This window comes from Papio anubis, chromosome 11, assembly GCF_008728515.1.
Source record: "Papio anubis isolate 15944 chromosome 11, Panubis1.0, whole genome shotgun sequence".
Classification (NCBI taxonomy): Eukaryota; Metazoa; Chordata; class Mammalia; order Primates; family Cercopithecidae; genus Papio; species Papio anubis.
In genome coordinates, this window is record NC_044986.1 from 52,913,470 (window position 1) to 53,029,258 (window position 115,789).

The following is a 115,789-nucleotide window of genomic DNA, read 5'->3' on the forward strand; positions in this document are numbered from 1 at the left end:
TTACACACTTCTAAACAACAAGATCTCATGATAATTTACTCACTATCATGAGAACAACAAAGAATAAATCTGCCCCCACGATTCAATCACCTCCTCCAGATTCCTCCCCAAACACTGGGGATTGCAATTCGACATGAGATCTGGGTGGGGACACAGAGCCAAGTCATATCATTCTGCCTTTGGCCCCTTCCAAACCTCATGGCTTCTCACCGTTCAAAATCATGCCTTCCCAATAATCCCCCAAAGTCTTAACTTATTCTGGCATTAACTCAAAAGTTCAATTCCTAAGTCTCATTTGAGACAAGATAAGTACCTTCCACATACAAGCCTGTAAAATCAAAGGCAAGTTAATTACTTTCAAGATACAATGGGGAAAAGACATTAGGTAAATGCTCCCATTCCAAAAGGGATGAATTTGTCAAAACAAAGGGGCTACAGTCCCCACGTAACTCTGAAAGCCAGCAAGGCAGTCATGAAATCTTAAAGCTTGAAAATAATCTGCCTTGACTCCTTGTCTCACGTCCAGGTCAGGCTGATGCAAGAGGTGGGCTCCTAAGGTCTTGGGCATCCCCACCCCTCTGGCTCTGTGGGATACAGCCTGCACAGCTGCTCTTGCAGGCTGGTTTTGAGTGCCTGCAGCTTTTCCAGGCACACAGTGCAGTCAGTCAGTGGATCTACCATTCTGGGGTCTGGAGAATGGTGGCCCTCTTCTCATAGCTCCACTAGGCAGTGACCTGGTGGGGACTCTGTGTGGGGTCTTCACTGCCACATTTACCCTTTGCACAGCCCTAGTAGAAGTTCTACATGAGGGCTCTACCCCTGCAACAAACTCCTGCCTAGACATCCAGGCATTTTTACATCCTTTGAAATCTAGCCAGAGGCACCCAAGCCTCAACTCTTGCCTTCTGCATACCCACAGGCCCCAAACTATGTGGCAGCTGTCAAGGCTTGGGGTTTGTTCCCTCTGAAGAAATAGCTCAAACTGTACTTTGGCCTCTTTTAGCTACCACTGGAGCTGGAGTGGCTGGGATGCAGGGCACCATGTCCTGAGGCTGCACAGAGCAGCAAGGCCCTGGGCTTGGCCTACCAAGCAAATTTTCCCTTCTAGGTCTCCAGGCCTGTCATGGGAAGGGCTAAAACAAAGGTATCTGAAATGCCTGGAGGTATTTTCCCTGTTGTCTGGGCTACTAATATTTGGCTCCTCTTTACATATGCAAATTTCTGCAGCCTCGAATTCCTCCCGAGAAAATGAGTTTTTATTTTCCACCACATGATCAGGCCGTACATTTTCCAAGCTTTTATGCTCTGTTTCACTTTTATATGTAAGTTTCAATTTTAGACCATCTCTTTGCAATTGCATATGAGTATAAACTGTTAGAAGTAGCAAGGCTAATTGTTGAATGCTTTGCTGCTCAGAAATTTCTTCTGCCAGATACCCTATATCATCTCTCTCAAGTTCAAAGTTCTACAGATCCCTAGAAGAGGATCACAGTGCCACCAGTCTCTTTGCAAAAGCACAGCAAGAGTGAATTTTACTCCAGTTCCCAGTAGGTTCCTCATATCCAACTGAAGCCTCATCAGTCTAGACTTCACTGTCCATATCACTATCAGCATTTTGGCCATAAACATGTAAGTTTTTTAGGAAGTTCTAAATTTTCCTTCATCTTTGTGTCTACTGAGCCCTCTAAAATGTTCCAGCTCTGCCTATTACCTGGTTCCAAAGTTGCTTCCATATTTTCAGGTGTCTTTATAGTAATGCCACACTTTTCTGGTACCAATTTTCTGTATTAGTCCTTTCTCACCCTGCTATAAAGAACTACTGGAGACTGGGTAATTTATAAATAAAAAAGATTTAATTGACTCATGGTTCCACAGGCTATACAGGAGGCATGGGTAGGGAGGCCTCAGGAAATTTGCAATCATGATATAAGGTGAAGGGGAAGCAAGCGCATCTTCACATGGCCGGAAAGTGAGAGAGAAAAGGAGAAAGTGCTACACAGTTTAAAAAAATCAGATCCTGTGAGAACTCTCTCACTATTATGAGAACAGCAAGGGAGAAATCCATCCCCATGTTCCAATCACCTACCACCAGGTCTCTCCCCCAATAATGGGGATTAAAGTCAACATGATATTTGGGTGAGGACACAGAAACAAACCATATAAATCACAAAACAATTAGATATATATTTTTTTCATACAGTTACTGTATTTTCAGATTTATCTACCTGGTTTACAGTTTAATTTGCTAGATTGCGCTATATTTTCTATCATCCTTTATAGGATACACCTAATTAGGATTGTTTCTCTTCTCTTCCTTACAGTGTTACTGTTTAGGAGTTTGTGTTAACCTAATCCCTAATCAAATGATAACTTTTCCTCTGGCTTCTTTTAAAAATGTTCTCTTTGTCTTAAGTGATACGAAATTTACTGTGAAATATCTAGATATGGTTCCCACAATTTAAAAATAAATTTTTACATCCCTCTTTCTATCTAACAATGTTAAAACAATGAGACTATTGTGTTATATATACTCTAAAATTATCTTGGCATATATAAGATGATACATATTTTTATAAATAATATTTACATATAATAATATATAGTATATAGAAATGATGTCTATAAATGAGATTTTCAAATATATATATTTGAGGTTTTAAAAAAAAATAAAAGGCATATATTTGTTACGAGGGAAGACACTTTTTTTAAAGTTCATAATAAAATAAATGGAAGTTTTGTTTCAAAAACTTCTCAAATGTACAAAATAGATTGCAAATATAGCACTATTCTATTTATGAACCATTTGAAAGTATGTTGTATACCTAATACCCTATCAGTAAAAATCCTTTTCTAAATATTACATACAAAATGCTATATTCTACTAGTCAACCTTAATACAACCATCAAGTTAGGCAATATACATTGACATGTTACTATCTAAGATTCAAAATTCATTCTAAACTTTTCAATGTCTTTTAAAGCCAGATAATTCAATTCAGAATCATGTGTTCCATTTAGTTTTCAAGTTTCTTTAGTCACCTCCAACTTCAAACAATTCTTCAGTTATTCCTTAACTTTTATGATCCAATGAATCTGAACTTCACAGGCTAATTCTTTTATTAAATGTTCCTCAACTTAGATCTGTCCAATATTTCTTCATATGATTCAGGTTTTGCCTCTTTAGCAAGAATATCACAGAATTTATGCTATATTCTCTTTGAGTCCTATTTGGTGGTGCACTATTTACATTTGTCCCAGTAGTAGTGATCACTTCAATCACTAAGTTAAGGTGTTATTTGCCAAACTACCAATCAAAAGTCACAAGTTTTTCCTTTGTAATTAATAAATATTTTATGAGGAGTTTATGTGAAACTATGTAAATTTCTTGTCTTTATAAAATTTCCAATTTATTCAAGTATTAATTTATATCACTCTAGATTTATTTTCCTGTTTTATTTGATGTGTTATAATCCCTTACCAGCATGATGCCTTTGATGATTAAATTTTCTCAGATTTGGTTCACAGAAATATCTTCAGCATCTGTGTGTTTTGACATGTTTGCATCTTTTTTTGAGCAGTCTCTTGTATCAGTCACAAGAAGTTGTACCAAGATCATTGTACAGTTTTGTATAACAATCTGTATCAGCATCACAGTCTAGAGAGATTCTCAGAATCTGACACACAGTGTACAAACACTTTTTGTGACCAACTTTTTGGGATTCTCTGTGTTTTCCAGAGCTGTAAAGTAATGGCCAGATTTGAGATTTGAACCCAAAAATTAATCTCATAAACATGCTACTTTTATCATGCACATTTAACAAGGGAAGAAAATGATTCTTAACATTTAAGTAATACTTTCTAGAGTCACACACAAGTAACCAATAGAGCCAGCACACAAATCAAGTTATACATTTAATGTTTTAATAACACAGAAATAAGAGCCACAAGATCACCTGCTCTGAAAATTGCAGAATAATTGATGCTCTTTGACCATCTAGCCAATAGCAGAAAGAGGACGAGCCTGTTGGCTTTCAGATTCCTCTACTTGGAGATACCAAGCTCTTCTGGGAACACCATGCCTTCTCGGTTTAGGTATTAAATACTTTAAGTGGAGGTCACTGATAAAGAAACAAATACCTTGATTTATTATATTTCACAGACCATTGTTTTGATGCAAAATCTTGGACCATTTAGAAATATTCTAAGGTTTATGACTCAGACTTTAAAAGGCTTTACATCTACTCACGGCCATGGAATTCACATATAAATGGCCAGAAACTACAGCCAATACAGATCCTAGTATGACAGCTCCTACATGTATAGAAATAGCCTAAATTATACTTCCAATAATGTATATAGAGTTGCATTAAAGTAAATCTTTTTTTTAGTTTTTCTTGTTATGAACAAGATAAACTAATGTTCATTCTAATAAGCTAATACACTTAAAATGTTAATTTTTTTATTTTTAAAATAAGTGTGTGTGGTGTTTAGATATCAAAAGCTAACATTCTAGGATTATAAAAATCAGATTCTTCTTTTATGAAAAAACAGAGACCTCAGAACTACTATATTCCCCCTAATGTCATTTTTCAGTTTTCCTCTGGATGACATAAATGAGCTGAATATGCTGAGCCAGTATTTTTTTAACTTCATATCAGTGAGTTCATTCCATGAGATTAATCTTTGGATTTAGTAAAATGTAAAGGAATTATTTAAATTAGCTTCTAAAGCTGGAGTTATACTTTGAAAATACATGTCCGAGAGTGCAAAACTAATACATTTGTTAACAGAGGTGAAAATCAGATCTGGATCTTTATTAATAATTTGATGTTAATAATTAAATTATAATCTGAAATCAAATTACAATCAAAATTATAATCTGAAATCCAAAACTAACTTTTTAAAGGACTGTTTATAAAATATAACCTTTGCTCTTCAAGAATTATGAAAATATAAGTCCATTACAAAGTAGAATTCCTTTTATAAACCATGTCTTTCTTACTCTTAATTGCTATTCTGGAGCAAGATATCAGGAAAGAGTGAACATTCAATGTGCTTCTGTGTTCACTCCATGTAATTATTTGTTCAACAATATTTTATGGCTTTTCAAAGCAAAATGAAGAGAGTCTACTCCAAAGGGACTCTTCATAGCTTTAGATTAAATTTTCTTCAAGGAGAACAGCTTTAGATATAATTCCTTATGTTATAAAAATCTAGTCATAATTACCTTCAGTTAGAGAAGGTGGTATGAAAAATAAATGCTGATATTTAGACTCAAACTTGTGATGAATAAACTCTGGCCCTCCAGTATCCATTTCACATATTTTGGCTTCAATTCTGTGGAAACAAAATGTATCATTAGAGTGGAAGGCAACATATCTCTTAAGTTTCTGAATAATACTGAATAATGATGAAAGTAAACTGAAGCAAACTTGCTAAAACTTTGAGAATAGTGGCTCAATTGTATTAGTTTCCTAAATTACAGCCATATAATCTTATATAGTAATAAATCTTTATTTGTTACTGCCAAATTTGACTGCCAAATTCTCCCATCTCAATACACTCAACTCAAAAATTATTTATTGAATAACTGCTCTATGTACCAGGCATTATGCTAGGATTATAAGAGAATCCACAACAGTGTGGGCCATAATTACTTCTCTCAAGACTCTGACTCACAATTTGAAAAATAAGACAAATTTTTAAAAAGGCAACTAACAAAGGACAAAATATAATTGTCAAATCAGTGGCAGAGAGAAATGCTCTAAAAATCTAGAAAACAAAAATACCAGTGGGATAAAATCTTATACCAAGTATTAATTTTATTCAACCATTCCCAAGCTTATGGTTATTTGTGAATAACCTAGTAATGAACCAGAAAACATAAACCACAATTCCTTGATAATTAAGTCCATAGTCTTCTGGTATAAATGTAAGACAGAAGGATTTGGATGCCTATGTTAAAAGAGGACACGTGGTGAGAAATGAGAAGAAGAAATATCACGCAGGTAGGACATCATGAGGACCAGAAACATGCATTTTCAAGTGAAGAAGCACTATCCCTGGACCATCTTTTCAGAGTCCTCTGAAGAGACGGGATGTCCTGGAGATAAGGCAAGTCAACCCTAACCAAGATGAGACTAAAAGGACTCAAGGCTGGGGTCACCCAGGGGCCTGAACAATAGTGACATACTTGCAGTACTTGGGTCTTAATATATAATGTAGAAAAAAAGTAGTTTGGGAAGACTTCATTAAAATCATAAAACTTGAACAGAGTCCTGAAGGAGTCCAACATAGTTCTAGAAGTACTAACATTCAAAGTAAAAGTGGGATTGTTAGTGGAGAAGAGTTAGGATTACAATTTATTTAAGTATGAAAAGCTTTATTCATGTCACAAGTTCAAAGAAGCAAATTTAGATTTTAGAATAAATCTGAAAGACTCATTGCTAAAACATAGGTCAATTCTAAGAAAACACTCAGGGTTAAGAATCTGTATCATCCATAGAAAGACAACAGGAACAGAATGAATGACAACATTTAGAAAGTATATTAATATTCTTTGGCTTCTATACCACACCACCATAGCCTGAGTTGTTTAAGTAGAAGAAAATTTTATTTATTATAGTTTTAGAGGTTGAGAAATCCAAGATCAAGGTGCCAGCCTGTGGAGTTCCTGGTGAGGGCTCTCTTCCTGCACTGCAGATGGCTACCTCTTCACTGTGTCCTCACATGGGAAGAGAGATAGCAAGCTCTCTGATATGTCTTATTGTAATGGCAGTAATCCCATCATAAAGGCCTCATTCTCATGATCTCATCTAACCCTAATTATCTTCCAAAGACTCATCTCAAAATACCATCACATTAATGGTTAAGGTTTTAACATTTGAATGGGATGGGGGTATAAATATTGATTGCATAATAGTGAGTTTTAATGAAGGGGTCTGGGCATGGGTTAGGACTTAGAATTTGTTCCTGGTATGTACTTCCTGCTTAGAGTACCTAACCTGTAGGAGTTAACAGCACTTTGGTGTGGATAAAAAAGCCTCACGATAAATTTTGCCTTGATTAAATAGGGGAATAAGATGTGGATACTAACTCGTATAATTTCCTTAAGAAAGGTGGGCAGAGATAGTGACATGGTTATATAGTTGTCTGGGTAGCTCAATCATTCTCTAGGCCCTTGAGCACTGAATTTATGCCTTAGTCTTCTCAGTTCTGTGAATCTATAGTAACTTTTTAGGAGACTTTCAAGAAACAAAAATACTTGTTTAAAATAGTAGTAGGAAAGCCAATTCTTAATAACCAGGATAAGTGGGATTTTCTAAGCAAAATAATATTTGAATGGATGGTTGTGGTGGATACTTTTTAAACATTAAATATGTGTGTTTGCATGTAGGCCTGTGTGGTGGGTGTGTGTATATATGTGTATACATACATAAAATATTAGAGTGAGAGATAAATAAAATATACATTCTATATCTTAATTTGTTTCAATTAACACTAGTTGCATATATGCATTCACACGTGTGTACGTGTGTGTGTGTGTGTGTGTAGCAGAACGAGCGGCAGACAAAACTCCTCAGACACTGAGTTACAGAAGGAAGGGGTTTATTCAGCTGGGTGCATCGGCAAGACTTCAGTCTCAAGAGCCGAGCTCCCCAAGTAACCAATTCCTGTCCCTTTTAAGGGCTCACAACTCTAAGGGGGTGCATGTGAGAAGGTCGTGATTGATTGAGCAAGCAGGGGGTATGTGACTGGGGACTGTGTGCGCTGGTAATTAGATCGGAACAAAACAAGATAGGGATTTTCACAGTGCATTTCTATACAATGTCTGTAATCTATAGATAACAGAACCAATTAGGTCAGGGGTGGATCTTTAACTACCAGGCCCAGGGTGCGGCACTGGGCTGTCTGCCTGTGGATTTCATTTCTGCCTTTTAGTTTTTACTTCTTCTTTCTTTGGAGGCAGAAACTGGGCATAAGACAATATGAGGGGTGGGCTCCTCCCTTATGTGTATACATTTATATAATTTTTTCTACTGTTACACTGATATGTGATGGCTCATTATCCTGACAAAAAGCCCTGGCTAGTAAATAAGTACTTTTTGTGCATATTGCCACAGAATGTTTCTGCATCTGTCTTACTCAACAAACTACTTAACTTAGTACCTCTGTCAAGAGTCACTGCCCCTTTTGCAATAGTATAGTTACGAAGAGGTAAAGTTAAACCATTAAGAGTAACTCCTGTGGTGTTCAGGTTTTCAAGTCACTCAGCTTAATTATGTTTTCCCAAGGGATGGAGAAAAATGAATTCTTGATGCAGTGTTCAGCTCTAGAGTTGATCCTGAATATTTCCGCTTATCACAATGGTATGAGAGACTCAAGAGACTACTGCGTTTTTCCATTACTTTACAGTAATATCTGTGAGACCAAGTAGGGCAAATTAAGGGGAGTAAGGTGGGTAATTTTATCCTAAATAGCTAAAGTAATAAAAGACAGAGTTGTTTGGAACAGAGGTAGGGAAAATCAAAAATACTTACAGGAGGGAAAAGTAATGACCATTCAAAACGTGAGTTAGCAAAGTCCACGGAGAGTTATCATGAAGTAGTAGCAGAGATATCAAAACAATTTGAAAACAAATGTTATGATTTTTCCAAATTTCTTTTGGCTGTAATATCCCAGATAAGTGCAACCCAATTCCAAAATGACAGTCCTTATAACAACCCTCAAAAAAGAAGAAATTTCACACTTCTGGGCCTGTGGAAAAATTCACCTGGAAAATAGGATGCTATTGTAGACTCCATCTCCAGCTCTCTGCCTCCAGTTATTTCTGTAGATCTAATTCATTCTTCTCTCAGCTAACAGTTTATCAGTTCTAATTATGCTTACCTACCTTCAATCTCTGTAAGTTCATATCACATATGGTTTTAGTTGTCATGATACCACTTCTTGCCCTGGCTTTACATGATCTTTCCTCTGATTCTTTAATGCCTCAATTCTCAGTTGATTGGGAAAAAATATGAATTTGCTCTAGCTGGGATAGCTATTCATGCCAGTTCAATCAATTATATGTGGAAGTGGGATCATGTGGTACCAACTTGACTACTTTGCTGCTGCTATGAATGTTTTGTTTCAGGCCAAAGTATAGTTATTTCACAACGTGTTTTCAATTTCATGAATCGTATTTAAGACAACACTAATCGTTGTAACAAGGACATTTCTGCCACCTTTACCATCATCTATAAACTAATTATCTACCTTGGATTGCTTTTCTTCATCACCACATAGCAGGCACTACAGTGACTATTTTTCAGAAAAGAGCAACGAGCCAATTAAGATAACATGAGCTCTATTTCCAAGCCAACTATATATATATCATGTGACCTTGATTATGTTATGTAAACTTACTGGTCTGTAGCTTTTTGTTTGTCTGTTGGTATTTTAATGACAATGTGGTTGGAAGCCCACAAGCTGCCCATCTGTATGTTCCCCTAGAGGTTTGAGCAGCGGAGCACTGAAGAGGTGAGCCACTTCCCCTTCACACACCTGGCAAGGGAGACAAGGGAACTTTTCACATTTTATTACTATTTGATCCAGTAATCCCACTGCCAGGTACATACTCAGACAAAAACAGATCATTCTACCAGAAAGACATGTATACTCTTATGTTCATCACTGTGCTATTTACAACAGCAAAGACATAGAATCAACTTGGTGCCTCTTAATGGTGGACTGGATAAAGAAAATGTGGTACATATACACCATGGGATGCTACACAGTCATTAAAAACCAAAATCATGTCTTTTTCAGCAATATGAAGCCTGAGGTCATTATGCTAAGCAAATTAACACAAGAAGAGTAAAACAAATACTACATGTTTTACTTATGGTTTTAAGTGTGTAAGCTAAACATCAGGATTTTATGGACTTAAAGACGGCCATATTAGACACTGGAGACTACTAGAAAGGAGAGAGAGGTAGAGGGACAAGAATTCAAAAAAGAAAACCTAACTGTTGTGTACTATGCTCAGTACATGGGTTAGGGATCATTTGTACCCCAAACCTCAGCATCACACAATATACCCAGGTAAAAATCCTGTACATGTACCCCTGAATCTAAAATAAAAATTGAAAAAATAAAGAAAATCAGTAACTTATAATCATGTTGAGAACATCACTCTCTCCAGCTACTAAAGGAGTATAATGAATTTAAGACTCCTTCAAAAACTTATTACCAGCAAATTGTAATTATTTTATCTTTCAAGTGGTTCTTTGGACAGCCTCACTCACATGACTTTTGTTTGATTTCACTTTAAGTTCACCTAATATGAACAGCATTTTTCCTAGGGGCTCTTTGTCAAAAAAAAAAAAAAAAAAAAAATCTGGCAGAATTGTTTAATATCATGGCTGCCTGAGGCAGCAGATAACAATTGGTCCAAGTGAATAACTAACAAAAAAGTTGAAAAATAAGATGTCCATATGATAGCAGCAGAAGGCAGAAAAATACCTAGGGAGATAGGGGTGGGTCCCCAGTGAAGCTCCACCTCCAAGCTGAAGACAGTTCAAAGCCTGAAAGCCAGGTTATAAGTGAAATCTGCTGACATGATTGAGAATCTGTCTTCCCATTTGGCATGGTTTCCTCTGATTGATCTCCACCCTTCACTTATTTTTCATATACCTACCTTTTCCCTTCCTAATTGGTTTTCTATACTGCTGTCCCCACCTTTGAGTGCTGTCTTTGCTTTAGTCTTTCTTTGCATACTCAAACCAATCAGCACAGACTCCCCTATTTTGAGCCCATAAAAGCCTCAAACTCAGCCACACTGAGAGAAACTATCCAACTGTGGGGGCAGGAGATCACTTCTCTCCATTGAGAGCTGTTCTGTCGCTCAGTAAAACTCTTCTCTACCCTCTTCATTCTAGAATCGTCAGCATATCCTCATTCTTCTTGGACATGGGACAAGAGGTCGAGATCCACCAACACAGGTACAAAAAATAACACAAGTAGGGTGAGGCACTCCTGGCACAGCTGTGGGCTAAGCTGGTGCATAAGCCAGACTCGGCCAGACTCAGGAGGGCAGGGCACCTCCTGTGGCAGGTTGTGTGCCCAAGTGAGACCAAGGTAGGGGCACTGTTGTTGACTAGAGGTCCCCAGCTGGCAAAGAGGCCAAGAAAAATGCTGCATCACACGAGGATTTCAAAAATTTGTGACATATTCTTGAGAATATGCTGTGACACACAAATGAGTAGGGCTGTGTGCATGGCAAGAGCTGTGCTCATGTACAGGAAAGACCTGAGAAGGCCTTAAGGTCTCACCTCTGGCTGACATTATGCTCTGTGGAAGCATGAAGTAAAGGCTAAGGCTGAATTGCAAATTGATCTCCTGTGTTAAAGGTGTGCCCACTCTGCATGTATAGTCTCCATCAAAGACTTGGAGATGTATTGGTTCCAAGCATCTAAAGAAATTACTGTCTAATCATTAGCTATTAACTAATGTAAATGAGCAAAGACTTCAGTAGCAACATATAACAAAGAATACAGACTTTACAGAATTATTTCAAAAAAGTCACTAATCAATAAATGCTGAAAACAACAAATAACCAAAACAACAAAACTCATATAGAGTTGCTGCATTATATTGTTTGAATGCTCATTTTTCAACTATGTTATTAGATATGCAAAGAAAAAGAAAAAATGACCAATATACATAAATAAGACAAATTAATAAGTAGAAATATTCCCTGAGGAAGTCCAAATGTTGAAGTTCTAGAATAAATACTTCATTTTAGCAATTTTAAGTATGTTCAAAAAACAAGAGAAACATATCTAAAAATACAAAGGAATATATGAGAATAATGTCTCCAGTAATAAAGAATATCAACAAATATATATGAGTTATTTAAAAAAAGAAACAAATAGAAATTTAATCCTGATCAAAATAATTAATTTACACACACAAGGGGTTCAACAAAATCCAATATGGTTAACTCAAATAGATCCACAATAGACACATAATAACCATAATTTCAAAAGCCATTGGCAACAAAGGGAGTCAAACTCTAAAATATTTGAAGAGATTTATTCTGAGTCAAATATGAGTGACCATGACCTGTGACACAGCTCTTAGAAGACCCTGTGAGTAGGTGCCTAAAGTGGTCAGGGCAAAGCTTGGTTTTATACATTTTAGCAAGACATGATCAATACATTGAAGCTATGTATTGGTTTTGTCCAGAAAGGCAGTACAACTCAAAGTGGGGGCTTCCAGGTTCTAAGTAGATTTAAAATTGTTCTGATTAGCAATTTGTTGAAAGCGTTATTATCAATAGAAAAGAATTATAAGAGGCTGTGGAAACAGAAGTTATATCACGCAGATGAAGCCTCCAGGTAGCAGGCTTCAGAGAGATTAGACTGTAAATTATTTTTATCAGACTTAAGGTTTGTGTTAATATTAAATGTTGGTTGGCTTTTTCTGAATTCTAACAGATAGAAGGGCACAACTGTTACCAATGCACCAGGGATTTGATCTAGGTCCTGCTGCTTGCCACACAGAAAGTCAATCACTGAGATGATGATCACTGCCAAGGAGGAAGGCTTTAATTGGATGCCGCAGCCAGGGAGATGAGAGCTCCATCTCAAGTCCATCTCTCTGACTAATTAAAATCAGTGGTTTATACAGCAGGAAAATAAATGTAACACTGTGTAAGAAAACAGGAACTAGGGAGGGACAAGGGAGCAATCATCATGGATGAGGGGTCCAGCATTTCACTGTCCAGATGCAATGATCTGGTGTCAGTTCTCTGATACTTCTTCTTGAGAGGCCTGAAGGTCATTTCCTGAGGAAGGAACTCAGATAAAACAAATGTAAGTTTCAAGCTTTAAGACCAGAAGGATGAATTTCTATGTTTATCAAAACAACACAACTCTCTGCAGGACTATTGGGTCAGTTTTTGGCCCCCCTTTATATTTATCAATTCCTCAATCATGGGGAATCTGGTCACTGATTTTTCTGGCTGCTTCATGCTGAAGAAAGTCATTGTGGGCCACTCCATACCATGGATGACTTTGTGGCCACCTAGGAATCAAAGGCTAATCAACATTACAGTTTTCTACTAAAACACAATCTTTTTCTCTCCAGTTCACTGGCTTCCAGCAAAGACAAATCACAGCAGGATTAATCTACCTACAAAATAAGATTGGCCTGATTACCCAAACAAAATGTGACAAGAAACATTGTCCAGAGAGGCTCCCATAAATTGACTTTTCTTGAACTTATCACAAGGCAATTTAATCAAAGCACAGGAAAAATAACCAGTTCTTCTAGTTCTGTTACATTATAAAATAAAACAGGTTCTTATTAAACATACACAAACAATGCACATTGCCATGATTTAAGAATATTCACAAATAGTTTACAAATTTTAGAGAAATTAGGCAGAGGGAAAAATATGCCTCAAATTCTTTTTACAAAAGTATACTCTACTCAGTATATTTAAAGCATATTTAAAGGCTATAAATTGCTGAAAAGGCAAAAATTCTCCAAAATCTATACAACAAAACAAAAAGAATTTCAAAGGAAAAAAAGACATAAAAGATTATTTCAGTCCTCCATTACTTCAGGCCATGCAATCAACTCCTACTCTGATTCATATTGGTTTAGCAATGTTTATGAACACAAGAGCCTTTCAATTAATTAGTGCACTGGAATTTCTCCTTTAATCCAATGTCACAATCTCCAAAGTTATCAGCAATCTACATTCAAGTGACTTTTTAATGAACTCCTCCAAAGAAGCAAGCTTTGGACTATGGCTGATTATGTCACATTTTTGAGAAGGATCAACCTGAAACATCAATTGAGAATGACAAAAGTCTTAAGATAGACATAGTTAAAGACACAGTCAACAAGGAAATTTGGTTATTTCTGGGATATACAGCAATTTAAAATAATAATCATTTTTACTGAAAACATATATTAAGATATATTAGAATTTTAGGAATCTCATACAATCCTGGAACACATATTATCAGCACATCTATATAAATATATCCCAACGGAAGCTAAACACCACCTCAGATTTGACAATGCTTCCTACATAATTCTAACAAAACAAAAACTGTAATATAAGACTAATATGTGTCTCTTGGTCTTCAAGAAACCTAATGTCCAAAAAAACAGTTTGAGGTCAAAAAGCCCAAATTTAGAACTTGAAATTTTGCTATTGGAAAGTTGGCCAAATATCAAAGTTTTCAGACCCTTGATATCAGAAAATTGAATCATGGGTCGTTATAAAGTAGTCATTCATTTAGCAAAAGTGATAAAAATATTTACCTTTTGATAGACAGGAGACTCAGTTTCCCAGAAAACAAGACCTAATGAAGACAGTTGAGGCCAACTTAATCTGTCTCTCCCTGCTCTATTCTGTACCTCCAGTTTTCTCAGAAGATAAAATCTTTTATCTCTTAATATTACACATTTTTTCAAAAGAGAAAAAGAAATATTTTTATAGTGTATTTTTAATGATAAAGCTAATTTAATAAAATCTTATAAACAAACCTATGTAATTTTAATTAGTTTGACCATAAGGTAAGATTTCCATAAACATTCTATAACAATTGTCCATTTCTATTAGAGTAGATGATTGCTTCAAAAAAACCTTTTTATTTCAACACATGGGCCCAGACATTGGACTTGCATCAGGGTGCTTTTAATATTAAGGTTTAACTTATAGAAACACTGAACTAATCTTATCCCTCAAAATTAGCCCTTGTGATTTCATGTACACACCTCTTCTGTGATAGTCCCTGGGCCTAATGGGATTAGATAGTTTTAATTTCTGGCCTTGTGTCTCACGAAAACAGTTTATTTTGATTGTCACCTTCTCCCAAGTCTGAAGATGAGGCTTCAAAGGGTATCAATACTCAAGATTTAGTAGGAATTGGCGCCTTTTTCAGACTCAAGAGTCAAAGTCCTGTAACTTAATAGCACTAAAATCAGTTAATAGAATATTTATACTACAGAAAGTCCTATCATTCTCTCTACCCTGTTACAAATTATAAAATTGTGATTTGTTTATTAATTACTGCCTGTATCATATAAAGTAGTGAGGTTACTCATTGCATATGTCTAATCTCTAGCATTCTAGTGACAGAACTGTGAGCAAAACCATAAAAAACATGATAGCTCCTATGCCAAACTTACCAAAGTAAGAAAACTAACTTTTCTCCCCATCATTAAAAAGTGGTAAGTGGGCCGGGCGCGGTGGCTCAAGCCTGTAATCCCAGCACTTTGGGAGGCCGAGACGGGCGGATCACGAGCTCAGGAGATCGAGACCATCCTGTCTAACACGGTGAAACCCCATCTCTACTTAAAAAATACGAAAAACTAGCCGGGCGAGGTGGCGGGTGCCTGTAGTCCCAGCTACTCGGGAGGCTGAGGCAGGAGAATGGCGTAAACCCAGGAGGCTGGAGCTTGCAGTGAGCTGAGATCTCGGCTCACTGCAAGCTCCAGCCTGGGCGACAGAGCCAGACTCCATCTCAAAAAAAAAAAAAAAAAAAAAAGGTAGTAAGTGCAACTTCTGGAAAATTAGTATCAGGATAATAATCTCCTTTCACTTAAATACTATACAACAAAACAAGGACAAAGTAAGAAAAAACACAGTAATTCCTTTTCAGCTATTTAAAAGAGCATTATCACATATTACCAATACTGGTTTTTAGATTCAGTACTGTCAACTGATTAGGTAACTTTCACCAAAATAATCTTAAAACCGGTGTAACATTTGTACATATTTTGTTTTCAAGTACAAACACAAAGACCCATCAGAGATAAACAGCTTAGGATCAAAAATCAATAGAAAGTATCACATTTTTAGAAGATTATTACTACTTAGTCCAAGCAAGTGGCACTTCATTTTAATAATAGTCAATATAACTAAATTAGTTTCAGATAGTTTCCAATCAATACAATTTCCTTAAGGAGAAGACCAATATTTGCTGAACATTACAACTTTGTACCCATACCCATATCACAGTTTCTCCCCATTAAAGGAAAAGTACTGAAATCAACTCATATTATTAACAGAATTGAATTATCTTGGAAAAAAACACATTTAAGCTCTTCGAATCTCATCTACTTTTCTAAATAACAAACTATATAATATACTATTTCTGCTCAGAACTTGTAAAAATCAGTCTTTTTTACCCCAGGAAACTTAAAGCTCTTCTAGCTCTCTAGATCATCAGAGGGAAAAAAAAAAAAAAAAGGAAATTTTAAATGACTGGTGTCCTCTATAAATTTTTGCAGGTTTGGCAATGGTAGCTTAGGGATTCTAGATAAATAGAACAAATGAGGAGTTTATTATAGAAATGCATAGGAAACAAAATGACTATTCATAAACTAAAATAAAATTATATTATTTCAAACCAAAAAACATCAATGGTTTTATATATATGTATACATAAGTAAAACACAAAAAAGAAAAAAAAAAGCAAAGAAATAAAACTTAGAAGCAAAAGCAAATAAATAGGAGACCAACCCCAAATTTTTCTCCTACTCAGTTTACTTTGAAGGCTAAAATGTTACAGAGAGCCTTAAAAAAAGAAAACATGATACATATTTTGTTCCTGGTACACAAATTAATGTCTAAATCCAATACCACTTTACATTTTATGCAATTAAGAAATTCATTTAGATACGAAACCATTAAGTACTTTAGTGCTAAGACTATCTATGCAGGAGAGCAAAGAGAGTATAAAACAAAGGAATGCAAACATTTATGTGAAATTTGACTGTATGTTAAATCTTGCTTCATAAGAATTGCCAAACTGCCAATGTATTTCATTATAATATATTTTTTTAATTTACCTTCATCAAGACTTAAACTTTAAATATGACCAAGGTTAATTAGTCAAGTTTCTCAAATTTTCTATCAGGTTTTACAGAATATTTTATTATCTAAAAGTTTTTCAATTTTCTATTTATGTTTTATGTGCATGAAGATAGACACACAGAACAATGGAAAAAAACACTATACATGACTTACATAGATCAACTATGACATGCCTCACTGTGACATACCCGGGCTTTATTTTCAGACCCAGATTTTCTTCTTCTTCTTTTTTTCCTGTAAATAACCAGTCATTTTACTCCAAGACATAAAAAAATTATCATACAAAATCCTTTCTCATACAAAATTATTCTCCTTTCTTTATATATATATATTTTTTTTTTACTAAAAAAGTACATCTTGATAATTATAACTTTCTTCACATTTCTCTCCTCAATTTTCTGGTTCCCTTTTACCTTGTTTAATAAATAACTTCTTCAAGCTCATAAATTGAATTAACTTTTAGATAACTTCTCAATTAGACAACTTTTTTTTCTTACTAATAACATATCTTTTTAACACATAATATATACAAAATTAATTATCTATTAACTATAATTCTTATCCTTAGTAACATTAAATTTTAGTGAAAATCTAAGAAGCAAGAAATTCTGAACTGCCTATCAGATATCAGCACTTTATAAATAATAAAAATTCCATACTTTTAATTATAACCCTTTCTTAATTGGAAATGACCCAGATTTCCAATAAGTATCAAAATAATTTTAAGATTTTAAGTTACACAAAAAGCTCATGTATTGTACTTACCTATTTACATTTTACTTATTTTTAGCAGTTTATTTAGATTATCTATGCATAATTTATTTTCTCATTACCTTTTTTCCTTTTTTTCTTTTTTGAGACAAAGTCTTGCTTTGTCACCTAGGCTGGAGTACAATGGCATGATCTTGACTCACTGCAACCTCTGCCTCCCAAGTTCAAGTGATTCTCCTGCCTTAGCCTCTCGAGTAGCTGGGATTACAGGCATGCACCATGACGTCCAATTAATTTTTGTATTTTTAGTAGAGATGGGATATCATCCTTTTGCCCAGGCTAGTCTCGAACTCCTGACCTCAAGTGATCCACATGCCTCGACCTCCCAAAGTTCTGGGATTACAGGCATAAGCCACTGCACTGGGCCATCTTTTATAATCTGTGAATATCAGGTGTTCAGCTAAATAAGAGCCTTAATGTTAACAGCATGGATATTTCAACAAATAGCTCAGAAGATTTTGCTGTTTTTATTAAACAATAACATTAAATTAGACTTACCCAAAAATTCACACAAATATAATTTTGTTCTGTCTGGGTTTATAGTTTTATAATCTTCTGTGACAGACCCTCATATCTCAAAATATGTAGCAAAAACAAATATAAAACCTTGACAAAAATGTATATTAACAATTCTGAAGACTCTTCTATTTTTTTATTTTACCAATAATTTTAAAGACATTTTAATTTTTATTTTACTAATAATTTTAAAGCCAGCTTGTTTTGTTAAATTTACTTATTCATGTGAACTTCAAAATTGCTTGCACTTATTTACTTATGAGCCCTCTTTTATTTATAAGCCAATTTTATAGACACAACATATAGCAATAACTATGCATACAAATAAGTACATCTAAATGTGTTTATTTTCAGTCCCAGATTTTTCTTCTCTTTTTTTTTTTTTTTTTTTTTTTTAAGATGGAGTCTCGCTGTGTCACCCAGGCTGGAGTGCAGTGGCACGATCTCGGCTCACTGCAAGCTCCACCTCCCGGGTTCATGCCATTCTCCCACCTCAGCCTCCGAGTAGCTGGGACTACAGGCGCCCGCCACCACGCCCGGCTAGTTTTTTGTATTTTTTTTTAGTAGAGACGGGGTTTCACCATGTTAGCCAGGATGATCTCGATCTCCTGACCTCGTGATCCACCCGCCTCGGCCTCCCAAAGTGCTGGGATTACAGGCTTGAGCCACCGCGCCCGGCCGGATTTTTCTTCTTCTCCTTCTTCTACACACACACACACACACCCCCAATAGGTTTAACTTGGAACTCTAGCCATGATATAGCAATACAAACTCACTAGTCTGCAAACATATTCACATATGAATTTTGGTAGTCCTGTTAGGTAATCACGTGAAGGCTGTGAACTAAAAGTTTGGGTAAAGAAATTTCCATGGCAGTTTTATTTTTAAAGGCTAAACTTCCCTAGACTCCAAGGAGCACGAGGGCCAAACAGCAACACAGAAGACCACCACCTGGAACTTACCAACCAGGCCCAACACTGCTTAGAACAGCAACATAAAAACCTGGATACAGAGAACTCCATCCCACTTTCTCATTCAACACCAAACTCCAGGTTCCAAAGTACATTGGGGTCAAACAGTATTACAAAATATCAAATTTACTGATTTCTATTTTCACATGAATATATCAAACACACACAATTACCAAAACACAATCCATCTGCTGCAGCAAACAAACAAGTCCCAGTAGTGTCCAAACTGAAACAGTCATAATGTTTCCTCTCTCCATCAGTTGGTCCCCATCAAACTCAAATTCCTGATTTAGAGCAGTTTATCCTGCTGCCTGGTATTCAAAAAAGTCACTCACTTGCCCAGACATACACACAATTACAAACAAGCTCCAAAGAGTGTCCATACTGAAACAGTGAGGGTACTTCCCTCGCAATCGCTGGGCTTCTTCAACCTTCAAATGAAGATTCCTTTAAATTCCCAGATTGAAAGGAGTATATTCTACTATCTGGGTGCATAAAGATCACTCACCTAATCCGGATTCAGATGTCAAATTTCAACAGCAGTTCTAAGGCAATCAGGAATGCATTTGGGGCCAGTTGTGGTAGTGTCAGAGATAGACTGAAACTCACCTCCACCCAAAATTGGGTGCCCAACTGCTTTGAAGGGCTTCTGAGAATCCCAGCTCAAAGCAGCCAAGCCACAGGCAATGTCTTCCTGGTCAGGAAACCACAATCTGTCACTGAAACTTCAGGGGTTTGGTCTAGGTCCTGCTGTTGGCTACATAGATAGTCAATTACTGAGACAATGATTATTGTCAAGGAAGAAGGCTTTATTAGGGTGCTTCAGCCAAGGACATAGGAACTCAGGCTCAAATCCAGTTCTGTGACCCACTAAAACCAGGGGTTTATATGGCAGAAGAAATGCAACCATGTACAAGAGATAGGAAGTAGGAAGCGGCAGGAAAGCAATCATGATGAATCAAGAGTCTGGCATCTCATTGTCTGGATGTGATGATGGGTTGAGTTTCAGTTCTTTGATACTTTTTTTGAGAGGCCTGAAGGTCATTTCCTAAGGAAAGAAGTCAGATAAAACAAAGATAACTTTTAAGCTTTAAAACCAGAAGAGTCAATTTGTAAATTATTAAAAAAAAAAAAAATTAAAAGAAATTGTGGGACAATTGGATTGGTTTCAAAATGAGGCCTGTCTGACCCCACCCTCCCATCATGGCCTGAACCAGTATTTCAGGTTAAATTTACAGTGCCCTTGCTGAGAAGAATGTCCATTCAGATGGTTGCAGGGGGTCTACTGAATTTTATTTTTGGTTTACACCAGAGACAAAGAAAGAATCTTGAAAATAGCAAGAGAGAAGTGACTCAAAACGTACAAAGAACTCTCAATGTGATTGACAAATAATTTTTCATTAGAAGCCAAAAAGTCAGAAGGCCATAGATGACATATTCAAAGGGATGAAAGAAAAATTAACAAAAAAATGTTATTTCCAGCAAAAAAAAAAAAAATAAGTTATTTTAAAATGAAGAAGAAATAAAGACATTTCCAAATGAACACATCCTGAGAAATCATGACCAGCAGGTCTGTATTACAAAAAGCACTAAGGAGAGCCCATGAGGTGGAAAGCAAAGGATAAGACACAATAGATCAAATTCATATGAAGAAATATTGCGTACCAGAATGGTAATTACATAGATAAATATAATATAGAATATAAATGTAGGTTTGGAGCAGTACTTTTTTTTCTATTGGATTTAAAAGACAACTGCATAAAGGAATTAATATATGTTGATTTTGATACAAAAAGATGTGCCTTGTGTGACAATAATAGTAGAAAGGACAGTGGGGAATACTATAGAGGAGCAAAGTTTTGGTATTCTATGGAAATTAAGCTAATATTAATTTGAACGATGTTATCAGTTAAGATGCTATTAATAATAACCTCTAAGGCAACCACTGAGAATTAACACAAAACATATAGTAAAATAAACAGCAAATTAAAATGATTTACAAGAAAATATCTAACAGAAAATAAGGTGTTAATGTTGGAAGAACAAAACAAAAATGATGTAAAATATAGAAAATGAATATCTACATGTCAGATGTAATTTCTACCTTAATGGTAATTACATTGAATATAAATAGATTAACGCTGTAATCAAATGGCAGAAATTGGCAGAATGTATATAAAAAAGAAAAACGAATTATATTCTGTCTTTAAGATACACATTTTAAAATCAAAGACACAAATAGATTGAGAGTAGAAAAATTTTAAAAGATATACCATGCACAATATAGTCAAAACTGAACTGCAGTGGTTAAACTACTATTAGGCAAAATAGAATTTAAGACATAAATTCATACTAGGGACAAAAAAAGACATTTCATTTTTATTAAACTTTTATATTTTTTGATTTCAATAGCTTTAGGGGTACCTTTGACTATAGCACACTTCCCACTTGCCCCTAAGTTCTAGTCAAGGACGTTTGGCCCCACTCAAGATAATATCACAAATCTTAGTCGGGAGTTTCTCTCAGCCTGTGACCACTGCCGGAGTTACCTGGCACACATCCATGAGGTTCCTCTATGAGGTAGGATTGAGAATGGCTTCCCTCCATCCCTGCTGGGGTCTGGGAGTGTATCCAAAGTATGTCCTTTTGTTGCTCCTTATCATATACTTCCCACACCTCACTAAATCAGCTCCACCACTGGGTAGGGTTAAGGCCTTCCCCCATGGCCTACATTGCCTGGCTCCTCAGTAGGAATGTGAATCATAGAGAAAGTTTCTCTGGAGACAGTTTTCCACATGGTTCATTATATAGGCTGCTGCCCATTGCTTCTTTCAAAGTGTTTGTGGTTTCTTTCCATTTTTCTCCTGAGTCCCTGTGTTGCTCCTTGGATAAAAAGTTTACACTATGAATCTGTACACACTATTTTGTCTTTCCTAATAGGAGAGTTATCCTAAAAACACCTCCGATCCACCATCTTGGAAAAACAAGAGAATGACATTTTGTAATGAAAATGGGTTAATTCTTCAGGAAGATAAAACAATTATAAACAAATATGCACATAATAACGAAGTCAAAAATTACATTCAGCAAAAGCTGATGGGATAGAAGGGAGAAATAAACAGTTCAACAATAATAGTTGGAGACTCTAATATCACTTGATAAATAAAACAACTATACAGAAGATAAATAAGGAAGCAGAAAACTGTACAACATCATTAACCAACTAATAGACACATAGATTATTCTTCCCAACAAGAGGATAATACACATTCTTTTCAAGTGCATATGCACAAGCTGTGAACATACTGAGTATGAAATTAAGACAACAACTTACTATAGCATAAAAATAAAAAAATACTTAGGAATAAATTTAACAATGTTTTCAAGACATACAGAGGATACTTCTACTTTCACTGAAAACAACTGAAGAAAACATATATAAATGGAATGACATCCTATGTTCATGTATGGGAAGAATTAGTAATTTTAAGGTGACAATACTCTCAAAATTGATTTGGTAATTCAATACAAACTCTATTAAAATATCAATTGCCTTTTGTTGCACAAATACTTAAGTTGATCTTAATATTTATGTAGAAGACAAGGGGATCTAGAATAGTCAGAACAATCTTGAAAATAAGAACAAAGTTGGAGGACTCACAATATCCAGCTTAATAGCCTGCTATTATAGTATTCAAGACTATATTTAAAAGTATTAATACTATATTATAGTATTCCATACTATATTTTTATGTACTGGCATAATGGTAAACATTTAGAATAATCTTCAAGCATTCTCTGAAAATTAAATGATGAAATAATAGTCTTTTCAACAAATGGTGCTGGAACAACTGAATATCCACATGCAAAATAATTATGTTAAATATCTACCTTCTATTAAATGTAAAAATTAACTCAAGTGAATCAAAGACCTAAGTGTAAGGTATAAAACTACAGCTCTTGCATGGGGTAAAAGCTTATAATATTTAATTAGTAAATAACATCTTAGATATGATACTCAAAACACAAAAACCAAAATAAAAATTAAATAAATTAAACTTCATCAAAATTAAAAACTTTTGTGCTTCAAGCGATTCATTCAAGCAAGTGAAAAGGACAACCCTAGCATTTGAGAAAATTTTTGGAAATCATATATATGAAAAACGACTTGTATTTGGAACACTTAAATAATTCCTATAACTCAATTAAAAGGCCAAATAATTTAATTAAGTTTGGGCAAAAGATTAGAATGGACATATCTCTGAAAAAGATACACTAATGGCCACTAAGCATATGAAAAGCTGCTCAATGTTGTTAGTCATTAGGCAAATGCAAATTACAATCACGGTGAGATACGACTTCACACTCACCTGAATGGCTATAATCATCAAATTATAGTCATAAAATTTTCACCATAATAAATATATAAAATTGTATTATATGAGTTATCAAATTCACCCAAGGTATTGCCTATTTGCTCTGTATTTACTAAATTATATTTAAAAGTAAAAGAGTATTGCTATTCTGAAAACTTTATTTCTTTCCACTTTATTTCAAGATGGCCAGCTATTAGTAATAATTTATACTATCTACTACAATGATTAATTATAGCCTAAAATGAATTAACTTTGGTCACAGTTTTATATATGTTGCTTTTATTTTATATGTATCATAATCCATAGGATAATTTAAGATTACTAGTTTGCAAATAAATAGGTGAAGTGACAGACCTTTTTGCTGTGTGTAAGCTGCATTCAAAACATTGATGGACAGTATACTGCACACAATACATATCAATATTTAAACTCAGATAGTTCTAAAACCCAGATTTCTCTTTATGGAGTTCTGAAAATTTGAAAAAGTGACATCTCATGTGCTGGACATCAAGTTTTTATAGCACCATGGGATTTTGTGAATTGAAAAATCACTGGACCTGCAAACAGCGTTTTGTATTTATCAACTGTCTGCCTTCAGGAAAATAAACTTGCACCTCTGTCACACGCTGTCTACTTTTAGAGGTGTTTATTAGGCTTTAATTGTTGAAGTACAAATGACATTTATGTTTTCACTTCCAGTTCATTCTTATTTGAGTAAATTTCAAATGTTCTCATCACAAAAATATTAGGTACTTGAGTGATGGATATGTTAACTAGCTTCATTTAATTATGCCACATTGTATTTATAAATATATAACATAATTTTTTACCCCATAACTTTATACAAATTATCAATTTACATTTTTATAAAGTCTTACTTATTGGTGAAAGTTATACACAAAGTTTTCATAACTGAATTGTGTGAGTGCATCAGCTGCTTTAGGAAGGTGACATTCTTCTTACATGCTGGAAATGAGAACACATATCTGTGAATAACCATTATGGAATTTCAGCTGATATTATTGGAAATTCGGGTGAAAAAAAAATTGAAATAGACTGCCATATCTGATACAGAAGCTGGGCAGCCAAAGTCCTGTTGTTCTAATTGGGGTAGGGGTCAAAATGAAAATAAAGGCAAATGTACAAACATTATGTGTAATCATTTAAACATTCAGTAAAATAATAGCGATCTTAATAGCCACAATTTGTTGAAAGTATGTTCTGCAATAAACCCTTTATTATTTGGTTTAATATGTATAACACCCATGTGAGATGAGTGTTACTGGTAACATACCAAAATTTCAGATGAGAAAATAAGAGTCAGAAAAGTTAAGAATTTTTCTTTAATAACACAGATTTAAGAAGTATGGGCAATGGACCCAAGATTTAAAATCACACGCATTTGATTTTAAACCCATAATTGTATCTGCTGTGATGTACACCGAATGATTGTTGTGATACACTTCTTTGCAACTACAAGCAGTTCTCACTCGAATAATGTAATTTCGATCCTCACTAATATATTGTGAGAGGTCTAGGGAGTGGTAATGTCATTCCCTCCATTCATCTATCTCCTAACTGGTAGGAATTCTCTATTAGCTATTCTCATTATATTGGTGAAAAAATGGATGAATGTGAGAGATAGTTTAAGGGAATAGTCAATAGTATTGGAAAATGATTGAATTTTGTTGAACAGTGGTTAAGATTGGAAATTAGTTTTGAAAAAGTAAAAAAAAAAAAAATAAGGAAGGCTGTGTTTTAGTAATGTGTTTTTTGTGTAAAGTGCTATCAGATGTGTATAAGGAAAATTCCACTTTGTATTTGGAAACATTTGTAGTCTTTAGGATAAGGACCAAAACTAAAGATACGAATAATGTATAGAAAATATTAAAGCTTTGGAAATGGGTGATATTAAGGTGAAAAAATGTTCAGGAATTGTAGGAAATTACTATATAAGAAATGAAAGGAGAAATATGAGACAGATAAGGAAAAATAAAGTGTAAGTTGAGCCCTAGCATACATAATTTTCTTGATGTAGGTTACTAATTATGATGACAAATGGGCCACTTACTTTGGTTTGTGGTTGGTCCCATATATATACACACACACACACACACACACACACACACACACACACACACACACATATACATACACACACATACATAAAGTGAAATGGTGCAAGGGGCCAGATTTCAGAGGAGTAAGGAATAGGAATGCTGAGGATGATGGCGATGATGAGAACAGCACCTAGCACATTTGAGTATCTACCATATGCTTTGCTCACTGCTTAACATACAATATATTCTTTAATACAACAACCCTATTAAATGACAATAAGCATACTTTATATGCAATCAATCAGTCTCAGAGAGAAAAAATACAATGACCCTAGTATGCCTATGGTCTACTTGATCACAGGTCTGACTGTGTAATTGATTGTAAATCACATGAGGGTACAGGATTAGTGACTTGATTTATCTAGACATCTTTGACAGGTATAGAATCTAGAAGACAGGGGATAAAGGATGGCTATAAAAAAATAATAGCTCACATTTTTGAGTGGTTACTTTGTATGAGTTACTCTGCTGAGTTCTACAAGAAGATTAATTTATGTAATCTTTATACCAGCCTAATGAGGTAAGTATCATTATAAATCGTTCCCTAATCTTACATGGGTGGAATCTAAGGTGGAATGGCTAAGTATCTTGCCTATCTCACATAATTTATACCTGGTAGAAGCAGGATTTGATTGTTTGAAGTTACTCTGTGATTGTCTGGACACAAAAACAAAAGAGAAAGAGGAATTAACAGCAGTATTACTACTACTACTGATGATAATAATCTGAACATAAGACAAAGGGAATAAATCTCAGTGGTAAAGAAATAGAATAGATAAAATGGGTGAGCCCTATCTTGAATTTCAGATGCGTTCCAAAGTATATATGGGAAATTTTCAACTGATCACAGGTTTGATGATGAGAGTAAGGAAGTTGTGGAATAAAAGATAAAGGGAGACTATGGATCTGGTAAAGATATCTTTGATTGGGGCTCACCTGTGTGTGGCAAAATTCCTGGAAAGAAGCTAATAGACAAATATCAACTGACACTACCAAAGAGGGCGAGAGAACACTGAAGGAGCTCTGGAGGAGGCACAGGTGGAGAGGCCAGCCCTGAAAAGGAAGGACAGGGCTTGCCTGTAGAATAGGAAGAAAGTAGAAGTAGATAGGTCAAGATAAAGGACTATTTAGGGGCAACTAAATGATAAAAAGGCAGATGTTAAGAAAGTTGAAATACAAAGGAGTTTTTACCAGGTAGCCTCAATCTACTCAGTAAAATAAGAGGCAAGTCATGTTCTATGAAAAGATGAAAAGATTTGAGTTTGACTAAATAAAATAGGTTTGCGGCAGACAGGTAATACAATGAAGAGTAGACATGAAATAAAATAATTTCTAAGTAGCACAGAAAGCAGTAACATAATATTTATTTGCCTAACGGTACAGTTTTATATTCAGAATGAAAAAAAAAAGAGAGATTTGAGGGACTCAGGAATGGAAATCATTAAGATAGTCTCAGAGAAATGATAAGCGAGCCAAGGATTTGAAAATGCTATGGAGAGACAAGTGCCTCAGCATAGGTGACCACAGCATTCTGATAGTGGAGAGCACTAATAAAGGTACCCCTGCTATGTGCTCCTGAAGCATTCTGTTCTTCCCTCATCATTACTTTGCTCACAATATATTGTAATTACTTATTTAGTATCTTTTCCCACTTGGCCATAGTGGTCATGGGAACAGGAAATTGTATTATCTGGCTAATTATTGTATTCTCAGCACATAGCATAATACAATATCTGGCACAGAATAAGGAATCAGCAAACAGTTTTGTTTTCCGTCCCCCCTCCCCACCCCATGATTTCAGAAGTGGACTTCTACAGGAGAAGGACTGCAGAACAAAATGGCTTTTATGAGCCTTAGAACATCTTTATAATGTGACACTCAAATATCTAGAAAGCTTCACTTATCAGAATTTGCCTGTCATCATTTCTATGATCCCATAGAAATTACATAGGGATCTTGTTAAAATAGAAGTTGTGATTCAGTTTCAGGGTAAACCCCATGTGTCTGCATTTTTAATAAGCTCCCAAGTAATGCTGATGCTACTTGATATATAAGCTATGGAGTATAAACGACTTAGGCAATGGATTCTCCACATTTGTCAAGTATAACCAAATACCTGCAGGCCCTGAACTGACTGCTATAGGCCTCCCAGCATTTGTGTTTTTCTGGATCTTGTGGCTCCTGTCTTGCTGGCTTTGATAATGCAGGTGGATCTCAATTTAGTAGTTCTTGAATATTCTCAGTCTGGCCTTCCTAGCTGGCTTCAACTGGCACCCTATTTTTTTTTCTTATTTTTTTAAAAATATATTTTAAGTTCTAGGGTACATGTGCACAACGTGAAGGTTTGTTACATAGGTATACATGTGTCATGTTGGTTTCCTGCACCCATTAACTCATCATTTACATTAGGCATTTCTCCTAATGCTATCCCTCCCCCTTCTCCCCACCCCACAACAGGCCCCAGTGTGTGATGTTCCACATCCTGTGTCCAAGTGTTCTCGTTGTTCAATCCCCACCTGTGAGTGAGAACATGCACTGTTTGGTTTTCTGGCCTTGTGATTGTTTGTTGAGAATGATGGTTTCCAGCTTCATCCATGTCCCTACAAAGGACATGAACTCATCCTTTTTTCCTGGCTGCATAGTATTCCATGGTGTATGTGTGCCACATTTTCTTAATTTGGGTTGGTTCCAAGTCTTTGCTATTGTGAATAGCACCACAATAAACATATGTGTGCCTGTGTCTTTATAATAGCATGATTTATAGTCCTTTGGGTATATACCCAGTAATGGGATTACTGGGTCAATCCAATGAGGGATTGCCTAGATCCTTGAGGAATTGCCATACTGTCTTCCACAATGGTTGAACTATTTTACACTCCCACCAACAGTGTAAAAGTATTACTATTTCTCCACATCCTCTCCAGCACCTGTTGTTTCCTGACTTTCTAATGATCACCATTCTAACTGGTGTGAGATGGTATCTCATTGTGGTTTTCATTTGTATTTCTCTGATGGTGAGTGATGATGAGCATTTTTTCATGTGTCTGTTGGCTGCATAAATGACTTCTTTTGAGAAGTGTCTGTTCATGTCCTTTGCCCACTTTTTGATGGGGTTGTATGATTTTTTCCTTGTAAATTTGTTTGAGTTCTTTGTAGATTCTGGATATTAGCCCTTTGTCAGATAGGTAGATTGCAAACATTTTCTTCCATTCTGTAGGTAACTGGTACCCTTTTTCTAATCTTTTAGACTATCACATGCTTCTGGAACCACTCTTCTGCTTTGATTACCTATTTCTAGATTACCTTACCTTTGCTTATTACATACATTTAAAATATATGCTGCTGCTCCTATGTGTGCCACTCAGCACTATATATTAAATGTTCTCAGAATGAATGAAAACAGCTGAGCAGTTTAACGGAGTATGAACAGTTTAAAAAAACACATCATATTAGGGTATGGCAGCATGAGGACAGTGAGTTAATCAGGCTACAGTTAGCATAGGAGAGAGCAATTCCAGCATCTGGCATCTCTGGACCATGGAAAGAGGAATCAGAAATGAGTCAAGGGACTGGGGTCAGAAGATCACAGAAGGAATAAGGAAGAAACTAGAAGCTGTGGGTGCCAAGGTAGCAATAAATTAAAATAAAGAAACCTGGCCTTGTGGGTCAGAGGAGACAAAGCCTGTGCCCATTAGTTCAAGATAGTCCAAATAACTTGGATCTGGCACATTTGACTTTATAAGGCAAATGAAGTGAACCTGATTCTGGAGAAAGGATAACTTATCTTCAGTTATACTCATTTCTATAATCAAAGTAGACAGAAATGATCACCCAAGGAACTGTAACTTCAATTCTAGTATTTTGAGTCAGTGATTGGAGTCCATTCATTAAACAGTTCTTTGCTGAACCTCCACTGTGTACCAGGCACTAAGCGTATCTAGAGAAAAAAGGAAGGCATGGGTTTTGCCTTTAAAAAGTTCAGAGTTTAAAGGGGTGCTCAAATATGTGCACAAAGTCTGTGTTTTACCAGAGATACACCCATGGCCTAAGAGAGGAAAGGTGGGGCCTTTTCTTCTTCTAGAAAGACCAGAGAAGGCTTCACTGGGCAGTTGACGCTTGAATGAGTCTTGAAAGAAAATTTATTAAATAGAAAAAGAATTCAATCATAGGAAAAAGAATGATGCCAGATATATTATTGCAAGGGAGCATGAACTAATAGGAAGACTGCAGTTAATTTGGTAGTAGTGCTGAAACAGTGGTTATCAGGAAGTGTCAGGAAATACAATTAATAAAATAAAAGGGTAGAAATGTTTAAAGACTTTGCCATGGTAAGAAATTTGGATTTTTGTGCTATTACATAGCACAAAATATATATAGGGCTTTCACTCTAACAAAGTAGTTAATTAGGGATTTCACCTTTATAAATGTTATTCCAATACTGATTGCTTCTTATTGTGGAACACACATCTTTGAGATGGTGGTCTGACTTCTTTTGGGAGAATAGAAGTACAAGAGCTAAAGCCCTTCTCCCTTATCACTACTGGTTTTCTAGTTGTAGAAATACTAGTACATCTGGAAAAGATGTTATAAAAGGAAAGGCTAAAAAAATTGAAATCTGTACTCTAGGGAAGATGCAAACATAAACCTTCTTGGATACCTAAAGCTTCAAACCCAGAAGAGGGTAGCCTTCTGCAGAGTTCAAAGAACAACAGCAGGATTAAACTATAAAAATTGTAAAAGGCAAAACATGGGTTTATGTAAACAAAGGTTTTTTGTTTTTATTTTTCATTAGAGCTCATTGAAATTAAATAGGTTGTGAAGTAGTGAGTTTTCTGTCATTGAAGATACTGAGACTGCAGTATGTTTGCATGATCTGATGACTCTGGGAAATGAATTAAACTACTGCTATTTATTCTTACAAATCAAATTTTGTGATTTTTCTATTTCTTTTGTGGTTACCTATACCTGTACTGGGCCCATGGCATATGCTCAAAAAATACTGAGCAATTGATTGCTAATTGTTAACGATAACATTAACTGTGACCTAACCCTTTTATGTACTGTCTCCAGAACTTGGTCATTATGTGGAATATATTTATAGAGCAAATTCCACTGCTTAAACACTATTGAGACTTTTAGCTGCTGAGATCACAAAAGCAAAGTGTAAAGAAGAGAAGCCCCTAAATTAGACATCAGATAGCGTGGCCCTCTTAAAGCACTATTTCTTGAAGTTAGGGACATATTGGCCTTTACTCCACAGAGTCAATTATAATCAAATATTTTGTATTAGTCTCCCATTGCTGCTCTAACAAATTACCACAAATTTAATGGCTGAAAATAACACAACTATAGAATCTTACAGTTCTGGATCCTAATTTTCCTGAGTTGAAACTAAAGTGTCAGCAGGGCTGAGTTCCCTCTAGAGGCTTTAAGAGAGAAGCCACATCCTTCCTGTTCCAGCTTTTAAATGGCATTCCTAGGCTCATGGCCCATCCTCTATCTAAAATGGCAATAAAGTGGCATCTTCAAATTTTTCTCTGTATCATTCCTTACCTTGCATTCTACATTTTGTAGTAAAATTTTCCTTTGCCTCACTCTTATAAGGATGCTTGTGATTACCATTAGAATCCACCTAGGTAATCTAGAATGATCACCCTATCTCAGCATTCCTAATTTAATTGCATTTGTCATGTCTCTATTTGCCATATAGAGTAACATTCACAGGTTCCAATAATTAGTATGGATGTTTTAGGGAGTCATTATTTAGCCTAACACAGCTTTTACACCTACTTCTACCCAATCAGAGTTTATAATTTGAAAGTGTTCCTCAGCAGATTATTTTAAAATTTTATTTATCTACTTTATATTCTTTTCTTAAAATTATTTTTAGCTCAAATGCGAGAAGCTACTTGTAGCTTAATCAATTTAGCAATTTACAAAAAAAAAATGGTGTTTGATCTAGGTCTGAACTGAAAAACAGTCCTTTTCTTAGACTTTCAAACATTATATAAATAATCTCTACACTGTGGAAGTTACAGGGTTTTGGAAGTACTTTATAGTCTTCCTCTAGCTCATTATAATGTATTTAGGTTTTTTAAGTGCACTCTTAAAAGTTCATGGGTTCAAATTTTGAAACTTTAGTTTATTTTTATTCTAAGTCCTGAGAATTCCTCCCAGTATTGTTCATGTCCATAATGTTTCACAAAACAGCCTTCACAACCTATTCCTTATAAATACCCATATCTGCCTCTGTTGGTCCTGTTTAAAAATTTTCTACGATTCTGAAATTCCATTTTCTCTCTCTCTTGCTCTCTTCCCCTCCCCCCCTCCTTTCTCTCTCTCTCTTTTTTTTTTTTCTCACTCTGTTGCCAGGCTGGAGTGCAGTGGTGCAATCTCGGCTCACTGCAATCTCCGCCTCGCAGGTTCAAGCGATTCTCCTGCCTCAGCCTCCTGACTAGCTGGTATTACAGGTGTGTGCCACCATGCTCAGCTAATTTTTGTATTTTTAGTAGAGACGGGGTTTCACTGTGTTGGCCAGGATGCTCTTGATCTCTTGACTTCGTGATCTGCCCGCCTTGGCCTCCCAAAGTGCTGGGATTACAGGTGTGAGCCACCATGCCCCGCCTGATATTCCATTTTTATATGGTGTATTTTAACTCTAGTTGCAAAGTATTCTTGAATTTCAAAGTCCCCCTTCTAATATTAAAAATTACATTTCATTCTTGAACATCGGTAAGTCTTAGAGACATCTAGTTGTTTACAGTACAGATGCTCCTCAACTTATGATGGGGTTATATTACAATAAACTTACCATGAGTTGAAAATACAGTAATTCAAAGATGCATTTAATAGACTTAACGTATTGCACAGCATACTGTTGCCTAGCACTAGCCTACCCTAAACATGTTCAGAACATTTCCATTAGCCCACAGCTTGGCAAAATTATCAAACGCAAAGCCTATTTTATAATAAAGTATTGAATATTTCTTGTACTTTATTGAATACTATGCTGAAAGTGAAAAACAGAATGGTTTCACACCACTGTAACGTTGAAAAATCATTAGTTGAACCATTGTAAATCAGGGACTTACAATGGATCTATCAAAAACTGCATTTTCCTAAATATTAAGCAACTTTCCTATATCCCTTTAGTTTCTACTTATTCCAGCTGAATCTCTGAATTGTAATTTTATTGCTTTTTCCTCTAACCTACCTTCATAACTCAATTTTCTACATGCTTATACATTTCAGTTTCTTTAATCCCAGCCTATCTGCTGTCAGCACAAAATTTCTTAATTTCAAAGACAGAATCTGAGGTCTAACTTTGCTAGAGTTTAGATGCAGGATAATCACCTTCATGACAAGTACAAATACCACTGCACATCTTGACAGCCATCTCAGAGCAATCTAATTCCCTTGCTGCTCTCACCTGAAGACTACATATGTGTTATTGGTTCACAACACATTTTGTTTTTAAAGGAAGTAACAATGTTTGTTGAGAAGCTACCCTTCCATATAATAATTAGACAGCATTTTCTTAAACATTTGGTGGTTTGGAACCCATTTCAATTTTTATTTCTTTTTAAGATAAAATTAAGAAAAAAGGCAAAACAAAAAATGTTCACTTTTTTCACATTTTTATGGCTTGTGTGAGGTGTAGCTGCTTAGTTACAAGGAACGATGGGGGCCATTGAGGTTATAAATTGTTAGCAAAGCTGGAGGAATCAGAAAGGATTGCTATTTAGCAACAAAACATATGGGGTTGGATCAAAGCAGCAAAATGTTTAGCAGCGTTTCATCTGCATATTCTGATGGTTGATATCCAAAACTTTGCGTTATAGTATTACAGGCTTTTTCAGTGGAGCTATTACTCAGTCAGTACACTCCTCCAATTGTAGCTAACATTGAAAGCATATCAAGATATCCAGCCACTCCAGTGTAACTGTACAGATCACCACAGCCATTTCATACTGTCAGTCAACCAGATCTTATCATAATTTCTATGTCCTTAAAAATATGAAGGAAAGTATAAAACTTACTTTTGGAGGCTATTTCAATTGTATAATGTCAGAAGAAATGTACAACACAATTATCACAGGGGTTACTGAAGTTCTGATAGTTTCTCTATGTACACTAATTAAACAACAGTATTGACTGAGGCACTGACTATACAGAACAATTTAGCAAAAGATAAGAAGAACTAGAACTAAATCAAAGCAAACTTGCCCTCTGTGAACTGACAATTTACTCAGTCTAAATTCATCTTGATAACCTACACTAAATTAACCTAACCTACAGTAAAATCTAAACTACAATTTAGTCAGTCTAAAACTCATCCCTATAACCTATATTAAAAACTAAACTTTATGCCTTTAAGAATAATTGTCACTAAAACAACTACAGTGTATGCTTGCCTAACAACATCCACAATTTTAGAACCAAAATAAATGTATAAAATCATTGTTTAATTGAAAACCATGGTTAAGTCTTTTCCAGAGTCACAAATTTAGTCCACAAAAGTCATACATCTTTGAAGTCATGTCCTTTGGGAACCAGTATAATGTACTGTTTAAAAATGCAAATGTTTAGATTGGTCAGGCATAGGGTCAGATTCTAGTTCTGCTACTTAATGTGTGACCTTTGATAGTTTGGTTAATTATTTAAAGGTTAATTTTTGTCACCTGTAAAACAGTTTAGAAATATAACCGCCTGATAAAACTTATAAGATATAAGTGAAATGATGCCTATGATGTAGAACTCTTGCCTAAGAGGTTGGCACATCATTGTTATTTACTAGATGTTAACTACCACCATAGCCTGGTAGTCATTTTCTTACTTTCAGGTCAAAATTATTTCCACTTAACCACAATTATTATTTTTAGGCCTGAATTTTTCTACGCAATTATGGTAGTGCAGTTGATACACAAAAAAAGAAAGTGCAACTCTCCTACTGATCTCCATCACATTCTATGTACTAAATTGACTTTATAATTGATACTAATTATTTCAACTGCTGAATCTCAGGGCCTACCTAAATATTACAGTCATTTCAGTTAATAAGTCTGCTTCTGATGTATAAGTAGAAAAAATTCAGTTAAGTGTAAAATAAGAAACTACATTTGTAGAAACTTTCAATATTGGCTCAGATAACAGTTTTTACTCAATATTTTATGATTTGGATATGTTTTGACACTGCTATTCTAATGGACTGATGGACTTTAGTACCCATTAGTTATATAGCTCACTAGGATCAGTGACTTTCTTTTCTCAAGCTGAGTATCAATGACAGAAGAGAGAATTTTAACAGATGAGTTTTGTTTGATTCCCAACTGCCTAACTCCAAGCCATGGCAAATTTGAACTGTTATCTCTGTTCCACAATAACACTTTTTAATGTGAAAGTTCCAGTCACGAATGAATTTATGCAGGCTTGGTGTCATGTAAGAAGTCCCTTTGCTCTTCCTCTTTCTTCTGCCATGACTGTGAGGCCTCCTTAGCCATGTAGAACCGAGTGAGTCAACTAAACCTCTTTCCTTTATAAATTATCCAGTCTCAGGTATGTCTTTATTAGCAGCATGAGAAAAGACTAATATAGTAAATTGGTACCAGAAGAGTGGAGTACTACCGTAAAGGTACTTGAAAATGTGGAAGCAACTTTGGAACTGGGTAACAGGCAGAGGCTGGAAGAGTTTGGAGGACTCAGAAGAAGATAGGAAGATGTGGGGAAATTTGGAAATTCCTAGAGATTTGTTGAATGATTTTGACCAAAATGTGATATGGACAATAAAGTCCAGGCTCAGGTGGTCTCAGATGGAGATGAGGAACTTGTTGGGAATTGAAGCCAAAGTGACTCTTGCTTTGTTTTAACAAAGAGACTGGTGGCAATTTGCCCCTGCCCTAGAAATGTGTGGAATTTTGAACTTGAGAGAAACAATTTAGGGCATCTGGAGGAAGAAATTTCTAGGCAGCAAAGCATTCAAGAAGTAACTTGGGTATTGTTGAAAGCATTCTGTTTTACGTATTCACAAAGATGATTTGGAATTGGAATTTATGTTTAAAAGGGAAGCAGAGGCAGCAAAGCATTCAAGAAGTAACTTGGGTATTGTTGAAAGCATTCTGTTTTACGTATTCACAAAGATGATTTGGAATTGGAATTTATGTTTAAAAGGGAAGCAGAGCATAAAGTTCAGATAATTTGCAGCCTGACCTTGCAATAGAAAAGAAAAACCCATTTTCTGAGGAGAAATTCAAGTGGGCTGCAGAAATTTGCATAACAAAGAGCCAAATGTTAATCACCAAGACAATAGGGAAAATGTCTCCAGGGCGTGTGAGATGTCTTCATGGAACCCCCTCCCATCAGAGGCCAGGAAAAATGGTTTTGTGGCCTGGGCCCAGGGCCTTGCTTCCTTGTGCAGTCTCAGAATTTGGTGCCCTGTGTCCCAGTCATGGCTAAAAGGGGTAAACACAGAGCTCAAGTCATTGCTTCAGAGGATGCAAGCCCCAAGCCTTGGCAGCTTCCACATGGTGTTGAGCCTGTGGCTGCACAAGAGTCAAGAACTGAGGTTTAGGGATCTCCACCTAGATTTCAGAGGATGTACGAAAATGCCTGGATGTCCAGTCAAAGTTTTCTATAGGGACAGAGCCCTCATGGAGAACATCTGCTAGGGCAGTGTGGAAGAGAAATGTGGGATGGAAGCTCCATACAGAATCCCCACTGGGACACTGCCTAGTGGAGTTGTGAGAAGAGGGGCACCATCCTCCAGACCCTGGAATAGTAGATCCACCAACAGTTTCTACCGTACAACTGTAAAAGCCACAGACACTCAATGCCAGCCCATGAAAGCAACCAGGAGTGAGGCTGTACCCTGCAAAGCCACAGAGGTAGAGCTGCCCAAGACCATGGGAACCCACCTCTTTTATCAGCATGACCTGGATGTGAGACAGGGAGTCAAAGATCATTTTGCAGATTTAAGATTTGACCATCTTGGTGGATTTTGTACTTTCATGGGGCCTGTAGCCCCTTCATTTTGGACAATTTATCTCATTGAGAATGTGTGTATTTACCCATTGCCTGTACCCGCACTGTATTTAGGAAGCAGCTAACTTGCTTTTGATTTTACAGGCTCATAGGCAGAAGGAACTTGCCTTGTCTCTGATGAGACTTTGGACCATACACTTTTGATTTGATGCTGAAATGAGTTAAGACTTTCGAGGACTGTTGAAAGGCATGATTGGTTTTGAAATGTGAGGACATGAGATTTGGGAGGGGCCATGGGTGAAATGATACATTTTGACTATGTCCCCACCCAAATCTCATTTTGAATTGTAGTTTCCATAATTCCTATGTATTGTAGGAGGGATGTGGTTGGAGTTAATTGAATCATGGGGATGGGTCTTTCCTGTGCTTTTCTCACAGTAGGGAATAAGACTCATTAGATTTGATGGTTTTATAAATGAAAGTTCCCCTGTACAAGCTGTTTTGCCTGCCACCATGGAAGCTGTGCTTTTGCTTCTCTTTTGCCTTCCACATGATTGTGAGGCCTCCCTGGCCATGTGGAACAGTAAATCCATTAAAACTCTTTCCTTTAAAAGTTAAAAAATAAAAGAATGCATTTAAGTAAAATAGAGAATGCAGCAAAAGATGTTTTCCATAAAATATTTTTTTGTTGCTGCTATGTACAACAACTCTCTCAGATTAATTTACACCTAATTTTCCCCAACCATTTTTGGAAATTTTGCCATAGCTTGAAGAAATAATTTTTGAAGATAGCATATAAACATCACTTTTAATTCATTACAGATTATTTAAACTTTGAGAAAGCTACTATAGCAGGGTTGTCCAATCTTTTGTCTTCTCTGGGCCACATGGGAAGAATTGTCTTGGGCCACACATAAAATACCCTAAAACTAATGATAGCGGATGAGCTAAAAAAAAAAAAAATTGCAAAACAACTTCATAATGTTTTAAGAAAATGTATGAATTTGTATTCATCCACATTCAAAGATATCCTGGGTTGCATGTGGCTCACAGGCCACAGGTTGAGCAAGCTTGTCTATAGCATATTTCTTTAGTAAAGGAAGAGCCAATAAAATCAATGATTTTTAGAGTTGTATGTAAACATCTAATGCTAACTATAATTGAAAGGATGACTTTTCCAGAACTAGAAGGAAGAATTTTAATAATTTGGAACCAACCAATCAACAAATACTTAATAAATGAATATATAAAGCTTTTCTCAATTATCTGGGTATTTACAGAATAAATCATTTTCACTTGCTGAAGTTCTTAACAAATTACTTCTGGTTTTCATTCTACTCCACAGATACAGTAGAACAATTTTGTTTAAAAAGATCCTATAAGTAAAATATATTGAAAATGACACTGAAAGACTGACTCAAGAATTGCATTTTTGTTCTAGTCACCAGCAACAAAACACATCAGTCTTTCTACTGGCAAATTCTTTGAAAAATTATTGGATTGTTGCCAACATGTGTTTTTACTTTTTATCTTCAATAACAGAGAAAAAAATACCTATCCCCCTCACTTTCTCTGCCAAGCTGTCCAGTTGATACAGAAAAAAATTTCTTCTTTAGCCTACAAAGAAATAGCCCTGCCCCCCATATTAAATAATGTAACCTAGAATGCAAAGTAGAAAGTGCTACGAAAGTGTCAAGGTTTTGCAAGCAAAAATGTGGCAAAACATACTCCCTACCATAAGAGCACATAAAGTTTGATATCTAAACACTATTGTATTTTGAGAGAGAAACAAATTAAGCCACTTTTCTATTAGCCATTCTGCACCTAAAAATGAAAACTACGTAATGTTTTCATTAACCTTTCATTTTTATAGAAGGAAAAATCCATCATAAATTTATTCAGCCAACTGAAATGCAATTTTAAGCAATTTAAGTTGGGATTTCATTTTCATAGCTTTTTTTTTTTTTTTTTTTTTTGTATCTCACAAGTTCTAATAAAAATATTGTCCACCTAAATATAAACATCACATTGTGGTGGTAACTTTTCAAAGACATTTCCTCCTTACAAGTGGATAATTATCGGTCTAAAGATACTTATTTCTTAAAATTATAAGGCAGCATTTATGTCAGTAGGTTACTGATATGTCCAGAAAGCTGAAAATGTGAGGGCTTCTGATTTTAAACACTCTAGAGTATTAACCTGAGTGTTACAACCATTTTTAGTTCGGCTTTATGCCTATGAGAAATCACTGACACAGACACAATTTTCATCATCTTGGTTTACTGGTTTTATTACTGATCCTGTCCAAACAAATGGAGTGGTGTCATTCTGTCAATTATCAACCAGCAAGTAATAATTCCATTTCAGATGAGTTTTTTGTGAATATGTCTAAGTAAGAGCTCTTTTATTTTTCAAAGACATATCTCATGAAAATCTCGTTATGTCCTTTTTCTATTTTCAGATTGGGAAATTCAAACTCCATGCACTTTGGCTGTTTCATAGCAAAATACTGTCCTCATATAAATAATATTTTTAAACAAAAAGTATATTCCCATGAAAATTTATGCAATCAATGGGTGCAGGTTTTAAAACGAAAAATGCCAGTTTTCAGCCTACGCTTCCACACCAGCCACCTCAAGTTCAGAAGCAAATGCTTGCAACTATGCATATTTTTATTTCTCATTGTGAGTTTTCAACACTAATATACTATTTTTCTCTTTCAATAGTCTCTACAAACTCTTGTTCTCAAATATGAAGATTTGGCTCATTATACTTCATTTTACTTACTTTTTCCCTCTATTTCTGAGAGATACTGTTATTTTCAGTTCCTCCATTGCTAACATTGATAAACCGAAATAATAGATTAACGATTACATTTATTTTCTAAAAACTATGATATATTTATTTAATCTAACAGTTTATTCTTTTCAGTAACTGCTCCTCCACACTTTGATCTCTTTATTTATAAATTAGACCTCTCTTTTTATGTTTTCAAGAATGATGCACACATTTTCTTTCATAAGCATGACTATGTATACTTTCATTTGATTGATTCTAACACTTAAAAATCAACAAACAAAAGCTGCATTAATATGACTATATAAATATTAATCATTAGAACTGAAAGGTCCCTAGGATTATGTTTCCTTTTCTCAGAGTCTAATGTCATGAACCCAACAACAATGGAAAGAAAAGATTCCTTGGCTTAAAAGCAAATAGATTATCTTTTCTACATTCTACTAGATCAAATTCATGCCCTATTTGTTTTGATATACATTGACATCATTACTTTCCTGTGTATTTTTTCATCTCTTTCTAGCAGTCTTTATTTCTTCTTGTTGACAAAATGCGGAATGGTTTTCATCATATTTTCACAGTTATTCTTCTCTTCAGTCACAGTTATTTGGCAAATAAATCTCTCTTTCTTTCTCTTCTCTTGATCAACTAGGAAACATTTATTCTCCTGGCAGCTGCATAGTTGTAATTATTTGAGTTCTCTTTATTCCACTTCTGAAGCAGGACTATTAATTCCTGAAATTTGATTTTCTTTTCTTCCTACTTCACTAGCTTTCTGGAGCACTTTCTCAAGTTTCTTCCTCAGAAAACACATGGGTGATTAATTTTCTGATTCCTTGTTTATCCTTAATTTTATCTTTATACTGGATTGATAAATTTAGGTTTAATATTGTTTCCTTAAAGTAATGAAGGCTTCACATGTACCCCATAACTATACACACTTACAATGTACCCATAAAAATTTCATTTTTTACAAAATAAAAAAATAAAAATTAATGTAAAATTTTGAAGACAACTCTCACTGCATTCTAATTATCGTAGGTGAGGAATTCTAGCTTTTTTAGTGTAATATTTCCTTTCTGAGTATTGTTTTTGTGAATCTTCATTATTTGAAAATCTTATAATGGGTATAGACAAGATTTTTAGATTGACTACATCTAAAAATCCGTAACTTTCTTTAGGTTTTATAAATATTGTTCACAATGTTTCTGCCTTTTCTTACCTCCTATTTTGTATGTTTCTTTTCTTTTTCTTTTCCTGTTTTTTTTTTTTTTTCTTCTTCTTCTTTTTGAGATGGAGTCTCCCTCTGTCGCCCAGGCTGCAGTGCAGTGGCGTGATCTCAGCTCACTGCAAGCTCCTCCTCCCCGCCATTCTCCTGCCTCGGCCTCCCGAGTAGCTGGGACTACAGGCGCAGGCCACCATGCCCGGCTAATTTTTCTGTATTTTTTAGTAGAGACGGGGTTTCACTGTGTTAGACAGGATGATCTCAATCTCCTGACCTCGTGATCCGCCCACCTTGGCCTCCCAAAGTGCTGGGATTTAGGTGTGGGCTGCCGTGCCTGGCCTCTTTTCTTCTCTTTTCTTTTTTTCTGTAAATGCTATTGTTATAATTTTAAGGTACTGAGGATTAATTGTTACTTTGTTCTGTGCACTGAAATTTTTTAGACTTTGGCTTTCAACCCATCTCTTAATTTTTTAAAAATGGAAATCTCTTTTTTATTTTTCATAACTATTTTATGTGATATTTTTCTTTTTCATAGCTTAGTTTTTTTTTTTTTTTATTATGGTTTTACCACTTTCTTTAATTTCTCCAGGGCTAAAATTTAGAGTTTTGTTTGGCTTTACTTTCTCCTATGCTTTAATTTTCTATTCTCCAGAAATGTTTGCTTTAATTATTTTAATTATTTTTTTAGTCTGCTGAGGGTTTTTCTTTTTCCTTTTTTTTTTTTTTTGCCTGTGTGTATTAAATTGCTTTTAGCTTCAAAAAGGAAAGTTTATCTAGGAAGTGTTGTTTATGATTTCTTTGTTGTGGTCTATCTATGTAGTTCCCTTTGTCGGAAGGCCTTTCTTCAGTATGAAATGGCTAAGTGACTCCTCTAGCCACATGAGATGAGCTCCTTGGAAATGACGCCTACTGTACTGGGGATAGGAAGCCAGCTGGAAGGATGTCCCCTATCATCCCAGGAACAACATACAGGAGGGTACTTTACTTTGTGATGTCAAAACCTGTCATCTTTTAGCTTCCCCAACGCATTATTTTCATATTTAATAGCATGTTTTATTTTAAGGTAAATTCCAGTATGCATGTAGAAAGGGGCATTGGAATAAATGACTTACTAGCACAGCTACTCTACAGACAAATCTTCAACTACTTCTGTTTTAAGCCGCATTTCTATACTTATACCCTTGAAAAGAGCTGACTCCAAATCCGCATTATGTATTAGGTTCCATGGGAAGATAACCTGTCATGAAATATCCTCATGTATGCTTTCAGTTCTCTTTCATCTATCAACATGCCTTCATAGACTTTTTGCTTTCTAGTAATCTCATATAATTTACCCCTCTGGACCCCCTTTTATTTTTCCTATTGATACAAGTGTTTTCACCTATTTATATTTTAAAACTTTTCACTTAAATTGTTTGTAGATATGCTCACCCTCCAAATGAAAACAAAATCCTAAAGACCTATCTACATCCAATTTTCATTAGTTAGCATGGACTCATTTCTTTGGATAAACAAAGCAAATTGACCTAACTCATCCTTTTTATGGCTGCATAGTATTTCCTAGTGTATATGTGCCACATTTTCTTAATCCAGTCTATCAAAAACCATAAAAACCCTAGAAGAAAACCTAGGCAATGCCATTCAGGACATAGGCATGGGCAAGGACTTCATGTCTAAAACCCCAAAAGCAACAAAAGCCAGAAGTGACAAATGGGATCTAATTAAACTAAAGAGCTTCTGTACAGCAAAAGAAACTACCATCAGAGTGAACAGGCAATCTACAGAATGGGAGAGAATTTTTGCAATCTACTCATTTGACAAAGGGCTAATATCCAGAATCTACAAAAAAACTCAAATTTACAAGAGAAAAACAAATAACCCCATCAAAAAGTGGGCAAAGGATATAAAGAGACACTTCTCAAAAGAAGACATTTATGTAGCCAACAGACACATGAAAAAATGCTCATCATCACTGGCCATCAGAGAAATGCAAATCAAAACCACAATGAGATACTATCTCACACCAGTTAGACAAAGACTTTAAAACAGTTATCTTAAAGATGTTCAAAGAGCTAAAAAAAAGAAATGACGTGAAGAAAGTCAATAAAATGATGAATGAACAAAATGAAAGATTAATAAAAATAGCATCAATTAAGTAAAAATGAAATTTGGAGCTGAAAATTACAATTGATGAAATAAAAAAATCACTAGAGGTATTCAAAGAGAGGTGTAAACAGACAGAAGAAAAAAATCAATTAATTGAAGATAAAACAACTGAAATTATCAATATGAGAAACAGAAAAGAGTAAACAGAACCTGAGGGATCTATGAGACAACATCAAGTAGACCAACATACACAAGGAAAATAAAGAGACAGACGTAATATTTAAAGAAAATACAGTTGAAAACTTTCCAAATTTGATGAATGACATGCATATAAAATCCAAGAGGAGGCTCAACAAAATCCAAGTAGGATGTCCTAAAAAATAGTCACATTGAGACACATTATAATCAAACAGCCAAAAGCCAAAGAAAAAATTGTAAAAGAACAAGAGAGAAAGGACTTGTCACATACAAGAGATTCTAAGTAAGATTGACAACAGATTCCTCATTAAAAACTTTGGAGGCCAGAAGGGAGTGGGCTAAAATATTCAAAGTGCTAAAGGTAAAAACAGAAACAAAAAAAAATGTCAACCAACAATCTTGTAACCACTAAAACTCTTCTTGAAATATATACAAAAAATAAGATATTCCCAGACAAAGCTGAGGGTCTATTTTGTTTCCACTAGACCTTCCCTGCAAGAAATCATAGAGTTTTACAAGTTGAAATGACAGGATACTAGACAGAACTTGAAGCTACATGAAGAATTAAAGATATTAGTAAAAGTAAACACATAGGTATTTGTAAAATTGAGTTGGTATTACTGTAAGAATGGTACGTAACTTTATGTTTTCTACATGACTCAAGAAACTAATACATTAAAAACCTAGTCAAAAAGCAAGCATTATAGTAACTGTGATTTGTAACTTTATTTTTTAATTAAAATTTAAAATATTAACATATTTAAAAATCATATTAGTGTATGATTTTTATAAACAGAATCACAGAGATGTAATTTTGTGATATCAATAACTGAAAGGAGTGGCAACATAGCTGTAAATGAGCTGAGTTGTTGTATGTAATTGTAGTTAAGTTGGTTTAAACACAAATTAAAGTGTTGGGGCCAGGCACAGTGGCTCACGCCTGTAATCCCAGCATTTTGGGAAGCCAAAGCAGGTGGATCACGAGGTCAGGAGATTGAGACCATCCTGGCTAACACAGTGAAACCCTGTCTCTGCTAAAATTCAAAAAATTAGCTGGGCGAGGTGGTGGGCACCTGTAGTCCCAGCTACTTGGGAGGCTGAGGCAGAAGAATGGCATGAACCCGGGAGGCGGAGCTTGCAGTGAGCCAAGATCGCACCACTGCACTCCAGCCTGGGCAACAGAGTAAGACTCTGTCTCAATAAATAAATAAATAAATAAAACAAATTAAAATGTTATAACTTTAAAATATTATATGCAATATCCATGGAAATCACAAAAACATACATAGTTACAGAATATACATAAAATGAATTGAGAAAAGAATTAAAATATTTTACTATAAAAAATTAACTAAGTATGCAAAAGACAGCAATGCAAGAAATGACGGACAAGAAAAAGCTGTAAGACACATAGAAAACAAATAGCACAATGACAGACATCTTTTTTTAACATTGTAAATCACTTTAATTTTTTAATTTTTACTTGACATGTAAGAATTGTCCATAATTATGTGGTCCAGAGTAATATTTGTATACATGTGTATAATATGTAATGAAAGTTAATTAGCATATTTATTACCTGGAACGTTTGTCATTTCTTTGTGTTGTAAATATTAAAAATCCTCTCTTCTAACTTCTTAAACATATACACTAAACTATTGTTAGCTATGCTTACCCTACAGTGCTACAGACCACTAAAATTTATTCTTGCCAACTAGCTACAAATTTATAGCCATTAACTAACCTCTCCCTGTGATCCCCTCCCTCCAGCATTTCCAGTCTCTAATAACCACAATTATACTTTCTACTTCCATGAGCTCAATGTATCTTTTTACCTCCCATATATGAGTGAGAACATGTAGTACTTGTTTCTGTTCTGCATTAAGTTATTCTTTTCCAGTAATTTCTTTAAATGTAAATGGATTAAATTCTCTGACATGGTTTGAGTATTTGTCCCCTCCAAATCTCATGCTGAGACGTGATCCCTAGTGTTGGAGATGGGGCCTCATGGGAGGTGTTTGGTCATGGACGTGTATCCCTCATGCACGGGTTGATGCCCTCCCTTCAGCAGTGAGTGTAATCTCCCTCTATTAGTTCACACAATATTTGATTGTTTAAAAGAGCATGACACCTCTCTTGCCTCTCTCTTGCTCACTCTCATGCCAGCTCCCCTTGCCTCTAGCTATGAATAAAAGCCTCATCGGGCCGCACCAGAAACCAAGCAGAAGTTGGTGCCACGCTTCTTGTAAAGCCTACAGAACTATGAGTCAAATAAACTTATTTTCTTTGTAAAATACTCAACCTTACCTATTCCTTTACAGAAATACAAACAGACTAATACAGTCCCTCTGAAAAGACAGAGATTAGAAATACGGATTTTTTAAAATGAGCCAGCTATATGCTATCTACAAGAGACTTACTTGATATCCAAAAACTTAATTTGAATATGACACCAAAGGCATAGGCAATCAAAGAAAAAGTAAACAATTTAAATCTTATGAAAATTAAAATCCACATTAAAGGACACTATCAACAGAGGAAAAAGGCAACCTACAAAATAGGAGAAAATATCTGCAACTCTTATGTCTGAATGAGGATGGAGATTGAGAACACATAAAGAACCCCTACAATGCAACAATGCAAAAGCAAACATTTATTCTAAAATGGGCAAAGAACTTGAAAAGATGTTTCTCCAAAGAAGATATACAAATGGCCAACAAGCACATGAAAAGATGCTCAACATCACTAATCTTCGGGGAATTTCAGATAAAAACTACAATGAGCTACCACATCTCACCAATTAGGATGATTATTATATTTCTAAATAAATGTGAAAAAAAGTGTTGATGAGAATATGGACAATTGGAACCCTGTGCACTGAACGCTTCCAAAGTCAAATAGCTAGCAAGAGGCTGGTAAAGGGTAAAATGTTTTCCTCCTCCAAATGACCAGGTTTGGATCATACTCCTGAAAGACAGTCGTGGATGCCATAATCCCAAATGTTGAAATCTCAAAATATTAAAATATTTAAAGTCTAAATTTGTGATGTCCAAAATTTCAAAATCATAACCACAGGAGAGTTGTATCATGTTAGGGAGAAATATTACTTTTTTACTGCCTTACTTTTGAAATTAAATATGATTTAACGATTTGTGTATTTGTGCCAAGTTGACCAGGGGTAAGCTTGTGAACTTAATTTTAGATGTCAATTTAACTGGATTAAGGAAAACTTAGAAACCTGGTAAAGCGGTATTTTGGGTGTGTTTTCTGGACTATTTCCCCACAATTGCCCATAATCTGTCTTTATAATACACTTGTTTTATATCAAATTTTGGTTTTCATTTTTTTCTTTTCCTTTTCTTTAGATTTTTTCCACTAAATTGTCTGTATTATTTTTCACGATGTGCTATGCTATGTATTTCGCCTTCACATCATCTCCAATACTGGAGAGATAAATTATGTAGACACTTTTAGAGAGTTCTAATTAGTTTCATTCCTTCTTTTTTTTTTTTTTTTTTTTTTTTCAAATTTGACTCCTCAAAATATATTATCAAAACATTGACTTTATGTTTAAGCCTTGTGTATGTATATAAAAACATTGAAACTTCCTCAGTTAATAAAGAGATGTCTTTTTTTGTACATCTACATTTGTGAAAAGCATAATTTTTCAAGATCTTACCTTTTTTTGGTGACTGCAAATGCAGAGGTGATCCACTGCAGTTTTTGATAGATACTGTTAAAAGACTTAAGCTGTTCCTCACAGCTTTTCAGATAACCAGAGTTATAGAGCTAAGTACACATAATTACTAACCATAGCTATATGCATTTATACACTTTCCTTTTCAGACTATTTCTTTATTACTATTGTTTCTCTGCTTATAACTGTTATACCCGTATGACTCTCATTTGTATACCTGAATGTTTTACGTTTGCAAAAATATGTGTTATTATTACTGATTTTATTGTGTAAAGTGGCCTATGAATTGTTTCATTGTGTTTTTACATGCTTCTTAAAAAATTCACTTTTTAAATGTATGTAAATATATTCTTTAAAATTATTATTATTGTTTTCACAATTATATTTTGGAGATTTTGATCCTTTGGAATTTTTTTTTTGGAAGGATAAAATCCCCCACGTAATCACATAATTAGGAAAGGGAAACCAGAGTTCACTATGAATGAATCACCTAGTGTTCAGATTCTATTGCTGTGAATTCTAAATATTGGGTAAATTTATACCAGTTATAATCTCTCAAAAAGTACATCTGTTTCCTCATTGGTTATAATACTATATATTTTATTTCTGTATTGCTTCAAAATTTCCAGATAATCTGAGGACTGTTGCACTAATGTGATTTGGAGTAAAATAGAAGTATATAGGCAGTAGCATTTTTACACATTCCCTGAAAAAGTGGTTCAGATGAATCCTTTGGGTTGCGTAATTAGATAAATGTACAATAGAAATGAGAAAGTAAGTAATTCTTCTAACATTACTTAAACAAAAGGCTTTTCTTGAGCAGAAAAGCTCTACTGAAGTCTTGCATCCTAACTATATATATTTGGAACAATGTGATTAAAAAAAAAAACAAAAACAGTTAATATACTCAAGACTCTCCTTCTTTACCCCTTTCTCCCATGAGTTTTATAGTTTCACCAACACTGGATCTACTATGCTATAATTCTAATCTGATTATTCGATGAGTAAACAGGTCAGAATTATAACACTGTAGAACAACAGACTGCATTCTTTACTGTTTATCAAATTAAAATCTAATGCTAGTAAAAACAAGGATTTTTTTATCATAAATTTTAATTATTAAAGCTTTCGTACTTGAAAAAGAAAAACCTTAACCAATTTAGCCCACTTAATCCCCAATTAATATAACTAAGCATACAGTTCAAAGAGTGGGACAAATTTAACTTCTGTAAACTTATTCACCTTGTTCCTTTTTGTTTATATAAGAAACTACATGCCAAATATTTTTGTAACTGAGAAAAAATCCTAAATTATCAGTCATACCTTCTTGAACAGAAATTCAGCATTTTAGAAACTCAAAATCTGAGAGCTGCTCAGGCATATCTGAGTGTAACTTATGACATAATTAGCACCAGAATGTCAACAAAATAAATCCTGCTCCTTAGCCAGTTCCTCCATAAATCACTTGCTTCTAAGGTAGTTATACTTAAATCCAAACTTGTGAAATGCTTTTTAATTTTGCCTCTTTAGAAGTCAAAAATTACAAATGGCATTAGAAGTCAATGCCAGTACTTGCCACAAATTATCCTCCACTGATATGAACTTTAATGTGACTAGACACAGAGTTTAAGTATGGCCCTACCAATATATTCCTCAGAGGAATTAAAGACCCATTATAAAAATATTCATTAGGAACCATATGTATCCATCATTATAATTCTGCTGAGTTCAGTGCTCCAAGACACTAGTTCTGAATCCCAGAATGGTGCTTCTTTAATGAAGCAACTGCTGAGGGGCACAAATCCAGTGGGATACCTCTATTAGCAAAAATAGAAGTTCAACAAAATTGCCTCTATGACTGTAATCATTGCTTGCAATGATTCCACAATTGATTTTCATTTCATGAGGTTTAAAATTTGATTTTATCATATTTGACAGACCAAGTTAAAACTTTTTTTTTTCCTTCTTTTTAGAAACATTCTATTGATATATAATGATTGTACATATTTGGGGAATATGTGTGATATTTTGGTACATTTATAGAATGCCTAATGATCAAATCAGGGTAATGGGGATATCTGTTACTTCAGATATTCATTTTTTCTTATGTTAGGAACATTCTAATTATTCTCTTCTAGCTATTTTTAACTATGCAATAAATTATTGTTAACTATAATCCCCATATTGTGCTATCGACCACTAACACCTACCTATTCCACCTATCTAACTGTATTTTTGTATCCTTTTTAACCAACTTCTCTTTATTCTCCCTTCTCCTCTTTTCTTCCCAGCCTCTAGTAACCAGCAATAACTTAATAAAGGCTTTACAGTTCTGTAAAACATTTATACTCGTTATTTTTAAATATTGAGAAATAGGCTTCAATTAAACAAATATACTCACTTGCATATTTGAAGAATTAGAAATATTTAGATGTCATTTACCAAGTAGACTGCTACACATATAGAAAATTTTCTATAATAAATACATTTATTATAGTTTCACATGGCACAATCATCTTAGATACATTCAGTGAGTATGGATTATTGTCCTTTGAGAATTTATAGTTCTTATTTTGAAATACTATTTTTTTAAATTTATAAGACAGTTTGGTTAAAATATTATTTAAGTATTTTTACATTATTTTATTTAAAATATTTTATACTTATATAGCTATGTTTTGTTTAAATACTTTAAATTATATATATATATTTATAATATAAATCTTATTTAATGTAAAAAATTATGTAATGAAGACAATTATTCAGTTTGTGACCTTAAGGTGAGTCCTAGGTGCAAGAGAATTGGGGAAAATGACCCAAGCCTGGAGGGTCAATAGTGACTTCCTGAGAGTTCATATTAAATACAAGGAAACAGCAAACACAAAGCTCTAAAAGCCGGATAATTTTATATATAAACAAATAAACAGAGAATAAAAACTTGAAAGCAATTTAAGATGACTAGAGGAAAAAAGCTGTAAGAAGGAAAATTAATAGAAGTTTTTATTTGATATAATATTTACCCTGTGTACCTAATATATAACAAGTAGACCAAAAAAAAAAAAAAAAAAAGGAAAAGTACTTAGAAATCCATGGGTCAAGCTTGTAGAAGGACCTCAGCATATGTTAATTTACACTTTTCATCAAAATGCAATAAAGATAGACTGAGATAAAAAGCTAACTCTTTCTTTCAATAATGAAGGGTGGTTACTGAGGGAAGATAGGAGTTGGCATTCAAGGGTATAGTTTTGGGGAGGAAACAGCATAGAATAATAATGATAATAATAATAGGTTACACAATTTGCTATGAGCCTGGTACTTTTCTAAGAACTTTAAAAGAATTAATCGTTTAACCCTCATGAGAAACCCTGTGAGATATGTACTATTATCTCTCTCAGTTCTGGATGAGGAAAAAAAGAGAACAGGAAATAATAATAATTTGCCTACATAGCTGAGTCAGAGTTTGAAAGCAAGCTTAAGTAGTTCTGTGTTTGCATCTCAACTCTACCATCTACCAGCTGTATGGTTCTGAGTAAGTAGCTAACCTCTCTGAGCCTAAATTATCTCACATTAAAAACAGGGGGGTATAGCAGGAAAATTATGACAAAATTTTAAAAATCATTATGTGCCTTCTAAGTCCCCAATAAAATATTAGTTCTCTTTCTACAATAAGTATGGCTCTCATTTATTTATTCTTTACTTGTGTACTGACTCTAACAAAATACTTAGCCAAAGACATGGAAAGACACCTCAGAATGTTAACACTCACTACTGCTGAGATAAAAAATATGAGTAGGCTGGTATGAAGTAAGAGATATTTCTGATGACCAAGCCAAGCCCTTCAATTGGTTTTGATCCTTTGGGGGAAATATAAGAAGTAAAAGAAAACTCACAAAAAGCTGAGAATAAGCTCTACTATTTTCCAGACCCCAAATCATCCAGTAGTATAGATGAGTAGAATTTGCAGATATTAAGCATTTAACACATCCTAGTTTATTTAGACCACTTAGCCAAGTCATACAACAGGTACCCCAGACATGTCACACATCTTTTAAGTACCTTACAAGTTCTCTATTACTCAGGCTCAATAAACGCCTTTTCATTGTAATCTTAAACCATATATGTAATTTCACTTTTGTTCTTATCTTTTAGACCTTCTGGTATTCCTACTCTATATTCCATCCACTTGGGGTCACTCTGATTGTGCCCTTATTTTGTGTTGATTTCCACTTCCTCCATTATATTTTATTTCAACATCAAAAATATGGAATAAGACTCTATAACTTTGATAAACAGGAGCACCTCAGAAATTTTAATAGTCTGTAACCTGTTCTTGTCTTGATGATCAGGGCAATTTCAAACAGAACTCTAAAGTCTATCTTGTTAGTCCACAGGTCATGCCACACTATCTACAAAGCCATCAAATAAAATGTAATTTATATAATACATACTCCACCATCTACCATTATTTTAACAGGGAAATTTTTAAAGTTCATGAAAAACTGAATTAAAAAAAAATTAATTTTATTTCCCAACATGAACTCAATTTATTTAGAACACTTTTTATAACCAATAAAACCAGCTATTCAGTCTATCCTCAAAGAACTGAGGGTGGGCTGGGCGCACACTTTGGGAGGCCGAGGTGGGCTGATTATGAGGTCAAGAGATCGAGACCATTTGACCAACATGGTGAAACTCCATCTCTACTAAAAATACAAAAATTAGCTGGGTGTGGTGGTGGACGCCTATAGTCCCAGCTACTCAGGAGGCTGAGGCAAGAGAATCGCTTGAACTCGGAAGACGGAGGTTGGAGTGAGCCGAGATTGTGCCACTGCATTCCACCCTGGCAACAGAGCAAGACTCCATCTAAAAAAAAAAAAGAACTGAGGGTGGTCCTGGAAATTTAACCATGTCAATACAGACTTTTGTACATTATGGCCTGAAAAAAAAAGTGTTTTTTACCAATGTTTTTATGTTAAGAAACAAAAGGAAATCAAAAAGAGCTAAATTAGAACTATAAGGTGGATGCCTAATGATTTCCCATCAAATCTCTTGCAAAATCCTCTGTGTTAAATGAGAGGAATGTGCAGGAGCATTGTCATGATAGAGAAGAACTCTCTGGTGAGGCTATCCTGGGCATTATTCTGTTAAAATTTTGGCTGGCTTTCTCAAACACTCCCATAATAGGCAGATGTTATAATTATTTGATCCTCCATAAAGGCAATATGTGAAATGCCTTGAGCATCCCAAACACTGTTTTCATTACTTTTGCTTTTGACTACTCCAGTTTTGCCTTGACTAGACTACTTTCACTTTTTGGTAGCCATTACTTTGATTGGACTTTGTCTTCAGTATGGTACTTTAAGCCATGTTTCATCTCCTCTTACAGTTCTTCAAGAAATACTTCAAGATCTTGATCCCACTTAAAAAAAAAATGTAATTGAAAGCTCTGCTCTTGCCTGAAGCTGATCTGGGTGCAATAATTTTGGTACCCATTGACAGGAGTTTGCTCAACTTTAATTTTTTGGTCAGAATTGTATGAGCTGAACCAATTAAGCTGTCTATGGTGTTTCTTATTATTTGTGCTGTACATGGTTGGTCCTCTTGAATCAGAACACAAATAAGATGATTTTTTTTTCCCTCACAAATTGATGTGGATGGTCTGCTGCTATGGATGCTATGGACTGAATCTTCAACATTGTTTTGTTTCTTCTTAAAACAAGTTACCCATTTGTAAACTGCTGATTTAGGGGGGATTGGAGGCATTGTTTCCATTAACTTTACATGAAGCATCAATGATTTCACCATTATTCTTCCACACAAGCTTTACTATAAATTTGATGATAGTTCTTACCTCCATTTTAGCATAATTCATGTTGCTCTGATTGGGGCCTTTTTCAAATCGATATCTCATCCTTCTTTCTACCTCAGACTAGATCCTATTCAGACATGTTATAAGTTAGAACAAGTTTATTTTGGTGCAGAAAATTTTAAATCCATGTATAATTTTTTTTCATAATATGCATTTTCCATGAACTTTATAAAGTCTCTTATGTCTCTTAACATAAGATACTGTTTTTATTTCTGCATGTTATTTTTTACATTCTATTTTTTGTTGTTATTAATAACAAAGAAGAAAACTCAAGAGATAATTCTGATATGTACTCAAGTTTAAAAACCATGGCTTTACATAAAAATTTGACATAAATAAGAGAAAATGGGCAGCAAATGTTTGTAAGCTGAGAGAAGGTAGTTTCTAAGTTTTGCACTGTTCAGAGAAATTCACCTTCAACAGCAAAACAATTTCCCACTGTTTTATAATTATTATCTATAAAATGTCATTGTGAGCCTTTGCAGTAAATTCTTTAATTTTATGTTGTTTCAGCATCCATTCTGAGTACAAGTTTAACTTTCTCATACTAGAAGCAGTGCTTAGTCTCCTTTGACACAGCTTCCAGTTAAACGTCACAGCCAAATGGCTCCAGTTGGTGCCTAGAAGTAAGAACTTAGAGGCATCTCTCCCATCTAGCATTCTGGGCTCCCACTTTCCTGCTGCTTTATTTAATAAACCTTACAATTATTTGCCCAATAACTTAGACTAATTCAAATCCTGTTCCCTTGCATATACTGCAAGTGGCAAAGATGCTTCTCTCTCTCACTTCCTGATTCTTTATTTTTACCTTGCATGACCTGGGGGACAAAGGACTGCCAAATTATACCCTCCTTGCCCAAGAGATGTAAGTCAAAAACTTTGAACTTGTTTTTGTTGTGGTGGTGCATTGAATTTGTGCCTTCCATTTGAAAAACTAGGGGCTGCCCCAGGCTGGTTTTACCCCAGCCTACCAGAAAAAGGGGAGGGAGTGATGACACAAGTTTGGCTTCCAGAGTCACAGTGATGGTCAGGCAGACCTAAACTGAATACAAGCCAGATAAGAGCCACAAGTTTGTCTGTCAGTGTAAACAAGTTCCCTGTATGAGGCATCCTTGGTAGAGAGTCCCACAATCACAAGGAAACATTAGGCTACTTGCCAGGTAAATGAATTATCCCAGGAAAGGCACTGTAGACACCCACATCTAGCTCCTCTTCATACCCCAGTTTTGCTGAGGGCTCTCAAAACATCCTTTAACTTGCATATTCTCATGTAATCCTTACAGCATTATAAGGTATACATTTTTATTACTCTCATTTTACAGATGAAAAAAATGGCAAAGATTAAGAAATGCTCCCAAGTCTATACACCTAGCAAGTATTGAAATCATTGTAAATGCAGTTTCGCTGACTCAAGACACAGAATTTTCAAACAGTATATAAGAACAGCATATTTGACAACATGAAAAATGGCAAAAAAAAAAAACCCACAATCTGGAATGAGAAAACCCATATTTTACTTTCAAATTTCCCATTTAGTAACTGAGTATTCATGAAAAAACTCACTATCCCTAAGTAAATCTCAGTATTTTCATTTCTTTAGAAAATACAACGTATGAGGTTGTGCATTCACTAAGATAACAGTGGAGGTAATAACAAATGTCAGTGGTTTAATAATACAGAAGTTTACTTTTCATTTACCTAAAGTCCAGAGAGTTTTCTGATCAGCAGGTAGTTCTAGTCCAAAAAGGGTTTCAGTATCTTTCTATGCTGTGACAATACCAACGCCCAGCTCCAATGTTCTTCCTAGTATTTGTCTCTATTCTACCCAGATAAATTAACATAGAGTATCATTATAAGATATATTTTTACCATACATATCACTCACTGACTAGAACTCAATCACACGGTTATTCCTAATTTCTATGTAGTCTTCAAAATGTAGTGTGTCTATGTTCCCAAGAAGAAAAGGTAACAGCTTTGATCTGAGTCAGCAATCTCCTCCATAAAGTGTATATGTAAAAATCCATTTCTTGGATAATTAGTCATTAGTTGTTATTATTGTCATGTTAAGCCTTCAGTGCCCTTGGAAGTGCTGAACTTTTAAAGCAATATGTAGGATTCAAGAGTATAAACCTTTGTGGAGCTAGCCAATACTGAAACAAAGAGGGCATTTTAATATAGAAAAATGCAAAACAAAAAGTGAATTACCTTAAGTAGACAGCTACATGGCATTTCTCCAAAACAAAATGTCTTTTTTTTTTTTTTTTTGGCTAAACTAAGGTTAAGTAACCATCCGGAGAGAATCCCGAAGCAGGAGGGTGTGCTACATAAAGATCTTTGTCTCTTTTATTACAAACTACCCCATTTGCATTCCAAATACCTGCAACTGATCTAATTAAAGCCTGAAGAGGGAAAAAGAGAAAAGAGATGATTTAATTCAACATATAATTATTACAGAACTGGGCACCTTTTTTCAATAAATGAAAAAACAATGAATAACTTTTCATATACGAATTGAATAACTCCAGTTGAACCAATATTTTTAAAAATGATACATACACTCATATGCCCACTAAAGAGACAAAAACGGTATTCAGAATATTTAACTGGCTGAGTATTTTCTCACTCCCTGAGAGATTATCTCTCTACACTGAAATATCTATAGAGAGATAACTTTACAAAATGTGCACATATCCACAAATTTTCAAAGAATCTGAGACTATTTATAAAGTCTAATACCAACAAAAAGAGGATTATATCTTAACAGATTAACAAATAATATGGAACTGAATTGAGGTGCTCTCAAAAGCCAGACTAAGGCTTTACTCTAAAATCTAAACTAGTATCTGTATCCACATTAGAAGATTAGTAATCTGTGAGAGTAGAATAAGATGCTGTGCATAAGTGTACGATGGACTAGTTTGGCAAAATTCAGCATTCTAAACCTTGTGATTTGGAAATTTACTGATTATCATCATGCAGAAAACAGATGTATGCTCTGCATGGAAACAGGGTACAATAGTAAAAAATGTTGACTAATTATGAGTGTCAGGAGAGAGAGAAAGAAATACAAGTTTGTTGTCCCTACTCATGAAGGGGTGGCCTGCCCCTCCACACCTGTGGGCGTTTCTCCTTAGGTAGAACGAGAGACTCCAGAAAAGAAATGAGACACAGAGACAAAGTATAGAGAAAGACAAAGTATAGAGAAAGAAAAAGTGGGCCCAGGGGACCGGCGCTCAGCATACAGAGGACCCGGGCCAGCACGAGTCTCTGAGTTCCCTCAGTATTTATTGATCATTATCTTTACCATCTTAGAAAAGGGAAGTGGCAAGATAATAGGATCATAGTAGGGAGAAAGTCAGCAGAAAGACATGTGAATAAAGATCTCTGTGACATGAATAAGTTTAAGGAAAAGTGCTGTGCCTTAATATGCATATGTAAACATCTCCATAAACCTTTTTAGTGCATAAAGAGCAGTATTGCCACTAGCACATCCCACCTTCAGCCCCAAGGCGGTTTTCTCCCATCTTAGTAAATAGAACATACAATCAGGTTTTTTTTTTGTTTCTTTTTATTATTATTATTATTATTATACTTTAAGTTCTAGGGTACATGTGCATAACGTGCAGGTTGTTTGTTACATATGTATACTTGTGCCATGTTGCTGTGTTGCACCCATCAACTCGTCAGCACCCATCAACTCGTCATTTACATCAGGTATAACTCCCAATGCAATCCCTCCCCACCCCCCATGATAGGTCCCAGTGTGTGATGTTCCCCTTCCCGAGTCCAAGTGATCTCATTGTTCAGTTCCCACCTATGAGTGAGAACATGCGGTGTTTGGTTTTCTGTTCTTGTGATAGTTTGCTAAGAATGATGGTTTCCAGCTGCATCCATGTCCCTACAAAGGACACAAACTCATCCTTTTTTATGGCTGCATAGTATTCCATGGTGTATATGTGCCACATTTTCTCATATCGAGATGTTCCATTGCCCAGGGACCAGCAGGAGACAGATGCTTTTCTCTATCTCAACTGCCAAGAGGCCTTCTTTCCTCTTATACTAGTCCTCCTCAGCACAGACCCTTCACGAGGTGTCAGGCTGGGGGACGATTAGGTCTTTCCCTTCCCACGAGGCCATATTTCAGACTATCACCTTGGACAATACCTAGCTTTCCTCGGCAGAGGTCCCTGAGACCTTCCGCAGTGTATGTGTCCCTGGGTACTTGAGATTAAGAGAATGGTGATGACTTTTAACCAGCAAGCTGCCTTCAGGCACTTGTTTAACAAAGCACAGCCCGCACAGCCCAAATCTGTTAAACCTTGAGTCACCACAGCACATGTCTCTTGCAAGGACAGTGTTGGGGGTAGGGTTACAGATTAACAGCATCTCAAATACAAAACAAAATGGAGTCTCTTATGTCTACTTCTTTCTATATAGACACAGTAACAGTCTGATCGCTCTTTCTTTTCTCTACACATTCAGTTTAGCATTTTAACATTGTTCAAGATGGACGGAGTTCTGGCTAATCTTAGGTAAACAATCAGATTGCAAAAGTTAGATTACCTTACCTGAGAGATACTTAAATCAGTTAATTTACTTCTTGTTCTCTATTCAAACTTCTTAGAACTTTTCTTTCAATGTGTTTTCCCTAGAGAGAGAGAACATGATGAAGAGCCCCAAACACTGAGTCTCTTGACAGTTTTTGCTGTAAAAATGAACAATGACATATTGCTTTATCTATGTCATTGGTTTATAACTATCAGTCTCTGTGAAATTGATTAATGTGAGTCTGTCCACAGAGACAGCTTGCATCTTAAAGTGCAAACAAATTGAACTTGGAAGACTGTAATCTAGTCTATGCCTTATGACAAATCCTCGAAGGCAAATGCAACTGAGTTTTGGAGCAACCAGCTCCTCCTGCACATATAACATAACCTGGTTCTAGTGTCCTGCTTTCTTAGAAAATCTTGGTTGCAAAATTTTGTTTCATAATTTTCTAAATTTCTTCAACCTGGACATTTAATTCTAGATTATTGTGAGACTATTTAATTTACGGGTCATTTAAGTTCTAGATTGTTTTCCTCTTCTCTTTCTTGATTCTTAGTTGAGGGCATGAGTGTATAAAATAGAAAATGAGGAAAATATTGGATTGTTAGCAAATAGCAGGGACTTCATCTAGGTCCTGTTGCCCACCATATAGAAAGCCAATCACTGAGACAATAAGTATTGCCAGGGAAGAAAGGTTTATTCAGGTGGTGCATTCAATGAGATGGGAGGTAAGTCACAAACCCATCACCTCAACTGACTGAAATTAGAAGTTAATATAGTGGAGGAAGGATGTTAACTATGTGTGGGAAAACAAAATTAGGAAGCAGTAAAGAAAAGGAGTTGGTTCACAGGCAGTAGGTTGTCAGTTAGGCAATCATAATGGATTAGGGGTCTGGCATCTTACTGTTCAGATGCAGTGATCTGGTGAGTTTCAGTTCCTTGACACTGTCTGGGAGGCCTGATGGTTGGTTTCCTGAGGAAGAAACTCATATAAAACAAATGTAAGTTTTTCAGGTTTCAAGACTGGAAGGGTCAATTTCTAGGTATATCCAAAATAAACCATAAACAACAGTTCTATGGGACAATTGATCTGGTTTCAGAATGATTACTAAGTGAAATTAGTATATGTTTTATCTTACTAAAAGATTAAATAGAAAAGTTGATTCCTATTTTTATATGTGTGGTTCCATTTTAGTATTATTATTTAATTTTGATTGTAGTTATATGTTTATTCCCAATGTCATTTGTAATTTTTGGTCATCAAAACAATTTTTAGTATACATATAAAAGCTATTTTATATCATCATATATCCTGGTTGCAGAAGCATCTGGAGGTCTCTCAGTAAGTTAGATAACCCATGCCTTGCCTTCAGCCAAACTAAGGTAAATCAACTTTACAATTTATTGGCTGTAAAATCTCTGTAAGTCATTTGAATTTTCTGTTCCCCAATTTGAGTATATAAAGCATGTGTTGGAGTATGCATGGTATGTGAAATATTTTTTAAAGTGTCTTTGTTCTGTAAATAATATATTCCTTTCTAATGAGTGAGATCAGATTTGTATAACCTTCCTAAACTAAGTTTGTATCATAAAGGGGGTGTTGAATTTTATCAAATGCTTTTTCAGCATCACTTTAAGTGATCACATGGTTTTCATTCTCATTCTGTTGACACAATGTATCACATTGATTGATTTGCATATGTTGATTCATTCTTACATCCCAGGGGTAAATCCTACAAGGTCATGATGAATGATCTTTTTAATGTATTGTTGAATTCAATTTGCCAAGATTATATTGAGTATTTTTACATCAATATTCATCATAGGTATTGGCATGTAGGTTTTTTTTTTTTTTTTTAATGTGGTTTTGTCTGATTTTGGTGACAGGGTAATACTGACCTCTTAGAATGAGTTTGGAAGTATTTCATTCTCTCTGTTTTTTGAAATAGTTTGAGTAGGATTAATATTAGCACTTTTTAAAATGTTTGGTAGAATTTGGCAGTGAAGCCATCAGGTTGTCTTTATTGGGACACGTTTTACTATGGCTTCAATCTTGTTGCTTGTTACTGGTTTGTTCAGGTTTTTTATTTCTTCACGTTTTGACCTTGGTAGCTTTTATGTGTTTAAGAATTTGTCCATTTCTCTAGAACTCCCATTTACTGACATATAGTTGCTCATGGTAACCACTAATGATTCCTGGAACTACTATGGTATCATTTATAAGGTCTTTTTTCATTTCTGATTTTATTTACTTGGATCTTCTCTCTTTTTTCTTAGTCTGGCTCAAGATTTCTCAATTTTGTTTAGTTTTTTGAAGAATAATTTTTAGCTTCAGTGATCTTTGATGTGATTTTCTTCATTTCAATTTTATGTATTTATGTTCTGATTTTGTTAATGTTTTCCTTCTACTAATATTGGGTTCGGTTTGTTCTTGCAATTCTCATTAAGATGCATCATTTGGTTGCTTATTTGAAGCTTTCCTTCTTTCTGATATAGGCACTTATAGCTATAAACTTCGCTTTCATTACTGCTTTTGCTGTATCCCACAGTTTTTGCTTTGTTGTATTTCCATTATCATTTGTTTCAATAAATTTTTCTCAATTTCCTTCTTTAATTCTTTATTGACCCACTGCCCATTCAGAAGCATATTGTTTAACTTTCATGTATTCTTAAAGTTTGCAAAATTCCTCATTATTGATTTCTAATTTTATTTCATTGTGATCGGAAAACATGCTTGATATTATTTTAATTACTTCGAGTGTTTTATGACTTGTTTTGTGAACTTTGTGGCCTATCCTTGAAAATGATGATGTGTTGAGAAAAAGAATGTGTATTCTACAGTTATTGGACAAAATGTTCTGTAAATTCTATTAGATTCAATTGGTCTATGTTGCTGATTAAGTCTGATGTTTCTTTGTTTTTCTTCTGTCTGGAAGATATGTCCAATGCTGAACATGCAGTGGTGAAGTCTCTAGCTATTATTGTCTTGTGTTCTATCTCTCTCTTTAGTTCCAATAATATTCACTTTATATACCTGTGTGCTCCAATATTGGGTGCATATATATTTAAAGTTGCTGTATCCTCTTGGTGGATTGAATCCTTTATCATTATACAGTGACCCTGTTTTCCTCTTCTTATGGTTTATCTTCAAAACTATTTTGTGTAATATAAGTACAGCTACTCCTTATCATCTTTTGGCTTCTATTGCTATGGAATACCTTTTCGATCCTATTATTTTCAGTGTATATGTGTCTTTATAAGTGAAGTGTGTTTCTCATAGGCAAGAGACCAAAAAGTCCTATTTTTTAAATCCATTCAGCCACTCTGTGTCAATTGATTGGAGAGTTTAGTCCATTTCCATTCAATGTTACTATGACAAGTCAGGACTAAGGACTGACATTTTGTTATTTGTTTCCTGGTTGTTTTGTAGTCTTCTCTTTTTTCCTTTTTTCCTTCCCATCTTATTGAAGGTGATTTTCTTTAGTTATATAATTAGATTTACCATCTTTATTTTTTTGTGTATCCATTTTATGTGTTTTTTTGTTTGAGGTTACCATAGGGCTTGAAAATACTGTCTTAAAACCCATTGTTTTAAGCTAGGAACAACTTAACTCTATTTGCATAACAAACAAGCAAAATTAAAACTAATAAATACTCTATGCCTTAACTTTATCCCCCTGTTTTTAAACTTTTTATTCTTTCCATTTGTATCTTATTGTATTGTCTATGTCTTGAAAAGTTGTTATTATTTTTTATTGTTTCCTCCTTTAGTCTTTCTCCTTAGGATAAGAGAAGCTTACATACCACAGTTACAGTGCTATAATATTCTGTGGGGATTTTTGGAATTAACAATTACCAGTGGATTATGCACCTTCTGGTGAATACTTATTACTCATTAATATCCTTTTCTTTCTGACTGAAGTACTTCCTTTAGCACTTCTTATATGACAGGTCTTGTATTGGTGAAATTCCTTAGCTTTTGTTTATCTGGGAAAGTCTTTATTTCTCCTTCATGTTTGAAGTAGATTTTTACTGGAAATACTATTGTAGGGTAAACATGTTTTTTGTTTGTTTGTTGTTTTTTTCCTTCAGTTCTTTAAATATGTCATGCCATTTTCTCCTGTCCTGTAAGGTTTCCACCTAAAGTCTGCTGCCAGACATGTTGGAGCTTTATTGTGTTTGATTTTTTTCTTATGTCTTGCTGCTTTGAGGATCCTGGCTTTATCCTTCATATGTAAGAGTTTATTTATTAGATGCTTTGTGGTAGTCTTCTTTGCGTTTAATCTGCTTGGTGTTCTATAACCTTCTTGTATTTGGATAATACTACCTTTCTCTAGGTTTGGGAAGCTGTCTATTATTATCCCTTTAAATACACTTTCTACCCTATCTCTTTCTCTATCTCTTCTATAAAGCCAATAAACTTTAGATTTGCCCTTTTGAAGTTATTTTCTAAATCTGTAGGCATTCTTCGTAGTTTTTCATTCTTTTTTATTTTGTCTCTCCTGACTGTGTATTTTCGAATAGCCTATCATCAAGCTCACTAATTCTTCCTTCTGCTTCATCAATTCTTCTACTAAAACACCCTTATGTATTATTTAGTATGTCAATTGCATTTTTTAGTTTCAGAATTTCTGCTTCTTTCTTATTTCAATCTCTTTGTTAAATTTATCTGACAGAATTCTGAATTTCTTCTCCGTGTTATCTTGAATTTCTCTGAGTTTCTTTAAAACATCTATTTTTAATTCTTTTTGAAAGGTTAGATATGTCTGTTTCCCCAGGATAGGACATCATATCTTATTTAGTTCATTTGATGAGTTCATGTTTTTTGGATTGTCTTAATACTTGTAGTTGTTTGTCTGTGTCTTGGCACTGGGCCTTGAAGTGTTAGGTATTTATTTTAGTCATCTCAGTCTGGACTCATTTGTACCCATCCTTCTTGGAAAGGATTTTCAGAAATGCAAAAGGTCTTGGGTTTTGTAATCTAAGGTATGTCTGCTTTAGGGCGCATCCCAAGACCAGTAATGCTGTGCTTCTTGCAGACTGGTAGAGGTACTGACTTGATGGTCTTGAACAAGATCCTGGAGAATTCTTTGGATTACTAGCCAGAGACTCTTGTTCTCTTACCTTACTTTCTTTTAAACAAACAGAGCCTCTCTCTCTTATGAGTCACCACTTGGAAGTGGAATGACATATGCACCCTACGTCCACCACCACTGTAATGACACTGTGCCAGACCTGAAGCCAACACAGCACTGGGTCTTGACCAAGGCTTGCTGTAACCACTTCTTGGCTACTGCCTATGTTAGCTGAAAGCCCTGGTGCTGTATGATCAGGAGGTGGTAATGATCAGCCGGATCAATGTTCTTCCCTTCAGGGTGACAAGTTCCCCCATGCCCCACATGGTTCCAGAGGTGACATCTGGGAACCAGAGACTAGAGTAAAAAAACCTTACAGTCTAGCTGGTGTTCTATTATACTGTGGCTGAGTTGGCACTCAAACAACATGATGAAATTCTTCCCATTCTTCCCTTCTCTTTCCAAAATCAGAGAAGCCTCTCCCCATGGTCATTGCCACCATAGGCCTATGAGGACTGCCAGAATACTGTTAACCTTTAAGGCATGAGGGCTTTTCAGTCAGGCTGTGGTGAATTTCCCTGGCCTGGGACATACTCTTCAGGGGAATGGGCTCCCCTGTGGTACAGGGCAGGTCCAGAAATGCTATTCAAGAGCCAAGACCTAGAATCAGGGATTCCCAATAGTCAAGTTGGTGCTCTACCCTCCTGTAGTCAAACTAGTACCTAAGATGCAAAACAAAGTTCCCTTTACTTTTCCCTCTGCTTTTCTCAAGCAGAAGTGGTCTCATCCCAAAGCCACTACAGATGGAAATGTGCTGAGTTTCACCTGAAGCCAGCAAGAGTCTCACGGTCTCACCTAAGGCCCTCAATGTAGTACCTGGGTATTGCTGCTAGTTATTCAGGGTCCAAGGTCTCTTCAGTTAACAGGCAATGAATCCTGACAAAACTGGCTCTTTCCCTTCAAGGCAGCAGACCCTTCTGGCCCAGGGTGTGTCTAGAAATATTCAGGAGCTAGGGCCTAGAACGAGAACCTTACAACTCTGACCCATGAGCTACCCTGCTTTGGCTGAGCTAGTATCCAAGATGCAAGACAAAGTTCTCTCCTCTCCTCAAGTGGCATCATTAATTCAAGAATGTGTTTTCTACCTCTTCATGTCTCTTTCAGCAGTATGTAGTTAAAACCAAGTACTGTGAGGACTCACCTGATTTTTGGTTCTTATGAAGGGGCTTTTATTGTGTAGATAGTTGTTAAATTGGTGTCCTTGCAGTAGGGTGAGGAGTACGATCAATAGAGCCTTCTACTCTATCATCTTGCTCTACTTTTTCCATTCACAAAATCTTAAGTATGGAAGAAATATAACATTTATTCAGCATTTTTCAACAGTTGAGCATGAAAGCTATAGTCCAAGAAAACTCACCACAGCAAAAATTGTACAGGCTACATTGCTAATCACAGCTAAATAAATCTGGAGACTTATAGTAAAAATTTAAGAAAAAAGTCAGTTCAAAGTGTTAATGTATCCCCAATAATTGTTTGTTCTAGGAAATTTTCACAAAGCTACAGTCACATAGCATTTACAAAATTACAAACTGCAAATAACTTCTGTCAAAATGTAAGGGAATTTACTAAAACTGTAATTAAAGGCCTAGCCTTAAATGCCATTTTCATTAAAAGCAAATATTTTAACAAAAAACAGGCATTTGACTTAGGATAAAAACAAAGTGATAAAACCTCAGAAAAGTATGGAAAAATAATTATACAAGTAAAAATAGAAAATAATTAAAGATAAAATTATGTAACTTTTACTTTTGCACATTTTATTTTTGATTATTATGTGTACATAAGAGTTATATATATATTTCTGTGGTCTATATGATATTTTGATACAGGTATACAATGTGTAATGATGAAGTTAAGGTAACTGGGGGTATCCACCACCTCAAGCTCTTTAAATTTCTTTGTGTTGGGAACATTCCAGTCCCACTCTTTTCCTTAGTGTAAAATATGCAATAACTATTGTTAACTATTCTCACCATGTTGAGCTGCCAAATACTTTACCATATTCATTCTATGTGATCCTATTTTTGTGCCTATTAGCCATCCCCATTTATCCCCAACCATCTCTGCTACCCTTCTCAGCCTTTGACAATCATCATACCACTCTTTATCTCCATGAGTTCTTTTTTTTTTTTTTTTTGACCTCCAAATATCAGCAAAGACATGCAATATTTGTTGTTTTGTGCCTAGTTTATTTCATTTAATATAATGTCTTAGTTTCCTCGGTGTTTTTGCAAATAGCAGGGTTTCATCCTTCTATGGCTTAATATTCCATTGTATGTTTGTACCGTATTTTCTTGAACCATTCATCTGTTGATGAACAGTTAAATTGCTTCCATATCTTGGCTATTGTGAATAGTGCTTCAATAAACATGAGATTGCAGATATCTCTTCAATATACTGATTTTATTTCTTTTGGATCTATGCCCAGGAGTGGAATTACTAGAACATATGATAGTTATATTTCTCATTTTTTGAGGAACCGCCATACTATTCTCCATAGCGACTGTACTAATTTACATTTCTATCAACTGTGTACAATGGCCATCCTCACTGGTATTCCTTATTGCCTGTCTTTTGGAAAAAAGACATTTTAACAAGGGTGAAGTGACATGTCATTGTAGTTTTGATGCACAATTCTCTGATGATTAGTGATACTGGCCATTTATATGTTTTCTTTTCAGAAATATCTATTCAAACCTTGACCCATTTTTAAATTGGATTACTTATTATTTCCCTATTGTTTGAACTTCTTACATAATGTGGTTATTAATCCCTTTTCAGATGGGTACTTTGCAAAAGGGTAAACTATGTATTTTCATGTATATGTGCTTTGCATGAGTTTTTCTTCTGCTTCAGATATTTTCCTTCATATTAGCATCCGACAAATTTATACCTTTTTTCTATGAATCAACTGTTTTAGCACATTCACTCTGAAGCCTGCCCTGAATCCCCTTTCTGCTCTTATAGTGGGTTTTATGTTCCTTATTAGAGATATTGACACATTGAATCTTTTGAGTAAGTAACTTTCTATGATATTGCTACACATTTCAAAGGAAAAGGAAAAAAATGTTATAGTGTATTGAGCTAGCATATAATTTCATTGAAAATTTACACATTTTTATTGCAAATTGGAATTTTAAAACTTGTATTTAGTGACTGGTTATTGCTGGTATAAAGAAATATTGTGTCAAACTATTTTTTTAAATATTAATGGGTTTTGTGAAATCTCACATTTTCTAGTTGTACAATCATATTCAAAGAGGCATCTCAATCTGCAGATATTAATAACTTCATCTTTACTAACAAATTCTTGATTTTCAAGACAAATCAAAAGGAAATCTCTGAATATATCCAGGACTTAGAAGCATCCACATTCCTGTTATTCTGTCTCGGTATAAATCCTGATTCTGCAACTTGTCTGGTATGTTACCTGGGAGAGTCATGTAATTGCTTTTTGCCTCAATTTCTTTACAGTGATTTTGCTAAGGTTGATACGAGTTTTAAATGAATTAAAACATGTGCTTAGAATAGTATCTAGTATTATTGAGTTGTTATGTAAATAAAATACAGAAACATTTCAAGTATATCTAAGAATTTTATGTATTTTTAAATATATTCAACAAATATTGTTTAATTATTATTTCCACTACCATTTAATTTATGAAAACTGTATTTTCTATATCTTGTTCTAGCTATAGGACAGGTTTACTTGTTATATGTTGACTTTGGAGTTTTTATCTGTAGACTATGGATGTTAATGATACTTTCCTTATGAATTTGTGTATAAAAAATAAGATAATAGTGGTAAAACACTAAGGAAGATTTTGAAATATTGCATATACCCACTAGATGGTAGGTAATGCTGTCAACATAAATCAGTAATTGAATATATAACAAAGATGATGTTTCATATAAAACTCACAGATTACTAAGTGGCATTTGGGTAACTGACCAGTCATTCATTAAAGATAAATAAATAAATTTAGCTTTCTGCCTTACATAGTATATCAAAATATTTTATCTCTAAAAGAGAAATCATTTTAATACATTAAAAAATATCTGTGATCTTTCTATAATTTTACAAAGGCATAAACTGTCAAAGCAAAGAATGTCTACTTGGTCCTAGTGGAATAATCAAAACTGGTATAACATCACATTAGAAGTTATATTATTAGAGCAAACGTGTTCTTGAGTTCAGACTTCAGAAAATCATGAGAAACAAACAGCACATTTTGTGTTCTAAAGTGTTATGATATTTTCTCAAATATGTTCAACAAAATACCCTATTAAAATGTATAAAACACATGGGTTAAATCACACATGATCTATAGTCCAAATCAAGTTATATCCAACTTTAAAGACAATTATATAAAAAACAGCGATACAGTTGAATGGTATAAATTTTATTTTAGTCACATTTTCTCCAGCTCAGACTTTTAAAAACATGAAAAATTAAAATCCTAATGTTCTTCAAGAAAAGAAAAAACAAAATATTCTCAATGAGTTGAATTATTCATGTAAAAATTAATTTTAATTTTGTTGTTAACTTTTATTTCTTAGAGACACAGATTTATAAATGTACTCTCTAAATTTTCCTTGTCAAATATATTGAAATTACAAAGTTCCATCATGAATCTATTAGTTTTTTCTTTTAAAATTCTATAATGAGATACTTTAATTTGGATGAGGGTATTATACTCTGCTTTAGCAAATTTAATAATGTACTATTTTCTAAAAATTTAAGCCTAATTTATCCCCTAATTAGCATTTTTCATTATTGGAAATATACACTGTGCCTTCCAGTAATACTTTTCTAATGAATAGCAAACTTTTACAATCATTATGTGTGTGTGTGTGTGTGTGTGTGTGTGTGTGTGTGTTTCATTCTGAATAAAACTAATGCAATTATTTAGGCGCCACATTTTAGATTTTATCTATTTGTCTTAATTTGGATGCAGCTGGAATCCATCATTCTTAGCAAACTATCACAAGAACAGAAAACCAAACACCGCATGTTCTCACTCATAGGTGGGAACTGAACAATGAGATCACTTGGACTCAGGAAGGGGAACATCACACACCGGGGCCTATCATGGGGAGGGGGGAGGGGGGAGGGATTGCATTGGGAGTTATACCTGATGTAAATGACGAGTTGATGGGTGCAGCACACCAACAAGGCACAAGTATACATATGTAACAAACCTGCACGTTATGCACATGTACCCTACAACTTACAGTATAATAATAATAAATAAATTAAAAAAAAATAAAAAATTAATTTGAGAATCTATAATTTCATTTAGAGTCACAGAGGAAGCTGCATGGTATTTATTTGAGATAATGTAATACTCTTTTTTTTTTTTTTGAGACAGAGTTTTACTCTTGTTGTCCAGGCTGGAGTGCAATGGCACAATCTCAGCTCACTGCAACCTCTGCCTCCCAGGTTCAAGCGATTGTCCTGTCTCAGCCTCCCAAGTAGCTGGGATTACAGGCTCCTGCCACCATGCCTGAGTAATTTTTTTATTTTTAGAAGAGACGGGATTTCACCATGTTGGTCAGGCTGGTCTCGATCTCCTGACCTCAGGTGATCCACCCGCCTCAACCTCCCAAAGTGCTGGGACTACGGTTGTGAGCCACCATGCAAACAATTCTCCCTTCTGGTCTTGCTGTGGAAGGTGTGATTTGGTGGTCTCTCTAATTGCCAAGAAGAGATTTATGTTCCCACCCAAAGGGACACGAGGAACTTAGTTTCCTTCAAATGTGGTTACTCTGTTCTAGCCACACTGGCTTTCTTCCTATTCCTTTGAATCATTAACCTCATGCCTGCCATAATACCTTTGACCTTGCTGTTTTCTTTGAAAAATTTCACCTAGAATCTTCCTATAGCTGAGTCTTTTGTATTATTCACACCTCAGAACAAATATTTTACGTACTATGAGTAGCTTTCACAGATATAAAACAGCATTCCTTCCCCATTCCAAACATACATACTTACAACACTTACACCTCCATCAATTACTACAATAGAATTCTATTTCCTTTTATTTATTATTTAATGAAATTATTCTGCTTAGTTGTTCATTTATTTTTCTAATAGTCTCTCCTACTGTAATGTAAGATTCATGAGAGCAGGGACAGGTGTCTTTTCTTGCTCTTTGCTGTGTCCAGCTTGTAGGACAGGACCTACTGTAATTGCTGAGTGTATGCCCTTATGTGCAAGAAAATAGAAAAAAAAAACCAAAAAAGAGGAAAAATAGAAGAAAGAGTGAAAGAGGGAGCCAGGAGTCAGAAAGACTACCGAATCACATCTTCCACAGCAAGACCAAAAGAAAATTGTACAGCCAATTTAACTGATTAATGAAAATGTCAGAGTATTACATAAGCTCAAATAAATACCATGGAGCTTCCTTTGTGACTCTAGATGAAATTCTAGATTCCCAATTAAGAAGAAAAATAAGTAGGTGAGAAAGAGGACACATAGCAGCCTAGGTTTTAGGCCAACCACTTTTAGATTTAGTAGAGGAGACCTCTCAAGTGCCTTTTATTACTCTATTGACTCCTGCAGTATAAAAACCCACTTGATGCCGGGCATGGTGGCTCACACCTGTAATCCCAGAACTTTGGGAGGCCAAGGCGAGTGGATCATGAGGTCAGGTATTCGAGACCATCCTGGCTAACATGGTGAAGCCCCGCCTTTACTAAAAATACAAAAATTAGCAGGGCGTGGTGGCGGGTGCCTGCAATCCCAGCTACTCAGGAGGCTGAGGCAGGAGACTCGCTTGAACTCAGGAGGTAGAGGTTGCAGTGGGCCAAGATCCCGCCACTGCATTGCAGTCTGGGCGACAGAGTGAGATTCCATCTCAAAAAAAAAAAAAAAAAAAAAAAAAAAATGAAAGAAAAGAAAAAAGAAAAAAAAAAACACTTGAGGTTTCAAATTTAAGGGTATTTTGCTTGAGAAAAACTACCATGCTGTGCAAATCAAGATCAACAACACATCAGTGCTACTATTTTCGTTATCTAATGTTCACATGACACTCATAATTTTATATTTTACTTTTCCTTACTCAATTGAAAAATTTCATATGTTGAGTCATCTTGGCATGGAGACCAAAACTTTTATTTACCTAAACCTTACATATATTTTTAATTATTCAAGCCAAAAATCTTTACAATATGTTTATGTTTCAATATTTTTATGATCAATTATATTATGTGTGCTACTTCTCATGAGTTCTTCTTAGAATTGATGATAATAGTATAGATTTAATTCTGGTGTCACTGATTATGTAGCAGAAAACAAAACTAAATAAAATAGATGCCTAATATTAGTGCTAATGATTATGTAAGTCTTAAATAATGGCACATCACTTGAATAAATTATTGTAATTGCAAATAATATATAAAATATAAGTAGTTTATTAATATAAAATTTTAAGACAAAATTATGTCCACATAATAAAAATTATATAATTATTAAATGTGAATTTAATAGGCAAGAACTAGAACAATTACAAAAGCAAAAAGGAAAGAATTCATGTACTAAAGAAAATGGGAAACTTTTCCTTTCTTTAATCATAGTCATCCAATAATTTATAGTTAATAATGTGGTAGGAGGAGGAGGAAGAAGAGTTAAAAACAAGTACATACATCATTTCGTTACCAGTTGACATACAATGAATCTCTGAAAACAGACAGTTTGGGAAGCAATGATGGGTAACAGAAGGCTTCAGAATTAAGTAAGAAAGAATTGCTTTACAGAGGGAAGGGCCTTAAAACCGATTCTTTAGCTATGAAAATAATCTCACCATCTAATATTGGGAAATTTCGAATTATATGAGTGCAATTTTATCCTGATTTCAACAGTTATTGTTTTATTACTTACTATAGCAATTGCTTAGATTTAATTAATTTTTTCTTACCAGGAGGGCAAACTTTGCAGTCTAGTGGTAAAACTTTTTTCCAACTATATACATATATATAGTTGAAAAAAATAACATATATATAATATATATGTTAAAAGTAAACTTTTGGAGATTTGCTCTATATATACATATATATAAGTCTGTGTGTGTGTGTGTGTGTGTGCGTGCATACATACCTATTCGGCAGCTTTTCCTAAAGTATATTCTGTGGGATTTAGTACCCATCAAACAATAATTTTGGGGAACACTACATATGTGCATCCCTTTCTTGCTAGAGATTCACTATGCTCACTACCAATTAAATGTAATGAGATTTGCATTATCATCTCACTAATACTGAATTTACATCAATGTTTTCAATCTTATTTCACCCCAAAATATTTCAGTTAACAGGCATCATGTGTTAATATTCCAAGTATCATGTTTGAGCAGCAATATAGTGTAGTGCTGAAAATAAAGGGTTTGTGCTTGAAGTCTTCTATTGTGAAATCAGGGAAATTTTGTCATCAAAATGAGGTGGTAATAGAAAGAGATACCTACACGCACATTGTGTGCATGTACATTTTTTTAAAAAAAATAAATAGATACACTATATATATACACACACACTATACATCTATATATACACACACACATACACATATATAGTGTGTGTGTATATATCACATTCTTTAGCTGTGTGTGTGTGTATATATAGTGTATCTATTTATTTATATATATATATATAGTGTGTATGTGTATATATACACACACACACACATGCACACATAATTTGGCTGTGTCTCCACCCAAATCTCATCTTGAATAATAGCTTCCATAATTCCCACGTGTTGTGGGAGGGGCATGATGGGAGATATTTGAATCATGAGGGTGTTTACCCCCATACTGTTCTCGTAGTAGTACGTCTCATGAGATCTGATGGTTGTATACAGGGTTTCCTCTTTCACTTGGCTTTCATTTTCCTCTTATCTGCTGCCATGTAAGATGTGCATTTTGCCTTCTGCCCTGATTGTGAGGCCTCCCCAGCAATGTGGAACTGTGAGTCTATTAAATCTATTTTCCTTTATAAATCACTGAGTCTTGGGTATGTCTTTATCAGCAGCATGAAAATGGACCAATACAACATGTATATCATATATACATATATGTGTGTAGATATACATATATGTATATATAGTATGTGTATACATACCTCTTAGCTATAGCTAACTATCTCTATTAGTCCACTTTCACGCTGCTGATAGAGACATACCCAAGACTGGGCAATTTACAAAGGAAAGAGGTTTAATAGACTTACAGTTCCACTTGGCTGGAGTGGCCTCAAAATCACGGCAGAAGGCAAGGAGGAGAAAGTCACAACTTATGTGGATGATAGCAGGCAAAAAAGAGAGCTTGTGCAGGGAAACTCTGCCTTATAAAGCCATCAGATTCATGAGACTTATTCACATGGGAAAGACCTGCCCCTATGATTCAACTACCTTCAACTGGGTTCCTCCCACAAGACATAGGAATTCAAGATAAGATTTGGGTGGGGACACAGACAAACCATATCACTATCTATGTATCTATCTATATATCTATCTATCCATCTATCTACAGATATAGTGTGTGTGCATGTATGTGTGTGTGTATGTGTGTGTGTTTGCTCACATGCACACACTTTGATCAATGCCTGACACTTGGTACATGATATAAAAGTGTTGTCATTATTAGAGTAGCCTTTTCTAGAACCATAATGGGAAATTTCTGACATTATAGCAAAAATAATGTGGAATTGCATTCACTGGTGTGAAACTCCAACCAGCTGCTTTATTAGTGACTCTGACAAGAAGCCTGGTGTTTCTCCTGCACACATTTGGTTCCAGCAGAGGACCTCAGGAAGGAGAGTGAAATGAAAAGACATGTGATACGTTTGAGATGTCAGTTGCAAGTCATGGTGACATATCCACTGGCCTGTAGGCTACATTTTTTAGGTTTTTGTTCTGGAACAAAACAGGCCTTAAAAATATGTTTTGGCCATTTCTTCTCTTGGTCATATCTTCTGTGGTCTAGTAGCTTTAGGAGGTAGACAGTACTTTTCCCTTTTTGTTCTTCCTCCTAAAGACTGTGTAAAGTCTTAATGCAGCATTTCCATTTATGGACTTCCCATTTTATGCACTTCACCTATATGTTGGTATACTCCAAATTAGGATTCAATAGAATAATCTATGTCCCTTCTCCTTATTATTTATTTTGTTCTCAGTCACCTGCTAGTCATATCATACTACTATCTGTAAGACTGGTTCACCAGATTAGAAATTTCCCCATACCAAAGGCATAAGTTGAAGCATAAGAATATTGAAAAATATGTTCCTAGTTATCTGATACAGTTCATAATCTAATCCTTGAGAATCTCTGTTGTACAGTAAGGGTCCAGCAATTAATGTATGATTATTAAATGTGAGATTATAGTTAAAATGTTATACCATACATCCTCTGGGACAATTTTTATAGTACATAGCACCTATTTGTTTTTAGCTGTCTCAGTTAATGTGAACTGCTATAATTGAGTTTTTCCTTATTAAACATCATTAAAGGGAAGATTGAGATACAGCTTTCTAAAAACCTGTAACTTTGATCTAAATATTATCTCTTTTATATTCACAGAACTTTATAATATTTCACCAAATAAACCTCAATTTTATCATCTGCAAAATTGGGATAAAGATACAGTGCTTTATGTTCACAGAGTTTGTATAAAGATTATATAGGGTATAAGAATGCAAAGGTAACTTGATGACATTCTACATATGCAAAGTGGGATTTCCTTAACTATAATTATTAACTTTATTTTGGTTAACAATAGTAGTATTTAAGCTTTTATGTTTATTGTTTGATTAACATCTTTGTTGATGCAAAGTAAGTGAACTGAAAAGACCCCAAAAAACAGAAATATCCTGTCTTCAAAATACTTTATCAGTGGCCACAAAACTGATAATGAAAGGCACGCTCCAAAAAAATTGATTAAAAATAGTTTTTGCTTTAACTATGATTGATTAAAAATAGTTTTTGCCTTTGCCTTAACTATAACCATAAAACAAATAATCAAAACATCCATTGTGTTTATTTTTACTAATTTTCTCAAACATTGTCACCATATTATTTGTATGATGCACACATCAGTTATCACATTGGCCATACTTACACAAAATAGCTAGGACACAATGATTTAAGCTCCCTGTTAATTTGCAAGATGAGATTCAAATTTTGACAGAACTTCCCTGGGGTTAGCTTTTCTAATACAGCAGAGAGCTGCCAAAACAACGCTTGGAAGAACAAACAGTATTTCTGTGATTTTTCAGCTGGGTAACTCCTGACAGTCCTTTAGAAGCATGAAGAAAGTCTACTTTTGGAGATTTGCAGTATAAACTGAAGCATATCATCACCCCAAGAGATAAGAAACTTTACACAGTTGAAATGGAATCAAGTCACTGGCAATATCAGCAAGAAGCATTCTGTCATTTTTTTGTTGTTGTAATTCTGTATAACAACCTCTAAGGATGTTCAGTAGATGTCATATTTCAAGACTGCAAATAATTTGTTAACCCTTAATCAAAAAAGTCGAACAGTGTTTCTTCTATCCAATACATTATTCCATTTAAAAAAAAAAAAGTCATTCCTTAAAGCTTTGTTTGGAAATCAAATTAGTCATTCTGAAATAACATTGAAATGTATAGCATAATAAGAGTATTCCCTGTAGATGTTTTCCCATCATAATACTGACATGGAAACATTACTGGTGACAGAGTGGAAATAAGTAATTCACTAGCAAGTTACAATATCTTTTTCCTAATTTAGTTCTTGAGCTTCTGTTGAAAAAAGATAGTACATATTGTTATGTGAAAGTCACTCTTAGTACAAATGCTAAATTTCATGAAAGCAAATATTAAGAATTTTGAAACAAAGACAGTTAAAATTGACAGCACTGACAATGTGGCTAGTGTAAGACAATTTGTCTTTTCAAATGTAGCCACTAGTTTATGCCAGTTACAGTCTGTCTTTGTAAAATGAAGATAAACACAATGGCAAAGTAGTACCCAATTACAGGAAAAAAAAAAAAAAAAGAAAGAAAGAAAAATAGAATTTTAAAATACACCTGGCTTTCCAAATAGTTTATATTATGGATATATATTATGTTTATAATTAGATAAAGACAATAAGTACTCTTTTAAAAGGCCATGTCTGTTTGCAAACAACTTCATTATTTGCATACTGTGAATATTTTCTTCTATTCACTGTTTAGTCAGTGAAAAGCTTGCATATCAATAAATATGTATTCCTCTAGGTAAAAAAAAATCAATAAATTAATATACAATTGTCAAAGGAAACATTTGTCTGTCACAGCAATGTATCTTTAAAGAAGAGCTAACTCAATACCTTGCTTCTGGTTGTCATTAAATGTAATATGGAAGGTCAATTAATCAGGGTTCAATTTAGAGAAAGTAATGCATTCTGGTTAGCATGATTAGCAGGGGATTTATTTCAGGGTTCTATGTGGGATGAAATGCTTATTGGATGTTCTGAAATACTAAAATACTAATAAACTCTCTCCTGAGCTTTCCAGATGGGCTAACAAAGCCATACCATAGAATTGTTTATCAAAGAAACTGCTGCCCTGTCATCTTAAAATGGTTTGGCTACGACTTCAGCTGTTGGTGCAGAACTTCCACCTCAGCTGTGAGCAAAAAATCACCACCAGCCATATTTGGAATTCTCTCTAAGGAAAGAGGCATGCACTATGAGTGATGCTTTATTTGGTGATTAACTTTGCTCTAAGAAAAAATAGCTCTGTACAACCAAAATTATATGAATATTTGATTTCACATTTTTGAACAAAATCCTATTCTAACATCTGGAAATATCAGCAAGAATCACACTATAATATTGTTATTATTGTAATTTTGTGTAACAGTCTTTGAAGGACATTCATTTTGTGCTATTTTTCAAAAGGTAATAATTTCTTAATATGTAATTATAAGTGCTGAAGGGTGTTTTCTCAAACCAATGCGTTATTCCATTAAAAAAAGCCTTCACTTGAGGATTTGGGTATTTTCTTCTAAATCAAGTTACTCATTCTGATGTAATGTCTAAATTAATAGCATATTAAAAGTGTTCTACACGTTAACAATGATCTTCGTTAATATGAACTGTAAGCCACAAGCCTCACTCATTTTTGAGGACTTTTGGTTAGATTCCTTTTAGTTGGATAAAATTAATCTAATTTTCCTCCAAAAATCAGTCTCCTAATATTTAAAATCATTGCTGATGTTTTCTATAAGAATTACCTTCTCAAGTTTTTATATTTTCTTATTTCTTTTTCTATATAATATGGTTTTCAGATTTTCTTCCATTTTGATCATCTTCTCTTGGGCTTGCTCTAGTTTTTAGTAGTTGCCATAAAAAGTAGCCATTTTGTGTGGAATGTGATATTCCAGAATTAATTTGAAATAGTAAGAAAAATACAATGAGAACATTCAGTTTATTCATTCTAATTCTATCTATGTTTACCAAAAATACCTCAAATATCATCCTGACACAACTTTTATAGACTCATAATTGTCTTTCATGATTATCCTTCTTTACGGTACTTTTTTTTTTCAATTGACTGAAACAAAACATATAAGCATAACTTATATGCTTCCACTGCTTCTCTCCCATCTTTGACCAATTACTCATCCCGGACTGAATCCAAAATTTCAGAGTTACTCAAATATTTTTCTATTTCTTCTTTGCTGTTCACTTTGGCCTCTGTCTTGGAGCAATTTGATAGTTACTTTGACAATTTATTTAACATACAGTACATATTTTTATGATTTTTAAAGCAGTGTTTCAAACCAGATATCACCTCTAGGCTCCACATTTATGTAGGCAGCTAAACATAACCTGGTCAACTGTGAAATTATTATCCACCTGAACACTTAGGTCTCCTGAAAGTGTTTCATTTTTAAGTAACTATCACCACTATCCACCTTCTTCAGCTAGAAACCCAGAAATTATTATTTCCCCGCTATCTCATTAGTCTATATGAAAATAATCATTAAATTGTGTTAATTCTAATTCCCAAATAGTCGTCTAATCTACAGACTTTTTAATAGTTACACGGTGACTCTCTTCATCTCTTTTGTTGACAATTGTATTCTCCTAATATGTCTCCACAGAGTTTCTCTTATCTGACTCTAATGCTTTTTAACGGAACAATCATTGGCATTTAATTTTATCTAATAAAACTTTCAATAGCTTCTGTGTTCCCAGAAAAAAAAAAAGTGAATAAATTTCTTCTTTGGGTCAGTCAGTTTTTATGGCAGATCATGTGTCTAGTATCACCTTGATATATGAGGGGACTTGAAAAATTCATGGAAAATGCATATTATGAAAAAACTATATGTGAAGTTTTTTTTTTTTTTTTTGCACAAAATAAACTTGTCTTACTTTGTTATGTCTTAACATAATGTAGTTTGAGCAATAAGAAAAATGATCAATTTGAAAAAATCCCCTATTAGAGCAACACGAATTCTGCCAAAATGGAAGCAAGAACAAACATCAAATCTGTGGTGAAGCTGGGGTAAAATAATACAAAAATCACTGATGCTTTTTGAAAAGTTCGTGGGGGAAAATTTCCTAAATAAATTTGCAATCTAAAAATGGATAACTTATTTTAAGAAGAGACAAGATAATTTTAAAGATGAAATCCACAGCAGTAGACCATCCATATCAACTTGGAGGAAAAAAGTAATTTTGTAACCCTAATTGAAGAGGACAAACAATTAACAGTACAAACAACAGCCAACAAACTAGATATTTCAATTAGTTCAGCTTACACAGTTCTGATTGAAAAGTTAAATTTGAGCAAATTTTCCACTCGAAGGATTCCAAAACTACCACACCCAGATCAGCTATTGTCAAGAGCAAAGCTTTCAGTTGGAAATTTTTAAAAAGCGACATCAAGATCCTGAAGCACTTCTTCAAATAATCGTAATAGGAGATAGAACAGGGCATTACCAGTATAATCCCGAAGGCAAAGCACAATGAAAGCGGTCCAGTCAACTCAAAAACAGACTAGTTAAGAGCAAAAGTCATGGCAACAGTGTTAGGGATGCATTTTACATATTGACTTTCCAGAAGGCCAAAGAACACCTGTTTATGATGAGAGTGTTCTGAGGAAGTTAACCAAGGACTTAGTAGAAAAATGCTTGGGGAAGCTTCACAGAGTCCTTCTCTGCCATCGTGCTGCTCCTGCTAATTCCTGTCATCAAACAAGGGCAAATTTGTGAAAGTCTCTGTGAGAAATCATTATATATCCTCTGGACAGTTCTGATTTGGCTCTGAGATTTTGTTTGTTTGTTTGTGTGTTTATTTGTTTGTTAATCGAAAATAATCCTCAAAGAATACTCATTTTTCTTCAGGTAACAATGTAAAAAAGCCAGCCTGTGTTGACCTGGTTAAGTTCCCAGAAGTTTTAAGTTATTTCAAGATGTACTATAAGGCTCATATCATCATTTTAAAAAACGTCTTGAACTTGATGGAGCTTATGTTGAGAAATAAAGTTTATTTTTAAATTTTTATCTTTTAATTCTATTTTTCAACAAACTTTTTGAAGTCTCCTTGTCTTAGCTACAATAGGCTTCCTTGAGTGCTCTAAATATAAAGAAAACTTTCAGGTCACAGAACATGCAACATTGAATAGCGTCTCCTGGCAGTCGTATACACACTCTATTTAACTGAATATCTTTTCAGTCTTTCTACTTTCATTAAAATGTCATTTATTCAAGAAAATTTCCCCTATTTCTTTGACTAGGTTTTTGGTGTACCTAATTTTTAAAACAGGATCCAAACCATCCCACATCATCCTTTAACCTCAAATCAAAATGTTGGGCCTGTAAGCGTTTTAATTAATGGAGCGCAAAGAACGAATCATTCTGGGTATTTTGAGCCCAGATATATTAAGGAGGTTTGGCAGCATCATTTTCCTCCTTTGAAATCCAGTTGCCTTTCTTTGAGAAAGACCTAGCAACCATGTGGTAAAGTCCACACTGAGTAAAATCAAGGCCCACACCTGAAAACTTCAGCTGAGTTCCCATCTAACAGCCAGTACCAAGTTTCCAGCCATGTGAATGAGCCAGCCTGAAAGTGGAGTATCCAGCCCAGGTTGAGACATTTCAGATGAGACTCTACCTTTACCTAATGCGCCCAAATTGAAAACTAGTGAGTCTTCTACTAAATGTTTCTTTTTAAGAAGCTAAATTTTAGAGTGTTTTGTTGTGTATGTTTTTTTAAGAGAACAATTGATTAATGAAATAGATGTTTTACCATTTGTGCATCAACAACTATTTAACGTCTTGTGCTGTGGCCAAATTTATTAATGAAAAATAATTCTTCATTTAATCACTACCCTATCTTCAATGTACAGGACAATGTCTGTTACATAGTATATACTCAATAAACATTAATTCCAATAAGTGCCAATTTTTATTGAAAAATAAAATGTATTTAGACTTCCCTATGTCTCACAAATATATTTTTTCTCTGAATGTGTAAGCATAGGATTATATCTATCTTTACCTGTGTTTGTTGTAACTTATTATACATATTGTGATTCCATATGTATTACTTTTCTTGATATGCACTATTTTAGAGAATAGTCTCTGAAAAACATAGACTTTTCATAGAAGTTTTAATGTATAATTTTACAATGATTATATTGTACAATAATAATATTGGATGAGAGTCCTACATTAAAATATTTCTTGTATTATTTATCACAACATGCAGTATAGAAACATTCTAAGAGGGGGCAGATAGACACGTTAGATCAGTTGTAGGAAACTCAACAATTTGGAATTGAGAAGAACCCCACATAATTTCTAGCACATCCATGAAAATTCCACTAAAAGAGAGTACATAAATATCATATTTAAGCAATTTGTGATAACAAAAATAATCAAGAGTTCTCATATTGTATTAGTCCATTCTCACCCTGCTAATGAAGATATACCTAACACCGGGTAATTTATAAAGGAAAGAGGTCTAATTGACTCACAGTTCAGCATGGCTGGGTTGCCTCAGGAAGCTTACAGTCATGGCAGAAGGGGAAGCAAACATGTTTTTCTTCACATGGTGGCAGGAACGAGAAGTGCCTAGAAAAGGGGGAAAAAGCCCTTATACAACCATCAGATTTTATGAGAACTCACTATCATGAGAACAGCATGGGGGTAACCTCCCCGTTACTCAATTGCCTCCCATCAGGTCCCTCCCACAACATGTTGGGATTATGGGAACTACAATTCAAGATGAGATGGGTGAGGACACAGCTAAGCCATATCATTTATCTTTTCAGAGAATAAAATAATAACAATAAGGGAATATGTTATTGCATAATTATGTGAGAACTACTGAGACTATATGCAAGATTAAAAACATTCGTAACACAATTATATAATAGAACTTACAGTTTGAGGGGAGTGAAGTGTATATAAAACATAAACAACAGGCCAAATAACTAGCCAGAAGATTTGTGTGTGTGTGTGTGTGTGTGTGTGTGTGTGTGGTGGCATATAAGAGCAAAAGTAAGTTGAAAAAAATGGTTACAAAGCACATTTTTAAAAAGTTGTCGAGCCAGAGACTTGTACATTTATACATTTTATTGTTTTTCTTTGAACCTTTAAAATAGGCAGATAAAAAGTAGTATGTGACAATTGCACTCACAATTTACAACTTAAGTTTGAAACATTCCTAATATAGAAAGCCATACATCTACTATGATTATATTGTTTTCTTTTAATCATGGGCATTCACTTTTAAACAGAATGTGAATTCATTCCAATATATGTATGATTGTGTTTTCTGAATGTCCATATCTTTACAATGAAGTTTGAGACAATTGCTAGTTGATATTAAGTATAGGAGACATTACTCTGGTCCAGGCATATTGCAGTAATCCCCATGATAAGTTGGAACTGACAATCTGAGGTGAAATTTTCCGGGGAATAATTTTTAAAACTGAGGTTTGAAAATCTTCACCTACAAAAAGAGGCTATTTAGTAAGATAAAATTGATGCTATTACAGGCATATCTGGAGATATTGCAAGTTCAGTTACAGAATACCTCAATAAAGTGAGTAAAACAATAAACAGTCACACAATGTTTTTTATTTCTCATGGCATATAAAAGTTATATTTACACTATATAGTAGTCTATTAGGTGTGCCATACCATTATGTCTAAAATACAATGTACATACTTTAAAAATATGGAAGAGGTTGAAGAAGGCTGAGTAGATGTAGCTGGAATGTGCTTCTTACATGGACAGTAACCAAAATATTGAGTAAACCTTCACATTCCAACAGATCTTTCATGAGAGAACACCAAAATTCAATAGAAAGGTGATAGAGGACACTGTGGTTCAGGAGGGAGAAAGCAGAACTGCCTGCCAGGCCTTGCTGAGCACCAGGTCCACTGCTCTGATCTGGACCTGGACCCAAGTAGGGGATGAATGAAAGAACCCCGAGGAACCACATTTCCACCATGGGCCTCTGAGGTTTTCCTATCTATAAGAGCTCCCACAACCCCTAGGGACCTTTGGACTGGCAGGGGCAGCTGCCTGGAGACCATGCAGAGGCACTGCTCAAATAGGAACACATGGAGCCCAACAGGATTCTGGGTACACACCCCCAAATGCTCTTCATCCTGCCTTAAGAGGCTTTAGCTCCTGCTCTCTGCCACGCTGGGAAAGAGTAGTAATATAGGAATTAAAAAGAAATTATTTAGGCAGTTAGGGAGGTTACAGGAGTCCTCAATATGGTTTTACTTTTAATTAAAAAGCAGCCCCCAAATCATTTCTTTCTAACAAAAGGCAGACTGAAAAATCAAACTGCAAGCATAAATAAGCAAGCAAAAAGCTTGCATAGGTAAACACCAGTAGCTGTGCCAATAGTAAAGAGAAACCTGGAAGCCAGGTATATTCAACATGGAGGTTTTCTCTTCCCCTTTCTTTGTCGCCACATGTGCAGAGGTCATGGCGCCAGCCAGATGGAGACCCCCATCTACATAATAAAATATTAGAGTGGGATAGCCAGCTTCTTCGTGATTTTGTAAATGGCACACCTGGTCCAACCAATCCTCAGGGCCCTATGTAAATTTTCTCCAGCTCCTCTATAAAACCAACCACATCCTGATTCAAATGAGGAGATATAATCAATACCCCCCTCACTCTGCACAGGGGAGCTTTTCTCGCTGCTTTTCTCTTCCTTCACCTATTAAACTCTCTGCTTTTTTTTTTTTTTTTGGAGTTCCGCTCTTATTGCCCAGGCTGGATTGCAGTGGCACAGTCTTGGCTCACTGCAACCTCCACCTCCTGGGTTCAGGTGACTCTCCTGCCTCAGCCTCCTGAGTAGCTGGGACTACAGGCATGCTGCCACTCCTGGCTAATTCTTCTTGTATTTTTAGTATAGATGGGGTTTCACCATGTTGGCCAGGCTGGTCTCGAAGTCCTGACCTCATGATCTGCCTGCTTCAGCCTCCTAAAGTGCCATGATTATAGGCATGAGCCACCTTGCCCAGACTGAACACTCCACTCTTAAATCAGCTCCTGGTGTGTCCATGACTTCGATTTCCTTAGCATGAGACAATGAACCTCAGGTTTTTTCCCCAAACGACACTTTTTCAGTAGGGCCTGGGCATACTCACACACCCCAAAGACAGGCCCCAACACTATTGCCACAGGAAAAAGGTGCACCTGAGCCACATACCTGCCTGTCCCTCCCAAGACTGCCTGCCTGGTGTTCCTGCAGGAGAGAGTTCACAGCGTAGCCTCTATTGCCCTACCTGAGTGTTTTGTTTGTAGGGCTGGAGCAATTTACCACTGTATCACAGGCAGTGCTTGGCCCCAAAGGGCCAAAGGACAAATCCACTGGCCTGATCCCAGGTCCTCAGGAGTTGAACACATCACCCAGGTATATGGAGATAAAATCTGTGGCCTGATCTTCATCTGGGGAGGAGCCACCAGTGACAGAACACAGAGAAATGTGTGATGTGGGTTCTTGGGGAGGTGGTGCAGGAGCTGGTGCCCCTTTGAGAGGCTGGACCAGGAAGAATGTGGCACAATAGCTGCTGTTTCTGCCCCAGGGATTATCACAGCCTGGAATGTCTGGAATGGCTCAGCAATCTGGGCACAGGTGGCTTGGGACTAGTTTTGAGGGTTGGGCCTGTTGCCAGGCCCAGACACCAGAGGAAGACCTGCCATGTGGTGGGAAGTCAAGGACCCCGAACGGAGGGACCGACTGGAGCCAGGCCCAGACACCAGAGGAAGACCTACCATGTGGCGGGAAGTCAGGGACCCCGAACGGAGGGACCGGCTGGAGCCACGGCAGAGGAAACATAAATTGTGAAGATTTCTTGGACCTTTATCATTTCCCTAATAATACTCTTATAATTTCTTACACCTGTCTGTCTTTAATCTCTTAATCTTGTTATCTTTGTAAGCTGAGGATGTACGTCACCTCAGGACACTGTGATGATTGTGTTAACTGTACAAACTGATTGTAAAACACGTGTGTTTGAACATATGAAATCAGTGCACCTTGAAAATGAACAAAATAACAGCGATTTTAGAGAACAAGGGAAGACAACCATAATGTCTGACTGCCTGCGGGGTCGGGCAAAAAGAGCCATATTTTTCTTCTTGCAGAGAGCCTATGAATGGATATGCAAGTAGCAGAGATATTGCTAAATTCTTTTCCTAGCAAAGAATATAATAGTAAGCCCCTAGGAAAAGAATTTCATTCCTTGGGGGAGGTCTATAAATGGCTGCTCTGGGAGTGTCTGTCCTATGCAGTTAATATAAGGACTGAGATGTGCCCTGGTCTCCTGAAGTACCCTCAGGCTTACTAGGATTGGGAAACCCCAGCCCTGATAAATTTGAGGTCAGACCAGTTCTCTGCTGTTGAACCCTGTTTTCTGTTAAGATGTTTATCAAGACAATACATACACTGCTGAACATAGACCCTTATCAGGAGTTTCTGATTTTGCCCTGGTCCTGTTTCCTCAGAAGCATGTGATCTTTGTTCCCCTTTTTGCCTCTTCAAGCATGTGATCTTTGTAACCTAATCCCTGTTCGTACACCCCCTCCCCTTTTGAAATCCCTAATAAAAACTGGCTGGTTTTGCAGCTCAGGTGGGCATCATGGACCTACTGATATGTGATGTCATCCCCCCCTCCAGTGGCCCAGCTGTAAAATTCCTCTCTTTGTACTCTTTATCTTTATTTCTCAGACCAGCCGACACTCCAGGAAAATAGAACCTATGTTGAAATATTGGGGGTGGGTTCCCCCAATACTGCCAGGTCTAGCATGTGGAAGCTGGGTGGCTCCCAAGAACACCTGCTGGGCTGAAAACCCCAGGCCACCCCTCTTCTCCCAAGAGGGATCTGTGGCTCAAAAGAGGTGCCTCTCCCCTCCTGGTTGTTTGTCTCTATGGCCTGAGAGTGGCCCCTAAATCCAAGATGGTATCAGCACTTGCATCGCTGTCCAGATGCAACCCTGCCCAGCTTTGCCACCTTGGCAGCAGAGCACAGGATGAGATCACTGGAAGCCTAATACCCTGCCCTTCACCACGGACACCCCACTATTTTCCTTGAACAACAAAGGCCAAGTAAAATTTCCACTGTCATCATAACAACTATTATGCACAAATTCCACCTACTGTCCCATAGCATAAACTGCAGTATAATTTCTGCTGACAGAAGTTCACAGTGGTGGAAAATAAGCTAAGCCTCCCAAGACTCGACTTTCCCATCTCCCTAGGAGACAATGAGTCTGATCACATGCACAGCACACCACTACAATAATCTACAAAAAACTAAACAATTAGCATTTGAGAAACCACTACACTAAGGCTACCTAAATCAGGGAATTCAGACAGAGCCTTGGCCCCCTAAAAGCACAAAGAAGAAAAGCCAAAGGACCCTACTCAACATACACAATAGTCTCATGCTCAAGGGGGAAAAAATTCTACCCAAATGAAAAGTAAATTCCAAAATAAGAAGGAGCAGCATCTCTAAATAAGAAGAAACCAGCACACACACACACAAACACACACACACACACACACACACACACAAACCATCACTAGAAAGACACAGAAGGTTATGACACCTCCAAAGTACCACACTAGCACTGTAGCAATGGATCCTAACTAAAATGAAAACTTTGAAATGACAGAAAAATATTTTAAAATATCAATTGCAAGGAAGTTCAATGAACTCCAAGAGAAAGTTGGAAGACCAACACAAAGAAACCAAAAAGAAAAAACAATTTAGAAGATGAAAGACTATATACACACACATATATAAAAAACAAGAAAAACAGAGCTTTTAGAAATTATAAATACACTGAAGGAATTTCAAAACACAGTTGAAAGCATTAAAAATAGACTAAGACAAACAGAAGAAAAAAAATGAAGCTTAAAGACCAGTCTTTTTAATTAACCCAGTCAGAAAAAATAAAGAAAAAAGAATTTTTAAAAATGAATAAAGTCTTCAAGAAATATGGGATTATGCAAAGTGAACAAATATATGACTTATAGGCATTCTTCAGGGAGAAAAAGAAAAAGAAGTCTGGAAAATATATTAGAGAGAATAATTCAGGAAAATTTCCCTAATCTTGTTAATATGTAGAAATTATATACAAAACTGTAGAGACACCTGGCAGATATTATACAGGGCAAACATCACTAAGGCTTATAATCATCAGACTATTCAAGGCCAAGGTGAAAGAACAAATCTTAAAAGAGCAAGACAGAAGTGTCAAATCACCTATAAAGGAAATTCCATCAAATTAATAGCAGACTTCTCAGCAGAAACCATACAAGCCAGAAGAGACTGGGGATCTAACTTTAACCTTCTTAAAGAAAAATAATGACAACCAAAAATTGTATATCCTGCCAAACTAAGCTTGGTAAATAAAGGAGAAACAAAGTATTTCCCAGCAAGCAGACACTAAGATAATTCATTATGAATACAACAGTCCTACAAGAAATCCTCAAGGAAGTTCTAAACATGGAGATGAAAAGATGATACACTCTATTATAAAAGTACATGTAATTAGAGAACTCACAAATCTTATAAAGCAATTAGACAATTGAGAATCCAAGGCAAGTAACTAACAACACTATGGCAGTAAAGAAAACTCACATATTAGTATAAACCTTGAATGTTGATACCCGAAATTCCTCACACAAAATATATAGATTGTCAAATGGAATTTAAAAAAAACATGACCCAACCATCTGTTACTTAAAAAAGACCCACTTCACTTAAAACATCTGTAGGCTCAAAGTAAAGTGATAGCAAAGATAGATCACATACATGGAAAACAAAAGCAAGCAGGAGAAGCCATTCTTAAATCAGACAAAACAGACTTTAAACCAGCAACAATTTTAAAAACAAAAAAGAAAAAGAAGGGCATTGAATAATGATAAAGAAATCAGTACAAGATTTAACTATCTTAAATATATATATATGCACCCAACACTGCAGTATTAAAACTAGTACTACAAGACCTAAGTACTGTGTTGGCAGCAACACAATAACAGTGGGGGCCATCAACAACCACTGACAACACAAGACAGGTTATCAAGGCAGACAGTCAACAAAGAAATTCTGCACTTAAATTGGACTCTAGACCAAACAGACCAAACAGCCAGGGAGTATAAATTTTTCTCATCTGTGCATGGAATATTTTCCAAAACTGACCATATGCTTGGCCATAAAGCAAGTCTCAATATATCAAAAAAGTAAATAATATCAAGTATCTTTTAGAACCATAGTGGAATAAAACTAGAAATCAATACCAAGGGGACTCTCAAAACCACACAAGTATATGGACACTAAACAACTTGCTTCTGAATGACTTTTGGATAAACAACAAAATTAAGGCAGAAATTAAAAAAAAAGTTTTGAAATAAATGAAAACAGACACATGACATACCAAAACCTCTTGAATACAGCAAAAGCAGTGCTAAGATAAAAGTTTATAGCATTTAAATGTCCACATCAAAAACAGAAAGATTTCAAATTAACAACCTAGTTTGCACCTCAATGAACTAGAAAAGCAAGAACAAACAAAACCCAAAGCTAACCGAAGAAAAGAAATAACAGAAATCAGAGCAGAACCAAACGAGATTGAGACCAAAAAATGGTACAAAAGATCAACAAATTAAAAATTTGTTACTTTGAAAAAATAAACAGAACTGATAGAATGCTAGTTACTTTAGTCAAAAACAAGAGAGAAGATACAAATCAGCACAATCAGAAATGATAAAGGTGATACTACAACTGATAACACAGAAATATAAAAGGTAATCAGAGGTTACTATGAATATCTCTATATGCAGAAACCAGAAAGTCTAGAATAAATGGGTAAATTTATGCAAAAATATAACCTCCCTGGACTTAACCAGGAAGAAATAGAAATCCTGAATAGATCAATAATGAGTAATGAAATTGAATCACTCATAGAAAATCTTCCAGCGAAAAAAGTCCACAGCAGATAGATTCAAAGCCAAATTTTACCAGATGTACAAAGGAGAGTTAGTACCAATCTTCCTGAAACTATTCCAAAATTGAGGAGGAGGGATTCATCCATTACTCATTCTATAAAACCAGTTTCACTCTGATAACTAATATCAGGCAAGGACACAACAGCAACAGAAAAATTACAGGTCAATGTTCCTAGTGAACATAGATGCAAAAATCTTCAACAAAATATTAGCAAATAGGATTCAACAGCACATCAAACAGGTAATTCATCATAATCAGGCGGGTTTTATTTCAGGAATGCAAGGGTGGTTCAGCATTTGCAAATCAGTAAGTGTGATTCTCCATGTAAATAGAATGAAAAACAAAAATCATATTATTATCTGAAGGGACACAGAAAAAGCATTTTATAAAATCCAACATGTCTTCATAATTAAAACCCTCAACAGACTAGATACTGAAGAAAAATACATCAAAATAGTAAGAGCCATCTATGACAAGCCCACAGCCAACATAATGCTGAAGGGATTAACAGTTCAAGGCATTCATTACCCTTAAGAACGGGAACAAGACAAGGATGTTCACTATCACCACTCCTATTCAACACAGTACTGGAAGTTCTAGTAAGAGCAATAAGACAAGAAAAAAATAAAAAATAAAAAATATCCAAATTGGAAAACAGAAAGTCAAATTATTCCTATTTTCTGGTGACATAATGTTATATTTAAAAAACCCTAAAGACTTATCCAAAAGACTCCTACACTTGAAAAACAACTTTAATAAAGTTTTAAGATGCAAAATCAACATAAAAAATTAGTAGCATTTCTGTACATCAGTAATGGTCAAACTGAAATTCAAATAAAGATCCCAATCCCCTTTACAATAGTCACACAACAATTGATTACCTAGGTAGGAATAAATTTAATCAAATAACTGAAATTTCTCTAAAAGGAGAACCATGAAACACTGATGAAAAAAAAAAAGTCATAGATGACACAAAAAGTAAAAAATCACCCCATGCTCATGGATTGAAAGAATCAAATACTCAAAATGACCATACTGCCCAAAGCAATCTACAGATTAAATACAATTTCTAACTAATTACCAACATCATCCTTACAGAATTAGAAAAACAACCCTGAAGTTTATGTGAAACCAAGAAAAAAATTCCTATATAAGCAAAGCAATCCTAAGCAAAAGATCAGAGCCAGAGACATTACATTACCTGACTTCAAATTATACTACAAGGTTGTATTAACTAAAAAAGCATAGTGCTAGTACAAAAATAGACACATAGATCAATGGAACAGAACAGTTAACTCAGAAATAAAACCACATATCTACAACCAAATGATCTTCAACAAAGTCAACAAAAGTAATCAGTAGGGATAGGGCAATAAATGGTGCTGGGAAAACAAGATAGACCATATGCAGAAGAACAAAACCGGACCCCTACTTCTCCATATATACCACACTCAACTCAAGATGAGTTAAAGACTTAAATAAAAGACTTCAAACTATAAAAGTCCTAGGAGAACATCTAGAAAAAACACTTCTGGATATTGGCCTAGGCAAATAATTTACGACTAAGACCCCAAGGGTAAGTGCAATAAACATAATAATAGACAAATGAGAATTAATTAAGCTAAAAATCTTCTGCAAAGCCAAAGAAATAATCAACAGGGCAAATAGACAACCTACAGAATGAGAAAAATATTTGTAAATTATACCTCTGATAAAAGACTAACATTCAAAAATCTATCAGAAAATTAAATCAATAAGAAAAAAAGCATTAAAAGTAGGCAAAGGACATGAACAGATATTTTTCAAAAGAGGACATATAAGCAGTCAACAAGCATATGAAGAAGTGTTCAACATCACTAATCATCAAAGAAATGTAAATTAAAGCCACAATGACATATCATCTTACACCAATCCAAATAGCTATTATTAAATGTCAAAAACAACAGATCTTGGTTGAGATGCAAACAAAAGAGAATGTTTATATACAGAGAAAAGGGATGGTTAGTTAGTACAAACTCTATGAAAAACAATATGAACAGCACTTTGTGAGGCTGAGGCGTGTGGATCATCTGAGGTCAGGAGTTCGAGACCAGCCTGGCAAACATGGTGAAACCCCATCTCTACTAAAAATACAAAAATTAGGTGTGTGTGGTGGCGGGTACCTGTAGTCCCAGCTACTCGGGAGGCTAAGGTAGGAGAATTGCTTTAACCTGGGAGGTAGAGGTTGCAGTGAGTTGAGAGCTCGCCACTGCACTCCAGCCTGAGCGACAGGGTGAGACTCTATCTCAAAAAAACAACAACAAAAGCAAGCAAACAAACAAACAAAAAGTACAGAGATCTATGCAAAAACTAAAAATAGAAATACCATTTGACCAAGGAATCCCAATACTGGGCATCTACTAAAAGGAAAATAAATCATTATATTAAAAAGACCTCTGCACTCATATATTTATTGCAACACTAGTCACAATAGCAAAGTCATGGAATAAACCTATGTTTCCATCAATGGTGGACTGGATAAAGAAAATGAAGTATATATATACCCATGGAATACTGTGCAGCCATAAAGAAATATCAAACCATGTTCTTTGCAGCAACATAGATGGGGCTGAAGGTTATGATTATTAGAGAAATAATTCAGGAACAGAAATTCAAATATTGAATGTTCTCACTTATAAATAGGAGTTAAACAATGGATACACATGGACATAAAGATGGAAATAATAGGCCGAGTGTGGTGGCTCATGCCTGTAATCCCAGAACATTGGGAGGCTGAGGTGGGTGGATCACCTGAGGTCAGGAGTTCGAGATCAGTCTGACCAATAAGGTGAAACCAATCTCTACTAAAAATACAAAAATTAGCCAGGCGTGGTGGCAGGTGCCTATAGTCCCAGCTATTCGGGAGGCTGAGACAGGAGAATTGCTTCAACCCAGGACGCTGAGGTTGCAGTGAGCTGAGACCATGTCACTGCACTCCAGTCTGGGCAACAGAGCAAGATTGCATCTCAAAAAAAAAAAAAAAAAAAAAAAAAGGAAATAATAAACACTGGCAACTTAGAAGTGAGAGGGTGAGAGGGAGATAAGGGTTGAAAATTACCTATTGGGTACAATGTTCACTATTTGGGTGAAGGTTATATTAGAAGCTCAAACCTCACCATTATGCTATAGATTCATGTAACAAGCCTACAATGTACCCCCTTAATCTAAAATTTAAAAGAAGAGATAAATAAATAATAAAAATAATTGATTACTAAAAATGCTAACAGTCATCTGAGCCTTAAGCAAGTCATAATCCTTTTGCTAATGAAAGATCTTGAATCACTGTTGATGGCTGCTGGCTGATCAGCAGGGTGGTGGCAGAAGGTTGGGATTGCTATGATAACATTTTTTAAAAAAGAAAATAATGCAGTTTGCTGCATTGGTTGACTCTTCATTTCACCAAAGGTTAATTTCTAGCATGCAATATTATTTGACAGCGTTTTATCTTCAGTTCCTTCAAAATTGGAGTCAATTATCTCAAAATTTGTTGCTGCTTTATCAACTAAATTTATGTAATATTCTAAATCCTTTGTTGTCATTTCAATGATTTTGACAGCATCTTCACTAGGAGTAGGTTCCAACTCAAGAAACTCCTTTTGTTCATTTATAGGAAGCAGCTCTTCATCTGTTCAACTTATATCATGAGATTGCAGCAACTCAGTCAGATCGTTAGCTCCACATCTACTTCCTGCTGTTTCCACCATATTGGCAGTAAATTTCTCCACTGAAATCTCGATTTCCAAAGTCATTCAGGAGGAGTGGAGTTTACTTCTTTTAAACCTCTACTAGTGTTTGTATTTTGACCTCCGTCTATGAATCATGCATGTTCTTAGTGGCATTTAGAATGATGAATCCTTTCCAAAAGGCTTCAAATTAACTTTGTCCAGATTCACCAGAGGAATCATTATCTATGGCAGCTATAGTCTTACAAAATGAATTTCTTAAGTGATAAGACACAAACTCAAAACTATTCCTTGAATTACCAAAATGTGAAAGAGAAACATAAAATGAGCATATACTGTTAGGAAAATTACAATCATAGACTTTCGTGATACAAGGTTGACGCAAACCTTCAATTTGTATAAACACAATATTGCAAAGCACAATAAAATAAAGTGCAATACAATTAGATATGCCTGCATGTCCTTTTATAAAATATCGCAAGATGCTTTTGTGACTTCTTAAAGAAATTTCATAAATTAACAGATTTTTAAGGTAATTTGGGATAATGTCAATGACACATGTATGTAAGTCATTATACAAGGACAGATTCAGAATTACAGGCCATAAAGAATTATGTTTCTTGGCTTCTTAGAAGATACAAAACAATATAAACTGTTGCAAAATCAACAAAATAAGTTGAAATAAATTTTTAAATTTTTAAAAACTGATATTCAAAGGAATTTTATTTGTTTCTACTCTTAAATACTTATCATCAAGTTAGAAGGGCTAGTAAAAAAGACCAAGATAAAAATATCTTATTTATCAGTTCAAACTAAAAACCAAATTACTTTATATATCTGTGTTTAGTTTTATATTGACAATAAACTATTATTGCCCATGATCAAGAGAAAAAACTACAAGATATTCAACCAAAACAATCTTTAGCTTGACCTCAGATAAAATGCCTGAGTCTGGAATTCAATCCTGTTATATTTGTTGTAAGATTTGGGCAATAACTTGAACTCCTAATAAATTGTTTTATTATGGCATTTCTTTCTCTCTGCACCTATGAAAAATGTGAGAACACAATGAGAAAATACATTTGGAAGTGGAAATGTACTACATAATAAGGTGGTAAAAAGTTAGTAGACCTGCCTACTTCAGTGATTACCCACCTCTTGTAAGTTATAATACCCACTCTACCCCAGCCTCTGGTTTCAGTCACATGGACTTTTATAACAACCATGTGGTCTTTCAACTAAGTCATACTGCCCCTTTGAGCAGGCTTTTGGCCCAACAGTTTGTTCCTTCACTAGGATACTCTTGACCTTTGTGTGCTATGCATGCCTCCTACTCTCCTCTTTGTTTAATTTTGTTCTGCTCATCTTCAGAACTCCACTCAGACACCTTTTCCTCAGAGTAGCTTTTCTCAAACTGTAGCACACCTGTTCCTGCTTTCCCTGTTCCCATTTTGCCAAAAGCTTAATCAAGATCTGTCACAAATCATCATAGTCACCATGCTTTCCCTTCAAAAAACTTGTCAGAGTTTTAATTTGGCAATTATTTATATCTATTAAATGGATTTTGCTAACTTACATGATCTCTAATACTATTGGTGTTTATTAATCATGGTATTTCCAGAGCTTAATACAGCAATATACATATATTAAATATTTAATAACTAAAGGTTCAATGAATCACATGAATAAGAATACATATTTCAACATATCTCTTTTTTAGATCTTTGTTTAAATATGAGATACATCCTTGATCAACTTATTTAAAACTGCATCACATTTACCTCCCACTTTTCTTTCCTTCATTCCTTCTTTATTTTTCTGTATAGTATTTATTTTCTGACATACTATGTAACTAATACTTGTTACAAAGTAGGGATAAATAATAAATAATTGATTAAACATAATAAAACTTTGGCTTTTACATTTAAAGACAGGTCAAATAGTTTGGACAATACTATTTATTCTTAATGTTTACCCGAGTTGAACTTACAATTAGTTATTATATCTCTTTGATGCTGGAGTTGCAAGAGGGTCTTCAAGAGGATGAAGAAGTAGTAAATTTTTATCATTGAGAAGCAGCTATGCATCTGGACTGGAAATACAAAATGCATAAATTCCAATTCTGGCGTCAACACTTAGAAGCTATAAGCCCTTAATCAGTTATTTAATTTTTTTAATCCTCAATTTCTTCAACTATAAGGCTGAGAAAGGATCATAATAGTTTTTTTAACCGAATAGGGTTGCTAGGAAGATTACAAGAGATAATACATGTAAATGTTTTATACAGTATTTGATATATAGCAAGTACTCAATAAATATTACTTTTGCTGTTACCAAATGATGATGTTAGAGCAGGAGATCACTTTCAAAAATGTGAGAAAATACAGGCATTGATGCAATTGCTCTGGAGATCCTTGATAAAAACATATTAGTTCATTGCTATAACAATCCTATCCACACAGGCCATCCCCTGATAATTAATATTGGTATAACTGCAATTAACATGTATGCTTTTATACTATATGAAAAATTCTTGCTGATATGTTGGGTAGAGTGAGGATACTAAACCATTTACAAGAGTCTCTTCTTCCAAGAAGTTTGTATAAAGAAACATTATCTGAGGTAATACTTAAAACATGTCCTGAAATATTAACAAAAGAATTGTTATAGAAATACAGTGGACAGAGAGCTCATCTGCTGCTGTGTTAATTAGGAAATTTATATATAGATGGTTGTCTTTTTACTTAGACGTTGACAAAGGATCAAGGGAAACCTGCAGAGAGTAACCTGCCGCATTATAAAAATTGATGACACTCTTCCCTTTCAAAAAAGTGAAATATCAGAGAAATTCAACTTTCCTAGAAAATATGATAAGCAGTTTCACTCATACAAAATTTTAATTTTACAAGCACTTTGTTTGGATATAAGTGCAGGATTCTCATATAAGTCAAAATTTACTTTTCACAATCTGATACTCAACATTATTTTTATTTATTATTATTATTATTATTTAGAGGAATCTCACTCTGTCACTCAGGCTGGAGTGTGGTGGTGTAATCTTGGCTCAGTGCAACCTCTGTCTCCCAGGTTTAAGTGATTCTCCTACCTCAGCCTCCTGAGTTGCTGGGATTATAGGCGCCTGACACCACGCCCGGCTAATTTTTGTATTTTTAGTAGAGATGGAGTCTCATCATGTTGGCCAAGTTGGTCTCAAACTCCTGGCCTCAAATGATTCACCTGCCTTGGCCTCCCAAAGTGCTAGGATTACAGGAGTGAGCCACCGCGTCCGGCCAGACACTAAACAATTTTATTGATTAAAATGGATTGATGAAAATTATTTTTCACATATGAAACATGTGCATTTCTAAAGAATTTTTTTTTTCAAATTTCAAGCATCTGTAGAAACAATAGAAGACTACTATTTTGTCAATAGTTAGAATGGCTTGGGAGTGCCTGAAAAGTATTTATTCCTTCAATCTTAAATATTCCCTTTACAATTTTCACATCAGTCATTTATTCCACTAATTTTTCTCCACAAATAGTATCAAGACAAAAAAAAGTTCAATACAACTCTGCTTCAAATACAATTTTGAATTGATAATATTTTATTAATAATATTTAATATTAGTTGCAATTATTCACTTTGAATATCCTCATTTTTATTATTTAAAAACAAGAGAAGAACTGTATTCTAATTGAATAAAATCAGACTGTTACCAGAATTCATCATTTTTATCTAAAATAACTTGTTCTCAGTTCATGTGGAAAGATTGCAATAACAGCAGTCATGGTCACAGAGAACGTAGGAGAGCTCTGTCATTTGGTATATGTAAGAAATAGAAGCTAATTTTAGTAGATAAATAAGACTGGTTTTAGAGAAGTCTTTCCAGTCAACAGTGCTAGAAACGTGAACTCAAACAAACCCAACATAACTTTGCCACTATACATTTTAAGAGGTAGCATTCATCAAATTCCAAGGAAAGAGTTATTCTATCTGATTTCATGAGCATGTCCTAATTACCATACTGATGCCTCCAGACAGCCGTGATCTCAGGTTATGGTACCCTAAGGATTCATACCAAGCACCTGAATGACCCCATGTATGGAATTAGTTTTATATGGGAGGATTTATCATCTCTTCTCAGAGTCTAAATGATCGTGCTTTTAATTCCAACTTTCCTGGTTTGTCAGACACAAAGTTTTCAGATTTATTATTCTATTCACATGCTTCCCTCTTTGTTTTATTGGTTTTTATAATTCTTTCCCTCAAAAGAGAAGAATGAACTAATTTACCTCCTTTATTGAAGACCCGATGAAGTAATTTTTATATCCACACTAAGGATGTATCACTAGGATAAATGTAAATTATTATAACTTTGCTTAAAATTCAGTTAATTAATAGTCCATCAACATTTTAAAACGTTACTAACTTTTAACGGAGCAATAGCATTTGAGTGATGTAATGCCACAGACAAAAAACATTATTGCAAAAATGTGTTAGTTCAGGCTCTATTTGAATAGGGGAACACTGGAAAAATGTAAGTGCCAATACTATGTGAGTAATAAATACACTTTCTACTGCAAAATAGTAGCTATTCAAAAGAGCAACGGACTTCCAGTTCTAGTAAAATCATGACCTAGACTAGAACCAAAAACTCTCTATACAAATACCTAGATATATTGGGAAATGCATAATTTATTCCCACTGTTTTAAAAAAATGTGATTTAATGTGCAAGAAAGAAAAAAAAATGTCCATGTACCAAATACAAAGTAAAAGCTGAATGCCACAACAATAAGCAGATGAGATGATATTACAGCAGCCCTGGAGAATAAGTTGAATTGTTTAGTGACTAAAAGTTTAGGTTTTAATGCCATATAATGATAGGAAACAAGATCCTCCAACTGGAAGTTCAATGATAAAGACACAAAATTACTCTACCCACTGACTCAGGGACATGAAAAGCAATTAATGGGCATAGAGCACACACCACAAGCAAATTCAAAATTTCTGTGAGCAGAAAATTCCCCTGTGAGAATCTCATGGGGTGGAAAAGTAATGTATGCTTTTGTAACATTATATAAGTTATATAATTATGTGTTTATAACTAACACGTTCATGAAATATACAAGGAAACAAACCACCCTAAGTCAGAGAAGGAAGATGCAACAAAAGAATTGGCACACCCAAGAACTTAAGTTAAAAACAACAAGAGTAACATGAATAAACTATAAACTAAAGATAATTACACAATAAAAAGTGGAGTTTTTTTAAGTTGTTAAAAGGAAAAGACATTATGAAGGATAAAAATGAGTTTTCAAAAAAAAAATCCAGAGAATACTCTTATGAATAAAAAATAAAGGTTTATTTTTTAAATATGGACTGAATATAAAGCTACAAGTAAAGACAAAAAAAAATCTGAATATGTGTCAGAAAAAAATACATAAAGTGTGCCAGAGAGGGGCAAATAGGCTGAATATAAGTAGGACATATTGAGAGACTTGAGATAGATTCTGAGGAGGTCAAATGTATACTAAATTATGAGTTAAGTCTTTACTTCTTGTATTAAAGGGTTTTTCAAAATGTATTAGTAAATAAGAAAAGCAGAAAGCAAGCAATTGAATTTATTATAACACTATTTTTGTAAAACAAACAGCACCAAATATAAAAAGAAACTCTGAATGTGTACGCAATATCATTTGATCATGGTAGAAGTTGCTGAAAAACGCCTACTAGATTGCTTAAGCCACTAGAGTCAGAATAAGGAGAACAAGAGAAGGGAAGAGAGTAGAAAAGAAGTACAGCAGAAAAGGATAAAAGCAGTTATATTTTTAATGTAAAATTATTTAAAAATGTCTGCCATGATCTTGCTTACGTAGAACTTTATGTAAATATTTGTCGCGCACATCATGAAGAAATCATTATCAGAATGACAATGCCAGTTATCTCCAAGTGAATTTGTGTGATTTTTACTTTCTTCCTACAAGCCTTATAGATTACATTTTATTTTTTAAAGAAACATATTTTCTATGCAATTAGGGATAAAGAAAAGGTGGAAACAGAAAAATGCAGTTGGACATATTTCTGTATTCAGGTTTGTTGCTATGGTGCACATGCAGTAACCTTCACCCTCATGTTTGTCTTCTCACTTCTTATTTCTGAGTAGTTCATGTTAGCACTGAGGCTGCACCTCTCATAGTCATATATTGGGCTTGGATATATTCTTGGCCAAATGAAAAAGACAGCAACTAATCACAACAATCTGCAAAAATATGCTATTTAGATTTTGAAATTTTTCTAAATTTCAGAACTCAATATATCAACTTTTCTGTTATTCCCAGGAGTTAAGAAATCTAATATCAGTAGTTACCATGTGATAACTATTACTTATATTATTTAAAATTATTTTATTACTTAATTTATGATTAATATATTGAATTGAAACAAATAAGTGCTATAAAATAAATTTTAAAATACCACAATATTACAATAATCTTTTTCAGAAGTAACATCTAAGAAAGAGTTTTTACAAAAATACTCATCTATTTTTAAAGAGCAATATATTTCTGTACTAAGTAGAATCAAATAAAATAAGCAGTCTTATGTCAAAAATAAATTCTAGTTCACTTGGCGTGTGATGCTGTAAATCATATCTCTTTATTGACTTTGATATTACCAGAATTTTTATTTAATAATAAAATGATGTCTAAATCTTTAAACAATATGTTCCCTCCATAAAGCCTCCCACCTCAAAAGACACACTATTTTCGTCAAGTTTTACAATGAATACTTAATGTACAAAGCACTGCTTTTTAAAGAAATCAGCATATTAAAGTCAAGAGCTTTCTATATGTGTGTGTCATTGTCAATGAATATGCATTTAATATAAATGTGTGTGTTTTATGAAAAATTGTTGTTGTTGTTTTTCCCTGTTGGGTATTTTACAAGGATCATACCAAACAAAAAACAAAACATGCTATAGTTTTAATGATCTGTTTCACTTCATGGCGACTATAATTTAATAATGTATTACATATGTATTATATGTACATTTTATTAATATGTACATATGTAATAAAATTACATATGTAATAATGTATTACATATGTATTAATAATGTATTACATATTTCAAAATTGCTAGAAAATTGCTCACCATACACACACACACAAAGATAAACTGGTGAGATGATAGATATGTTAAGTAGCTTGATTTAACCTTTTTATAACATGTACTATATATTAAAACATTACATTGCAACCCATAAATATATATAATTACTTGTCAATCAAAAATAAATTAAAATACACACACACACACACACACACACAGACAGAGCATACCATTCCTGGAACTGTTTAGGAGAAATAAGGGATCATGTATCTCATTCCCTTGTGTGTACAATTAACTCTTTTATTCTTTCATTGAGCATAATATTCTTTCATTGAGGATAATAACCATGACTCCTAGAGAGTTATGAGTATCATTACTTGGATTTTAATGCTGAAGTTAGACCTTTAGTGTCATTGTTAATGATGATGCATTCAGTACTTTAATACTATTGAGGAAGATAATTAGTTACAGCTGAACCAAGCAGCTACCAGCTAGAGTTCTAATTCATTAACAGGATGTCAGCATAACTTGTAAGGTTGTCTGGAATCAAACTTTTATACCGTTCATATTAACATCTATTTAATCAGTGCCCTTATTTTAGTGTATGAATCTGACTCAGCTTTCTTAGAACCTGAGCCAAATTCCTCTTTGTTTCATCAAATTGAAGAGTTTGATCAAAAGAAATTCATTTCAATTACAAATTTTCTAAAATTACTTTAACTGATAAACAATTTCATCATATGAATGATTTTGTCAAAATATAGCTTTAGAAGTTACATAGCTGAAAGAGACTGAATGTAAAATATACACTATTATTTAAAAAGTTTTGAATTCTTAGCAGCTTTGGATAATTATTTGCTTAGATATGCTTTACTATTGGTATTACTAGTCAAATAGAGACTAACTTTGATATTCTGCCCCATATTTCAAGTCTTTTAAATAACTCCAGGTCTTGAAAGTGATCTTCATCATCAATTCAATTCTCTGTTACACCTTTTTAAAACAATTCAAAAGACTGTACAATCAAGTGGATTAGAGGTGACAAGTATTAGGGGTGTACAATGGTAATAGGTACTGCTGTCAGGAGCCCAGCACAAGTAATTTCTTCGGAAAAGAAAAAACGACATAAAACTAAATGCAGAAACAAAACAGAAATACAAATATTGGCCCTTTAAAAGCTAATTGAAGATTATAATAGAGGTTCTTAAAGATAAAACTATTTTAGCCTTACAATTTAAAGATGGGGAAAAGGATGAGAAGTGATTTGAGTATAAGATTTTTGCTGTAAGGGGTATAAAAATTATGTTGACTGGCTTATAATATTTAGACAATTATTTAGACTTTCTGTTTAAGAAGTGAGGTTCTATAATAAAAAATTAGCTGGTTGATGTCATCTTTCTACATTAAGTAATATATAGAATTAGGCATATAACAGTCTTGACACCTTGATTTTTTTTTTTTTTTTTTTTAATCTAGGAACAACTGTGCAGTAAAAGCCTCACTTCATTTTGTCTTAGAGCTTTTAGAATTTCTCCCTACTTTATACATTTGTTATACAGATGTTGGGTAAATTAGAAGATGTATCTCCTTTGATTAGATGATGTATTAGTCTGTTTTCAAACTGCCATAAAGAACTGCCTGAGACTCGGTAATTTATAAAGAAAAGAGGTTTAATTGACTCACAGTTCAGCATGGCTGGGGAGGCCTTAGGAAACTTACAATCATGGCAGAAGGGAAAGGGGAAGCAAGGCACCTTCTTCACAAGGCAGCAAGAAGAAATGCCAAGCAAAGTGGGAAGAGCTCCTTATAAAACCATCAGATCTCATGAGAAGTCCCTCGTTATCACAAGAACAGCATGGGAGAAAACACCCCCATGATTCAATTACTTCCACCTAGTCTCGCCCTTGACATGTGGAAATTATGTTGATTACAATTCAAGATGAGATTTGGGTGGGAAAACAAAGCCTAACAACATCAGATGATTTTAAAAAAAAGGAAGCCTCTAAAGTCTAAGGCAGTCTCCTCAGAGCACCTGTTTAGTAAACTAAGTGTGTGTGCCACTTTATATTTTTTGTGCCCTCCACCAGACGCCTTTGATGGCCACTTTATTGGAACTTATGTCATTCTAATATTGGCCAGATTTATTTCATTTAGAAATGTGGAATAACTAAAGAATTATCCTTGTCCTATAAATCAATTAGGAAAAAAAAATGGAAGAAAAAGACGGAAAGAAGGAAGGAAGGAAGGAAGGAAGGAAGGAAGGAAGGGAGGGAGGAAGGAATGAAAAAAGGCAAACAGGCATTAGAAATATCAAGACAATTGTTAATCAGAGAAATTATGAATTAAAAATAAAATGGAAACAAAAACTATAGAAGCTGGTAAAATACTTTTTTTAAAAAACAAATTTGAAGATATTTTCGAGTTATTAAAGCAGTGAGAATTTGTGGGAACAAAATTTGGATTTTATGGTTACTTTTTTCCTTTCAGATGATAACTGATTCTGGAAACAAAACTGGTTACTGGGTGATCTAATAACTGAGCACAGATTTTGGAAGACACAAATCCTGGAGGCCAAAATTTGAATTCAAGGCATTTTTTTAAAGGAGGAGGGACTCTAGTAAAATCCCCCCAACTTTCCATTCAGATCCTGAAAATCTATATCTTAGAAATAATGCAAATGATAACTAGGTTGGCTCTCACAAAAATTAAAGGTCAGCTTTAAGTCATTTCAATACTGACTGGATTTTAAATTTCTAACAGTCTTAGCCTAGGTCCATGTCAGCTGCATAAAACCTCTCTACAGAGTGGACAACATTCAGAACCTCAAATTTTCTACATTTTTAAATAAACAATGACATTCAAACAAAAAAAAAAGTATTTTAAAAACACAAGATTTACTCAAGGAAGAAAAAAATATAGAAATAAATACCACCTACCCTTGTTTGTACAGTTCTTGATATAAGGATGTTTTGATGTTTTCAAATATTTCAAACATTTTTTAACCCTTTACAAAAGAATATATGACAAAGAATTATAAATCCTGTAAAGCCTAAATTATTTGTTATTTGGCTCTTTATAGGGAAAAAAAAAAAAGCTTGTAGACCCCTGATGTATGTAACTGGGGTCCCCAAAAGAGATAAAAGAGCAAATGAAACAGGAGCAATAGTTTAAGACATGGTTCTATGTTCTATAGCTAATGTAAACTACAAGACGGATAACAGAAGCAATATGCAAATCAGCAAGATAAGTTTTCTATAGCTAATGTAAACTACAAGATGGATAACAGAAGCAATATGCAAATCAGCAAGATAAGTATTTTTAAAGTATATTAGCATGTTGCAGTAAATTAATAAATATCAAAGATAATAAAGAAACATTGAGTCCAATGCAAAAAGGGGTTATATTACCTTTAAAAAAAGGAATACGAGTACTGAGAGTTGATTTCTCAAGAGATAAATAGAAGCTAGAAGACTCTAATTATAAACTCAAAGCTCTAAAAAAAGAAAATAACATCAACCAGAATTTTACAAGTGTAAAAACTGCAAACAAACTAAAACAGAAAACTTGACACAAGCAGATGTACCTCACATAAAATATTAAAGAATATTATTCAAAGGGAAGAAAAAAATCCCAGAGGAAACACAGAAAGAGATGCAGAGACAACAGAAAGTGGAAAATATTGATTGACAAATAATGACTGCAGAAAGAATAACAACATAATAAAACATCTTGTAAGTTTTAAACAAATACAGAATTTATACAAAAAGAAAAACAGCTCTTAAGACAAGCAGTATGAAAGCTCCTGAGAATTTTCTGAGAAGTGGTAAAATTATTAATTTATAAGGCATAAAATAAAGAGAAAGGTTTTCATCACTATACACTCACTAACATAAATTAATAAATTTAAACCTAAAAGCACTACTAACTACATGAAACATAAATTTAATAGATTAGTTAAAATATAAAGATTATTAGAATGGATTTAAAAAACAACTACAAAATAGTTCGAAGGACATAATACTAGAATTCCAAAATTTAAAAGTAAAGGAATGGAAAAAGATATACTATGCAATTACTAAGTCAAAAAAAGCTGGTGCTTTCTCCACCACTGATGAGTCTAGTATTGTAGGGCCTACTGGGTTATTTTAGGAAAGAAGCAGAACTGCTTCCATTGCCGTCTAAACCTGTTTCAAAGCCCTTTATGGCAAGTAGTTAGTGGAGATAAATTAAGATACGCAGAACGGTAAATGTGACTTTCCGCCAGAGAGAACTTTTATATATTCATATAGATTGTATATATTTATAGAGAAATATATATATATTCTCAAAACTTAGTAGGCAAAATTAATAAATTTAAAAGAAAAACAGTCAAATCCTCAATCACATTAGGAAATTGTAATAAAGCTTTTAATGATTAATTTAAAAAGGCAGAAAACAAATATTACCAATACTATAGAAGGTTTGAATAGTACAATTACCATTTTTGACTTAATAATATATATTAAAAACACCTGTAGTATCACCTGGTTAGATATTATTTTCATCTGCATAGATAAATCACCCATATTATCCATGTGAGGCTTCTGAAAATAAGTAATCAAATTTTAAATTCAGAAATCATGAAAATTATGTTTTTGGACCACACGGAAATTATGCTAAAAAACAATTTTAAAAATGAAAACTAAAAACATTGCACCTCTTAAGCTGCATATGACTAAATTACCCAGAAATTATATGAGAAATTAAATTAAAAGGAGAAAATATATTAACAAAGTACCTATAATGATAAAAACTGTGAGATACAGTTAAAGCTATGTTTAAACAGTTTTATAGTATTGTTAGATATATTATTTTAAAAGGTGAAAATCAATGCTTACATTTTAATAAGCTAGTAAAAAATATCAAATGGACTCAAAGAAAGTAGAAGGAACAGTTTAGAGGAATTGAGAACAAATATTTAACATTCAACTAAACCAAAGTCATTTTAAATATATTAAAAACATTAATAACACTTTATTAAGACTGGCCCAAAAAACGGAAAAAAGTAAAAATAATCATCTATGTGGGGAATATAAGAGAGCACATCGGGTCAGGGATAAACATATTAAAAAGAATTAAAATACAATCAAGTACTGTATAACATTGTATTTGAACATTTATATTAAATGAACAAAGACCTTAAGGAACAAATTACCAAAATTGGTTCTACAGAAAACAGAGGACTATTTCTATATTCATTAATAAATTCAATCTGTAATTTTAAATATCCCACACAGAAAATTCCAGACAGAGGTGACTCCATCAATTAATACTAGCAAAGTTTACAGAAAGATAAAACCTATATAACTCTTCCACAGGATGGAAAATGTAGACAGAATCCCCAACTCATTTTATAAGATGAGCATAACCTTAATAATAAAACCTAAAAGGGACATCAGAGGATAGAAAAGTTGCAAATCAATCTCTCCAAAGAAAATAAAATTTCTAAAACAAATATACATATTTTTGCCTTTTTATATATTTATTTCTTACACATTGATGCACCAAGAGGTGTGTGTATATATATACATACATATATATAATATAAATCAATCAAATAGAATAAAGTAGAAAATCATGATTATTTCATTGAACAAATTTCATTGAACAAATTCTGTGTCTATTCATAATAAAAATAAGAATTCATATTAAACTATAAATAAAAGAGATCTTCCTTGCCTAATGAAGGATGTTTATAAGTAATTATAGTAGCTGGGTGGGGTGGCTCTCACCTGTAATCCTAGCACTTCGAGAGACCAAGGCAGGCTGATCACTTGAGGTCAGGAGTTCGAGATCAGACTGGCCAACATAGCAAAACCTCTTGTCTACTAAAAATACAAAAAGTAGCCGGGAAATGTGGTGTGCACCTGTAATCCCAGCTACTCGGGAAGCTGAGACATGAGATCACCTGAACCTGGGAGGCAGAGGTTGCAGTGAATTGAGATGGTGTCACTGCATTCTAGCCTGGGCAACAGAGTGAGGCTCTGTCTCAAAAAATAAATAATACATAAATAAAATAAAATAATTATAGCAACTATCATAATAAATTGAACTGAAAAATGTCAAGCTTTCTCTCCCAGATAAAGGATAGATAATATTAAGATGCCTGCTATCTCAACTTCTATTTAACATCCTACTGTACATTTCCAAAAGCATGACAAAGTAAATAAAATAAAATTGTTAAGTATTGATTAAAAAAAGAGTGACATCATATTCAAGCAACATAAGGATGAATGCAGAAAACCACATATATTCTACAGAAAAACTATTAATATCAGTGAGGAAATTAGTAAGTTTGTGGCATATGAGGTGAATATAAATAAAATTGTTTTGTTATTTCCAGTAACAAATAGAACACAAAATTTTGAAATATCTAAAAATAGATATTATTTACAATAGCATAAAAATCAAATGATTCAGAATAAATTTAAAGAAGGGTGAAAGAACTGTGCAGAAAAAATATGAAATGTTATTTGAGAGAAATTTTTTAAGCCCTTAATAGACATATATAAAATATGTATATATTGAGAGATTCAATATTAAGATATGCATTCACCCCAAATTGATCTATTTATTCAAGACAATGCCATGATTTCCATAACATTTTAGTATAAATTAACAACTTTAACATAAAATGTATGTGGAAATAAAAGAAGAGCAAAAAAACAAAACAAACAAAAAAAAACCTGAAGGAGAAAAAATTTCAAACATACAAGACTCCATGTGTCTATCACCTAATCATTATAAAGCTTTAATTTGACTCTGGGGCTAATGTCACACTTAAAACAAGCAAAGAAACAAAAACTTTATTTCTGAGAACAGTTCTAGATTTATAGAAAAATTGAGAAGATCATACAAAATGTTTCCATACAGCTTGCATCAAATTTCCCCTATTATTGACAACTTATATTAGTATGCTATTATTTATGAACCAACCAATGAATGAACCAACCACTAAAGGATGAGTTTTCATTGTTTATGAAACAAAGACTGATCTGTTTTAGTTATATTGTCATAGTCAAAAAAAGAAAAAAAAATCTTCTCATTCCTTCACCAGGTCAAACCCAAGATACTCATGTCATTTTGTCAATTCAAACAAAAGCCTTCTGACATAAAACCATAATTAAGACCCCAAGCCCACCAGACTAAATAGACTCTCTGTGGTTAATAGAGATGCCCAAATTTAGATAACAGAACCAAGAGGCCATAGAGAAGAGAGAGAAGAGTGACCATGTGCCCTGCCCTTTGCTTTTGGAAAAGGCAGTTCTTGACACGCATTTTGTTTTATACCATTGAGCAAGAACAGTTTCTGGGAGAGCCAAAAAAAACTTTGCCAAAAATCTACTCCACTCCCACCTCTAACACATACACACACACACACACACACACACACACACACACACACACACACAAAAACACATATTGCAATTTGGAAGAAATATCTGGCAGTCTGGGTTTGGATTTGGGCTTGGGAAGCCACACGATCATCAGGACTCAATTATCTCAACCAATCAGAACTGAACAAGCCTGAATCCTTCCTTTAGCTTAAACAGACCTGACTGAGAAATAGGGCAACAACTTTCCCTACTAAAGTCAAAACTCTTTACACATCACACTTTCTACTGAACGCAGTGCCTCTCCAATGTGCAGACTGATATTTTGTAGAAAATACCGCCCTCCCTTTTTCCTCCGCAGCTTTCATGGGCTAACAGCCTCCAGAAACGATAACTCTGGACTAGGCTTTGGAGAACCCATCAAATTTTTTTTTCTGTGGTGGCTCCTATACCTCTTTGTCAATGTCAACCACAAGTTGAATTGCATATTTTTAAAAAATCAATTATACAAGTTGATATCCATTACAAAACTTTATATGCAACACTCAAACTTCTGTAATTGTCAAATATGTTATCTGATGAGCACTATTTATTTTATTTTATACATTCATTTTGACCTGCACAGAGCATCTATTCAGTAAATATTTGTCGAATGTACAAATAAATATGGCATAGATAATGTGTATGTACTCTGTCATCACTCCCAAGGTAACTATTTGACTGGTGGGTATTCCAATTATACTACGATCTATTTTAACATACTCACTTGTCCGAGCCTTTTGATTACTTTGAGATGCAATTCTGGCATCTGCCATAGGATATTATTCTAATACTACCCTAGTTATTAGTCTGATGGCAAAGTGGGCATGTATGTTGCCAGGAAATGCAAATATTGTCCGGTAATGCCACTGCTTCATTTGAGTCCTCTTTACAGTATTCAGGCAAGGGATTAGAGGCAGCTATTCTCTACAAGGGCAAATGGGGCACTGCTACAGTTTCAATATCTGTGCCCTACAAAACTCATGTTGAAATTTAATCGCCATTTTAACAGTACTAGGAGATGGGACCTTTAAGAGCTGAGTAGGCCGTGAAAGTTCTGCCTTCATGAATGAATTAATGCTTTTATTGCAGGAGTAGTTTCTTTATAAAAGGATGAGTTTGACCCTTTCTTGATCTCTCACCCTCTCTTTGCACTTTCAATCATGGGACAATTCAGCAAGAAGAGTCTTACAAGTTGCCAGCACCTTGATATTGAATTTTTCTGCCTCCAGAACTGTGAGCCAATCAATTTTTACTCATGATAAATTACGCAGTCTGTGGTATTCTGTTATAGCAGCACAAAATGGACTAAGATAGACCATGGGATCATGCAGGCCCCAGGGGATCTGGGGTGAAATGGTAAAGTTTTTAATCTACCTGTACCCAAATATCTCCTTTCAAGTAATAGGGTTTTATTTCTCCTTTATTAACAGCCTGAATATAGTGTATATAACTTTCGTAGATTATAATGCTTTGCTTTAAATTATGCTACTCTTAAAATTTAGTCCTGAGCCTGGTCTTCAGCACAATTCTCTTGCTCACAAAAATGAGGGTATCTTTTACTACTGCAAGGCTGCTCTATGCCTTTCACTATTTGCTTGAAATTGATGGTTAATAAATTATCCATGGTTTGCTGCTTTTAATCTCTGCATACATGCATCAATGGCACTCAGCAAAAGCCAATTATCAATAGCCACTCATTTCCACAGCATTTTAAATTAATATTTGCCTTATATCCCTCAAATGGCAGAAACTATGCACAAGATAATGAATCATCTTCTACCTGTTCTATGGGTCAGAGATTATCAAGGCTCTACCTATTACCAGTGATGGAGTCCTCATTACCTACTTGCTGGTAAATGATCCATGTTCAGTATTCTGTACTTAAAGAGTCTCTTTCCTACTCCTGTCCCCAACTGTCTATAGTTGGTGTGAAAGACAAAACAATGCACACCCCCTGCAAAGATGTCCACATTCCAATCCACAGAACCTTTGAATATATTGCATTCCATAGAAAGGGGGAAATGAGATTGCAACTGTAATTAAGGTAACTAATCAACTGACCTTAAAACAAGCAAAGTAACCTGGTTATCCAGGTGTGTCCAATGTAATCACCAGTGTTCTTAAAAGTGAAAGAGGGAGGAAGAAGAAGTGGTCACAGGGATGTAATATGAAAAAGACTAGTCTTCATTGCTGACTTTAAAGATGCAGGTCATGAACCAAGGAATGTGGGCTCCATACCTGAAGAAGCTGGGAATGGCAAGAAAATGGATTCTCCCCTAGAACCACAAAAATATAATGCAACCCTGCCAACATCCGATTTTTGTGAAATTACAAGTTAAATTTTGGACATACCTAACCATAAGATAATAAATGTGTAATTCGTTACAATAGAAACAGGAAACTATTGCTACCAGCTGGCTCAGAAGTAACCTGTAATATATGGATCCATCAGCATGTGAGTTACTAAGGGAGTGTTCTGTGGAGAAACCTGTAAGGGAGTGAGGGATGCAGGATTGAGCAAGAGAAGAAACTAGGTAAATACACGGTTTCAAAAAGTAAGGTCTCAGCTCAGTCCCATGGAGAGTTTGGCAGTGAATTGTGCTACAGTTTTCACGCCAAGAAAGCTGTTATTTACTGCACATGTTAATCATTGGCTATACCTCTAAATAAGGTGATATCCTTCTTTCAAAGGCAGTATTCTGGGAAGCCTTCCACAGAGGACTCCACTACTCATACATGCAGAAGGATGCAGGTGCAATTCCTTATCATTCAGCACTTGCAGAACCTGAGAGTGAAATGCATAGGCCCATTGTAATTTCAAGGTCACAATTTCGGATGTAGAATGTTGATTCTTCATTTATTTCAGTGGGGGACCTTGGTAAATCACTTATGTCTCACTTTCTTAATCTGATAATACATATCAATCTCACTGGAGCATTATGAGGCTCAAACACAGTCATTCACTATTGATATTTTCTTTCACATTGATATTTTCTTTCACATGAATCAGTCAAGTGTTTGAACTCTGCACATTTACTATGGCTGAGAAAACATCAATGTAATCTCCAAAGGCCATTCCTTTACGTAGGTGTGAATACGTACAGTAAGCTCCAAACCTCCCCTAAAGTTTTATGGGGCTATGTGACTGTTCTAGCTGTTGAAATGGGGCCAATGTAACATATTCTGCTTCTTATTCGGATACTTAAAATCTTTCATGTGTTCATTAGTTCTTATTTTACTTCAGTACCTGGCAAACAAAAGATAAAAAAGCTAAACAGAATGTGTGTATATGTATATATTTATATGTATATTTCTAAATGGAGCTGGAATGTTTTAGAAAATGCTATAGGTATTATATTGAAGGAGCTGAAATTTTTGAATTACTTCATGGAGAACTCACCTGCTGAGCATGGTGGATTGTGGCATAGATGAGAAATAAAATATATTATTGAAGCCACTGAGATTTGGGAGAAAATATGACATCAGAGTTTTCTGACTTTTTCAAGTAAATATGTATCATTGACTTTAAGATGTAACAAGCAAGAGACTATGAGTGCAGTATCCAAATCATATTACCCATAAGGTTAACATAGTCACAAGCATAGAGTCAGCTGGCGATAGTCAATAACAATATTGTCATACTCTGATAATATTTTATAATAATATAATGCAACATGCTGCATTGAATAATAACCACTAACATCTATTGATGGCATAATATATGCCAGGCACTATGTCAAACAAATTTCACTTATGATAAAATTTAATCCTATTAAGACAGATGAAAATAGTATCCCTGTTTTACAGTTGGAGATTGAAGTTCAGAAAGTTTATGTAATGCATAGGTAGTTAATGTGTTATAGAAAATAAATTGAACCATGTTCTTCTGAATTTGCAAACTCTTGTTCTTAGCTACCTCATTAAATTATAACATAAACAAGAGAGAGAACTAAAATAACATCCAGGACACCAGAAATCTGACATCCATTTATTAATACTAAATTTAACCGGCTGATATAGCTTAAGTACTTTATCTTTCTGGATCTTAGACTTTAAAGCTCTTTACAGTGGCAGTTTGTGATTCCAACTCAGAAGTGAGATGTTTGTAACTTCAGATATCCAACCATTATCTAAATCAGGTGTGCTTAAAGTTTTGCGTCATTTCTTTACTTAGAGAATCCATCTTAAATGTCTAACCTTTGGAGTTTGGGATAAAAAATAAAAAGTAAAGCAAATACTCATCTCTGTATGATGATTTTGTTTTAGAGAATATTGGATTTTTTTAGCATTTGGAAAACAAAAAAGCAAAAGTCATGTTGTTTTGTTTAGGATTTGGAGACTGAACACCCTTAAATTAAAACATACGAAATGGGTTAAAGATAACTTTTCCTATTAATGTAGGACCCAAATAGAGACATTTATTTCATAAACTCATTTCTTTTTCTAGGTCAAATAAAGTAGTTGAACCACTGGACAGTCTTAGTTTAAAAACAAGCCATTAAAAAAATGAACATGTTTAATCTAGCAACATGATGGAAGAGCCAATAAGGAAAAGATACATATATTTGCAGAGTGGGGTATCACATCTAAGAGCATCTTAGGTGTACCATCTTGCTTTGCAGAGGCTGCTCTGGGACCCAGTTCAAACTTGACAACTTCTTAAATGACAGCAAGTGAAACAACAAGGTCCCAAGAGCAATCAAGAAACGTTCTTTATTTTTATTTTTACTTTATTTTAGAGATGGAGTCTCACTCTGTCACCCAGGCTGGAGTGCAGTAGCACAATCTCAGCTCACTGCAACCTCCGCCTCCTGAGTTCATGCAATTCTCCTGCCTCAGCCTCCTGAGTAGCTGGGAATACAGGTGTGTGCCACCACACCCTGCTAATATTTGTATTTCTGGTAGAGATGGGGTTTCACCATGTTGACCAGTCTTGAAGTCCTGACCTCAGGTGATTAGCCTGCCTCAGTCTCCCAAAGTGCTGGGATTACAGGTGTGAGCCACCGCGCTCAGCAAATAAATGTTCTTTATATACATCCATTGTGAGTGTCTAAAATCTTGAGAAAAAAATTTGTCTTCCTGAGAAACTGCTTATCCTAGAAGCAAATATAAAATAATAATTGTATGAGAAATAGATTTTACTACTTACGCCATTTCTCCCATAATACTCCAAAAACTGACCTCCTGTCTTACATGCCTGATACTAAATAAGTAGATAAATAAATAAAGTTTAATTACATTATATGTGTGGGGAAAGAAAATAGAATATACAAACAACTGCACAATACCTGGGAATAGATTATTTGTTCATACACAAATTATTTTAGAAAAGGTATAAGTTTAAAATTATCTAAAATATTCTTCTTGTTTATATTAAAATTCTATACAAATATAAATATGCCTATGAAAGCGTGCTTACATCCCTGTATATTTTCGTTTACTTATGGTATTATGTATCCAAACTAAACTGAAATTTTATGCTTCCTTTCAATGTAACATTTGTATTTAAAAGTCTAATTTGACCTCAAATCATCTTTGTTTTAGCAGATGTGGGGAGTGTTGAGTAACCTTTTGCAACATTTATGCCTTTCTAATTTGAACAGTGAGAGTGCTTTAACACATAGCTTTGTTATTAGATTTTTAAATCAGTTTTTTTAAGACATTTGTTTATAATAGCATTTTAAAACAATTTATAAAATGTTGTCTTTCGACACTAATGCTACCTGTGGGTGAAGATGTTCAAAAGGAAAGGGCTGCTATCTCTGGGCCATAGCTATGGTGCTGAGAAAAAAAGAAAATCCATTTATTCACCATATATGTGTATATGCATATCAACTGTGGAAGTACGTTTTCTTGATAAAAACAAAATGCATTCACAGATTTTCAGAGGAATCTGGTGCTTTCTAGGTAAATTTCATACAAGCTTACTGTATCCATCCAAATATATTTAAATTCTAATGGCAGTATCCAGTCTTAGCCTGGAATCCACTTGCAATACGATTAAGGTCTTTACCAATAATATTACTACTAGGAAATTGAGACAAAGATTCCAGCCCAAAACGATCTCACATGTTCTTTAAATCAAGTGAGTGGTAGTTATTTTTTATCATATGGAAAAGACAGGAAAAGGCTTTAGCTTCCGTAATTGGATTAAACCTAGATGGGGGAAAATTTTTCCTCCTTTCGTTTACCTTAGCTATCTAAGCTATTCAAAGTGTCACTGTTCTCAGCCTCACATAGTCCATAGCTGCTTCCTGCTTGGTTATATTATGTCAACTTCCTACTTACACATATTTTGGGGGAACATAGCATTGTCAGAGGTTCTGCTCCCTCACTGCAGAGTGCTTACTAGTCAACTCCACATCATACTCAACTACAAGCCACTTGATATTAGATGTGGCTTATTTCATTCAGTCCATGATATTCTTCAGATGACTTCTACTGAAAGTGATGAAACAGCCATTCTCACATCTTTGTCCCAATTCCTTAATAATTCTCATATTTAAGGGTTTTTAATATGCATACGTTTATTATTTTTACTGAGGTATAACTGATGAACAAAAATTGTGTACACTTCTCATATACATCTTGATGAGTTTTTACATATGCATACATCCATAACACCATCATCACAACTAAGATACTAAACATAATAATTACCTCCAAAAATGTCCTTGTGTTTTGTGTAGGGGTGTATGAGAATGTGTGTCTGTTTGTTCTGGTGAGAGCACATAACATGAGATCTATCTCCTTAATACATTTTAAAGTGCACAATACCATATTGTTAACTATAGGTACTATGTTATACAGATCTCTAGAATTTATTTGTCCTGCATTAATATATATATTGAGAAAATATTTATATAAATATATTTATATTATATATAGCTATACAGCTATATACATGTATAATACTACACACACATATATGAATGTGTGTGTATATATATATATAAAATATATATATGTACGTATAATTGAAAAACAAGTTTCTATTTTTTCCCACTCTCAGTTCCTGGCAACCACCATTCTACTCTGCTTCTATGAGTTTATTTTTCTTTTTTGTTTTATATCCCTCATATAAGTGAAATCATACAGTTATCTGTTCTTCTGTGACTGTCTTATTTCACTCAGTATAATGTCTTCTAGGTCCATACATGTCACAAATGTCAGGATTTTCCTTCTTTAGGGCTGAGAAATATTCCATTGTATGTATATACCACAATATATTTGTTCATTCATCCCTTGGTGGACATTTAGGTTGCTTTCATATTTTGCCTATTATGAATAATGTTGCCATGAATGTGGGGGTGCAGATATATCTTTGATATCCTGATTTCATTTTCTTTATATAATCCAAAAATAGCATTGCTGAATCATTTATAGTTCTATTTTTACCTTTTAAAGGAAGCTCCATATGGTTTTCCTTAATGACTGCACCTTTCTACATTCCCACCAATAGTGTACTACATAAGAGTTTCAATTTCTCCATGCCCTTGACAACATTTATCACATATACAATGGGTGTTGTCATATATCATATGAAACATGTATGTATATTGTGCATGTGTTTATATATAATATAGTCGGTTTGAGGCGATATCTCATTGTGGTTTTGATATGCATTTTCCTGGTATACAGCACCTTTTAATATACTAAAAGGCTATCTGTATGTTTTCTTTGGAGAAATATCTACTCATTTCCACTGCCCATTTTTTTAAATTTCATTTTTAGGTGACAAATAATAATGGTATATTCCTATGTGATACAATGTGATGTTTCAATACATGTATACATTGTGAAATGATCAAATTGGGATATTTAGCATATCCATCACCTCAAATATATATCGCTTTTTTGTGATAAGGACATTTTAAATCCCATTTTAGTTTTATTGAAATAAAATATTAACTATAGTCTCCATACTGTGCAATAGAACATCAGAACTTATTCCTTCTATCTCAAACTTATTCCTTCTGACCAACATATCCCCTTTTCCTACACATCTCTCCACCATCCTATTACCTCCAAACTCTGAAAACCACCATTCTATCTCTACTTCTGAGTTTAATGTTTAGATTTCGCACATAAGTGAGATTATATCATATTGGTCTCTCAGTGCCTGGTTCATTTTACTTATTTGTTTTTTGGTCCGGTTTCTATGTTTTTGTTTTTGCTATTCAGATATAGGACAGTCTTATATATTTTATATATTAATTCCTTCTCAGACAGTTTACATATATTATTTCTCACTCTGTAGATCACATTTTCACTTTATTGATGACTTGCTTTGTTGTGCAGAAGCTTTTTAGTTTTATGTAGTCACAGTTGACTATTTTTGGTTTTGTTGCTTCTGTTTTGGTGTCAAATTTAATAAGTCATTCCCAAGACTAATTTCAAGAGGTTTCCACCATATTTTCTTCCAGAAGTTATATGTTTCAGATCATATGTTTATATCTTTAATCTATTTAAGTTTGAATGTATATGGTGTAAGACAGGGTTTCAAATTCATTATTTTGCAGGTACAGTGAAAACTGTAAATAAGAAATTAAGCAATCACTAATAAATGGAAAGACAATCCATGTTCATGTATTAGAAGAATTAATATTGTTAAAATGCCCACACTATCCAAAGGGATATACAAATTAATGCAATTTCTGTTCAAATCCTCTTGGCATTTTTTACAGAAATAGAAAACACAATACTAAAATTTATATGAAGCTGTAAAAGACTGTTGAACAACTAGAGCAATCTTGAGAATGAACAGAGTTGAAGGTATCATACTTGCTGTTTCAAAATACATTACACAGCTACAATAATTAAAAGAATTTGTTACTGGCATAAATACAAACATATAGATCAATGAAACAGAATGGAAGGTTCAGAAATGTATCTACATATACATGGTCAGCTGATATACAGCAAAAGTGTCAAGAGCACACAAAAGAAAAAAAGACAGTCTTTTGCATGAATTTATATTTGGGTTGCTTTTCCATTCCCTCCCCAGCTTCGTTAGATGATATCCACTCTTGGCAGCATTGGAGTCTGGGTTAACTAAAGACTACAGCCGATGCTCACAACACCTTACATTTGTTAGCCTGTTTAGTTTTCTGTAGCCTTAATAACTGCCTCTTCACCTAACCTGACCACCACTTACCACTTACTCATCACATTTAGAGAATTCTGTGATGCTTCATCTTTTGCAGCATGACACCTGTATCATTTTAAATTTTGTACAGATGATTTTTTCTTTACCTTCAGTAGCTCCTATAATCTAAAATGAGTTCCCTCTTCCTTCTTACTGTGACCCTCAGAGCCTCTATCTTCACAGCCCAAATGCCCTAGCTAAAACAGCCTCTGCCGTGTTCCTCTTGAATGTATGAGAGAGAGGTAATACAGAAAAGCTCCTCCTTGATTCCTGAGCTGTTATCCTTTCTTAAGCATCTAACACTTAGTACAGAACAATCAACATTCACTATTAGCTACTGTTTATTGACAGACCATATGTGGAAGTGGCTTTTACTATTCTACCGTTAATAAAAATAACACAGTTCCTTTAAAAAATTATGTGCTTATCTTAGAGAGGTAGTTAATGTAGCAGTAGGAAAACTTTCTCTTAAATAAAAAGTAGTTGCCATAAGACCATTCAAGGACTGTGTGCATTCAATTTGATTAAATTAAAATATGTCTCTACCAGAGGAAGCAGCTTTAAAAAAATATTTAAAGTGAAGAGCAAATGAATATTCATTTCCTCTGTATATATAAAAAACTAAGAATTGATAACTTTCATAGCTCAATTCACCTATTTTATCTCTTTGCCTTCCAAGTGATATCACCCTAAATTAGCTCCATATGAGAAACAAACTGGACAAAATAAATGCGATTATTGGAACAGACTTTTTGTATGCTGTGATACGGATGAAAGACTGCAAGTTGCTAGACCACAGTCTATTTTCTGCATCTAGACATATTTGATGTGGGCCATATATTCTTTTCTTGGGCAATTTTGTTTTTAATTTTGTGCCAACATTCAAAATTTAGGAGAATTCAATATAAATTGATATGCATTTTTTATGTAAATAATCAAAATATGTGACAGCATCAGGCTAAGACAAGATGTCTTTTCAAAACACTAAAGAAACATGCTGATGGTCATACATATACATAAATGTTTATAGCAATACATGAGTGGTTCCACAGCTTCAAAAGGCATCATGATTTTCGTAATGTGAAAGTGAGCAGTAAGGTAGCAAGTGCTGATACTGAAGGTGCCAAAACTTTTAAGAAAGAGCTGCATGGGATAATTGTAAATGAGAAATATTTGCCAGGACAAATAATAATGATAAAAAAAATACTTGTTCTGGAAGTGTATATCTTAACCGTCATACATTCATCAAGAGTCCAGGATGGCAGATTTTAAGGCATTCAAAGCCCATGTAATGGCTGCTTTTCAGTAGAAATATTGCAAAGTTCAAATTAATTACTTTCCTAATCTAACACTTGGAGAACTCTAGAGCATTCAAGAACATGGAAAAGCATATGCTTCCTGCTTACTGTCAACATAAAGAAAACCTAGATGACATCAGCCTTATTCAAAGACTGATTTTTGAACTCTTTTATTGTATAGGTAAGAGAATACTGTAGGCAAAATAGCTCTCATTCAAAATTCTTTTTATCATAGACAATGCTCTGGGACGTCCACAGCTTATCAATGGCATGCATTCTGATGTAAAGGTTGTGGATTTGCCACTGAAAACAACTTCACACAGTCAACCAACAAGGCGCAATAGCTGCCTTCAATGAATATTATTTATTTATTTATTTATTTATTTATTT

The 115,789-nt window shown here is 34.5% G+C and overlaps 3 long non-coding RNA genes across 5 annotated transcripts; all 3 read right to left on the minus strand.

Moving 5' to 3' along the window:
• Positions 1–4,033: 4,033 nt before the first annotated feature.
• On the minus strand, positions 4,034–58,002 carry LOC103887607. 3 transcript variants are annotated; one of them, XR_002524348.2, is made up of 6 exons: positions 57,963–58,002; positions 57,079–57,158; positions 17,039–17,119; positions 9,409–9,546; positions 5,228–5,337; positions 4,034–4,118 (listed from the first exon to the last, which is right to left on the minus strand). It is a non-coding gene; the product is annotated as an uncharacterized LOC103887607 (long non-coding RNA). The 3 variants fall into 3 exon arrangements; XR_002524349.2 differs by lacking the exon at positions 17,039–17,119; XR_004176953.1 differs by lacking the exons at positions 9,409–9,546; positions 17,039–17,119 and adding an exon at positions 54,716–54,909.
• LOC110744142 lies at positions 19,932–21,776 on the minus strand. The gene is made up of 2 exons (XR_002524350.2): positions 21,693–21,776; positions 19,932–20,191 (listed from the first exon to the last, which is right to left on the minus strand). It is a non-coding gene; the product is annotated as an uncharacterized LOC110744142 (long non-coding RNA).
• A 10-nt stretch (positions 58,003–58,012) lies between the features above and the next one.
• Positions 58,013–79,231, minus strand: LOC108587640. The gene is made up of 3 exons (XR_001906476.2): positions 79,192–79,231; positions 63,335–63,470; positions 58,013–58,031 (listed from the first exon to the last, which is right to left on the minus strand). It is a non-coding gene; the product is annotated as an uncharacterized LOC108587640 (long non-coding RNA).
• Positions 79,232–115,789: the final 36,558 nt, after the last annotated feature.